This window comes from Micromys minutus (assembly GCF_963924665.1).
Source record: "Micromys minutus genome assembly, chromosome: 2".
NCBI classification, from domain to species: Eukaryota; Metazoa; Chordata; class Mammalia; order Rodentia; family Muridae; genus Micromys; species Micromys minutus.
Genome location: NC_137971.1, coordinates 60063778 through 60190507, shown reverse-complemented (window position 1 = coordinate 60190507; position 126730 = coordinate 60063778). Strand labels below are relative to the sequence as shown.

At 49.3% G+C, this 126730-nt stretch overlaps 2 protein-coding genes across 4 annotated transcripts; one reads left to right on the top strand and one right to left on the bottom strand.

The window, feature by feature from the left end:
* Positions 1–19789: 19789 nt before the first annotated feature.
* DPYSL4 (dihydropyrimidinase like 4) lies at positions 19790–34779 on the top strand (the record flags this gene model as incomplete). The annotated part of the gene is made up of 14 exons (XM_080910688.1): positions 19790–19830; positions 23647–23735; positions 24298–24482; positions 25982–26146; positions 27661–27722; positions 27815–27895; positions 28406–28474; positions 28878–28998; positions 30156–30312; positions 30664–30805; positions 31583–31753; positions 32202–32381; positions 33482–33647; positions 34688–34779. The coding sequence occupies exons 1-14, from the start codon at positions 19792–19794 to the stop codon at positions 34777–34779; spliced, it is 1719 nt and encodes a 572-aa protein (XP_080766814.1). The 5' UTR covers positions 19790–19791.
* Positions 34780–37886: 3107 nt separating this feature from the next.
* Positions 37887–113360, bottom strand: STK32C (serine/threonine kinase 32C; the record flags this gene model as incomplete). 3 transcript variants are annotated; one of them, XM_080911356.1, is made up of 12 exons in its annotated part: positions 37887–38031; positions 38961–39028; positions 46690–46821; positions 46914–47039; positions 48112–48228; positions 48799–48902; positions 49319–49408; positions 49493–49530; positions 50361–50534; positions 52226–52377; positions 69570–69625; positions 113096–113360. In XM_080911356.1, the coding sequence occupies 12 exons, from the start codon at positions 113358–113360 to the stop codon at positions 37887–37889; spliced, it is 1467 nt and encodes a 488-aa protein (XP_080767482.1). The 3 variants fall into 3 exon arrangements, with proteins under 3 accessions (XP_080767482.1, XP_080767483.1, XP_080767484.1); XM_080911357.1 differs by having other exon boundaries at positions 48799–48896; XM_080911358.1 differs by lacking the exon at positions 69570–69625 and having other exon boundaries at positions 113096–113272.
* Between the last annotated feature and the right edge of the window lie 13370 nt (positions 113361–126730).

The window sequence follows — 126730 nt, the reverse complement described above, 5'->3', positions numbered from 1 at the left end:
ATTCTCTACCCCTGAGCTATATCCCTAACCTTTTCCACTTTTTATTTTTAATCAGAACCTCATTAAGTTGCCCAGAACTCACTCTGAACCCCAGGGGTGGAAATCGGGATCCTGCTGATTCAGTCTTCTGAGTAGTTGGGATGACAGCCCTAGCTCTGCTGTGTATTGAACGGATTCCCTTGACAGGATGATCCTGTTGGCTCCAGGCCCTGTGACAAATCAAAAGAGCTTGGTCCCCTCTGGGCTACAGCAAGACCATTGTGGGGAGAAGGTGACTGAGGAAAGGCTCCCAGAGATGCTCTCTGGGATTGGGAAGATTTTGTGTGTGTGTGTGTGTGTGTGTGTCTTGGAATAGGGAGGCCTGCTGCAGCATGTTTCAGCATCCTCTGAGGATGGAGCTTGCACAGTTTAGGGAAGAGCACAGAAATTCCAAGTCCTCATCCCCAGGGCTACCTACAGCCTGCAGTGGGGCTTCAGTATGACCTGTTGGACAGAGACCTCCCACCAGCTAAGAATGTACTGTGGTTTCCTTGTAAGTGGTTCTGCCACTGCCAGAGCAGAGCCTAGAGCTTACCAGGAAACACGGTGGAATCTATTGCTGAGGATTAGATTAGGGGACAGGAATTTATGAAGGCAGGGATGGTAGCTTAGAAAATGTCACATATGGAGACCCAGCACCTGGTTGGGGGTGGTAGAGGCTAGTTCTCTTTTCAGCTACAGTAAAAGAGAAAGGCCAAGTAGCTAGAGTACTTTCTCCAGGACACATGCTCCTCCTCATGAGTGCCATGGGCTGGCTCCATGTCCATCTCTCCCATGTGCCTTCCCACTCTGGGAGGCCCTGTAGGCTGAGCCTCTAAACAGACTCTTTCATACAACCTGAGTATGTAATCAAGGGTGTCTGTTGCTCAGGAAGACTAGCATGCCTCATGGACAATGAGCTGGGTGATTCTGCAAGACGGGATTCCCGCCAAGCCTCTTTCTAGGGCTATGGCCATTTCCCCTGGTGGGGCTGTGCGGAGAATTCCAGGATGTTCTGGAGAGATGCACCTGCGTAAGAACAGCGTGAGATTGTGAGACCTGGCTGTTCAGCGGGTGATAGGAGGTGTTTATTCATCTTATATGTCACATCCGGATGCATATTCTTACAGGCATGCCTTATATCATTCTCTGATCTTCGGTGTGGGCCAGGCCCCCTATTCAGGACACCGTGTGACCTCTGTGGCCTCTAGTGTCTATAGGCACAGCCAGAAAGCTGCCACAAAGGCTTGTTCTAGAAGGGAGCCAGAGGCTGCCTGGTTCAGCGCTACAGGAAATGCCAACATGAGCCACACGGGGGCACTCCAAGCAAGCAAACTGTGTGACTAAGCAACAGGCTGCAGGGGCTCAGGCCATCTAAGCCCCTGCTGTGTGCCTTTTGTACTTAAAATGTCTGTAGCATTTTTGTTTGTTTGTTTCTTATTGTGCATTTTTTCTTATTTGCTTGGCCAGAACAATCCCAGTCTCAGATCCTTGGGTGCCTGGCCTTAAGGGTTGCTGGTAGGGATGAAGGACAGTGGACATAGGTCTGCTCAATGTCATCTTCCTATGGAGACAGCCCCAAGTTTTTGGAAAGGCCCCTAGGTGACAGAATATGCCTGTCCCATTGGTTGCAACCATTCCTACACCTGTGGCCAGGTGAACCTCTGGGATTTGCAGTGACAGCGCCTTAAATCTGGACAGTTCCCACATGAAGGATATATTAAATTTTCTATTGCTGTGATAAACGCCATGACTAAAAGCGACTCGGGAAGGAAGGGTCTATTTTATGTAGTGTCCATCATCCAAGGAAGTCAGGACAGGAACGTAAGCAGAGCAGAAACCTGGAGGCAGAAACTGATGCAGGGGCCATGGAGGAGTGGTGTTTAGTGGGTCAATCCTCCCAGCGTGGTCAGCCTTCCTTCCTTCCCCCCTCGTCCTCTTCATTTTTGTTACTTTGTTTTTCATGTGCATGCGTGTATTACTGACATGTTTGCATGTGAACTAAGCACCTGCCTGATGCTGTCGGGGGCCAGGGATGCTAGATCCCTAGAGCTGGAGTAATGGTTGTGAGCCGCCATGTGAATGCTGGGAATCTGGGTCCTCCGCAAGAGCAGCCAGTGCTCTTAACCACTGAGCCATCTCTCCAGCTCCCAGACTGCCCGATGGTGGCAGCATTCACGATGATCTCTCCCACATCAACCGCTAATTAAGAAAATGCCTCACAGGCTTGCCTATAGGCTAGTCTTATGGAAGCATTTTCTCAGTGGAGATTCCCTCTTCTTAAATAACTCTAGCTTGTGTCAAACTGACAAGAAAACAGGACCAGGACGAAGGGAAGATGGGGGCAGGTGAGAGGTGCTGGGAGCATGGCGGGGCTGGCCCTCACAGATGCTCCCCCTCATCTGGACAATAATAGACACAGACAATGTGTTAGTTATTTCTATATCTCTCCATTATTATCCATCTCCTTCTATCTCTCCACCTATCATTTATCAGCTGCTATTATAATGCCACAAGTTCATAACCACACCTTCAGATTCAGACCAACTTTACTCTAACCTCGCTCTTTTCCTGTTTCCAACCTCTTTCTTTGACAGTGGCGGGGCACGTGACTCTTACACTGCACTGCATTTGTTTTCTGTTTAGTTCTGTACATATGTCACCTCAGTATCACTAAGACACAGGGTCACTACTGAAATGTAGTACTGTGTGCAGTTCTGGTCATCCTTGGTCTCACTGCGTCCACACAAAATGTTTTTCCCCAAAATAACTGTCTTAGTCAGGGCTGCTACTGCTGTGTTAAAACGACCAACGCGATTAGGGAAGAAAAGATTTATTTGGCTTGCACGGCCATGTCAGTTCATCATCAAAGAAAATCAGGACCAGAATTCAAACAGGGCAGGAACCTGGAGGCCAGGGCTGACACAGGCCATGGAGGGGTTCCTTATAGAGGCTTGTTCCTCATAGCTTGCTCAGCCTGCTTTCTTTCTTTCTTCTTTTTTAAATTTTTTTTTATTGGTTATTTTATTTATTTAAACTTCAAGTATTATCCCTCTTCAGAGTTTCCCCTCCACAAACTCCCTATCCTGTCCCCCTGCCTCTATGAGGGTGCTCCCCCACCCCCACCCACTTCTGCTTCCCCTACCCTGGGTCATCTAGCCTCCACAGGACCAAAGGGTTCCCTTCCCCTGATGCCAGATAAGGCAATATTCTTCATGCTGCTTCCTATGGAACCCAGGACTGCCAGTCCAGGGACGGCGCCACCCACAGTGGACTGGGACCTCCTCCAAGACACACTAAGAAAACACCCCTCAGGCTTGCCCCTAGCTTGATCTTATGAAGCCACTCCCTAAATTGAAGTTCTCTCCTCTTTGATGATTCTAGCTTGTGTCAAACTGACATAAAACTAGAAAGCACAGCTGCCCTTGTCAACTTGACACACAAACACATCCCCGATAAGCCACAATCTTTCCTTTCTCGTTTATCCCCAAGATCACACATTAATAGAACATCACAATGTAAAACACTAAGTAATCTTTAAAAAGTCCCACAATATTTACAGATTCAAACGCTTTAAAATCCAGTCTCTTTTAAAATCTCAAGTTTCTTTTAAAATCTATCATCTCCCTACAAGTTCAAAGTCAACTGTGGGCTCCAGTGAGATGCTTTTGTACTTCAAGAGGGAAGAACCAAGGCACAGTCACAACCAAATCTAATTAAAACCAACTCCAACTGTATAAATAACTCAATGTCCAATGTCTGGACTCCACAAAGGGCTTGGGTCACTCTCTGTCTCTGCCCTCTCCTGCATGTACTGCCTGTCTTCTAGGCTCAGACGGCTCCACTCCATCACTCTACCACTGCTGCTCTTGGTAGTGGTCTCCCCATGGTGCTGGTACCTCCAAATTAACTGGGGTCTCTGCTGCAACTGGGTTGCTCTTTCACCAGTAGCCTCTCCCAAGTTCTCTTAATGGTGCCACGCCTCAACTTTTCTTCATAGCCCCTTCATTCCTGGGGCTTTGAATGCTACTGATATTGTACCATAAACAGTGCCCTTCCCTGGCCTCTCACAGTGCCAGCTTCAGTTGCTCTGCAAGGCCCCTTCATGCCTTCAAAACCAGTACATCCTGGGTGACTTTTAACAGTACCAAGTTCGGCTGCCAGTGCAAGGTACAACTTTGGCTGCCTCCAGGACACAGCTTCTGTGGGCTGACTCCCAGGAAACACTTCCCAGAAGATTTCATGTCTGTCTTGCCGGACTCTTCTCAGTCACCGCTAACTTCTCAGCTCCTGGTAGCAAGCATCAGCTGTCCCAGCAAAGCAAAAGTTTTGCTTTAGTGGTGCTTGTCTTGGGGTTCTATTGCTGCAAAGAGACACCATACCCAAGACAGCTCGTATAATGTTCAACACTGGGGCTGGCATAGTTTCAGAGGTTCAGTCCATTGTCATCATGGCACCGCGGCAGTGTCCAGGCAGACATGGTGCTGGAGAAGGAGCTGACAGTTCTGTATCTTGATCCACTGCTGCCAGGAGAGACTGGTTCTGGCCAGACTTGAACATAAACATGAGGCCTTAAAGCCCAGCGCCACAGTGACACAGCCCCTCCAAAAGGCCACACCTACTCCATCAAAGACACATCTCCCAATAGAGCAGGCAGCTCTCAAGCTTCCCCCTGGCACTTCACAGGCCAGGCCTCTGTCACCTGCAGGTTTTTTTCAAAACTCCTTTCTTCCAAGTTCCTACAGAACAGTTCACCATGTTTTCAACACCCAAAGGCCTTCCTAGCCCAACACTCCAAAGTCCTTCTACAATCCTCCCCAAAGCAACACGGCTAGGACTCTCACAGAAATACCCCATTATCCAGGTACCAATTCTGTCTGAGTCAGAGCTACCATGGGTATGATGAACACCATAACCAAAGCAATTGGAAAGGAAAGGGTTTATTTGGCTCACAGTTCCATATCACTGTTCATCATTAAAGGAAGACAGGACAGGAACTCAACCAGGGCAGGAACCTGGAGGCTGGAGATATGCAGAGGCCATGGAGGGGTTTGGCTTGCTGGTTTATTCATCATGCCTTGCTCAACCTGCTTTCTTATAGAACCCAGGACCACCAACCCAGGGATGGAACTATCCATAATGTGCTGGGCCCTTCCCCTTGGATTACTAAATACCCTACGGGCTTGCTTATAGATCATTTTCTCAATTAAGGCTCTCTCCTTTTTGATGACTACAGCTTGAATCATGTTGACATAAAACCAGCCAGCCCAATAATGCAGGGAGTCTTTCTCCCTCCTCCTCTCCCAGGACAGTTATGCTCTGTCCCTAATGTTTGGGGGTCCTTGGTGACAACCTGTATTGTCTTTATCCTACAATCTGACTTTTCTAAATTCCACATGTGATGGTGTTTACTGTTTTGTGATGTACAGTAAGCATTCTCTGGGTTTTGATACACGCATGGCACATTGTCCACCACCATCATGACAGACAGATACCCTCACTCCTTACCCATTTACTATTAAGCTCCTCAGTGCATCCTGGCAGCTCTTGTCTATTTCCTCCCTTAAGCTTTGCTGTTTCAAGTCACATAAATAGAATCACATAATCTGAAGCTTTAGGGCCTGGCTTTCCTCTGAATTGTTTTGTAGCTGACCAGCACATCCCTTTTCATTTAGAAGTATCTCCAGCTGAAGGTCATCAGGTCTGCTTCCAGTTTGGGGCAATTATGAGCAGAGCTTCCATAGTGCGTGTGTGCACATTTTAATGAGTGGGAGCCTTTGTTCTTCTTGGGACAATACCCAGGTGGAACTTCTGTATTGCCTGGTAACGCTATGTTAATTTTACAGGAAACCGTTCTGTGCTGCTGTGCACCAATGTCTGTGCTCCCACTGGCAATTCGAGAGAGCACTCCTAGTACTCTGTGGGGCTTTGCATGGTTAGTTTTGCACTGTCTTATTTTGGTTGTAGTTTGTATTTTTTCTAATTACAGTGTTGTGTGTGTGTGTGTGTGTGTGTGTGTGTGTGTGTGTTGATTTTCCATCCGTTGATTTTTTTTTTTTTTTTTTTTTTTGGCAACGTTTCACTTCATGTTCTTTTACCCATTTTTGAAATGGGCTGCTTGTCATGTTCTCCTAACATGGCAATTATAAATTGTTCTACTTATAGTCTAGATGCATTTGTTTTTCCTATATATGTATAAAATTCCAAAGCATTTCCTTTTTTAATTGGGAGATGGCTTATGTGATAAGAGTTTGCTGTGCAAACAGGAAAGCTTGAGTTTAATTCCCAGAGTCCATGTTTAAAAATAAAAAGAAGTCAAGTATGGTGTTATGTACTTGTAACCACAGCAACGGAGGGACAAGACAGGTGGGTCCCAGGAAATTACTCCCTGGCCAGCCTAAGGTTCAGGCCAGTGAGAGAACTCATCTCAAAAATATGTGGGTGGTACCTAAGAAATGACACCTGAGGTTGTCTTCTGATCTTCCCCGAATATATATGCATACATGTACACATGCATCCGTGCATGTACACCTGTGTGGGTGCGCCTGCACGAGAGAGTACACACACACACACACACTCACACACACACACACACACACACAGAGAGAGAGAGAGAGAGAGAGAGAGAGAGAGAGAGAGAGAGAGAGAGAAATAAGGAGTCTTGCTATGAAGTCCAGACACTCACTATGTAGCCCCAGGCTGGTCTCAAACTCACAGCATTTCTCTTACCTTAGCCTTCTGTGTTGGCATCACAGGTTTTACCCACCCTGCCCACCCCAGTCCTTTGTTTCTCTTAAAAGCATTCCATAAAGAGCTTGTAATTTCGATGAAGTTTAATTTATCACCTGGGACCAGGGGTACCGCTCAGCAGGTAAAGTACTTAACATGAGGTATGAGGCCTGAGTTTGCATCCCCAGATCACACGTACATACTGGGTAGGTGTGACTGCCTGCCTATAGCCTCTCAAGATGGAAGTCAGAGGCAGGGATCCCTAGAGCAAGCTGATGAGCCCCAAGTTCTTCAACATATAGAGTAGATAGTGATGGAGGAAGAACCAGATGTCAATCTGGGTTCCAACTCCATGTGCACACACGTGTGCCCACACACATATAGGCATGTATGCATACACAGTTGCCTAGACATATATGTAAGTATGTGTAAGTGTAAGTTTAAGTGTATGTGTAAGTGTATGTGCATGTGTGTGTAAGTAAGTGTATTTGTGTGTGTGCAAGTGTATGTGTGTATAAGTGTAAGTATATAAGTATATGTGTGTATGTGTAAATGTATATGTATGTGTGTGTGTATGTGTATATATATCAACTGTTTTAGTAGTGAGCTCTCTGGTGTGTGGGCAAAAAAAAAAAACATTACCTTGTCCTAAGCTGCAGATGTTTTCTTCCTTGTTTCCTTCTAAAATGTCTATGATTCCCTTGTGTTGGAGGCTCTGTGAAAGTAGAAGTTCAGTTTTCATGGGTGGCCTTGTCCCCAGAACCCCTTATAAGGAACACCCCTCTTCCTGATTAGCCCTTCTGCTGAGCTGGAACAAGCCTGCATTTGATGTCAATACATCTTGGCTGGAGTGGCCCTGTTCTCCCATAAGGCTGCTGGTGGCATCCTCCCTGTTGGCCCAAACAAACTGTCTGGTCCCATTTGGTCCTGGGGTTTGGGGCTGGATCTCCAGGAACTGTGTTCCTTTTATCTCAGGGTCTGGAAGCTCACAGAGTATGAGATTAACTGTCTGCAGCTTCAGATTTACAGCTCCTCACGAAGCCTGCACCCGAATGCCAATGAGCAGCCCCTCTCCTGAGCATAGTTATAGGCTGTTACCAGTGCTCTGTGGTGCAGACAGGCCAGAAGGGATGGTGTTGATATTAAATCTGAGGATAAACTGCTCTTCTCAGAATACACCCACAGTCCATGAGCACTGTGCACACATAAACACACACACATACACACACACACACACACACACACACACACACACATACACACATACTCTTCATTTTAACCCAAAGAATATATTTTCTTACTGGCTTTATATATATCATTCAATAATACAAAAGCACAGTAGTTTAGCAATGGTTTCCTAGATGTAGACACTGAAGGGACACTGTCCCCTCCTAGGGCAATTATTATACTTAGAAAGGTTCTCCCTGGCCTCTGGTAAGCATGTAGCCAATGCCTGGCTCAAGTGTCAGACTGTTAGGCTGCTCATCCTGCTACTGGGGCCTGCCACAAAATAGCCACAGGATCTAAATCAGTACTTGGTGTTGGGTTCTTTCATATTCATGATCCCTGTGGAACTATTACACACAACCGACACCCAGCTCTGATATATGGCCCAGCTGGCCCTCCCAGGGCTGGCTCTTCCCCCATAGAGCTTTGCAGAGGACTCTAGTGTTACTATAAAGGTAGCTTTCATTAGTTCTTAAGTCTTTATTAAGGACCCAGTGGGCTTGGGTTTTGTACTTCATGGAATTGTGCTGAAATTCACCAGGAGCATCCTTAGATGGAGGTGACTCCCTCCGGGTAGGATGTTACCTCTTACCTGCCAGAACCTGTGTGCTGTTTACCTGTAAGCGGTGCTTCTTAAGTGTTTTGGGGGAGTGTTCCCTGGGGTGTGTGTGTGTGTGTGTGTGTGTGTGTGAGAGAGAGAGAGAGAGAGAGAGAGAGAGAGAGAGAGAAGGAGGGAGAGAGAGAGAGAAGGAGGGAGGGAGGGAGGGAGGGAGGGAGGGAGGGAGGGAGGGAGAGAGAGAGAGAGAGAGAGAGAGAGAGAAAGACAGAAAGAGGGAGAGAGGGAGAGAGAGAGAAAGACAGAGAGAGAGAGAGAAGGAGGGAGGGAGGGAGGGAGAGAGAGAAAGAGAAGGAGGGAGGGAGGGAGGGAGGGAGAGAGAGAGAGAGAGAAGGAGGGAGGGAGGGAGGGAGGGAGAGAGAGAGAGAGAGAGAAGGAGGGAGGAAGGGAGGGAGGGAGGGAGAGAGAGAGAGAGAGAGAGAGAGAGAGAGAGAGAGAGAGAGAGAGAGAGAGTATTGTTTCGTTGTTGTTTCTGGTTACCCACTGAGGAATGAAGATACTGGGTCAAGTGACATCAGTGTCTCACTCTGGGACCCCTTTCCAGTTTGTCCTGGCTGCAATGCTATTATTTTTGCTTAGTCTAAAAAGTTCTTTGATTTTTTTTTTCTTGGCAAAGACATCTCTCAAGTGTTCCTGGGTGTGTTGCACTAAAATCTCAGACCAGACTGGAACAACTGCTAGGAAAGGAAAGGCATCCCCTCCCCCTCGCTGCTCCATTGTCTAATCCACAGCCCCACCCCCACCGCAGGGAGCTTTTGCCCGTGGGGCAGCTGCCGCCCATCTATAACAGGGCCATCTTGGTCTGTGTTATAATGGACCCTTTCATAGCACGACTGGGAGGCCATTAATAAGAGATGTCACTGCTAGGGAGGTCAGTGTCAGAAAGGAAGGCAGGAGACCCCCACTGTCAGCTGAGAGCAGCTGCCTGCAGCCAAGACAGAAGAATCCAAAAACCAATAGGAAGCAGGCGAAAAGTGCTTACACCTACGTGTGCCTTGGAGGGTTGCAGTTTTACATGCTTATATATTTGATTGTATGTGTGCACCTGCATGTAAGTGCCTATGCATTTGGTTGTGTGTGTGTGTGTGTGTGCGTGCCTGCAGGCACAAACACACTCACCCATTGGATTAGTTGTATATATAGTCAGGCAAAGGGAAGCTTAGCGACACGCTCAGTATCCAGTCAGGTGTATAGACAGAGCCTTGAGTTGCATAAAGCCTTAGCCCATCTGTTCATCATGAACAAAGCCCTGGATGTGCTAGCCTGGTCCCACCCCTGAAAACTACTCCTCACCTTTACCCAGGCTTGGCCTTTCACTTTCAACAGTCCTCTAAGAGCTGAGGTGAGGGATCCTGGGTAAGAACAGGCCAGTGCTTCATTTCTCCAGACTGAGATGACAAGGTAGGAGGACTATGGCGCTGTGGTCACTGTGCTGCTCCCCGGAACTCAAGAGCTGTAGCACTAGGCCTGTGTTCCAAGGCTTTGGGCAAGACCACCATGTACCCTAGTATATTATGTCAAGCCTGGGACACAGCTCATTTCCATAGCACAACCGTCCTTCCTGCCTGGTGTGGAGGAGCCCAGAGGGTGCTTTTTAGGTTCTAGTCAATTTGGGCTTCCTGCTCTTGCTCTGGGGGTCACACTCATAAGAGTCCTGGCTCTCTAGATTTGATATCAGCCCTTTGCTGCCTCCATCTGCAAAGGGCCTGGGGTCTTCTGTAAGCCAGGAAGACCTCTGTGTCTGCTCCTAAGATGGAAGGATCACAGAGCAACTGAGAAACAGCAGACAGAAACCAGTGGTGGCTGCAGAGATGCTGGGGTCCCATGCTACACACACCCCTTTCTCACAAGCAAGGGAGGGGAATGTTCAGAGGTCCTCATGGGCTCTTCTTCATGAGCCTCTGGCTCCAAGCCATGAGACAAGATCACAGTGCACCCCACTGTGTTTTGTGTGAGCCTAGGTGAGCACAGCACATTTCCACAGCATAAATCCCCCTTCCTGCCTACTGCTGGGCTCCCTTGTCTGCTTCCAACCTCTGCTTTCCTCTTCCTTATCCCGCCTGGGGTGGGGCACTCCACAATAACCCACCTTATCTCTGTTCTACAAGGACCTCCCCTAAAAGGATGGGACAAAAGAGAGATTACTAGAGGTTACACATGCTGAACTTTGGGTAGCAACAGTGGAAATGCGAGTCCCTCTGTGTCTCAGGGTGTGGCCCAGCCTTGTCCCTGAACCAAGCCTTTCTTGTCTACTCTCTGGGGGAAGTGAGCTAGGTTAGTAGATTGAGCCTAGGGAGGTCAGGCTCTTGGATCCCCACCTAAACAAAGGGTCACTCAGAATCTCAAATGGGCTCCTCTGAGCATTAGGATCCCAGAGGCAACCAAACTACTTCCTTGGAACATCAGACTGCTTGGCTGGGAGGATGGCAGTGACCCCAGAGTGAGCATGGTTCCTAGAGAATTCATTGAAGACACACAGCCATATACACAGAACAGGCTGATTGCAGAGGTTGGCTCATGTGACCCCAGAGGCTGAGACACACCTCCCCAATCTGCTGCTTTCTAGCTGAACCAGTCCCAGGAGGAGGGGCTGAGAGGTCTGAGCTCTGTTCCTAGTCCTGCAGTGGCAATTTGGACATTTCAAAGGGAGAATGAGTTTCAAAGGGAGCTTGAGCCAGGGATCAAGCTGAGCCCTGCTCAGGAAAGTCAGGGAAGTGACTTACAAAGCAGTAAGAGGCCAGGCCTGTGCAGCAGCTGAGCCTGCCAGCTGGCAGATACCAAAGCCAGGAGACCTGAGACCCACCCCAGCCCCCACTGCATTCCAAGTGGGAGGCGCTTGGGGCCTTGCGGAAGCTCTGAGCTGGAGAGAGCCTTATACACAGTTAGCAATGCCTCTGGGAAGCTCCAGGGGGAGGGAGGCCAGGTATGGCTGAGCTGTCAGTGCCCTTCTCAGGAGGCAGGTGAGGGGCTAGGTTCACCTGAGGCTTGGGGAGCAGGAGACTGAGGGAAGCTGGGAGTGGGGGGTGGAGGCTGGGGGTGGGAACTAGGCCCAGCTGCAAGCCTAGGGATTTAGAGAGAGTGGCTGAGAGAAAGAAGAAGCAGCTAAGTCACTGTCTCATTGAGTTGCTTATTCTTTGATATTACAGTGTGGGGATAGAAGGCCTGGGGTCCAAAACGGCCTTGGTGTTGCTGCTTGGTTCTGTCTAGCTTGAACATGTTTAGCTGATGTGACTGGACAGACAGAACTTATCAGAAAAATTCTGTTTTTAGCCCATCCCTTTGTATCTTGAGGTCCATTACTCTGGGAGCCCTGGAGAATGTGTTTGGGATCTGCAGGGTCCTAGCCTTTCCAGTGGGATCCACAAATAGGAGTTTGTCTCTGCACCCTAACGAAGGCTGTGGGCCCCCAGCTTTTTCCAGTGTTACCATCTGCAGCAGTTGATTTTGATCCCAACTGTGCTCTTGGGGACCCGGGAAGGTGTTCATCTCCTGTGCCAACAGCTTACTGTTTCCCAACAGCTGAGAGCCTGTGGAAGCTCTCAATGCAAACACAGGCGGCAGGGCCGCTCCCCGACTCTGTTTTCACATAAATCAGCAGGCTGCTTCCCCATCCATATGCCAGGGCCATTTCATGTGCTACCCATGGGTGTTGCTTCCACAGCTCCAGATCCCGAGTCCTCATTGCTGCTGGCTACACTCCCCACCGCAAGTGTAGGGGGCGGGGACAACAGCATGGTCCTGGCCTTTATCCCCACCCTACTCTACTCATTTTGGTTCTTAGAGCTGAGCCCTCCAGTTACCAATTCACAGTGTATCACCGGCCTCACTGCAGTCCAGTACTAAGCTTCATTAATTGCTCGCTCATCAGAGAGAGGGAGGCTATGGTCCTGCTGCTGCCCTTTAAACATGTCACACAGCCAGAGGCAGGTAATGGCCTCACAGTCTCTAACTGAAGCAGCTTGGAGCTGGCAGGAGACTCCCCCTCTGCATCCATCATCTTCCTCATATGAAAGTGTCAGTTCCACTCTTGTCCCTTGTCTCTCTTGAGGAGACGAGCAGTGTAAGCCTTCATGTGTCACCATGGAGTCCTCGGTCTGGCCCCTGACACACCCAGAGAAACACTTGCTACCTGAAAGGGCAAATGACTGTGCTCGTAATAGCTAAGGGCCATGTCCTATCTGACCCCACCCTGTTAGCTTCCCAGTGGCAAGAGGAAATAGAGTATTCCAGAGCCACCAAGATCACCCCCATGCTGGGCATCGCACTAGGAGTCACAGGACTTGAACCCCCCGGGGCTGAGTCATCACAGGTACGTCATCAGCTACACAGCTCCATCAATGCAAGGAGTGTGGTGCACAGGCAAGTTCATGGAGTCCAGAACAGACTTTATTTTGTTCTCTACCTGTGAGGTTTCTATGGAGCACTCTCTCCACAGAAGGAAAACACAAGAGCATTTATGCAGTGCTTGCTTCTGCTGAGGGAAGTCCACATGAGATGTATAGTTCTGGGCTTTTGAGGGGGTTGATTGGTTGGGTGCTTAAACCCAGGTCCACTAAGTCCCAGACCTGGGAGGGAAGGCAGGCCTCCTGTAGTCTGGTCCTTTGTGTGGTCCAAGCAGGCTGAGTTTCAGAAGTTGTTTTCCGAACTCCAGGTTTTAGGCAGGAGAGCAACATCAGGCTTCCTGACTACAGAGGTGCCTGTGAGTGGGGATTTGGAGGTCTCAGCTAGCTCCCTAGCACCGCTAAAGCAGTCGCATGGGACATTGGGAATCCCCATAGGACACAGATACCAAGGCCAGGCACACTAGATGGTTTTATTTTTGCTTACTCTGTGCCCAGCATGGCACCAATTTGACCAAAAACTTGTGAACTAGTGACCAGAAAGGGAAATGGAGGGAGAATAGTGTATTTCAGAGGCTTGGACTTGGGGAGTGGGGCAGTGGGACTTTGTAGGACTGGAACCTAGGACCAAAATGATGTCCTTGAGTATATGTATGTGTGCATATTGTATGCATGTATGTATGTGTACATCATGTGTGGTACAGTCAGTCACGGGTGAGAGAAAAGCAGAAAGGCAGCCATCCAAGAAACTGTGCATGTGTATGTGGATGCACACAAATGTACCCGTATATGTATATGAATGTTTTGTATGCATGTGTGTGTAGTATTGTATATGAATGTGTACAAATGTACATGTATGTTCAGTGTGCCTGTGTAAGGCACATGGTCATAGATGAAGACAGAAAGCCTCCCATTCCAGAGACTCTGTGTGTGTGTGTGTGTGTGTGTGTGTGTGTGTGTGTGTGTGTGTTAGCATGCAGTCACAGATAAAGGCAGAATGCCACCCACCTGCAAACAGTGGCAGTGAATGGAGTGTATGAACAAAGCAGGGAAGCTGCTGGCTCAGAAGAGCGACAAAGGGAATGGCCCCAGGCAATCGGAGGCCCTTGTCTGCCTTCATCTTAGGGAATGGCTATTTTAAGGTTCTGCATATTATTTTCAATGGAGTTTGCTTCTTCTTGTCATGTGTGTAGTTCATACTCTGGACAGTTGATCACATAATTGCTTGAGTCAGTACATGGGGTGGGAGGGCTTATGGGTGTGTGGTAAGAGCCTTGGGTGGGAAGGTTGGGGAGTAGAGCATCAGTACCACAGACCTCATCAGCCTCAAGTGTCCCCCGGGCACTCTCCCTTTTCCTTCTTGGAACTTTGACTTTCTCCCTATAAAAGGCCTAGAATTAAAATAGTCTCCCTTCCCCATTTTAATGTTCTAAAAATAGATGGTTCTGTGACAGCTTATCTAGAAGTGAATCCGGTTAAAGGCAGAGAGCAATATGTTATTATAATGACAGCACTGATTCCAGCCAAATGTGCACAGAAGTTAGCATATGCAGAATGTGACTATTTCAATTCTTTAACCTGTATTGTCTTTAATTTTTATTTGTTATGTATCTGCTTGTATATCTGTGAGGAATGTGTAGGCAGTGCCAGTGAAGGCCAGGAGAGGGGGCAGGATACCGGGGCACTGGCACTGCATTAGCATCTTAAGGGTTCTAGGAATCAGATCTTGGTTCTCTGGGAGAGCAGCCACTGTTTTAAACCACTGAGCCATTTTTGCAGCCCCTAAGTTTTTGTCTGTGGTCTTGAGTCTTCCCCCACCCAGTGCATCGGGGTGCTGATCAGCTTGAAAGGAGCTCTAGCCTCTCCTTCACCGCTTAGAAACATTACAAAGTTGTAATGTGATCAGAGAAAGCTAGAAGCTAGCGGAACCTCCTCCACCCCCGTTTTTAAGCTCAGAGAAGAAGAGCAACTTGAGAAGAAATTGTCAGTCTCTGGGGACTATTGAGGAAGGTTCAGATAGATTCTTCGAGGAGGAGTGTGCACTAACGTGTGGTGCAGTCTCCTGGGAGGATGTCTGCTCAGATGGAGACTCCAAATATACCATTCGTGCAGTGTCCCCAAAACCAGCGCCTCCAGAATGGGGTACTATTGCCTGCATGATGAGCCAGTCTAGATGTAGCCCTCATGTTCAGTGCTCCTCCTAACCCTGCCCTTTGTGTGCCCCACATGTGAACACACACACGTGTGTGTGTATGTGTGTGTGTGTGTGTGTGTCTCGAGTATGTTCCACTAAAGCCCTTGTTTCTGCTCTTTTTGCAGAGAGAAAACAGCGTGGCCATGAGGATGGTTCACATGAGGTCTCCATTGCACATCCAGTGTCCAGGAAAGTCTTCCCTTTTATGGGCCAGACGGCATCCTGGTTAGAGGAGGCTCTTCCGCCCTCATCACATCGCTGCTAGTCTAAGATTGTTGCCCTCTGTGCTGAAGGGCATGCGTGTGCATGCAGGTGCATGCGTGTGCTTGCTCAGTGAGAAGTCAGTGGCTGGATTAGAGCCCTTTCAAAGCACCTAGAAGTTGACATGCTGGATGGTGAGATATGCAGTCGGGTGTGACCATTACATTCAGCATTGCATATTACGAAGCCCAGTAGCCAGCGAGGGAGAAATGAGAATGCTGTCTGAAAGTATTAGGTTCATTTTATATTTGTGTCAGGAAAAATATTCCACGGTGTGCAGATGACCAAGTAGTTATGGGCCCCTAGGTCAAAATCAGAGAAAAGCTTACAGGACCGGACACATGTTTTCTTCAGTGGCTCCAGAATCTCTGCTGGAAAATGCACTCTGTGCTCTTTGCCCTTCCTATTGGCCACCACCACGCTCTGTCTCTGACTCTATAGCTGAGCCTGACAGTGGGTTTGGTCTTTGAGTCTGAAATGTTTAGTCCTTAGCGCATGGTTTCGTCTTATTTAAATGACTTCCATCTCTTGGCCCATTTGCTGTACTCAGCTCTGAATGGCAGCAATAGGCTGTATTAATGATGCTGCTATGGGTCTGTAGGTGAGGGAAGCCACTGGGTTAGTGACCGTGGGACTGTGCAATTGCAGGCATCTCAGAGCTGTCTCAGGTCCAAGCTGTCCCCTGTCCACCAGCTGGCCCAGCTCTGGGTAAACTTGCAAGAGAACATTAGCACGTTAGGAATAGAAAGTTGGACTGGAAACTCACCCCACCTCATACCCCTTTGGTTCAGTTGGATCATGGGTCTGCATGTTGTATGCTGTGTGTCTGGAATACTTCCTATTACCCCCTGACACTCTAAACTACAGGCCTGGGAACTTTGTTGTTTTTAAGAAAGGCTATATAAGAAAGAGAAGCATGTAAATAAGTACCAACGCCCATTAAGTCGTTACTGTTTATCTGTAAAGTATATGTACATAGAAAGAAAAATGGCTCAGTGAATGTTAGATAATATCCCACAAACCAAACTGCGTGTTCACCGAGCTGTATTCCCGAAAGCACATGCTTAGCCGGAAGGCCGGTCCTCTCTTTAGAGCTCATCATTTTTGTTCATATGTCATAAGCACCTTCTTGTCACCTGATCCCAAAGTCAGATCTGAACTTGGGACGGGGGGCGGGGAAGTAAATGTGAGCCTCTGGTACCAATTCTTGCTGCCAATGAGCATCTGAAGCGCTCGAGCACTTCAAAAGTAAGGTGCGTTTTCTAAATCCCAGACTGAATCTTTTCTCCCAGATGCTGGGTTGTTCAGGATTCCCTCCCACGTTTGAGCTCCTGCTGCTATCTCCTAAAACAGGGCATCTGTGTGCAATGGCACTGCCCTGGTAAAGCAAGAAGAGGGACCCTGACATGGCCCCCAGGGACTCAAACCGTGCCCCTGAGGCGTGGTCCTCGGCTTCACGTTGCATTAAGTTGTTAGCCTGCTTGCTCTGTGTGCACGACATGGACCGGCGTAAGCATTTTCGTCTGTCTAAACTAGAAATCCACGTAAACTGCAGAGTCCTTTGTGAGCAGCCATGTGGTGTCATGGTCCAGTGTTTTCACGGTCTAGCGTTCTGTTGATGAAGGCCTGTGGCTGTGAAGGAAGTCTTTGCCCTTGCAGACTCTGTAGCCTTCAGGAAACCTGAGTGCCTTAAGCAGCTTGGGAACACCAACTGGGAGTCAGGAGGGAGGGTGGAGAGTGGCTCAGAGGCACACTGACCAGCTCTTGCCATCACTCCGTCATTGAACCCTTAAGGTGGGTTGTGTGTCAAAACACAGTGATGGATCTAAGTTTAGGCTCAGGAAAACCATATTGTGAATATATGTATCAAAGCATATATTTATTGAATCTTTTATAAAAAGCTTTACTGTAAACTAAAGCAAAGAGGAGCAGAACTTGACTTCTTGTGGCAAAGTGCCAGGCAGTATTTGTGTTCGATGAAGCGATCTTTAACACGCCCCTCTCAACACGCAACCTTTCCGTTCAGTGCTCAACAGTATTCCCAGGCTGAAACTAGGTTTGTATCATGGTCAGTTATAAATTTTACACATATTTTTGTATTGTGGTTCCTATAATATATACCAGAGAATTTTTACTTATTTGTAAATTATTGTACAGTTTTAATAAAAACTTGTTTTAAATCCTAGCTCACGGTGTCTCCTTGAGTGTTATCCAAGTGTGAATTTACTATCTGTCTTAGGCTTTTCTGCCTCACCCAGCCACGCCTCTTTCTGTGCAGGAAAGGAAATTTGGACCTTGTGCCCATTGGGGAGGGAAGCCCACTCCTTACCTGCAGCCTCATCCAGAGACACCTTAAAATCATTGGAAGAACAAAAGACTCTGGCAGTCACTATCTGAAAATGGCTACCTGGAAGGTCTCTTCCAGTGACTTCATCCAGTATGTAACATGGAGAAGAATTCGGGTCGCTTAGGAAAGAAAGCAAACAAGTCTTGGGCACCTTAGTAAGAACAGTTGGCTACATCCATTGCAGAAGCTCTCATACTGATGAGGAGCTGAAGTTTTACAGGTGCACCCGAGAAAGGGGGAAGAAAGGTATTGGCCTAGGCTCACTGCCAGGCCCATGCCCCCAGTAGAGTATCACGCATGTCCAGGACTGGCTGGGTGGATGATGTGTTTTTGGATCTTGGTTGTTTTGTTTTGAGACAGGGTTTCTCTATGTAGCCCTGTCTGTGCTGGAACTGATAGTGTAGACCAGGCTGGCCTCCAACTCACAGAGGTCCACTTGCCTCTGCCTCCCAAGTGATGAGATTAAAGGGGTGTGCCCGGCTGGGTGGATGATGTGAAGGTGGGACCTTTTGTTTAAAATCCGTCACTGTAGACTCCATGATGACAATAGATGCCCTGTGACTTGCTGGGGTTATAGGGTATGTCTGTGAGTGCCTCTGGCTTGTCCCAGATCCTTAGCTTCAGCTTTAGAATAGTCTGTCCTTGCTGGTCCTTAGACCCTCTTCTTGTATCATCGGCCACCATGGATGCTCCCACAGTACCTGGAGTAGATGCCAGCTTCACAGCTCTTACCTTTCCTTCTGAGAGTAGGGCAGAAGTTGTGTCCCCAGGGCAAGTCATCAGGGTTCTTTAGGACAGTTGGTGCCTCTGACCTGGCCCAATACTTTCAGCACCCTCTATTTATGGACAGCATCAGCTCAGAAAGGCTTATGTGAGCTCCAAGGGGGAGGGAGACCAAGAGGGTGCAGCATGGCCCCATTCCACATGCAGACCTCATGCTAGGGGATGGGGTCACCTGGCTGCAAATCTCCCACTCCCACTGTGATGTCTTCGAAGCCTCTGACTAGGCTTAAGCTTGGTTTTTTCTTCTTCTGTATGGAGGAACCCTTGGCAAATAAGAGCTATCAATGGATGCACCACCTGACAGCCTGAAGAGGTCCTCAGGTTGGTGAACTACACCAGGAACCACAGGTTCCCCAAAGAGCCAGGCAGAGATGATCCAGCTAATGCAACCTGTTCCCCCAGCCCCATCCCCACTTGGGGGCCTGCCCAACATGGCCCCAGCCCACAGGCCTCAGCAGGTAAAGGAAGCAGGACTCAGGCTTGGGGTGGGAAGAGCAGTAGCCCTGAGACCAGGAGTGAGTTGGCCAGCTCATAGGTTCCACCTGGATTTCTCTACCCTGAGTCTCCTCCTTGGTCTTCCCTGACAGTGCCCAGTCCGGTTCTTTCGTCTCTCTGTGTCCTGGCTGTTTCTGCCTCTTTAACTTGTTCTCCCCCTCCTATCCTAAAATGGTGTGACCTGCCACGGAACAGTCTGGCCTAGGCATCAGCACTCCGTGGTCACAGGCTAGGCTCTTTCTTATGCTCCAACCCGGAACCATTCCTTGAACACATATGGATTTTGCCAGAGATACTAGGCTAGATTCTGGCTCCTGCAGCGCCTCCACCCAGATATGAGAATTAGTTTTGAACCCTGGAGCCTGGGGTGCCTCAGGCCATGCTGGACAGGCACCCCTTCTGTCCTTCCCCTACTGCAAACTTCATACATGTTGGTCCTGACAGGTCGCAACCCATTCCTCTCCACTCAGCACAGATGGAGCAGGGTGCAGTGGTTCCAGCCTTTGGCCTCCAGGGTGCTTCTGGGGAAGGGAGGGAGGGAAGGAGGGAAAAGAAAAGGGGAAGGGAGAGATTTCAAGCAAGCCTGCAAAATCCGGAACATGGGGGAGGGGTCCGGATGCAAATGAAGGTCGGCGGGCGGGGCCTGGATGCAAATAAGCTAATCGGAGCCCAGAGCCCGGCTCCTCACACTCGGACTTCCTAAGCTCCGTGCGTGTTCCCGCCGGCACGTCCACGTCCACACAGCCCCTACGGAGGACACTCAGCCCGCCTGTGGATCAAGATGTCCTTCCAAGGCAAGAAGAGCATTCCCCGGATAACGGTGAGTCGGGCCCCCTCCCCTGCTGCATCTGCGCCCCATGCCCACGGCGGGAGTGGCTTGGCTTTTACGCTCAACGGAGGACCCTCCTGGCCCTGTCCGTGAGTCCCACACCTGCTCCAGTACCCCGCCCGGCGCCAGCCTCTTTTGCCCTTTCCATCCCGCGCCGCCAGCTGCGGAGAGAGCTCCCCAGGCCGTGCAAAACCCATTGCGCAGTCGGCGCACAGGCCCGGAGCCCGCCAGCTCTCCGGACTCGGGTGATCTGCTTGGAGAAGCCAAGGGCGCCAGCGGCCTGCTAGCCAGAGCGCAGGTGGCCCGCCTCCTGGCTGGATCTGGCGTGGGGGCGGATGGGGTTCAAGTGGACATTGCCTGGAGCTCTGTCTTCAGGACGACTGGCAGACACAGCCTTTGTTGGCTCCGGGTCTCAAGGCACTTGGACGTCCAAAGCTGTTCCCAGAGCAGCCCCTGGCCACCTACCCCCTGGACGCGCCGCTTTCGTGTCTCTAGCGCTTTGTCCGAGACAAAGCGATTTAGCCCTGGCTACTAGATCTGGTGTTCCTGGAGGCCCCGAGCCCCTGCACTAAGCCGGGTTCAGAGACTCCACCAGGAAGCCAGTACTAGCTGACCACTGAAACCAGCATCCCTACAGAGCCTCCTTTTAGAACAGACCTCTCCAACACAGACAGGCAAAAAGTAGGAGGTCAGTGTGTCCACCCAGCCGGCCAGGAAACAAAGCCTTCCCACTGGGGTGGCCGGAAGCCTGGGGAAGAAGGGGGGGCTCCTGGGAACAGCTGGACCAGGTCGGTGGCTTCAGATAGTCTTTAAAAAGCTCTAGACTTGTTCTCATCATTAGAACTCTGGAGTCTAATCAGACTGTTGGTGAGGTCAGCTCCCTAGCCTTCTGGTGTGTGTGTGTGTGTGTGTGTGTGTGTGTGTGTGTGTGTGTGTGTTGGGGGGGAGTCCTTGTCTCCTCCCAGAGAGACCAGAAGTAGTTCCTGCCTCTTGAGTGCCTACTTACTATCGCTAGGGGTCCAAACCTGAGGCGAAAGTCCCTCCAGTCAGTTGGCAGTGAGTAGAGATGGTGGTATCAAGCAGTGTTCATGAAAAGAGAGAGGGCTCACTGGAACGCCCATCCATCTATATGGGATATATTACAGTATTGCTTGCTCCCCCAAATTCAGGGGACATCACAATGCAAACTCTGGTACCTAAAAAGAGGAGTCTAAATAAGGACCTCAGAACTCAAGATTTCTGGCTCAGACTTTTCTCCCAAGGGCTGAGTTTTCCTAGGTTTTTCTGAGAATGGCTAGGCCAAGAGGGAAAGACAAGGGGTGTGGTCCAGACCCCAGCAAAGTAGGTGGCTGTACTGGGCCTGTGAGGATGCCAATGCTCATAGAGGCTAGTAGGCAAGCACTTTCAGACATTTGGAGAGAGTTTGTAAAGGAGCTGCATCCGTGCTCTAGAGTCAATGAGCTACCTCCACAATGGGTCATACCATATCTGTCCCGTTTGAGGACTCGTGGATAGGGTGATTTCATGGGCATGAATGAACTTTATCTGTAGATGCTGTAATGTGGATGCATTTCATACAATGTTTACAAGACATTTTTTCATGTTTTTCCCCAATCAACATACAGCTTTAAAATCTTGTGTGGACAGAGGGCTGGGTGATGTAGGCTGGGGCTTAGTGGCCAGGCCTTTGGAAGGCAACACTTAAGAAGTTGGTCAAAACAGTGAAGTATTCACAGGGCTCCCTGTCATCCTTGCAGGCTGATAAGGTTCTGCTTGGCACACTCTTGGCTGGTTCTCCTGGCCTCAGGCTGACAGTGCCATGGAGCTGAAGCTGGCCTGGAGGTCTGGCCTGGTGCCACATAGAATTTGGGGCATGCGGTCAGGCTTCCTTTTCAATGCAGAGTGGCCTCCCTGGCTAGTTCACAGGGAGAACTGGGGCTCATAATGGGTAGGAAAAGGGAAGCCACAGGTTTCTTTTCCCACGAGTGTTCTGCATTTGCCCCTCCACTCCTTGTGTGTCTCCAATGTTTGCCACCAAAGCTAGGCTATTGATTCTGAGGACCATGTAAAAGTTCCATCTGCAAGTTCCTCTTTCTGCCTGACTCTTCCCTTCTGGTTGGTCTTCTAAGTATCTGTTGTATGGATGGGAAGCATTGGAACCAATCCATTTGATTCTCTGCCTCCATTTTGCTGAGGTTAGCCTACAGAAGCTTGCCTTACCCACAAACCCTTTCTTTATCCACTGCATCAGAGCCTTCACACTGCATCAGGGCCTTCACACTGCATCAGAGCCTTCACACTGCATCAGGGCCTTCACAGTACATCAGGGCCTTCACCCTGCATCAGGGCCTTCACACTGCATCAGCGCCTTCACACTACATCAGGGCCTTCACACTGCATCAGAGCCTTCACACTGCATCAGGGCCTTCACAGTACATCAGGGCCTTCACCCTGCATCAGCGCCTTCACACTACATCAGGGCCTTCACACTGCATCATGGCCTTCACAGTACATCAGGGCCTTCACACTACATCAGAGCCTTCACCCTGCATCAGCGCCTTCACACTACATCAGGGCCTTCACACTGCATCAGGGCCTTCACACTACATCAGGGCCTTCACCCTGCATCAGCGCCTTCACACTGCATCAGGGCCTTCACACTGCATCAGGGCCTTCACACTGCATCAGGGCCTTCACACTGCATCAGGGCCTTCACACTGCATCAGGGCCTTCATACTGCATCAGGGCCTTCATACTGCATCAGGGCCTTCACACTGCATCAGGGCCTTCACACTGCATCAGGGCCTGTAGCTACCCAGTTTCCACCTCTCATTCTTCATGCTCGTAGGCTTTCTGTTAGTTCTGTTTATCAACACCCAACCCTCATAAAATATATTTGCTTATGCTAATGTCAGTAACACTGACCGAGAGCCTCTCACCTTCCCTGAACAACCTAGGCACCCATTCAAGCAGCCATCTTGCTTCCCTTTTCTATATCATAATCAGTTTTCTTTCCAGCAGCCCAGGTCATTGATGTATCAGTAAGAGCTAATCAAATGCTCCTGGTCCCAGTGTCATCCCGTGGACTCCAAAACCTGTATGCCTCAACTTGCCCAATTCGTATGCCTGGTCTCCCTTTTGCTTTCCCCATTTACTGTACCACTTGGGGCCTTTGTATAGCTGCTTCCTGGCCTGGAGCAATCCTTTACTTCTGCCCATCACACTGGTCTCCAGGACTAGTTTCCCAGAGAAGCCCTGCGATGCTCAAGGCAGCCTGGATTCCTCTCATAGCTCTAGGACCTGCGCCTTGGTGGAGAATAGTAGAGACACATTGCCTCCATCTGTGTATACTGGGGCTGTAACCTCTGGATTCAAGACTAAGATGTCTGGCTTCTAGCCCCATCATAGGTCTGCAGCATTGGTGTAAGAGCCCAGTTCTGCTGTTCTATTGCCCATCTACCTTTGTCAGTACAGGTGGAAGGGTAGCATTCAGGAACTTTTTCAGAACTGTGAGGTCACTAGCCCTTCCCTCAGGCCAGATTTCCCCTACCCCCGACCCCATGGCCAGAAGGAAGATTCTGATGTCCTTAATTAGTCCCCTGCCTTCAGCATCTGCTGAACAGTTAGTGCAGGGGCTGAACCGGACACTGCTCTGAGTATCCTGCTTTGGAGTACCATCAACACAACACACCTTTGAGTTGGTTCTTATGGCTTACAAAATGCGTCAAAACATTTCAGTCACTGTAGGGGACACATTCCTAGTAGTCAAGATGTCTCCCTCAGCACCCCTTGTTTTGTCTCTGTCAGAGTGACCGCCTGCTCATCAAAGGTGGGAAGATTGTGAATGATGACCAGTCCTTTCATGCTGATCTGTATGTGGAAGATGGTCTGATTAAGTAAGTTTCTACTCAGAGCTATTGGTAGATTTGTGTATATGTGAATGTTGGTTACCTGGTACTCAGGTGTCTGCTTTGGGATGGAAATCACTCAGATACTTCCTCCAACCAAAACCCTGTCCCTGGGAACAGTCCTTGAGACGTGATAGTCTTGCTGGATAATCATTAGACCTTGAAGAACACAATGGGGCCAGCGTCCATGTATCTTTGTGTTATCACGGCCCTTCATACAAGTCTGGGCTCCTGGAGATGAACAGTAAATACTGAGCTGCTCACTCTGATGCTTTATGTGCCAAGGAGCTCTAGCGCTGGTCAGTCCAGGGCCTTCAGTGGAGGCCAGGAGGAAAGCCGTATTGGCACAGGACTGGGCCCTCTGCATCGCTCTCCCGAGACAGTGTGAGTTTTAGTCTCTGGCATCTGGGCAGACAGGTAGCCATCTGGCCTGCCTTTTTCTCACAGGCAAGATTCTAAACTCTCACTTCTTAAAGCCACTACCATGGGGGCTTGTTTGAGTTCTAATTGGAGCTCTCCATGAACAGACGACTCTTTTTGTTGCTTTCAGACAAATCGGAGAAAATCTTATCGTCCCTGGGGGCATCAAAACCATCGATGCCCACGGCCTGATGGTACTGCCTGGGGGAGTTGACGTCCACACCCGGCTGCAGATGCCTGTGCTGGGAATGACCCCAGCTGATGATTTCTGTCAGGGCACCAAGGCGGCCCTAGCAGGCGGGACCACGATGATATGTGAGTGTTCAGGCCACCTGCCAGGTAGTCACGAAGCCTTGAATAACACAAAAGCTCCAGCCTCCATGTATATCTTTGCATTATCACAATACTTAGTACAAGACTGAGTTTCTGTGGGTGCTTAGGCCCTTAGACAGTGCATGGCCCATCTCCTGATTGCATGAGTTGTTTTTCCTCAGTTCTGTTTCTCTGTTATGTCTCCATCTAAAATGTGCTGGGCACACCCTGGCCATTCCTGCATCTCTTTCTGGGCCAATTGCCTTGGCTAGGTCTTGTATGCTGATGGGCTCTGGATAATTAGAAGTGAGCTCATTTGCACCCCTAGGGGATTGGCAGCTGGCCAGGAACTAGGGTTTGGAAATCCCAGTGCTCTGGACCAGAAGAGTTGTGACCTGAGCCCTCCCTGCTTTTGAAATCTGTTTGCAGTAAGTTCTTGCCTCTGTCAAGAACTGAGGCTATGGTTTTTGAGATAAGACATTTATACTTTCATTTCTGAGTTCTCTCTGTATTTGGCCTCATTATTACGGCCCCATATACTTATGCTATATGCCTTCAAGATAGGAGGAAAGGGCTCATCTCTAAGATCTGAGGATAAAGGACTTAACACACAGTTTCTTTATGCACCAGGCACACAGTAAGTACTGTCTGTCCCTACTGCTACCAGGGGCTATAGTTCTAGGGAGTCGGGGAACCTCACAACAATGCTCAGCCATTACTATACTCAAAGCTTGTCACCAATTAAAGGAAGGCTAGTAGCAGGGTGGCCACTGCAGGCTCCTGCTCAAGTGCATGTGGTAGTCCAAGTGAGCCAGCACAGCTACACTGTCACATGACCTGCTTGTGAGGTGTCTCTGGAAACACAAATGAAATATACTTAAGGCCATGTAGTGCATGAACCCACTCCTGGCTGGTGATCTGAGCGATGGGCAAACGGGAGTGTGGCCTAGAGATGACAGCCATTGCTTCCTGAGGTGCACCGTTTTGTTTAGTAACCCCTCTGAGCTCTCTCCTGGCACATCCCAGAATTGGCCAGTGAGCACTGTTTGGACCTGAGAGTGGGAAGGAGCCAGCACAGTGACACATGCAGGAGTGATTTGGTACTATTTGGGCCATGTGGAGACACTGAGGCCATAGAAACTGACTCAGTAGAAAGAGTTTTCTAGAAGCCTTCAGGTCCACAGGGCCAGGAACTGTGGACAACTGGAACCCCTTACCATCACTACTATTCTCCAGGGAGCCAAGGTCTGCTGGAAGTGGGGTGGCTTGAACTTGGGCTCCCCTCTCAGTGCTCTCCTCAGAGAGGCTGGAAGGATGTATCACAGAAGATACTGTGCTGACTGGAAGGAACAGGGAAGGTAGCAAGAGAGGACCTCCCGCTGCTATATGTTCCTCCAGTCCCACTCTGGTCTCCAGAATGTGAACCCAAATCCTCCTTAGAGACAGTAGTGGGACATCTTGGCCAGGCTGGGGAGCCTAGCTAAATGTGCTGTCCCCAACAGTGGACCATGTGTTTCCTGATGCTGGTGTGAGCCTGCTGGCGGCCTATGAGCAGTGGCGGGAGCGCGCGGACAGTGCAGCCTGCTGTGACTACTCCCTACACGTGGACATTCCCCGCTGGCATGACAGCACCAAAGAGGAGCTGGAAGCGCTTGTCAGGGACAAAGGTGGGCAGCAGTGAGGGGTGGCGGTACCTGGGAATCACTGTGTCTGCAGGCAGACCAAGGGGTCCCATCTAGAAGCCCTGTGACTTGCTACAGTCTGTCAGCCTGATCCGAAGGCGGGGATTTAGGAATCAAATTGGAGAAGAGTCATCCAAAGTCAATTCTGCTTCCAAAGACTCTGGACTTCCCACAGAAGGTGCAGCGAGTATGCTGTCCTTGGCTCTCTTTTTGTTTGTTTGTTTTGTTTTTAGAGAGAGGCCCTGATGACAGAGATGCAGCCACATTTCCATCACTTGGTTTTTCTCTTAACAGGTTGCTTTAAGCTCTGTATTGAGACTGACTCACCTGTAAGGCAAGACTAGCTCCATTCTACGCAAAGTCCTAAAGCTAAAACCACACCAGAGTTTATTAGTGGGCTAACAAACAATGACACTCTACTGGATACACGTCTTCCACCGAGTTCCAAGTGGCATCTGTAGCTCACAGATGACTTGGGCCAAGACACTGGACTTCCTGACTGCAGAACCCTTGGCATTTATAAGGGACACTGCTGTCTGCTTGCTTTGGACCCAAGGCCCTTAGTCCAAACTCTCCTTGGGTTCCAGTTTCCAGAAAATTATAGTCCTCACACTGATGTCCTTTGGAGCATAGGCCCCCATGCTTCTTCCACTTGGGTGTAGTGGAGTCGGCGCTCCAGTTAGCAGTTAGAGTCTGCAGCCTCACGTCTCTGAACTGGATGCCTGCAGCATTCCCTCTCCCTGTCATGATTGCCTTCTAATCGGAAATTGACATCACATGCAAGTCATAACCTGGGAGGATGGCACAAGATGGCCCCATTTTCCCCACTTCATTTCTATCTAGCAAGGGGATAGGGCCCTGGACTGGGTGGACTTGGGTCTGCCTTCGAGTCCCAATGGACCTTCATCAGTCCTGATCCTGGGAGGTCCTGAGTAAATTCTGGCTACTCAGGAGTTGGGAAAGCTCACCCTTGCTCTTGAATGGACTTCAATGTTATGGGCATCGGCTCCTCCCTTCCTGAGGTCCCAGCCCTGAGACTCTCCTGCCCCTCTCAGAGTGTCATGAACATGCACTGTGAGTTGTAGTGTGGTGAAGCAGGACTCAGGACCTGTAGGCAGGTGACATGCCAGATGGGCTGAGAGAAGCTCCCTCAGCATGCCAGGCTTGGCTGCTTCTCCTGAAAAGAAAGGATGGAGCTTGGGCAGCAAGCCCATTCCACTGCTCTGTGCCTTGCAGGAGTGGAGATCTTCCTGACAGGTGGTGGCGGTGATAGTAGGTATATTCTTCACCATATACTGGGCAAGCAAAGTGTTCCAAGCTCAGGGTGTGGAGCAGCAGCAAGGGAGTGGCTGAGACCCAGCCGACTCTACCGTGTGACATGGTTTGTTGATGAAGGTTTGACTGCAGGATGTTATGCCAGCCAGCACAGCTTCTGGGGGAGAATGTCACTGTCTGTCGGTTCCTCTCTGGTGTCTGATTCCCTCTAGCCTTTCTTCTAGGTGTGAACTCCTTCCTGGTCTTCATGGCATACAAGGACAGGTGTCAGTGCACGGATGGTCAGGTGAGAGCAAGCTCAGAGGGAGTGAGTAAGTGGGGTGTCTTCTGTTGTTTCAGGAGAGATGACCCTACAATCACGAAACTCTGTTTCCACAGATATATGAAATCTTCAGCCTCATCCGGGACCTGGGAGCTGTGGCCCAGGTGCACGCAGAAAATGGGGACATCGTGGAGGAGGTGTGAGATGCTATGTTACCAACAGGGTTGGCTGGGTGGGTCAAGGTGGTACCTAGTCTGTGGCCCAGTGGGCAGACAAAGCTGGGTGGAGACAATATGAGAACTGTGACATCTGTGACCCTTGGATGGGAGCAAGATTCCTAAAGGAGGGAGGGGAATGTTAAGTCAAAGGTCACACAGCCTGAGTTAGGGAGCCATAACTCCCTGGACCACAACTAGGGAGTTAGGAAAAACAGGTTTTCCCATGATGGTCACAGGTCTTACCAAAGTACCCAAGCCAGTCCCTTAGAATGACACTCAGGAGGGAGTAAGGGAGGTGGCTGCCTGTCAAGAGCCTGCACCTTGGGCCAGTCTTACTCTGCTATGGGTTCTTTGTGGATATTTTGTTCTGTTCTGGGAGGTCCAGGGGCCCAGGACTATGTTTGAGGTATGGGGCTTGTCAGCCAGGCACTTCATGTCCAGGGCTTGGGATCCTTGGGGCTGGAGCAAAGAGTCCTGTTGGTCATTTAGGAACAGAAGCGCCTGCTGGAGCAAGGCATCACTGGTCCTGAGGGCCATGTGCTCAGCCACCCAGAAGAGGTAAGTCTGTCCTACTGAGAATACCATCTCCCCACCCTGATCCCAGCGCTGTGCTAAGTTGGCCCTGCTTCCTGGCCTGAGTCATACTCTGCTCATTTTGTCCTCATCTTGTGGGCTTAATGCAATGACCCTCTGCCTACCCAAATCATCTTGGTCACTTCTCATCCCACAGCCCTTACCTGAGGCAAGAAGGCAGTGTGCACTTGGTCCCTGAGAATTGTGTGGGTCAACTTGTAAGGCCCAGATTCTAGACACTGAGGCCTTACCTGGGCCCTTGCTCCAGCAGGGATGCATCCAGGGCCTACAGTTTGATACATTTTTTTTGGGTGTCCCAGAACCTACCTAGTCAGGAAGTCTCGGGGCTTACTGTGTTCTGATTGGCCTCTCCCTTCACCATCTTCAGGTAGAGGCCGAGGCTGTGTACAGAGCAGTCACCATTGCCAAGCAGGCCAACTGCCCACTATACATCACCAAGGTGATGAGCAAGGGTGCAGCTGACATGGTTGCCCAAGCCAAGCGCAGGGGTGAGTGCCGGCGCTGGCTTCCCATGTGTTTCTAGCTTCCCAGAGCTCTGTTGACAATTGAGGACCTCCAGGTGGTAAGGAGGGAAGACCCAGTGGAAAAGTAGGCCTCTTCATGGGGCACCTGTTAGTCCCATGGACGTTTAGGAGCCCTGTGTCCTCATGAGGGATAAGGCTGGACCCTAGGTTCCAGCCTTGTTAGAGTAATAACTGCCTACTAGGGGTTCTTAGCAAATTGAGGCCCTGTGTTTCTGTTCCCAGGGGACCCAAGGGTAGAATTATGAGTATTTATCTGAGGATTCTCAATTCCATAGGAGGGCTCACTTTCATTTTTGTTGTGGATTTGGGGGCCAACTCATCCTGAGAGCTGAGGGGCTCCTTGCCCATAGCTCTCAGACTATCTAGGGCCAGACAGCTCTGTCCTGGCAGGTCCACAGCAGTGGTTGGCAGGGGCTAGACCATGTGTGGAACCAGAAAGACTGTGAGTTCAGAAGGCTAGGGAAGCCCCAGCAGTCACCAGGGCACTGGAGAGAGCCAGGATTGGGGCATAGGACCAATGTCATACATAAAAGAGGCAGCATCTTCAGGAACAAGGGAGGATCTAGTATCCGTTTCCCCAGCCAGGCTCATAATGAGAACTCATTTCTAACCCTGCCTGGAGACCGTGGAGTCCCTGAGGTGGAAGTGGAGGTGGACAAGGACAAGTGTTCTTCCCAAAGATTGGCACAGAAACCCACTATGCTTACAAGGAAGAGGATTACTCTGAAGTGTCACCCCTCCTCCTAAGAAGCAACTCTGCAGCAGGACCAGTCCCCACCCAACTCTGAGCCTGATGCTTTCCCACTCATGTATAGGAGCAGCCTCAGCCTAGTTCAGAGGTCTGGCACAAGGCCTCTCTGAGTCTGAAGTGACAGACTTAACTGGTCAAACTCTATTCTGTGGCCCAGCCTGACCCCTAGGATTTGTCTCTTAGTCACTACACCTCCTGAAGACCCACCCCACAGGGCCAGTGACTAGCCAGGGGCCCCAGAAAAGAGGACAAGAGTTTCCTGGTCATGAAAGTAAGGACTGAGTCAGAAGCAGTGGGAGACCCATGCTGTGCTCAGGCTCCTGGTGGGCACAGGTTAGTGGGGTCCTGCCATAACCCTCGCTCATTTTAGGGGTGGTCGTCTTTGGAGAACCTATCACTGCCAGCCTGGGCACTGATGGCTCACACTACTGGAGCAAGAACTGGGCCAAGGCCGCAGCCTTCGTCACTTCACCCCCAATCAACCCGGACCCTACTACCGCAGACCACCTGACCTCTCTGCTGTCCAGGTGAGCGCTCACCACCTCAAAGCTCAGCACAGCCTGCGGCCTCCAAGCCTGTGCTTCCTCCAGACACTCCCAGAGGAATCCCAGGCTTTGACAGGAAAGCTAGCTGGGGAACTACTGGGCTCTCTGGTCCCAGCTGGGGTTCCCCACCCCTGTGCCGCCTTGCCCCTCACAATTCTGTTCGTGGTCTCCATATTATGGCCACATTGCCCACTCTCTCCCTTCTGTACATAAGTACCAGCTCTGATCTCTTCCTTGGCCTCGGCTGGCTGCCTAGGAAGCTGGAGCTGACCCAGTTGTGGTCAGTTCAGAAGGGCCAGCCCCCGGCCCACTCTGACCCTGGCTTGTTCTCAGTGGGGACCTCCAGGTGACAGGCAGCGCACACTGCACCTTCACTACTGCCCAGAAGGCTGTGGGCAAAGATAACTTCACGCTGATCCCCGAGGGCATCAACGGGGTAGAAGAACGCATGTCTGTGGTCTGGGAGAAATGTGTGGTAAGTCTAGGCCTGGGGAGATGTGGGTGAGGCTAGGCTGTCAGCAGCATGCTGTAGGAGGACCCCACCACCAGAAATGCTTGTGTGTGTGAGAGACACCACCAGCTTTACCCCTCCAAGCCTTCTTAGCAGAGACGGCACCTAGCTACCTAGTCCTCGGGACAAGATTATCACATTTATGGATTCCCTACCATGGAGATAAATGACACATCCGTCATCCTGCATAACATAAATATATAATTGTTACATGTTAATAAAGAACTTTAAATTTTTAAAAAGGGATTCATTTATAGCCAGGCAAAGTGATGCAGGCCTGGAGTTCCGGCACTCTAGAAGCTAAGGCAGGAATATTTAGCCTGTAAAGTCAGCCTGAGCTACATAGCAGAATTTTGTCAGAAGGAAGGCGGGCAGGCAGGCGGGTACACAGGTGCATATTTAGAGGGCAGGTTTCCTTCCTCTGTATCCTGGCCCCCATCTTGAATTCCTCCCTCTGCCATGCCTACAAACCAGGGAGACTTCCACAGTGTCCCAAGGGGCACTGGTGTTGGTATCAAAATATCACCATTTATTCACAAAGGCAGCTAGAAATGGGCTGTGCCCATAGAAGCAGGCACACGACTGGACTACCTGGTCACTGTCATTAGTACCCCTGTCTGGATGGGCATTTGTACCACTGGGTTATTTCCATAATGAGGTCATGGATTGAACCCTTTCTGAACTTGGGCTACCCCGTGATATCTACCAGCCTTCCCCTTAGCTGGTCCTTTTCCTTCTCAGGCTTCAGGGAAAATGGACGAGAATGAATTCGTTGCTGTGACCAGCACAAATGCTGCCAAGATCTTCAATTTTTACCCCAGGAAGGGGCGTGTGGCTGTGGGTTCTGATGCTGACCTGGTCATCTGGAACCCCAGGGCCACAAAAGTCATCTCTGCCAAGAGCCATAACCTGGTGAGGATGCCCCCCTCCTTAGCCAAATCTGGCTGGACCTGCTTCCCAGGGAGTTTCCAGATAGGTGGCAGCCTTGTCCTGTCCAGCACCACATCTACAGAGCACTTTGCTTGGCCAGTACCTTGTCTGCTGTTCTCATGGGTGTATGGTTGAGTCTACTGACCGATCCTACCAATTAGGAGACTGAGGCAGAGGGTGCCACACCTGCCTAGGCAAGCTCCACCCCAGCCCCATCCCCACAACATCCTCTGCTCCCTTTGATTTCATAAGAACCCCATGACTTAGGGGTGCTGGGCTGGTTGAGGGATAATTCCTTCTGTGTGTCACTTGCCCGCCTTCCTTGCCTTTTGTTCCGGGTGTCTTAGCACAGCAGATGCAGGTTACCTGTAGTGCTGGGCAGCCCTGGGATCGGGGCTGAAGGGTGCTGCACCTGTGGGCCTCTCCTCAGAATGTAGAGTACAACATCTTTGAAGGAGTGGAGTGCCGAGGAGTGCCCACAGTGGTCATAAGCCAGGGCAGAGTGGTGCTGGAGGATGGAAACCTGCTTGTCACTCCAGGGGCTGGCCGCTTCATTCCCCGGAAGACATTCCCAGACTTTGTCTATAAGAGGATAAAGGCTCGCAACAGGGTAAGAGGCTGACCTGGGGTGACAGGACATCAGATGGTGGTAGGCATGGACTTCCCAGTGCAGAGTCAGAGCCCTTGTGTGAGGTCCTGCCTTCCAGCTGATGTGGATTTGGAAGGCATAGTGGAAGCCATTCACTTGCCCAAGGCCTACTTATCATTGCCTATTATAAGGGAAGAGACCAGGAGGCCCTTAGCAGGCCTGGTCTCTCCGGCTCCCCCTGTGCCCCCTGTGCCCGCTGCCTGCTCAGTGGCGGCGGTGGTATATACCTCCTGTTACAGTTGTCCATAGGAAAGATGAACATTATAATCACCTCCCTAAGTAGATTACCATGAAGATATGCTAATGTGGTCCAGAGCACATCATATGTACTCTACTTCCTCCTGAGGGGTAAAACATGGATTGAGACCCTAGAAGGAGCTTGTAGTGGACAGTTCTGCACGAGGCAAGCCTAGTCCCATGTGCAGAGGAGATGTGATGATGAAAACCAGTTCATTCCTGTTTGCTGTCATCTGCTAGGTAGTGACACCCCTGCCCCTTGCCAGTAGGATCTAGCCAGAGCCTTGTGGGCTGGCTCAGACCAGATTGTCAAGTAGGCCCAGGAACCCAGAGGGAGATGTTAGCCAGGAGCCCAAGCCCACCAACTTCTCTCTTTGGGTCAATGGTGCATGCTGGGGTCCTAGGAATACCTCTGGCATTGGGAGCCCTTTTCTGGCACATGGGATCCTGAACCTCATCCCAAAGCTGCCTCCTGGTCATAGTTGGGACCTGGGTTTTGTTCCAGTTCCACAGGAGCCTGCTTTGCTCTTAAATAGCCTTCTCTGAAGATCTTTTGTGGCCAAGGTACGCTCTCTTGTGCGTGCACACTCTCTTTTGCTCTTTGTCTCTCTCTGTCTCTCTCTCTCTGTGTGTGTGTGTGTGCATGTGTGTGCACAGACTGATAGTCAGGGAGAACACTCAGGGAGGTGTGTATGAAGCTGTGTATGATCCTTTATTTCAGGTGAGCATGGGAAAACTGAGCAGGGTCAGTTGGAGTACAGAGAAGATAGGCAGGGTACTTCATCAATGTAACTAGCTAACCCCCAGCTTTCTTGGCCTCGCAGCTAGCAGAGATTCACGGTGTACCCCGAGGTCTGTACGACGGGCCTGTCCATGAAGTGATGTTACCTGCCAAGCCAGGGAGTGGCACACAGGCCCGTGCATCTTGTCCAGGCAAGATCTCAGTGCCACCCGTGCGCAACCTGCACCAGTCGGGATTCAGCCTATCTGGTGAGTTGGGTCTGGGCATGGGGTAAGAGGCTCTTCTTCCAGGTCCAGCTTGTGCCCAGAGGGCCCTAAGCTCAGCTGGAGACTTGGACACAGGGCAGATCCCAGGGTGGGCCTGCCCTGTGGACAGCCAGTGTGGGTACTGTAGGGTAGGGGGCACTGACCTTGGTGAGAAGCAATGAGGTATGCACCTCTGCTGTGGAAGCCCATTTGTGTCCTAGCATTTGCCCTTGGGGTGCTGCTGAGATGAACCTGCGCCTTGAATCAAGCAAGCTTGGAGAGGACATGTTAGCCCAGGACTAAACACAGAATGTCCAGTGTCCATATGGGAGAGAGGTGTCACCTCTGTGGGGACCCAAGTTATAATACAGTTTCCTCAGCAATACTATCTCCAGAATCACTGGTGAAGTGTGAGGCATAGGTCTGAGCTGTGTCCTTAGCACTTGGGGACACACTAGAGTGTACCTGCCATGTTGACCAACAGAGTTGGATTTCGCTAGCTGAGGGGCTTCTCTGTTCCCCCTCTTGCCTACCAAGGCAGACCCTCCCCACCCTTGAGTGGGCACTACATCACCATATTACCTTACTTCTCTCAATTTCCTGTTTGGGAGGTGATAACAGTTTCTGGTCACTTGGTGATGTAGGATAAGGGGGAGTCCTTCAGAATGCAAGATCACCTTGAAGACAGGGCAAGCAAGCACCTGCCTTCATAAAGATCCACACAGGGACCAAGCAAGGCAGGCTGCCTGGAGAGTTAGCCTTTGCCTTCCTACCCTCACAGATTGCAGAGCTCTCTGGCCTTTGCTCCATTGGCTGTTTCCATTGTCTTAGGGATGTTCAGGCTTCCTGGCCACCTGCCCTGTCAGCCATAGCTTTGGGGAGAAAACCAACCCTGTGAACACACTGCATGAGGTTGGATAGATAGGTTCTGTGGTCCTGGTTTAATAAGTGTAGCCAGCCAGGTCCGACTTCCCTTTTGGATGGAAGGAGAGCCCTACTGTCCCCCTTTAACCTCCTATTCACACTTACCTCCCCTTTTTCAGGCTCTCAGGCTGATGATCACATTGCCAGACGTACAGCTCAGAAGATCATGGCACCACCCGGAGGACGTTCCAACATCACTTCCCTTTCCTAGATTCGGGGTCTGGCAAGCTGGTGCTGTCCCCACTGGCAGGGTGTGGGGACTACTCACTTCAGTTAGCCCCTTCCTTTGTAGATCGTTATTGTGAAAGGTGCTCAGCCTTGCCCTTCCCCTCCCCATAAACTCTCTTTTGGAAGTCCCAGCCCCGACTCTGAGGTACCCCCTCCAGAGGGCTGATTCCAGGGAGAGTTCACTGCCAGAGAGGATTAGGCATAGCAGTGAGCAGGTGCCTCTTGCCCCCCCCCCCACCTTATCATGAAGGCACTCCATGAAAGCTCTCTGCCTCCACCCTGTGAGCTTCCTGGAGTCTGGTTGTAGCCAGGGTGGGCATTTGCTGCTGCTACCCCTTAAGAAATCACTGCCCTATGGAAGCCTCAAAGCTTCTACCAGTTTCATGTTACTAAGGTGCAGCTACCCCTCGGGGACCTGTCGCTCTGGCTGCCCTGGTGTAGGGAGGAGAGCAGAGCAGGTGAGCGGAGCCTCCGCCTTCGCGGAGCTGCTGTGACTTCAGGGATCCACCAGTTACTCAGTGCCAGGTAGCTCCCTCCCACATAAACACTTCCAAGGACCAAACCTGAGCTCCTATAGCAGCCCCCCTCTAGGGAGTCGGATGATCCCTTAGCTAAGACACTTTCCGTTTTCCTACAAAGTATGTTTCCATAGGTTTATTAGAGTAGTGGTTTTGTACTGTGAGGAAACCATAGCCAGGGATCTGCATGCTGCTGTACCAGATGCCGGCCACCAAGCCTGACGTGAGTCAGGTCAATAAAAAAAGTCTGGGTTGGAAGCTTCCTGTGTGTTGCCAGCCAGACCTCCCTCCCTCACAAGCATTTGCACAGGGACCAGAGAGGCCCTGCCACCCCTCGACCTAGCTGCCTGCTGTCTATCAGTGTGGTCTCTGCCTGCTCTGGGCCATGGGCATGGCTGGACCTGAATGGTGGAGAGAGCTCTTCCTCTTAGGGTTTTTGGCTGTGTCTCATAGCCAGATGGTCAGTAGGACACCGGTGCTCTGACTGGCCCTGCAGGTGTGGGGTGGTATGATACAGAGGACACCCCAGGAGACCCCAGCAGCTGCTCATAGCCATGCCCCAGCCTGCGAAGGATAGCAGTTAAGCGGTTCCTATGAGTGCCGTCCTGGGGCCAGAAATCCTGGGCTAGTCTGCTGGCCTTAAGTCTTCTCGTGGTCTTAGTTCTTTTTCTCAGGCAAGAAATCCCCAAACTGCCTGTCCCTCCTCCCAACATCTATTCTCAGCAGCAGAAGCATTTCCATGGAAACCAATGCACTGTCAGCATCCAGAATCATCATAGATTCTTTGGTCCAAACAGCAACTCTGCTGAAGGCCTAACCTGGCAGCTCTGCCACCTTTTCATGGGCGCTGGGAGGGAGATCTTCCTCTGGGCCACATATATACAGCCAGTAAGCTTCAGACTGGATTTCAGTTTGTTTTGGAGACACAGTCTTATGATGGAGCCTCGACTGGCCTGGATGGAGCTTACCGTGTAAACCTGGCTGACCTCGAACTCAAGAGATCCGTCTGCCTCCCAGGTGCTGGTATTAAAGGTGCACATTGCCATATCCAGCAAGGGTTTAGGCTTGAATCCTGGGCTTTGGCTGGTTGCTGTGCTCTATGCCAGTGTCTTTCTACTTTCTCCAGCAAGGAGAGGGGTGTTGGAAGGACCAAGAATGTAATTACATCTCTGTCAGAATCGAAGAGAAGAGTGTGCTCTTATCTTACACATTTATACCAAACCCCAGAATTATCCCGAGGTACACCTGACCTGGCCAGGTCTTCACTCAGAACACGACTGCCTGAAGGGGTTAAGAGGAGTGGCAGTGAATGGGTGTACCCTGCTGCACATCTTAGGTGTGGGCATCACTGGGAGCCCTGTGGCTAGTCAATCCCATCGAGGGGTGGGGCAGGCAAGAGTTGGAGCTACCTGCTCTGTCTTGGGGCTTCAGCTCTGTCCTCAGCACAGCTAGCTCTTTGGATACTGTAGTCACTTTGGTCCTTGGAGACTCCATAGCCTGACCAAGCAGGAGGGTAGCTCTCACGTGGGTTGGCTGGAACCACAGACCCAGACACTCTGTAAGGTTAACCGGGGTGGCTTCAGTCCTGGGAGGGCAATGAATGTGATGGACTCTCCCAAGTGAACCTACTTATGCCCGTGAAGCCCTGGGCTAGAAAGGCAGAACTCATCCTCAGATGAGTTGCCCCTCTGACCGCAGAACCCTGGGGCAGTGAGGGGCAGATATCATCTTCTTTGGCCGTACTCCCTCCGAGCCCTGTAAGAGCCATGCTGTCTGGATGCTAGCCTGAGGCCTCTTGGCTTTTGACAATTCTCACTTTTTCAAGATCCAAACCTTGAAATTGCAGCCCAGTTCTAGTCTCTATAAATGCTGGGATAGCCACCACAATGCCACTGTCCCATGGCCCCCGCTATCCAGCTACCAACAGACCCTTTCCATGGAACACTGCAGACCCTGGATGTCACCACTCCCACGGGCATATACTACACAGAGCACAGGACACAGCAGTTCTTAGACTGTAATTCTCAGAGGTGAAAACTATACACAAGTCGCAGAAATTGCCAGAGCAGTGTGTATCACTAAAAAACGTTCTTCGCCCAACCGCTCCCTCCCCCACCCCTTACCCTTGGTAGCATATCAGAATCAGAAAGGCCTGTTCCCACCTCCACAGCCTTGAGCAGCAAGCTCAAGGACATTCTGGCTAGGCCACAGCAAAGACTGGCCACAAGGCTATGTACAGCCAATTTCAAAAGGGTCCTGAAAGCTAAGGGCTCCGGCTCCACTGCCACTCTGGCCACCTGTAAGCTGTCAGCCTACAGTCAGAGGGCCAGCCAGCGTGGTGGCTGCAAGACTCCCTCTGTGTTGCAAGCAACCACGGCCTAGGTACCAAGGGCCCTCCATGCCCAACCACCACTCTCGACGGGCACCCATGGCTCCCAGCACCTTAACCATAAGACAGCCTCACGGGCAGGCTGGGCGGTCAGGCCTTTGCCCCACTGCTGCCTCCTTCTGGCCGTCCTGAGTCTTCAAAGCAGCCTGAGAGAGAACTGCCCTCCGACACAGTCCAGATGACCTAGCTGCCCCCAGATGAGGGGCAGATGGAGCCACACATGGGCAGGGCTGTGGGCTCTGCCTCACTGTCTGCAGTGGAATCTGTCATATCTGAAGTCTCGGGGCCTGGAAGAGGCTCGCTCATGAGTTCCTGGCTCCTCTTCAACCTAGAGCGGGGCAGGGAGAACACACACGCACAAGGGGATCTAAGTAGATCGTCAAATGGCACAGCCTCACTCACAGCTCCAGCGCCTGCTGATGTAGACTGTATGTTTTTGTGCTGGGACACATGGGAGGTGTCCTTCAGGGATGTGATACGGGATGCCAAGAATATCGCTTGTTGGAAGCCGGGCTTTAGTACCAGCATGCTGGGAACACAGAGATCCAGAAAGTAGACATGGACGCTGAGAACATTAGAGGCATGGGAGGCTCAACCCTCTACTACTGGCCACCAAGCTGTGAGGCTCGGAGTCACAGGCTCTGCATCTGGGCTTGTGCAGAGGAAGCAGAGGGAGCTCTAGCCCAGAGTCTGTTTCAGTGGGCAACGTTAGGACAGCTTTTCAAAGAGCATGGCCGTGCCCACGATCATCCTGTGCTCTAACCACAGGATGGGGCCAGTGTCCTCCCCAGCCTAGTACCAAGCCATTGCCCCTGGAACACCTCCCTACTTCCCAGGCAGGGGGATGGTCGACCCTTTCCTTAGGCTGCGTATACCAGGCTCTTTCCATTCTTTGCTCTGTGACCTGTCTTGCTCTGTCGGCCACCTGTACCCTTTCAGTTCCATTTGGACACAAAGGAAAGCTTTTCTGAGTGAGTGACAAAGTGGCAGGTATGATTGCAGGGGCCATCAGGAGGTGACTAGTTCTGGTCTGAGCCAAGTTTGTCCTTGAGATTCCAAACCTTGGCTCTAAGTCCACCTCAGATCCCAGGAAGCCCCTTCAGGGGCCTGAGCTGAGGTCATTCAGCTCTACCTTCTATATCTGCTGCTTGTCCTTCCCAGAGAGCACGGGCCAGGCCTCACAAACCATATGGCTGCTGGGACATCTGTGCCACGTGGCCCCTGATTCCCTCTATCGTCTCTTACATACTCACTCACTTTTCTCTGTTAAAAATCACGAAGTCTTGCTGGATGGCATCCAGGCAGTCTTGCAGGTAGTCATTCTCCTGCGGGCAGAAAGACCATCCCATGGTTTGTGCTGGACACCATGGGGCAGTCCCCAAGCACTGCTCCAACCACCCACTCCCGAGCTCTAAGAAGTGGCTCCTGGCTCCCAAGGAGCTCTCTTCCTCAGAAGTCTGTCTCCAACAGCTGAGAGAAGACTCACTAAAGACCAGAGAGGGGAGGAGGTCATGCCATGGGAAAGACCAGAAAATACCTTAACTCTCTGTACCCAGTTAACCTACACGTGGCCCCCTGGTCTGCATCTCTTCCTGGAGACTCTGGTAGTAACCCTGAAAGCACATTGCTCCCTCAGTAGCTGCCTCCACTTACCTGTTTCCCTCGGAAGCTTAGTTGTGTCTCCCAGCAGCATGGCCAGGGCACAGCTAATGGGCACCAGTAAGAACAGGGAAACAGACTGGGAGTGGGCTTTGGGGCTGTGGACAGACTGTAAGTAGCCCTGGGGCTGGGTTTCAAAACACTACAGCTTTTGGAGACCTCCTTATGGATTTCGAGGGACGATCTCAGCTTATTCTTAGAAGGGCGCAGAGAAGTGAAAACATGTGAACAGTCAGGCCACAGATTCAAGGCCAAAGGATCCACATGACGGCCATGTTCTACTCCCACACGGTAATAAGCAATGAGCTGGGATACAGGGATGGAAGCTACTGCTGGCACCCAGCCCCTGGTGTCCATGGAGGTGATAGCATATCCGAGAACCTGAAGCCAGGTGGGAGAGCACTGGTTCAGAAGGAGGAGGGGCCTGTGAGAATATTCCAGCAGAGCCTGGGTCTCTTGGTGGTCAGTGAAATCAGGGTTAGATAGGCAAAGGTTATCAGCTGCCTGGGGGAGGAGACACAGTTACTTTCTTGCTTGGCAATATCAGTGCTACAACCCATCACTTGAGAGTGGCTAAGTCCCCTAAGAGGAAGGACAGCTAGTTCACAGCAAGTGTATGCTATGGGGACCAGGTGCCTGTAGCTGTCTCCACAAAGTGTATCCGGTGCTTAGAGTCTATTGAGCTAACACTCAAGTCCCTCCTTCTTACAGGGCCTAGTGGCCACAGACCCACCCTTTCCTGGATGCTGAAGGCAAGACCCATGAAAGGTTTGTGGCATCTGTCAGTGCTGGCTTTCCTGTCAACTCCTTGACCTGCGGGTAGCAATTGTTATGGATGAGGGAGGGGAGGGGGAAGCAGATGTAGGTTAACAGTAAAGGGTAAGTTATGCAGATCAGCACATTTTAGAGACTGTGTAGCATGGTAAGAGTGGTTAACAACACTGCACTGTATGCTTGAGATTCCTAAAAGTACAGATTTTGAAGTACTGCCGTCTTCCCCCTTCGTGCATGCGAGAGCAATGTGGAGATAATGGGCACATTACTTGGCTTGGCTTCGATGATTACTTATATTTTTTTCTTGTAATAACGTAACAGAATATACACCTTACATATCTATGGCTTTTAGGCCAGTGATTCAAACCAAAGCTGTTTTTAAAATAGCTGTTATGGGGCCTGGGATTAATGGACAAAACACTTGCCATGCAATCATGAGCCCTAGAATTCTGATTCTCAGCATCTGCATTAAAAGGCAGGTAGGCATGGTAGCCTGCCTGTAATCCCCATTGGGAGGGAGAGCAGGGGAACAGGGCAGGCTGTTAGCTAGACTGGGCTGCACCACGGAACTCTGGGTTTATCAAGAGATCATGACTCAGTAAATCAGGTCAAGAGCGTGAAGAAGGCACAGGACATCGAATTCTGTCCTCTCCATGAATACATATGCCCCCGTATGTGCACACTTGTGTGCCCCTCCCAAGAACCACTAAAAAGCAGATGCTATAATAAACAAGATCTGTACCCCATCCCCAGACCAACCAGAACACACTGTCACTGAGAAGCATGGCACCCAGGCTGGAGTGACCAAAAAGAGCCACAGTCAGAAATGCTTTTATCTTTACCTCCCTCTTTCCATTACAATGTCTCATAAACTTTCCATTCTGCTCAAAATCATTCTGCAAGAAGCAAGGCCTTCTGGGATCAGCCTTCCCAGGTTGAGAGTGAGTGGCTAAACCTCACACCTCTTCCTGTTGGGAAAGTGGACCCTGGCCTGTTTCTTGACCTGTGAAAGGCAACTGACTTTCACAACTCCTGTAAATGCCCTCCAGAACCCTTGACACCACGTCAAGGATAGGAACATGAACTAACAATCGTGTGTGCGTGTGTGCGTGTGTGCGTGTGTGCGTGTGTGTGCGCGCGCGTGTGCGCGCGCGCACGCGTGCACGCAAGTGCGAGCACGTGTGTATGTGATCATGATTGCATGATCCTTTCTGGTGGCTCTGTCCCCTACCTGGGTGTCTCCCATCCTTGTGGCTATAGCAGGTACAGACTAATTTGTACTTGGCTGAAGGCTTGAAGGATTCCGAGGATCTTCAGGTCTCTGCATCTCTCTCCTTTGCAGAATGTACCACCCTCCCAGCATTTTGCCCCACCTCTGGAGCCACCCTGAGAGGGGCCTCTATTCCAGCAGAAGAACTGACTTTAATCACCAAGAAGAGGCTAGGCTGTGTTTCTCTGTGTATTCTCTTGCCTCATTCTGATGGCAAGCAGACAGATACAAAGTTTTAGTATGAAAAGGTAAAGGTAGTCATAGGCTCAGCCCCCTCGGGGATGAGGGTTTGAATCATGGCTTGAGACAGGATCCATCCAACAAAATGCTGAGAGTGGCAGAGGGTGAGAAGGAGCCATACCGGCCCTGGGGTGGTGGCTCTTGGCCCTGACCTTGTGAGCAGCACCACAGCAGGGGTTGTGATCTATTCACTAACCTCAACATGGACATATCCCTAGAAGATAAGTCCCCAGTGGCCCAAGGAGCCGCTGCAGAAGCACCTAGGAAAAGTGGCTCTGAATGGGATGAGATAAGACTACTGTACTGGCTGGTTTTGTGTCAACTTGATACAAGCTGGAGTTATCACAGAGAAAGCAGCCTCAGTTGAGGAAATGCCTCCATCAGATCCAGCTGTAAGGCATTTTCTCAACTAGTAATCAAGGGGGGAGGGCCCAGACCATTGTGGGTGGTGCCATCCCTGGGCTGGTTGACCTGAGTTCTATAAGAAAGCAAGCTGAGCAAGCCAATAAGCAAGCTAGTAAGCAAAATCTTTCCATGGCCTCTGCATCAGCTCCTGCTTCCTGACCTGCTGGTGTTTCAGTTCTGACTTCCTTTGGTGATGGAAGTGTAAGCTGAATAAACCCTTTCCTCCCCAACTTGCTTCTTGGTCATGATGTTTGTGCAGGAATAGAAACCCTGACTAAGACAACTACCATAGACTGTGAATGGTTCCATGAATGTCTCTTTCCCACAGACGCTCCTCTGCAAGGCACTTTCCTCAGGAGGGCCCCTATGATGTCTTTTTGTTCGGTTCTACTGGACCTCTGAATGCTGAATTCAGATTTAGGTATTCTGTTTGTAACAGGCTGTGGAGCCCTTGCCAAATCATATGGGGACACCAAAAAGGTGTCATTACTAAGTTAGGTGCAGGAACATGAAAGCTTAGGAGCTGGTCACCTCTGCAGCACAGTCCCCACCCTTGCTGGCTCAGGATGAGACACCATCCCTCAATGATTGCTCTTGGTCATTCTTCCTCATTTGCACATGAACCCTCTAGTCCACAAGTTGTAATCTGAGCCCAAATAAATGCTCATATTTAGCGCTAGACTCCAGATGTCACCCGTGTTAACAAAGCTCCTGGGAAACCGAGACCAGATCCGACCCCTAAACCTACTGCAGACATCTCTGTTAGGGAGCACAGCACTATCCCTAAACGGCTCAGAATTCACAAGAAATGCAATAGACCTAGGACAGGGCAATGATTTTTGAAAGAGAGGAACAAAATGGGAAGAGTCCCAATTCCTGGCTGCAGCACTACTTCAAAGTGACAGCAACCAAGACAGCATGTGCTAGACAAGGACAGATCAATGGGGCAGGAATTAATCCATAAATAAACCCTGCTATTTATGGTCAAATTGATTTGTGAAAATGGTGCCAAGATGTTCAGTGGGGAAAGAATAGCCTTCTGAACACATTCCTGCAAACATCAGATATCCACATACAAAAGAATGAAGGTGGATCCTTCCCTGACACCACACACAAGAATCATCTCAAAGTGGACCCAAGTAGAAACCCTGGTGCTACAAAGCACACAGGCAAAAATCCTCACGACTGCGGATTCGCCGATTCTCTCCATCAGGACAAACACAAACAACGGGTGCTTCCAGCAATGCACATGAAAGACTCCAGCTGTAGATGACACACCCACGAGCACATGACAGTCAGACATCTGAAAAGCACTTGTACCCAATGTGTAAAGAAAAAACTCTTAAAATAAAACCACAAAGATTTCTGACAATGGCACCCATTCTCTCAACCAGAGGAAAGGCTGCTGCACTGGAGATCATGGGCCGGCCAGAGCTGAAGACAGAAAGGCCACGGAGCCTCCAAATCTACAGAAGCAAGAGTCCCAGAGGAAAGGGCTTTCCTGGAATGGAGGCCAGTAGATAAAGAGCTGCAGAAGTCCTCAATGGAGCAGCCCAAGGCTGGACTCCTGGAGCACTACTCACATTCATTCCAGGAAGCCAACAAGTACTGATGGAGAACCCAGAAAGGTTCCCACTCAGTCGAGAAGAGCAGGGAAGAACAGCTAGAGAAACACGCCAAGAGTCCCCCATACAGAAGTGGAACCCACTGTCCAAGGGGAAATCCACTGTGCTGGGGAAGAGACCCGGGAGAAAACTCCCTTCAGGTCTCGCCAGTTAATACAGGCTATAGACTCTCCCCACCTGACTTCTGCTCTAAGCAAATGGCAGGGCTCAGCCCAAGGTGAACCATGCTCATGGGAAGGGGCTCCTTCTCTGGCAATGGTCTCCCACTTGGATAACTTGGTGTTGTTTGAAGGTAAACTTTAATTGGCCAAAGGCACACTGAAAATTCCACTATGGCTGCCAGAAATACTTTTACACTGAATCACGTGTGTGCACGAGGAGACACATGCGGTATGGTGAGCATACAGAGGTGAGAGGTCAACCATAAGAACGTGGTTCTCTCTCTCCACCGTGTGGGCTTCAGGAATTAAACTCAGGTCCTTGGGCTTGGCAGCAAGCACCTTTACCTACTGAGTCATCTTGCCAGTCCTCCTAAAACTACTATAGAAAGCTAGATGTGTAATTGGTGAACTAAGGGAGGAGATAGAGGTGGGGTGTCTAACATGTGCTTGATGAACATTTGAGGAGGCAAAGCTGGATAGGAAAGCAAAACCCTGGGAAGTGGACTGGCTTCACACAGAAGACAGGTGTCTGACTGTGTCATTGTCAGTGGCCCAAATACATCACCTAAAGCCAGATATGGGCACCGCAGACTGAAAGATAATCCGGCTTTAAAATGACAGAAAGTAGCAGTTCTTCAATAAGAAATGTGGAATACACACAGAAGGTCTTCAGTTGTCACTGAAATGCAAATTAAAAGTAGCTGTGGTGACTGGGAGTGTAGCTCAGTTGGTAGAGCACCCAGCATGCACAAGGCATTGTGGGGCATGGCAGAGCAGACACCCTAATCCTAACATTTGGGTGGTAAAGGCAGAGATCAGAAATTCAAGGTCATTCTTGGCTATAAAGTAGGTTCAAGACCAGCCTGGGTTATATGAGACCCTGTCTCAAAAAACAAAACAAAAACAAACAAAAAAAACCAACCAACCAAACAAACAAACCAACAACAACAACCCCAACAAAACATGCAAAGAAATAAAACATCACACCAAATCAAGACAACAACAAAAAGAAAAAAACAAATAAACAGAAACCTCAATGTTTCAGACTCAGTGTAGTAATTACAGTTTCAGATACAAACTGAACGGTAACAAGAACAGGTACTGATGTGAAGATTTAGAACCGTCATATGTGAGCTGTGGGAATATAAAATGACACAGCCATGGGCACACAATGAAAAGTGAGGCATAGAGGTGTCACATAAGTCAGATGTCATGCTAAGGTCCCTCCCAAGGGGGGGGGGGACTAGAGGACATACACAGGGATATTCATTCACAGTAGAGTTACAATAATTCAAAAGCAGAAGTGGCCCAAATTCCAGCCCGGTGACAAATGGCTGAGTGAAATGTGATACATTCATGAATAAAACACCAAATAGAAAGGGGGTGCTTTCACAATCAGAAGGGAGGTGCTGGCTTTTGGGACAGCATGGCTGAGTCTCAAAAACATTGCGCCAAGTGCAAGAAGCCTGCAGAACCACACACTACGATTCATCCTAGGTAAAATATGACAGCAGGACCATACCTGGGGGAGGGGGGGCTGGAGAAGAGCATCTGATGAGGGGCTATGAGAAAGCTCTCCACTTAGACTGTGGTGGCGGGTGTGCTGGAAGTCAACAATGATTCACTGTGTGTGTGTGTGTGTGTGTGTGTGTGTGTGTGTGTGTGTGACAAAGGTGTACATTAAAGTTCCTTAGTCTCTGGCTTCTCACTTCTCCATAAGAACACTGGATGTTTGCTTAGTGTTTGCCAATGTTCAGAATACTTCCCACCCTCCAACTAAAGTTCCCACCAACTGCTGCAGTATGGTGCTGAGTTCCTCCCAGTGCGGGTGTCAACCTGGGCTGGTTCCTGTTCACAGCCTCCAGAAGTCAGCATGGCAGTTAGCCTACCCACTCTCCACCTCTGGATCCTCACACGAGCTACCCACTCCCACACAAAGTCGGTTTCTATTCCCCAAAGCCCTGGTTCTAGATGCCCCAGGAAGAATCTCCACAATCCCTACTCTTAGAACCTTGCCCAGGAGCTGTCAGGTTGAAAACCAACCCACAGACACCAGAGGCAGTTGGAGGAAAGAGAGAAGAGGACAGGAGCCCCATTTACCTAGGCCTGAAAAATGAAGACATCCGGGGGATGACCCTAGCCCGGATCCCACCCCCTCTGTGGAACAGCAGAGAGTCCATCCGATCTGGGAAGTTATGCTTCAGTGTTAGGCTCAGACAGGCCCAGAGTTAGGCAGACAGACCACGGATCAGCACCACTCGATACATCTGCTTCCTCTCCTGCACCTACTATCTGCATACCCCGGTACAAGGAGCTAAACCGTGACTCTCTCCCACTCCCAGATACGTTCAGAACGTAAACCCGAGGACTAGTGAATGCGACTTTACATGGGACACTCAAAACTGTCAGCTACCCCCAAAGTCGGAGAGGCAGGGGATGATTTCCTTCCTGGTGCCTTGGGAGAGCAGAGCTTTGCCACTTTGATTTTGGACGTGGCACACCTGAGCACCACTGTAGTAGGACACAAGTCTCGGAGCACTAATGCCCCCTGGGCATAGCATCAGGGACTTTTCACTCTCGGTGCCTGCTCTTGCCCACGGCTGGTTCTCCAGGCGATTACTGGCCAGAAGGAGCAAACAGCTATGGGCAGCAGTGTAGACAGGCTGGGGGTGGGGGTGACAGGGGAAGTTGGGAAAGGTAGGGGGAAGGCCATAGGCTCCTTGGGTCTTTAGGAAGACTCTTGCTTGATTGTAGAGTGTATACTTAGTCCAGAGGCCATGCAGAGTGCTGTAAAGAGACCTTGCATGCCACACACGGGTGGGGAGGACTTGAAGCCCGACTCCGGCACTCACCGACTGGGAGCTGTCTCTGCTGCTGTCCCGAGACTTATTCTTGGCCAGACGCTTTTTCTTCTTGTGCAGAGGCCTCGACTCCAGGATCATCTCCTCCAGCTCAAAGGTGGGATCACAGTGCAGGCGGCCTTTCTGTGGAGAGACAGGGTACTGAGCCCAGCCTGCGGGTCCTCCACCACCACCCTGACAGCCTGGGGTCACCTGTCTGGGCACACGGGGCTTACGTTGGGCACAAAGCCTGGCTCCACCTTCTTTTCACTCAGGTTGTCCCATGGCACGTGGGCCAGCGATGGGGCCGTCTGCATGTCTTGGAGACTGGAGAACCGGTGCTCAGGGTTCACGGTGAGGAGCTGAAAGGAGGCCCCCTCTCAGATAAAGCCCCACAGAAGAATGGGTTGAAGCAACCCTCGAAGGTATCCTTAGGTCGAGACTTGTCACCTCAGATCAAAAGTGGCTTGCGAGAAAAGGCTAGGGGCCTAGGGACGCCCCATATTCAAGGACAACAGAGGAGCTGCAGGGACGTCCTGCCAACATTTGCCAGCAGGTGGCAGTGATAGTCTGACTAATGTTCTCCCGTAATAGTATGTAGGCCCAACTAACTACTGCAAAGCCTCTTCTGCTACCATGTAGAACCTCCAGGCCCCAGAAACGTTTGCATGAGGACATCAGGTCACCCCGGGCCAGACACCTCCTGGTCAGGTCTCATGTATAAATAACCCTTTCTTCACACCTGTCCTGGCTATAGGCTCTGTTCTCTTGATCAATCCCTTCCAATATTTCAATCAACATATTTAGAGAACAGCTCTTTGTGTGATTAAACCGTCCCTAGTCCAGTCCTGGGACATACAGTGTCCCTGTGACTGTCCCTGTCACAGATATAGACAGAATTTGGCTGTAAGAGGTACAGGGTGGGAGGTGGAGGGCTGGCTTGCTTTCTTTGCTCCCTGGGAGTGGTAACCCAGGCCCTGTGTACCTTTTGGGGTGTGGACAGGAACAAAGGAGAATAGATCATAACTTGAGCTATATGTCAGCCTGGTACCTTCTCCCCCCCATACATGTGATAGACAAGGCTTGAGGCTTAAATTCTTTGCCTAGGTCTGAGCATTATGTGAAGATGGCCATGTCCTGACACATGGATTCCTGACAGGATTACAGACTGGGGTGTGCTAACATTTAGCTCACCATGAGAGCCCAACCAGCCTAGCTACGGGAAGCATGCAGATAGCCCACTGCTAGAACAAAAAAACCTACATATTGGTAGCAGATTCTTTTTCTCTGAGGTAGACAGGGTCTCAGAGTAGCTGCCAGGGAAGATTATAGCTGTGCTAGTAAAGGGGTCTGAGCCTGTGGAAAGATGGGGTGTGTCCCTGAGCTCCTGAAAAAGCTGCAGAAGGAATGGGTACTCTGGGGGAGGGGGCTTACCTTCCGCAGCAGGGCTACCATCTCCTTGGACCACGTGGGCATGTACTGGACACTCACAGTGCTGAACAGCTGGACAAGGGACTCCACAGCATTGCCCGAGTGGATATCGTAGGGCCTCTGTGGGCAGGGATGCACTACACCAGAAGCCATTCCCAACACCGCACCCATCACTGGTACAAACACCCCAGGAGCCCAGCTTCAGTCCCAGGCACAGGCGGGGCTCAGACCAGCAGCCATCTGATCCAGAGCCCAGGAGGTAGCACTTGGACCCAGACTGAACTGGGTACCAGAGACCAGAAGCTTATCTGTCAAGGGGATGCCCTCCCTACCACCACCAAGATCTGAGGCCTCGGTGGGTCAGTCCGAAAGGACAGGAGGTGCTGTCTTTATCAGGATTGGGGTTTCATGGAATGGTGGCGGGTACCCCAAGAGAGGATACAGAGGGCAGTATGAGGCCTAAGCAGATCACTGTCTCTGCCCCTAGAGAAAAGAAGCAAGTCACCCCTAAGAACCTGCTGGACACACTACCAGCCACCACCAGCCACCCAAGGAGACTTGCTTACTCAAGCATCTATCAAAATCTGCTTAAAACCCCAAGTCCTCTGAGGTTGTGAGGGGATGGGTATCATGGCTCTCAGCCAGTCTGGGGCAAGGAAGTGGCTAGTTTAGGGTTACACGGCTCCGTACCCATCCTCGTAGCAGCTCATATGCCATCACCCCCACCGACCACCAGTCCACCTCGAAGGAGTAGCCAGTCCCGCCGTTGACGAAAGAGTGAAAGATCTCTGGAGCTTTTCAACAAAGAGAAGAAAGGGCTGAGCTGTGGGGCTCGGGGGCCTGATAACCCCGCAACCCTCAGCCAGGTCTGCACCAGATCTAAAAGAGAACCCCACCCACCATGATTCTGCACTGTCCCACCTGCAGGGAGCATCTCCCTTCTGGACTAGCCCACAGCGGATAAAACACTGCATAGTCATATGGTTCCACCCCAGGTCCTCTGCTCTAAAGAGTCTGCAGGGAGAGAGGGTGCTGTCTCACTTCTCCATCCCGTGCTCCTCACTTATACCCTCAGACTTTTCTGCACGTATCGGATAGATCATAAGCAAAGCAAAACAAAAAAATTGCTGTTAATCCTGCGGAGACTTTATCTGACAAGGCAGAAGCATGGCTCTGCGTGATCAAGTGTCATCTGAGGCCTTAGGCTTACCCATGTATGGTTTGGTCCCAGCTAAAGCCGTTGCCCTCTCCCCATCCTTTATGATGGTGGCAATGTTGAAGTCAGTCAAGTGTGCATGTCCTGTAAAGGGAGGCAGACATGGCTTTCCAGCTCCTAGGTGGGTACCCGTGCTCCTTTCTGTGTCCTAGAGCTCTGGGGACTCACCTTGTTCATCCAGGAGAATGTTGTCAGGCTTGACATCTCTAGGAGGACAGAAGGTGAGAAGAAAATGAACTCAAACCCATGCCATTCATGCCCTGACGTCTCTGACAGATGCCCCACCAGAGGCAGAGGCCTGGAAGGCCTGGCTCACTATTTAGAGTGGATCCTAACATAGGACCTAGTGTCATGAAGGACATACTCCACACTATTCAGAGGGCACCAGGGCCACCCAGAAGCCAGCTGCAGGGGAGCCACCAGCAATCGACCTTCTGAATCTTGGTGGCCAGGGACATCTAGAACTGCACAAAAGACACCTACAGCTGGAGGCCCCTGGGGACTGCAGAAGACCCTCAGGGCTGGGCTCCCATGATGTGCTCACCAGAGCTCTGGTATACACTTGGCCCACAGTTTAGTTTTAGAACTCTCTCCATATTGAGTTCCAGATACACACCTAGCATTCAGTAACCATCACATACCTGAATCCTGGCCAGACAACAGAATCCCAGGGCAGAGAGGCAGAAATCAGGTTTATATGACTTATAAACACACCTCAGTCTGCACCAAGGCTGCAGGATTTCAGCCTGATTTCTGCTTCCTGATTCTACCTGCTTGCTACTTAGACATTTCCCAATTCCATCTGCCTTCCACAAATACCACAATCAGTATAAAGTCCCATGGTGTGGTCAGTAGTCAAATGACAGCCACTGGGTGTGGCCAGGCCCTGTGGTCCACCCGTGGTCCACTAAGTCCTCTGCGTCCATCCTCAAACTGGGTTGTTTGGACAGGGCCCACTGCTGGGGACAAGTCCTTATGGAAGAGTGGGATGAGGGGCCAGACCAGGCTCTGCTGGATGGAGAATGACCTCACACACCTGTGGATGATGTGCTGGCTACGCAGGTAGTCCAGGGCCAGGGCCATCTCACAGATGTACAGCCTCACCGTGTCCTCTGAGAACTGGACATTCTGCTGTAGGTGGTAGCGCAGGTCTCCACCCAGAAGCAGATCCACCACCATGAACATGTCCTCCTCATCTTGGAAAGAATACCTGTGGGTACCGGGGGAAGACTTGGCACATGAATGGCTTGGAAAGCCCGAACAATGGCTCCTGCCACACCTGGTCCTCCTCCCTGCCAGCCTGATCACCATCCTGCCTGAGGCATTGATCTCACCCTGCTCAGAGCTGCACCAAGACCCCAGGGAAAACAGAACAGCCATCCGTGAGGGTGGATTAGCTACAGAGCAAAGATGCTCCTAAGTGACAACCGGAGAATAGAAACTGCACATTCCTGAGCCGTACAGGCTCCCCCGGCTGCTTCTGTGAGAATAAAGTTGGTTTGTAAGAGAGGAGCATGAGACAGCACCAGTGGCAGGCTTAGTACAGATCTGGGTGAGGAACTGGTGTTTAATGACCAGACACCACGGGGATGATGGTGGTGGTGATGCTGATGGTGGTGCTGATGATAGTGATGGCTGTGCTGGTGATAGCAATTGATGGTGGTGTGCTATTGATAGTGATCGTGGTAGTGCCAGTGATTGTGATAGTAATGCTAGTGATAGAGCCGGTGGTGCTAGTGGTGATAGTAATAGTAGTGCTGTTGCTGGTGATGATAGTGATGGTGGTACTGGTATTAGTGATGGTGATAGTGGAACTAGGGATATCGCCACTAGCTGGTGGTGATAGTGTTGGTGATGCTGGTGATAATGATGGTGCTGGTGATGATATTGATAGTGATGATGGTGATAGTGATAGTGGTGGTGGCGATGGTGATGTGATAATGGTGCTGGTGATGATAGTGACAGTGATGGTGGTGATAATGATAGTGGTGGTGATGGTGATAGTGGTGGTGATGGTGATGATGATGCTGGTGATGATAGGGATGGTGGTGGTAGTGATGGTGATGGTGACAGTTGTGGTGATGATGGTGATAGTGGTGGTGGTGGTGATGGTAGTGGTGGTGGTGATGGTGATAGTGGTGGTGGTGATGGTGATGATGGTGGTGGTAATGATAGTGATAGTGGTGGTGGTGATAATAGTGATAAAGATGCTGCTGGTGGTGGTGATACTGATGTTGATGACACTGAAAACGATGGCAACAGTAGCAGAACAAAGCTTTAAGGACTTCCTTCCACTCTGTAACTTCTTTTGCGTCACTTTCTTGTGATGTCCGTCCTGTCCCTGGCCCTCTGTCAACCTCAGTGGAAGGAGCCTGGGGAAGTGGCACAGGCAGGATTCTGAGGAAGGGGTCAGGAGGAGGGGCAAGGGGACTTGGGATCATGGTGGCCCCCATGCACACAGCCCTGGATGGCAGGTGAGATCTAGAGAGCTGGGGCGCGGAAGCGGGTGCAGCTGCAGGAGGGAAGGACAAGGAGAACCCCTGTGCTGGGGAATATCCATACACTGAGAGGGAGGACCTCTAGACAGGGAGGAGTCCTGCAATGGAGAGGAGAGGAAGGAACCAGCAGCCCAAGGTTCTTAGGTGTCTGGCAGGAACCACTTGGCAGTATGACTTAGTGCTAAATACTGGCTCCCAGCAGACACCGGGGAGATTCTATATGAATCCCAGCATACCTTGGGTCCCTGGGCCTACCAGGTCCTGAAACTGAATAGACTGGGGGAGGGGCAGGGAGGACTCGCACACGGGGAGCATTCCAGAGGTACTAGAGCCAAAGCACAGCTAGGCCTCTTTTCTCTCCTGCTGCAAGGGTCATCCCTGGCAGGCCCTCAGGCATACTCACCAGAGGTTCACCAGGAAGACATGCTCGATCTCCTGCAGGATCTCCAGCTCCCGGAAGACATTCCGGACCTCGTCACGCTCGATGCATTGCTGCTTGTTCATGTACTTCATGGCGTACATCTTCTCTGTGTCCCGCTTCTGCACGATGCACACCTGGAGGGCCAAGGACCATTCAGCAGAACGCCAGAAAGGGAACTCTTCAGCTCCCTCTGCCCTGATAGCGCCAGAGTTCCTTCTATATTCCTTCTACAAACCAGAGTCCAGTCACCGTGTGCCCAGACAAGACTCCTAGCTTCACGATGGGCTGGCTTGTGGTGCTTGCCAGCCATGACCTGTTGCAAGCTGTCTCGACTTACCAAGCTTCACCACCCCCTTCTCAGGACCTGGATCAGCATATGGCTTTGAGGTATGTTGGGAACTGTTATATGGTTTGAGTGTAAAATGCTCCCTCTGCAGGTTCATGTGTTTAAGCACCTAGCCTCTAGCTAGTGGCTCTGTTTTAGAAGCTTGCAAACACTTTAGCAGTTGCTGGAGGAAGTAGCTCACTGTGTTGGGGGTTGGGAGTACAGTTTGGCCCTACTTCCTGTCCACTGCTTCCTGGAAATGCTCTCACACATCCATTCAGAGAGGTGTCTTTTAGCTGATTTCAGACCCCATCAAGTTAACATGCTTCAAGACGAATATCATAGAGGAGAGAACCCTCTTAGCACAAAGCTGTGCATCCAGGAAGTCTCTATCTGCCACAGGATCATCATTTTCACCAAGTAAGGGCTGTCCATGATAGCAGGTCCCTGGACAATCCTGAAGGCACAGCACTTTCTGAGCACTGTACTGTCATGGCCAACTACCAACATGGCATCGCTTAGCAGGAACAAATGATGGGGAGGATGAGAGGAGAAAAGCAGCTGATATACCTTGTGGCCCTGAAGTGTCAATCAAAACCAACTACAAAAGATTCCCCAAAGGAAATAGGAAGCTAAGACATAAAAAGCTGATGCAGAGCCAGCACCCATGCCCACTGCCAAATTGCCCAAGGACAGGTGACTCACATAATCAGAGCCATTGCTGAGGGTTTCTACAGACTATGGTCTCAAGGTCTTTGTGGAACCTTGTGGAACTGGTCATTGTTCTGAATGATTATGGACCTCAAAGTGAGACTCCCAGGTATCACAGAAAGCCTGGAGCTGGCCATATACCTCAGTGGCACTGGCCTCAGATCAGATCTCTGGATCCACCCCAAAGGAGTCCACATTCCTTTTCCTGGGAACGCACTAAAGGTAAAAGGTTTCTGGGACTCCATAAAGCAAGCTGACTTCTAACCCTGTGCCCTGCAGTCTCCTGGAACAGGCCAGTAAGCTTAATGACTACCACACAGCCACCAAAAAGTCATTGACAGGACTTTTAATGGCGTGTAACAAGTTTGGAACACCAAGCAAGAACACTAAGCTATGCAGTATAAACAATAGAGTGATACGCTCAGTCTGCACAGAAGGTAGAAGTGAGCCATGGGGATGAAGGCAGCTGGGATGGAGAAGCTGCACAGACACTTCTTGGCTATGGTTTCTGTCACACTACTGTGCAGTTCTGGTGACAGCTGGCGGTGCTTCTGTGGACCCTGCTCTACAGCAGTGACGTTAGGGCTGTCTGGCACTCTGGTTTTCAGGGTCTGTGGAAGAAGTGACTGAGAAGCTTCGTGGTTCTGAATCCTCCTACAGATCCCCCCATCATCAGAGACACAACTTCTGCATCCACAGCTGCAGTTTCCAAGGCAACACTGTACACTTAGTATCTTGCCCATAGATGTTGTAAGCCAAAGGGAGCTGAGCCTGAGACATAATACCAACAGAGAATGGCAGAGACATCTGAGTGCTTCTGGGAGTCCATATACCTCAGCATAAAGCCACCAGTGGCACAAAGACAGCCAAGTCCCCATGCAGTCCACAAAGATCCTTGCAAAACTCCCCTGGAAACTTTTTCTGCTAGATCTGATGCCCCAGGAAGGTGTGCCAGCTCCTGCCTCCAAGAACCATGTCCCTGTGCCCCAGTCTTAGCACTGCACTGCTGTTTGGGTGGGGCAAAGAACCTTCTCAATTTTTTCTTTTCATTAAAAAAAAATCCAAGTGGGGCTTTTGCTCAGTCAATAGAGCAATTGTATAACATGCACAAAGCCCTGGTCCAATCCCTAGCATTGCATAACACTAAATACGGTAGTGCAGTCCCATTATCCTGGCACTGAGAAGATGAAGGACAGAAGTTCAAGGTCATCCTTGGCTACATAGTAAGTTCAAGGCTAGCCTAGGCTGCACAAGACTAAAACACAAGAAAAAGGGGAGGAAAGGGAAAAGGGAGAAGACAGAGAGAGGAGGGAAAGAAGGATGAATTAAGAAAGGAGGAAAAGAGGGAAGGAAGGAGGGGAAAAGAGGACGGAGAGAAAGAGGGAGAAGAAAAGAAAGAGGGAGGGGGAGAGGAAGAGGGAAGGAGGGGAGGAGGGGAAGGGGGAGAGGGAGAGAGAGGGGAGGAGGAAGGTGAGGGGGAGAGGGAAAGAAAAAGTGAGCAAACTCAAAGATTTTTTTTCCCCCAAGGAGCCAGAAGACTCTCTAGCTGACTGCCCAGGAAATAAGACTACAAACCCATAGTCTCCCAAGAGGGCATCAGATAGCCAAGTTTAACCTGCCTTTCTGTGTCCCTGTAGGTGTTCCATGAACTGTCAAACTGTCAGTCACCCAGAAATCAAGCTGACAAAAAGGTGAAACTGGAGGCTACCGGGCTACTATGCAAATCATCTGCTTCTGCACACTTTGCAAATGCTCTCAGGACATCCGAGCTTTCCAAGGACTGCTGGGTCCTTCTGTCCTGGAGGGAAGCTGCAGGCGAGGTCACGGGCAACGGGTAGAACTGACTCAAAGGCTCCTGGCCAGGATCCAGAAAAACAGAAAATCCTGGAATGCCTCAACAACCCTTCATTAACATCTGGCCACTTCTCAGAGCCTGCCTACCCCAAACCCAGCAATGGCACAAACCCAGCCAGGTCTGCACACAGGCCACTGTGATCGGTTCTCCTGGGCATTCCGAACATGGATGGACCTTGATACCAATCCCATTCCATGATTCTAACTGTCCAGCTGAAGAGAAAGACCAACAGATACGCCCAGAATAAATTTATAGGCTGAAATAGGGGGTAGCCTCTGGGCATCTCAGCTCAGTCTAGGACTGGGGCTCAGGCCAAGTCAGCCACTGTTGGCTATTGTACAACATCCTTCCATTCAATGGCCCTGCCCACAGGTCTCCCTCAAGTCAGGCATAGAGTTGTGACTGAACACAATGACAGCAAGGTTAGTGAGGGAGTTAAACAATGCCATACTGGAAAACACTGACTGTTTCCAATGAAAGGTACTTATACGATGAATGGGCATAAGCCAATAGCTGACCATCCTGTCTCCTAAGAGCAAGAGCTGAAATCCCTTCCCTAAACTGAAATGGAAGCAACATCCTTACACAGAACCCGAGATCAGACTGAGAGAACTGTGTAGACAGCACTTGTATGTTCCTGTTTAATCCTCACTGCTGCTCTGCTTCCTTCTTTACAGCTCAGTAGCTATGTGACGCGGTAACTTTTGGACAGACCACCTAGACAGCTAGCTGTCTTGCACACTGCCCAAGTAGTGGCCCTCACTTCCACTGCCCGGCAGCTCTCCATGAGCTCAGCTCTGTCCAGAGGCTCGATGCTATCATGGGGTCCCTCCCCTTGGCACATGGGTCAGGTCAGTAGCACCCACAATTTCCTGGGCAGCAGGAAATCCCATTTTGGGGACAGCACCTGTAGAGGAGCTTATAGCATCTCTGGCTTAGGATGTCTTTAAAAGAAGATTGTGACTCATCCTTCCAGGCACCAGCGGCCACCGTGGAGACCCAGGAACCTCGCCCCCCAGTCCTCTCTTTCTCTGCTGGTGACAGCAGTCCCCGCAGGAGTCATAGCCTTCAGGCATAGATGCAAGGGCTCATTTGTCACCTCAGCCCTCTGCAGTGTGGGGAGAGATGCTTTGCAGGCTTTTCTATTCGGACTGATCCTGCAGCCAGCCTTAGATATGGCCCCAGCTTTCTGGTCCTGAGACTGGCTGCAGATGAATGTCCCACTTGGAGCAAAGACATGGAAGGAGTGTTGTACTTCATCTCCAAGCTGGAGGTGTCCCTCCCTGTCTCAAGCATCCTCACAGCTGCCCCCAAAGCTTCTGCACCTTTTTTAGGTGTCATATGCACCCTGCCACCTTCTTGTGCACCAGGAACCCATCTTGAGACATTCTGAAGAGCTTTTGATCACACAGGAACCTGCACAGATTGGCATGTAGCCCTGGAGGCACCTGCCTGCATCTGAGGTGACCCTGGAGTTCCCTCCCTGAGACTCACACTCCCCCCCTTCTCCAGTTTTCCAGGACTATGGTGTAGGGTACACACAGGAGACAGGGCCACTGCAATCCATTTAAAATAGGCTGCCAGAAAGCCTTTCTGATGGCCTGTGAGGAACATCTGTGGGTTGGGGCTGGAGGGCAGTGGGCGCTGGAGAACATGACCCAGTCACTCACCACAGGTCCTAAGTGAGTGGATGGCACAGATCACTTTGTCCTATTCCACAAAGGTGACAGGAAAAGTGGGGGTGGGGAGCTGCTGAGACATCAAGGGTGTGAACAGAGGACTCCTGAAGGTAGGAAGAGGCCACATCTGCTCCAAGATTAAACCGGCAGGAGGTCAGCAGGCCAAATGGGGGAACAACAGAGTTGTCAATGGCGGAGTGTTGAGCTGCAGATCCTCCCCCCCCCCACGCCCCGAACGGGAGCTAGCTACAATCCTTCTTCAAATTATTATTCTGGAAGCCTATTGAAATTTTCAGAATGAAAATAAGTGTCAGCCCCAGCAGGCCACCCAGTCTACCTGGTCCTGAATCCAGGTCCTTCTCTGACTGACACTTTATTCTGCTCCCAGTGAACAAAATTATGGGCCTGTTGGTCAGAGCCCCCACCAGTCAGAGCATGGGCTGGGGGACTTCTCTTGCAAATACACCTTCAAGCAGGAGGCAGAGAAGGCCGATTGCTTCTGAGGCAGAAGTGAGCAGACTGGAAAACTATCCAAGGTAGGTCTCCCTTTGTGGGGGATGGGGGTGTCTTTGTCTAGCAGGGGCAGAACCCTAGGTGATTCTCTCCCTTCTATACCTCCCTATAAAAATGCCCGTATAACTCCCTGCCCTCCTGAGGTCAGTTATACACACCCACACATACCACAGGCCCTGTCTCCAGGATCCCTGCGATAAAAAAGAAACCTTCCCTAACTCAGTGCAGAAACCCCACAGCCATTGCCAGGGAGACTCTATAATTTTCCCACTACAATGAGCCAGTGGGAGCTGCTGCTACGAGCTACAGAGCCACAGAGAAACAAAGAGAGCAGCAGGCAGATGTGGGGTTCCTGAATTGCTGCAATGAACTCTTGATTCCTAAGTCTAACGTTAGCCCAGTTATGGTGAGGGTCTCTGAGAACATGACCAAGCTGGAGGTAATGGGTGGGCCCTAAATCAGTGGCAGATTCCTCACAGAAGATAGGGAAAAAATAAGCAGGAATAAGGAACGAAGTCACATGAGATGGGACGGATGTAAAGATACCGATCCTGACCGTGGTGGCAGATGTCCACAAACCAACGAAGGCTAAAGATCATAGAGACCGCAAGATTCAGAGTCCAGGAGCCTCAAAATGTCTTTCTCTCTTTCCTGCAGGAAAAGCCAGCCCTGTTTCTACATCATACATGGCTCTGAAGAGCATAAACAGTGGCTGTTTGGAGTTGGTATGTGGTGGGACTTTGTTGCCATCCCAAGAAGTCAAACGGCATGCCCAGCCTGACCATGCCTATCCCTGGGGAGGCAAGACCTTGGCCTCACCCTGTACTGCACCCTCACCTGGACATCTTGTCTCTCTTTTCTAACTCCTAATCTGGCCCATAGTCCTTCTTCTTCTTACCCATCCTAACCTTCACTGTCTTCCCACTCAGGCTTGACCATGTGAATGGCGCTGGCCCTAGAGCTCTGGACTGTGGACACACTCGAAGCTACTAGGGACTGAGCTGAGTTTTACCCGAGGAAGGCCAGCTGGAAAAGCCTGGCTCTGCTGGCTTCCAGTGCCAGCCCTCCTCAGAGAGGCTCCAAGGAGGAGCTTTATGCTTCCCCAGTATAGAGGGACTGCAGTCTGAGTGTGGCAGGTCTGACAGAGCAATGTTTCCAAAGGTGAAGGAAGACACAGGGCCTCTTACAGCTAAGCTAAGCCTTTGCAGTAGGCCCCAGTGAACCGTTTCTCCAAAGGAAATTGGTCTGGGCTTTCTGGGCCACTTCCTCGGTAATCCACTTACAGCAGACAAAGAGGAAGTGGGATGAGAGCTCGGAGGAGTGAGCCCTGCTGCCCCTGGTCTGCAGGGCACCCTTCAAAAGGCCACTGCTCGGCCTGGAGTAGGCTGGTGGCTAATGGCAGTGTAAATACCATTCTGACCGAATGCTGCTTACACATCTTGCAGACTTAAGTGATTCACCACAAGCTCTTTTTCTTCCCAAGTCATTTTTGTTCCGCAGAAGGCAAGGAGCTGACAACAGGTACTCAAAGTCCCTGAACGCCATAATGAATGCACCTCCTGTAAGTAGCAGAGCCCTGGGAAGGCAACCCTGGACCACAGGGCACCAGGAAAGAATACTGCCTTCCCCAGGACTCTGTTGCTATCAATGCTAGCACACACACACACACACACACACACACACACACACACACACACACACCACAGGATGGGTTCTGGAGGTGTATGTGGCTGCCAGAGTTGACCTTGGGAGAGGGTTGCCTGGGTACTGAACAATATGAACAGTGTCCCTGAACAGAGAGCCAGGCAACTCAAGTAGAAGCACAGCGTGGCAAGGGATAGATGCAACAGAAAAGGATGCTCAGACAACTCACAGGTGTTCCTGACAGGACAGCTGAGAGCATGAGAGTCCCCAGCTTCTCTCAAGAGGCTCTGATCTTAAAGAGGCTGGCGCTCCTCAAGGCCCATCCTTGGCCCCTTCCTGGACCAGCTCCTGCAGTTCCCTAGTGAGATAATGTGTCCAGTACCTGTCCTCCATCCAGAGCATCTCCTTCACCCCCATGTCTGCTTCTGCCTCTCCCTTACTGTCCCCTAACCTCTTTCCCTTACAGTTTTGTTTTCAATGGGAATGTTTGTTCTTGAGGAGGTACCATAGCTCCATGTGGTGAGGAGGGGGACACACGAAAAGAAGAGAGGAGCAGGTGAGACAAAGACTTGGTTTTCTCAGCTCTAAGCTGCTGCTCCCTGGGCCTCAGCTGGTGGAACTAACGAAGCTTTGGGTGTCACAGTGTGTTAGCCACTTCTCATCACTGTAACAACCTGACAGGAGCAGCTCAAGTGCTGAAAGATTTGTCTGGGCTCACGGATTAATAAGACATGGTTCATTATGGTGGGAAGGCATGGCAGAGGCCACGGTAGCAGACACCTAAGACATGGACTCCCATATCCGGCAGGATAATGGAACAGGATGACAGCTGGTGCTTGGTTCTTTTTCTCCTTCATCCCCCCTTTCTTCAGACTGCATCTCCAGCCCATGGGATGGCACTGTGTGCGTTGTGGGTGGGTTTTCCTTCTGAGGTAAAACTCTCTAAAAACATTCTCATACACATCAAGGGGTTGTCTCATAAGTATGCCACCAATATGTGGAGAGACAAGCAGGACAGTGGAACTGAACAGAAAATCATGAAACAGACTGAACTGCACAAAGAAGCTTCTTGTGCCATTACCATGGCCTCCCAGACTTAAGTAAAAAAAAAAAAAAAGGATTTTTAATAAGTAATGCTATCAACATCAACTAAGTTGTATGAAAATTCGATTCATGCCTGACACTAAAAGTCAGAATGAGCTCCGGGTTATGAGTTTTATCCTGACACATAAAACCTGGAAGCAATAGAAGAAAACACAAAGATGTCTCTAAATGGAAGTACGGACAAATTTCTATGGCTCTGAAATCCAAAAGCAATTTGAAAAGTGATTGATTAAAAAAATAGCTGCATAAAAGAAAATACTATGCAGAAGAAAGGGTGTATAAATGAACTTGAAAGACAGACAGAAATTATTTGCAACTTAGGTCAGAAATAAAGGTTGTCATTGCTAATAGACATTGCGCCCTAGAAACAAACAGAAATACCAACTAAAGAGAAAAAAAATGAAAATAAAATAGGCAAGTTAGACTACCATAAGAGAAGTGCAAAGCCAAGCTAAGTGAGTTGCTGTGCCTCGTCTGTGAGGCTGCCAAAAACCCAAGCAGCTGGCAGCACGCCCTATGGCAGACACCCCATGGAAGACAATGGTGCCACCCCTATGCAGGGGCACTTGGCAATTTCTAGTACAATTCATGTTCATCACCCTCCAGTCCACATACTGCACTTCTAGGAACTAACCCCAAGACTTATTGCAGAAACACACAGGCATGGCCTAAAGCATGAGGCATAAACACAGTAGGCTTGTTTCACACCTTGAACATAGCAGCAAATCATGACATGAATGACCAGTAAATGATGTCCTCTAGAGGTGCACATGACCCAATCCTGGAACCTGTAGCTACGTTACTATGCATGGGAAAGGGACTTTGCAGCTGTGATGTTGACTTTGAGAGGAGAACAGCATCCTGGACCAAGGGCATCTGATGCTGCCCCATCAGATAAAAGTCAGTGATGGAGGTGGGGAGAGCCCAAGTCAGAGAGAAGACACAAGGCAGAAACAGGAGGCCTGAGTGGTGGCGAGACCACCAGCCAAAGTGAGAAACTCCTCCAGACCTGGGAGGCAGATTTGAGATAAATTCTACCCCAGAGTGTCTAGAAGGAATGCAACCCAGCCCACACCAGGCTGCAATATACAAATGGTGAACCCTCCTGAACATCCGCTGCCAAAGTCACACGACACGGTCTCAGGCAAAAGCACGGCTCTCTGATGACGAAGCTCTGCCTCTGATGATCTGATAAAGACTATGTGGCGATGAAGAAGAGCTCACAGACAGGGTCCCTCAGGACAGAGCAGCCTGGGCCTCAATCAAACCACACAGCAGGGGAAGGAGCAAGGGAACCAAACCACTCCTGTACAGACTCGCTGTCAGCCTGACTCAGAGCAGTAATAACAACCCGAGTCTGACTAGTACTCACACAACCACACTGTTGACTGTTTCAGGTGTGAAGAAGTTCTACAGACATGCTTAAGACAATCATCCTTGTGTTTTGAAGACTTCAGCTGAGGCACAAATACAAGAGGCGGCTGCTCTCTGTAATTCAGTTTAATGCAAGAGAGGGACAAGGAAAAGGCTTGGCTTCCACGGGGTGGTCAGGCATGTACCAGGCCACTGTATGTCTTTCCTTTATGTTTGAACTGTGGGCTTCAGTGGCTCAGGATGAACTGAAACCTGCTGTTCATAGTGGTCAGTGGAGGGGTAAGCTCAGCACTAGACTGGGCTCGGCTCTGTGTAGTGGCCTGGAACCCCAAGACAAACACAGTCTTCCCTGGCAAGGGCCAACACTTGCCCTGTTGTGTGAAGTATCACAAGGCACAAGGCTCCCACAGGGGATGACACACGGAGCCAGCTGATGTATCAGAACAGAGGGGTCTTTGGGGTGCACAGGCAGAGAGGGAAGTGAGGAGCATGGTGAGCAGAGGTCATGAAGGCAGTCATAGCTTCCTATGAACCTCAAAGCATGACCTGTATCTTGGACAGTCGTGTCCTCCAGCCCAATGAGTCTCACTAGCAAGAAGAGCTCCTCCAAGCCCAGCAAGCAGGGAGTGGCTGTCCTGCTCCTGGTAGTCAGCAGGACCACCATCAGCTGAACATCCTTGCATGGTTCTCCCAAGTCAAACCACCCAGGGACCAAGCATGCCAGGGGGATGATAGGTGGCCTTCATATGCCTATGAAGAGAAGAAAGTGAGAGCTCTCCGCTTAAGCCTGTCGCAAGGGAAACAGCTATTTTTAAGGCACCAACGCTGCTTGGGTGACCCTGAGAGGCAAGCCTGGCACATTCACATCGTGTTTTGGCCCACTTAGGAACATGTGATAAATGTTCTGCTGCATGCTGGCTCTGTGGGGCGGTGGCCAGGAGGCTTTCTTTGTCCTATGGTGGCAGCAGAGACAAGTCCAGAACAAGCTGTTAGAAGAGGGACTTGCAACAGGTTCCTGATGCCCCAGACCACAGCATCCCTAGCTCCCATGGCACCCTTGGTGCCCACAGTACCTGCAATTCATGTGACACTCCTGGGCCCCCACAGCCTTGGTGGCACCCTCAGCCAAGACTCAGAGTGTAGCTGCTCTCCTGGAGAACTAAGCCCCTCCCCTTGATCAACCTCCTGCAGCTGATGCTGACCTCACCTCCTGAACTTCTGGACTTTTGAGGAACCCCTGTAGCTATGCTCCCATGGGGTTTCTTTCACCTCCAGTCCTGGAAGGGATGGATTCCTGTTTGATCCTCAGCACTTTCCCTCCTTCAAAGCTCCTAGCCAGCAGCCCTGGCTTTCATGGAGAAAGGCTACTGATGGGAACTCACTCGGTGTGGGCAGGCACAGGGGGCCACCTGGGGTGAAGACAGGGCCCAGATGGCTTCTGCGGAGGTCTGTGCTTGGGGGCCCACAGAAGGGAAGTTCAAAAGACATCAGGCAGACTGAGGGCACCAAGGCCACTTCTTCAGAGTCTCAGGCAGAAAAGTTTTCAGTTCACTTGAAATTCACATCCTAGGGTGAGCCTGGGCTGAGGGACAGAGCTCTTTGGTAGGTGGGAAAGGGCAAGCACCCTGCAGCTGGGCCACCCTGTATGGGACTCGCTTGGACCTAACAACTGTCCACTCAGAGTGTCTCTGCAGTCCTTCCTTGGGTCCCATCTGCTGCTGTGGTCCCACAAGGGGACATAACGTCCTCCTAACAGGAGCCCCCTTGCCTCTCTCCTCCCTGACTAGTGTGTGCATGTTTTCTGACCCTTTCTCCACAACAAAGGTACAGACAAGAGGCAGTTTCAAAACATCTTAGGTTATGACCAACACAGCTAACAGATGCCACTGTTCTAAGGTCTCCAGGGCACCCCACCCCTCCGACAAATTAAATAACTCCATCAAATCTGTGTGGCCCTAGTAAGGCCTCATCAACTTCTGCTGGTGAGGTAGATTCGGCTGTAAGAAGGGAAGAGGCAGATGCCTTAGCCAGAGCCTGTGTGCTTCAGGACTAGAGGGTAACAAACTGTCCCCAGGCACCTGAAGGGAACTCAGCAGCTGTGATCAGGGTCAGTAACACCAGGCAGCATCTGGAGACTTGTCAGTGCCATTGACAACCTTAAGCTTACTCTAGTGATGTTTTCCATAGATGCTGGCCACACTGTGGCAGCTAATCCCATAATAGGGCCATAGAGCAATGGCCCTGACATCCACAGCACAGATATTTGAGATGCAAAACCTCAGAGGTCAGGATTCAGGGACTGGATGTCTTGGAAAAATATAGTAGAGATGAGGTTAAAGGTAAGAGAGTCATGAGACATTGGTATAAGCAAACCAAAGGTCAGAACACTGCCCTCCATCCGGCTAGTGTCAGAGTCTACTGGCTGAGAACAGGGCGCACAGAGGGTACCACCTGCCCAACTGAACTGACACAGGCTGCCTCCCAATGACCTTCTCGCCCTGCTATCTTGGTTGATCCACATTTGTGGTCAGAACTGTCTCCTGCAGCCCCAGGGGTGACCCCGGACCCCATGATTCAGCATCAATCATCTCAGCAATCACATCCCAGAAGTTAGGCATCTCTGAGCTCTCTGTGGCTGTGACTGGTCTCCTGCTGCTGTGGAGCATCTGAGAACCAGATTCTCTACAGACAGAGCTAGTGAACCACAGGCCCAGTGATGTCCCACAATACTCCTGGCAGGATGCAGCCACTGAGAGGTTGCCATGGCAACCACAAGGCTGCCTTGTCTCTGAAACGCTGGGCAGAGGCAAGGTGTCATCAGTGAGGGCCATGTTAACAGATCTGTCAGGGAGGGGCAAGGGGACCCTGGCCCAGCTGCACACCAGCTAAAAGCCCCCAAATTGCACATCTACATCTGAAGATGATCTTCCCCTGGCTCAAGCCTTCCCTGGATTTATCTAAGGACTGGGGGACTCAGCATGGGCAGAACGCCTAGAGTGGTTAGGACTTATGTCAAAGGTATTTCATGTCCAGTTCTCTTAGTTCTTTTTCTATACATTGAAAACAAGGTGTGTTTGGGCCTGAGCCTTTCTATTGGTGTGCAGTCCTTCCTCTTCCACACAATGGCTCCATCAGTCCTTCTGTCAGAGCTCTGCAGCCAAAAGTCGAAGCCCAGCTGCTTAGAAGACCTCAGGCCTAGACTGGAGAGTGGAGAAAGAGGTTAGGTTTCCCTCCCCAGAAATCACTATGTCCAGGTACCCTGAAGTCCCTGTGTGTATGAGCTGTGGCTGGCTTTAGCCTGGGGACAGAGAGAAGAAGGAAGGGGTTCTAAGGAATAAAGAGTGGCCAGGGAAGTGGGGAGGTTAGAGGTAAAGATGGATAAGGAGACTTACCCAAATTAAAACTGGGTCTATAAGGCCCTAGGGAGGAGGAACATTCTTGCCAAGACAGAAAACTATACCTGTATCCCAAAGCCAATCAAGGTACTAAAATCCCCACCTGGAGCAGCACCCTTGCACTACCTGAAGGACATACAGATCCAGGAGTCAGCCATCTCCTTGGGATCTTTCTGGTGTTCCCTGGATCTCCCACTTACTGGCGACATGTCTCAGAGGATCTTTAGGACTGACACCTTGCTTACAGATAGCACTGACAGACATTAACGTTCAGCCTTGAGCCTGTTTAGCACACCACAGGAATCCTGCCTCTAAAACTCCTCACACCATCTGGAAGCCAAAAGCAAATCCTATCTTCACAGCAAGAAATGCCCACAGGCTGCAAGATCACTGCCTGGGCCCCAGATTATGTGCAAGTCCTATATTCAAGTCTCTCAGCCTCTGCCCAGCCATAAAAGAGCTCTAGGAAGCAGCCCTTCCCTTTGCTTCTGGGAAGGGGTGATGGGTGGGAAAACTGACGGGCGGGGCAACATTGGGATACACAGGCCAACCAAGTCTCCAAATCGGGGGGAAAAAATGAATTCTGTTCTACAGCAACCAAACACCGCACAGAACAGCACAGTACACAATTCTAAGAACACATGACAAACAACAAAATATAGGCCACATAAATGAAGGGTTCAGTTGACACCCCAGGCCTGCCATTTTGTGATTCTGAATATTGAGTGATAAAGGCACAGAAAAGCAACAAATCCTAAGAATGCACCAGATCTGCAAAAGATTCACTCTGTAGGGCCCTTGACACGTCCCCTGTCACTGTTAGCCTTCCCCCGACATATTTTAGACACCCTTCTCCTTCTCTCTGCCCCCAGGCCAAGGCCATTCAGAGCTCACATGGTGGCTTCAGGGTGTCTGGACATAGTGACTTCTGGGGAGGGAAACTTACCTTCTTTCTCCTCTACTCCAGTCTGGACCTGAGGTCTCACTCCTAAGCAACTGGGTCTCCTGCTCTTCAGCACCAATTTGCTATTCCCAGAATGAAAGGAAGCCTAGAAGAGCAAGTTTATCTAGCACCAGCATCCTTCCCACAGAGATGTACAGGATTCTAACAGGATGTTTCTCAGGGCAAAGGTCAAATGAGAAAGCTGGGTATGAAGTTCTGACACCTGAGTCAGGAGGCCACTAGACATGCAGGTGAGCCTGGACACCCAGTTCATGCTTGATGAAGGAGGGCCTAGTAAAGACAATACTCAAAAAGATAGCCCCAAGAGGTAGTCAGGGCCAATGTCACTCTGTCTCAAACTGATGATGGGAATTTTACCCAGCAGTTTCCTCTAGTTCTCATCTCTATCTCTCTGTCAGTCATTCAGTGTTTGCCTTTCTATTTCCGTATTTCTGACTTGAGCTATATTCCCAAGCTTCCTGCCTGCGTGTCCCAGTTTACTCCACCTTATGGAAACAACCCAAGAAGATTTCCGCTCCCAGGAACAACTTTAAGGGGTTTCCTGCTCAACAAATTTATGGCAACAAAATCATCCCTCAAGACCCCAGCTGGAGGCCAGAAGAGCCTGGGCCTTCCACAGCAGAGGCTTGAGCCTCAGACACCTAGACACTGCCTTCCCAGGCTCCTCTGAGACATAAGAAATTTCACCTGCAGATCTGTCTGTCATCATGAAGAAAACACAAGGAGACAGCCTCTTGCTTCCACTGGGAAGGCTACGATCAGAAACTGAACCCTGACAAGTATGGGTGGGGATGTGGAATGGTATGCCCTGTGGTGGGGCAGTAATACGGTTTAACACGGTTCGGCCTTTGCCATTCCTCTAAAGTCATACATAAGATTCCCCTGTAATACAGCAATTCCACCTCTGAGCAACAGAATTTAAAGCAGAAAGATCAAGAAACCATTGTACACTCATGTTCATAGCAACTGCAGGATCCACAGTGGCTGATCTGTGGAAGGAAGCCAAGAGTCCATCAATGGGAAAACAGTGTGCACAGGTCAGTAGGATAGCTCCACCTTCAGAAGGAAGGGACTCTGATACGTGTTACAACACAGACAAACTTTGAGGACATTTTGCTACATAGACCCAACTAGAAACAAAAGACACATTTTTCATAATTCCACTTACTACAGCGTATTTAATACTTGTGCCCCTCCCAGATTCCTACATTAAAATCTTAAGCAACTAAGTGTTAGTAGCAAAAATCCTGAGCGTGGGAGGACTCATGAATGTTCTGAGAAGGAACCCAGGGAACTCTGACCTCTTTTCACCATCTAGGGGGCAAAACCAGGAAGTCAGCTCCCACCCAGCACCATATCTGTCTCCATTTTGAACTTCCAGCATCAGTAACTACTAGAGATATTTACTGCTCCAGCATCCAAGTATGCGGTGCTTCCGTCATAGCAGCCAGAAATAACTAAGGCAAGGTGTCCTGAGTACTCAAAATCATAGGGACAGAAAGCAGAATTTTGCTGCTAGGGCCTGGAAGAGGCGCAAGAGAGTGTTAACACTCAACAGGGATGGCTTTAATTTTTGCAAAAGGAAAGTAATTGAAATCTGTCACATAACAACATGATCATGGTGACAAGGGACTGTGCATCTAAAACAGTGTGCCTAATGACCAACATTCCATGTTGTCTACCAGGGTTTTGTTTTGCTTTAAGGAATTGGGTAGACAGCCAAGGACCAGTTATAACGAATTTGTATAGCCCATCTCCAAGAGTCATGGCCCTAAGAGGGAAGTAGCCATTGGTTAAAGGGACAGTGACCGGAAACATTGGTCTCAGATGCACATATTTTGCCACTGCCTTGCACACGGCAGGGCTTCGGTAGGCTTTATCCATTTCACCTATAGGAAGAGCTGTCTGCAGGGAACTCAGCTTCTGGGCCACAGTGTACAGGTGGATATATTCTCAGGCCTACTGGACAGCCTAGCATCTTTTCCAGGATCCGACTCGTTCCAGCCTGGGTCCAATACTGTGACCACTGAGAGTAGCAAGGACAGAACCCAATTTGTGAGGCGTTGGCTCTCTCAGATACCCACCAGGCAGCACAGCCTAAGACTCCTGGTGACATAACTAGGCAACTAATTGGGATCCAGGAGTGTTCCAATTGCACCATCCACCGTCTTAGACAACGGACCTGCTTCTCCATCTCCACAGCAGCCTGCTTCCAGATCAACAGCTCTCAAAGACAAGACTTGGTCAGAGGAGCCATATCCTGGGTTTCTGAAAACTTGACATGAAGTAGGACATGCCAGATGCCCTCTTGAGGAACAGGGACACCCCCTGAAGGAGTGGAGGGGAGACAGTAGGTACAGGAAGGATTGGGTAAGGGGTGACCTGAAAGCCTTCACGGGGAGGAAATGGAAAACAGCACCTACCCTTTACACCCCCTGAGCCCAGACTAGCCTGTTAATGGTGGTCTTCAGTCTGGCATGTTACAACCCAGTTCTTTTCAGACCTAGGTTCTGAATGCCTCCTGATCAGGGTACCTCCCAGTATCAGCTACTTCTCCTAAACCCAGCTCCAACTGCTCTTTTCGGCTACTCCACAAACCTCAGCTGCCTGTCCCCTCCTGCCTGCACCTTCCACAGCTCTGGCAACATCCACTCAGAGGAGTTTCAACTGGACTCAAACTAAACCAGCTCACTGACTCAAAACAGTTGGCCTTTAGGAGCTTTTGGGGACCCAGGGGACTAGAGACACCTTGTGGTTTGTTTTCAACGCTGTGCTAAGCCCTCATCTGCTTTGACTTAATTCACCCCAGGCTCCAGCAACCAGAACAGCCATCCTTTGTGATACAATGAAGTAGAGGCAATTAATCGCCCTCAATCACCCTGTGCTTTGTGCTCTGGTGGCACAATCTCTTTAGAGAAGGCTTTGGAAGCCTAAATAGACACTGCGGCAGACAGCTGTGAGGGTCGAGGGGAGGGAAGTGCGCGGACAGCTGAACACAAATGTCTGTTCAGGAGGGGTCCATCCACAGCGCATCATGCTGCAGAAACCGAGGACTAATTCCAGGCTTTTCAGAGCTCTTGTTAAATCTCTTTGAGTTATAATTACCCCCAATCTGTAGCTACCACAAGGCAGCAATCAGGAAGTTAGATCTGGCCAAGAGAGAAAAGACAAATGGAGACAGGCTCCACAAGGCGCCTGCTTGAGGGACAAGAGCTTTGGCATTAGTCTGGAGGGAGAAGGCTAGGCAGAAACATTGGGTCTTTGTCATCTTGCACTTAAAGAACCAACATAGATACAACCTGGCTTCTGAACTACAGTGTGTGGCCTGAACTGATGTTTCAGCTGGCAGGACCATGAGATGTCACAGTAGCTCCTGAGTCTTGGGGAGCTGGCCACACAATGCAGCCTTCCAAGACTTACTGAGGAAATCACTCAGACTGCAAGATGACTACAGTATTGTGAGTGGGTGCGTGTTGAAACACAGAACCCCTTACAGGGTGACCAAGGTTCTACAGAACTAAGCCAGACCTTATACACTGATGTCAGCTGAGCTGAGAGCCCAGAGACCCAGCCTGGAAGATGGTTGAGGACTAGATTGAGGGTAACTCCCTGAAGGCCTAGAGCCCCCACTTCCTCCCCGATAGTCCTGAGCTTTTTGCCCCAGTGATGGGAGTAGCTTCTCTGAGGAGAAATGGAGTGTGTGGCTCTGTGATCCCCTATGTCCCCAACCCTCCACCGGCCCACTCAGAGACTCTTTCTTACCTTGCCAAAGCTGCCTTTCCCAATTGCTCTCAGAATCTGGAAGTGGTCGAAGTTCACTGCGAAATGAAGCAAAGAGACACCCAGTAAGGAAGTGGAAAGGTCCTGTACCAGGCACAAGCCCCACCCTTAAGAAGCTTGCACCTCATTATCAATCCTGCAGTCTATCAGAGATCCATCCACTTAACCCTTCAGGAGGGCTAATCATGTCTCTGGGTGAACTTCAGCAGTGCAAAGGATGGCTCAAACCCTCCTTGCAGGATTACTATGGGGTGGAGACACGTATATGACCACGGTCAGGCTCCCAGACTTCCTCAGCTGCAAATCTGCAATCCAGCAACTCCACTAACATCGCATCCCATGAAAAATGTGCAACAGGAAACCCAGGCATCTCAGTCCTTGGAGCACCAGCCCCTGCTCTGAGATTCTCAGATAACAGGATGGAGCACCTGCCCTGCTGGAGTTCATTGGACAGGCCTGGGTTTATAATGGTCTCTTGATTAACAATGGGCAACAGCACAGACAACATTCAACTCAGCCTGGTTGTCTTTCCCAGGGATCACCAGTGCAGACTGATGCAGCCTCAGCTGCCACAGCCCTGGTGAGTTGGGCACTACCCACCCTTACGCCCACCTATCTTTGTCAGAGGAGAACTCTGATTCCAAGACTTCCTGCTGTGCCCTGATCCCCTGGGGTCAATATGGGTCAGTCTTTTCTGCTGTCCTTACCTCATGTAGGGCTTGAGGGATGGGCTCAGGCGGCCTGGATGTCTGCCCAGCACCTCTTAGACAGGTCCCTCCAACTGACCCAGACTAGAAGCCTAGATCTTCAAGTGTATAACTCTATACCACACCACTTGGAGGGTCTACCCAAGGCTTTGGGTCTTTTTGTATAGATACTTACCTCAGAGAGTACCAGGCTGCCTGTGGCTCATGGAACCTTACATGTTCACCCCATAACCACTTTCTCTCTGGAGATTTTGGGAGGGGTGAGACTCTCATTTCTTCCTAGCTTATGAGTATAAGACAGGAGCTCTGGTGCTGCCTCAGAGTGGGTTTCTGATCAGTGGAAACTAGGTTAGTTGAGGCTGCCAAGTGTCGGGGCTAACAAGCATGTTGAGGAGGCCTATGAGGAATGGGTGCAGGTTCCTAGGATGAGAACACACAGCCATCTCACCAGGCCTGTACGACACGAGACAGCATGTTCCAGGATGGGATCCACTGACCCTAGGGCAGCCTACTTTGTAGCCTTCTGGAGACCTCAGCCCCGACCCACAGTGTCCAAACTCATCCAAACCTCATTCCTCGGCCATTAAGGAAGCACTCACAGCAGGGTGAGTGGCAGCCAGCCCCACTGCCCTTCCTATGCAGGAAAGCACAGTTGCTGTTTGGGATAAGTCATCACCTCTCCCAGCCAGGACAGGAAGATTGGTTGTCTAGGCCCATTCATGCAGTGGAGGCAAAGCTGAAAGAGTTTGGTGAGAAGAGTAGCCACATGGTGGGCACGGTGGGAATGTGTACACGCCGTCCAGCAGAGGCTCCCATGTACCGGGCTCTTCTCTTGGGCTCTAGCGTGCCACATAGCCACGGCTCTGCACAAAGCCATGAAGCAAGGTGAAGGTATAGATATTATGAGTGTCACACGAGGTTCTAATTGTAATGAGCAGAGATTGGAGAAGGAGGCCTGGTCTCAAGAGCAGAAACAGCAGGCTGGGAGTGGAGGCTAGCCACTAACCTTAGGGTGTAGATTAAAGTCTGCATCTTGATGGAGGGAAACAAGCCTGGGCCAGCCACAGTGTAGGTTTTGGAGACTGGGTTCTGCCAGCAAGTTTTGAGCCAGGGTCCTTGTGACTGCCCAATCTGGACTCAAATACAGCTGCTGCTACCTAGAGGTCCTTGGCCTGCTATGCTGCACGTGAGACCCTAATGCACTCAAGCACCTATCCATAGTCCGGCAGCCTCATCCACTCCCAGCAGTTGGAGAGAAATGTGAGGCTCCATGGCCACCTCCAGAATGGCAGCCTTGTCTGTTGGGTCCTAGAATCCAGCCCCAAACCACTTGGGAAACAAGCTAGGCATCCCCGTGCTGGTGGGCAGCTCACTGTGATGTCCCCGGCAGCCCCTCAGCAGCCAGTGGAATGCAGAAAGTCAAGTGTCTGCCCAACAGCTGTGAGTTCACACAGGCATGATTTTCTGAGCTTACTCTTTCCTGGAAGGAAAGGATCGGATATAAAATACATTGAATAACAGGTCAAAGGCATGTGGGGATCTCCCAGCCACTATCTGTCCTATACCATGTTCAGACACCTGCACGGCCAATACTACCATTCAGGTGTGTGGGGATGAAGCCTCCTAGGGAGGCTGGGTGTCACGGAACATGTATTAAATCCCAGTACCTGAGAAGCAGAGGCAGGTGGATCTCTATGAGTTCAAGGCAAGCCTGGTTCAGGCTAGCTAAAGATATATAGTGAGACCCTGTTTTAAAACAAACAACAAAAAAACTCCAGGCTCCTTCTGACAGGATCTGCCAGGGTGCAGAACCAGTGTGTACTCTGTGAGACCTGTGGTTTGGACACTGGCCAGTCTGTGGCCTCCCACCAACCCTCAGCTTCCTAAAGTGGGCTGGGTAGCTCTGTAGCTGGTGCCCACCTCCTGGGATTTCTGGTTTCCCTGTCTGCTCAGGGCACGTGAAGGTTCCCTCTACCCACTCCTGCAGTAGGTGAAGGAGCCAGGCAGGCACAAGTCTATGCTGGCTGTGGCCTTGGAAAGAAGCAGGTGCCAGGTGGCTTCAAGTTTCAGTACACAAGCCTCTTAGGCTCATTCATTTCCTAACCAATTCATAAAAACACGGAGATGTGGCTGCTATGGGAGTTCCCCGGTGTCTGAAGTCAACATGGCCTGTACAAGGAAAAGTCTCTGCCAAGTCGAGGGTGCTGAGTTTCTCATTGAGACAGCCTACGCTCATGGTAACAATGGCCAGTGGACATGTGAAGATGCCTTTGGTGTGGAGAAAAAAATCAAAACAGAGATTCCTGACTTTCCCCAAACCCGCTCTGTCAACAACAGGTTTGTCCTTCTAAGTGACCAAGCCAGCTCCACTTGCCATCAGTTTGCTAGCAAACATGGCAGGCCTCAGCTCAAAAGGTGCTTAGAACCGAGCCTTTCTGCACATCCCCCGATGCAGGTTCCTCTCCCTCTCTTTAGGGTCCCATAGTAGCCAGGAGTCCAGAGTACCAGAATGGCCCCCCACCCGACCCCCAGTACCTAGAAGAAGAATCTGAAGCCCTGGGGCTTCTTTTCAGTCTTTTTGTTTGGGAGACACAAAAACTCCGGAAGAAAACACACTAGGCAAATACATGGAAGGCATGGAGGGAAAGGGGGTGCAGGCTGCCTGTTTTTATAAGATCACCATGGGGACACTTTTGAAGCTGACCTTGAGTAGAAGGAAGAGCCCAGCTGAGGGCTGAACGAGGCAGTTTGTACAACTCCAATGCTATCTGCCGTGTAATTGTGAGGCGAACCCCCCCCAGTGTTCAACACCTCATAAATTATCAAGTGAGAAGAAGAAAATATGAGTTCAATTCCCAACAGATCCCTCTTACATGAACACATCTCCTGCTCAAATCAAAACTGGCGTTTGAAGAGGCCGTCTGTCTTGCACACAAGGAAGTAGTCTAGATCAGAGCTCCAGCACCCCCACCCCCCGCTCTTCCATCATACAACACACTGAAGAGCATGGGCACAGACTCTTCCCAGGGCAAATGAATATTTCAGAATCAAGGGGTTTTTAAAATATTTATTCTTCAAGGGAAGCTTTTATTTTGCAGAGTGTGGCCGCAAACAGTCGTTGCTATTTGGGGCAGGTCATCTTGTGCCCGTAGCCCTGAAACTATTTTTTCTCAAGGATGTGGGGTCCAGGGAGCCACATGGAGTACTGTTCAAGTCATTAGTTGGGTTACAGCCACAAAACGAAACCCATGAGGAAGTGGGGTGGGAAACGCACACCAAAGAAAGACAAGGGGTTCTCTTGCTGAAGATGGTCAGCGCCAACTCCTTCCTCTCTGCTTTCCTTGCAATTGCCAGATGCTCTGTCGGTATGGCCTGAGCAGGTCTTTTTCACACAAGAGTCCTTGGCATGTTTAGATCATGCATGGAGCCTTGCCCGCTGCTCCTGTGATGGATGACAAGCAAATAAAGAGTAGCCGGATGGGGCAGATGATGTGATTGTTCTGATGACAATATCAAAAATATGTGTCAATATCAAAAATATGTTCTGGGGAAAGCCAAGAACATCAATTCTTAAACAGTTCACACAAAATCCTAAGCAAGACCAACAGGTTTTTGAACATACTTCTCCTAAAAAACAAACAAACAAACAAACAAGCTGAGTACAAGTGACCTCCTCCTCTGGGTGACACGGCACCTCCACTCTGACACCGGGTTTAGCACTCAGACTATGGCAGACATAAAAGCAGTGTTTCCCAACAGGATGCAACGGGAAAGTGCTAAGTCACTAGGCTCTAAGTTACAGCGGTCCTTTCCTAAAACAGACAAAAGCATGGCCCTGTGAGGAAGACAGAAGGAAGATGGTCCCTGGGAAAGTAAAAATAGACTCAGGGCTGCACCGTGAGTCATTCTATTGTTACCCAGTGACACAATCAATGCGCAGCCTGAAGGCCTCCCCCGCAGGCCTGGAGGGGCAGCTGTGCTCTCCACATTCCCAAGATGTCTCCAGAGAGTCCTGTCCAAATCCAGGAGAGATTCAGGAACTTAAAAGTGTTGGACAGAGAAAAGCCAGGCTGAGGGGAGTTACCCACAGCCTCAGATGGATCCTAGGCTGGGAACCTTTCTCAGTAGGACTCTCCCGGTGACAGTCTCCTGACCTCAGCATCCTCCTACAGCGCCAGTCTCTCACTCACAGGATGGTTCCACATGAAGGGGGGAAACCATCTGAAGTGATCACAAAAGATTGCATAGTACAAGTCAAATTCACCATACAGCCTGTGACCCAGAAAAGTCTCATGAGGAAAATCCCCCCAGCACCCTGAAATAGCTAAAGGCCTGGCTCACCCTGGTCCTGTTGCTTCTATAAAATGTGTGTCCCAGAATCATAGGTTACCTGGGGTACAGGCTCTTGCCTTGGTAGGAAGCAGAGATGAGTCAGCAAAGCCCAACTCTGTTCTGCAATAGGCCACCTACATGGTACAGGCAGGACCCGGGAGCAGACCTCAGAGCTGTTCTTCCCTATTCAAGAAAGCTGAGTGGGATAAACCAGCTAGATAATGAAGGAATTTAGGGTCCTAAGATGTGAAAAAGGAGAGTATCCTGAGCTGGACCCCAGGATACCACTTTGCTTATCCTGAAGATGTTTCTGGCCCCAAGTTCAGCTGTAAGGAGTATGGGAGCTTATGTCTGCTCTGGGTCTGACGCTGGACTCCTCAGTCCAGAGCATCAAAGATGCAGGCAATAGTCAAGTGTACTTACTGCTGTGAATCCCAAAAGACTCCCTCAGCCACCTCCCACCATGTTGGCCCCAGGCAGAGCAGGTGTGTAGCCCTCTAGAGTCATGAACTTGTGGCCTATGCCACTTTCTGGACTACCAGAGATGTTGTCCTCAGCTGTCACCCTGGTTAGCCAAGCCACACAGGGAAGCACAGCCAGTCCTGTGGCCCCAACTGAGAACGTGCTCTGCCATCTCTTTGCCTAACTAACTGATGCTCATCTTCAGGCCTTCTTTCAGAAGCTAGCTGAGGTCTGGCTCCCCTCAGAGCCCTGCCCTTGTATCTTCTGCTAGTCTTTGTCTCTAACCCTGGGGCTGGAGCAAAGACCTCTTCCTGCGTTTCCCTGCAGCAGACATGGGATTAGAGGTAGCTGCAATAAAGCCGAGGTTCCCGAGGGATCCTGGATTCCAGAACAATCGTGGCTTCTCATAACCAGGATTATGCCAAGAGCCAGGGGGCCTGGAGCTCCCCTACCACTACTCTCTGTGGGGGCAATGACCTGGCCCATCCCCCACCTTTTGTTTACAGTAAATGCTTCCGCTGGTAATGACTTCCCAGACTATTCTGTCCACCCTGGCCCTGCCACCTGAGCCAATCTGGCATCCTGTTCCCGGGTTCCATTCTAACATCCCCAGACTGCAATGGAAACTTCCATAAATTAATAATTAGGGCAGCAGCCAGATCAATATGATGGCTCTGGCCAGCCACAGCTCAGCTCCAGGGGCCTGTGGGGAAGCTGCCTGGTATGGGCAGAGAGCCTACCCTATACTGGTTGGAACATGGGGTTCTCCCACAATTGTGGGTAGCAGTGCTTCCCCCAAAGTGGCTCAGGGAAGCCCATTGTCCAAAGCCTGTCCTCTCCTAACCCCTCAGGTGCTCGACACACTTAGTACCACTAGGGACAGACCTGGGAGATCCAAGTCCACTAGTACCCCACATTAGACAAGTGCTTACCTTGTTAGGACACAGGAGAACACACTCTGATATTGATGTGTGTGTGTTCATGAGAGTGTGTGTGTATGTATGTGTGTGCATGAGTGTGTGTATGCATGAGTGTGTGTGTGCATGAGTGTATGTGTGCATGAGGGTGTGCGAGTGTGTGCATGTGTGTGCCCGTGCGCACATGTACATAGGCTGTATTTCCTCCTGCCATGCCTTCACACTGAGACCCAGGGAATACCCCTGCTGTAATGCCAAACTGGCTTCAGTCACCACTGGACTTGGACTTCCACCAGCTCCTGGTCTCAGGTGTTTGGGGACTCTGAGAGCCAAACCTGCCCAGGTTCCCATCCTTTAAATCTCTGAGCTGGTAAGGCAGGGTAGAGTGGAGTTCTTATCCATGCTCTCCTTCCCAGAGACCACAAGGATTCGGGGTCTAGCTGTGTCACAGGATTCCAGAATTACAGACGGAAGCCTGTGGTCTCCTCTGCTGCCCCAGGCTCCTCCCCACCCAAATTGATCACAGCCATACTCCCTGCAGACCTCACTGCTAAGGCCTATTCATACCTTGATGCTGCTCAGGGTCTCTGGAGCTTCCTCCACTGTGAGCCTTACCCCTTTCAGCGCCACAGGAGCCCTCTCCCCAGCAGATATGAATTCCAGGTTTAAAGTACATGGGCCTCCTGGGTGCTAGCGTATAGCAATACCCTCACACAGCAAGAGTCCAGCCAAGGGCCTAGAACAGCTCTCCAGAGTGGCACCAGGGATATATTAGCCTCACTGTGAATATAAGGAGGAGACAGGCCATCTTGAAGGGAACCTAGGATGGTCTTGCCTGGGACTGGTTTTTATATGGGAAATAAGTCCTCTGCCTAAAACCATGGTTGAAGAGTGAGTGGAGGAAAGGTGGCCAGACCAAAGGCTTGAAGGAGTTTGCTCAAAGCTGTCCTTCCACTGGCCACTGCAGCACCTGAGCTTCTGCTCTGCCGGTCATCAGCACCTTGGAGGAAGACAGAGGAGGTTCTAGGAAGAGGCAGTAGCCTGGCAGCCAGGAGCAATAGGTACTAGCTGCAGGTGAGGGCTTGAGTCTCTGCACTTTTAGATCACATCATGTGTAGGGGAGCCCCATCTACTGTGCAATCTGTGATTCAAAAGAGACTGAGACCCTGTGGCTGACCATCCTTCGGAGTGAAAGACAAGCACAGCAAGAGCCACAGAGCCCAGGGAGGCTCCATACCAGTGCTTAGCGCTGATCCTTCTGAAATTGGTCAGGACCTCGGATAGCGGCTGTTAGAAAAAGCCTGACACATTTCAGGGGGTGGGGGGAGCTGCCTAGGTACTTTCACTTCCCTGTCCCTCCCAGAGGGTGGGGATGAAGGCTAGGCTGTGTAGATCCCAGGGCTACTGACAGAATCAAAGTCCAGCACTGGGTCCTGCACAATCTTATGCCATCACCTCCTCTCTACCATCACCTGCAGACACTCAGTGTGCAGAGATGGGGGAGGAGAAGTACCAGAGTGGTTCCAGCATCTGCCTAGCGCAGGCAGCAGGGTTTCGCAACCAGACAGGCGTGAACTCACTTCTTACTCTCACACACATTAGCACCTCCACAGAGGCGAAAACACCTTCCCTGACTGTCAACAGCACTTTCCCCCAGCCTCCTCTTTCCTGGAATGAAGGGCACAGAGGAAGCAACTGGTACCCTGCCTGCCAAGGATGCTCACTGAGGGCAAGGGATGCTCTGTGCCCTTTCTTCTTGTCATGCCAAAGGCAGGAATGACATAGCTCCACACTCACATCCTGGTCCATGAGATACAGGTTCAAAGCTTTCTCTACCATTCCTCCATGCCCAGCAGCAGGGACAAGAGTTGGGGCTCAGGGGGAGTTGCCCTGTGCATCTTGAGTCCCAGTTGTCAGTCCCCTGTTCAGGCAATGCACACAGATTCTCAAAAGGAGCTGCTCACCACCCACTGATGTTTATGCTTCTGTAATCCCTATGTCCATGTGGACCCCAAAACTACACCCACCAGATACCATTGCACCAAGAACAGGGACAGAAAACACTTATTTCAATATGCAAAAAAACCACATCTCACACACAGACTAGGGGCGAGAAAAGGACATTTCATCATGAAAGAGTTTTACTCTAAAAATGTGTACAATAAATGGTAGAAAAATATCAACTTGCTAAAAGCAGTCCCTCCACATTGGCCCAAAGGCAGGACTCACTCGCTGCCTGAAAGTTCTTCAGGTCTCAAGAACAGCCATTTCTTCCCCTGTGGCCTTCAGGACTGAACCAGGAGATGCCAGAGTTGGACCATGACACAGAGGGGCCAGCCACCTCCACCCTCTGGATTTAGAAAGCAAAGGGGCTCCTGGGGAAGGGCTAGGTCACAGCCAGAGTAGAACCACCCCAAGACAGCCCCTTCATGAAGCCACATTCCATGCATCCTCCTCCCTGGTAAAGTGCCCTAACCACAGGACAGCTCGCACATATTAGTGGATGGTGGAACCGTGCACCTTATACACACTGCAAGTAGAATTACCTTGCTCAGAACACACTTTTTTTTGCCTTCTCACTTGAGAGGGAAAAAAACCCTAGCTTACCTTGGGGTATGAGCAGCCCAAGCCTCAACCAGAACTCAGAAGGCTCTGTCTGAGTGCTGCCTTGGTCTCTAAAGACAGCTGCAGACATGGAACCCCATAGATATCTCTAGGAGATTAGCCCCAGTGGCAGCCTCCAGCAGAGGGGTTTTGGGAGGAGACTGAAGGAAAAGCTGCTGCCTTCTGACCCTCACCACCATACCCCAGGCTGAACATAGGCAGCAGGAAGGAATAGCTAGGAGGCTGCCAGGCCCCCCTGACCTAAGACAACTGGCCATCACTTCTCAGGGTACCAGGCAAGTTAGGAGATCCCAGGAAAGAGGCTACAGACATGAAAGACCATGTATATCTGGGTTTTATCTCCCTATGCTTTGACAGGTCCTGTCCCACTTCCCACTCCGATACCCTCCCATCTCCTCCAGCTGGGGGGTTGACTAGGAAAGAAGCATCTAAGACTCAGCAGGATGCATCTCTTACATCCTTCCACAGACAGGGGCTTACCAGTGTTCAGAAAGTTGCTACGGCAACGGGCAAAGTGCAGTGTGGGAGGAGTCTGTGGAGCATACATGAGCATCATGCACCAAAGCAGCAGAAGACTGTCTCTTCACACTCACTACATCCCAGGGCTCAGAGCACAAGACACAGTCTTACACACTCATAGCACAACTTATACACCTACACACTCACACATTCATCTTGCCCACACTAGCACAGGCACACTCGCATCCTCACACATACTCATACGATTTTACACCCACGACATTCACACCCGCCCAACATACACATAGGCTTTATCTGCTCTCCGCCCAGTCCAGAAGCCTGGGCAGCCTCATTTTTCACTGGTCACTTATATCCTGCCTGCAACAGCCAGGAGACCTGAAACCATGTTTTAAGTTCCTACCCTGAAGGAACAGACAGGGACCACCAGTAGAGGCTCTCAGAGGCATCTGCCATAGAGTCACACCTCTCAATCCTCAAGGTACCCACCCACACCCACACTCCCAAACACAACTGGCATGAGAAGTCCTGCCCAGTGCCATGTAAATGTCAGCCATGACATGAACTGATAGCGCAATAGAGACTGGGGACTGACCCACACTCAGCAAGACTGGTCACCTCTGAATCTCAGACTTTGGATGAAAGGAAGGAAGGAAGGAAGGAAGGAAGGAAGGAAGGAAGGAAGGAAAGAAGGAAGGAAGGCAGGAAGAAAGGAAGGAAGGAAGGAAGAAAGGAAGAAAGGAAGAAAGAAAGAAAGAAAGAAAGAAAGAAAGAGAAAGAAAGAAAGAAAGAAAGAAAGAAAGAAAGAAAGAAAGAAAGAAAGAAAGAAAAAGGAATAGCAGGGATCCTGAAACACAGGCAATGTCCTTTAATGTACTTGGGGAAAGTCAATGGCAGGTGGAGAGAATGCACCATCTTATCTGACTTTCCCGGCTCTACCTCTACCCAGCGGAGTCCCAAGAAGTGATACTATAGAACTTAACAAGCCTCTACTACAGCTCAGCTCATAGAACTTACTAATTGGGGACACTGAGACACTGTAGCCAAGTTAGGAATGCTGGGATCCCCTCCCCAAGGCACACCAATGAGTCTCACAATCCTCGGTTCATGTTGGTTCCTCAGCCATCTGTAAACATTTCATGAAACAAGTCATAAAGAGAACACATGAGCAAGCCCCGAGGCCAGACACAAGACTGGTCCAGAGCCTGTGGACCCCTCTCTACACCCTTACTTTCCCCCTACAAGCCATCCTTTTCCTAAACCATCCTTAGCTGCCTGGTTTTAGTTCACCACACTGGGAGTCTGTCTATTCAGCATCCTCAAACATTATCCAGGACCCCTATGTCACATTTCCCCTGGGGTCTCACTCCCCTTTGCAGCTGATCCATACTGATCTGTGTGGTTCTTTTCACATTTGCATGGCTTTCTGCTATGGGTGTATACTCTCCCATCTCTCCTACTGGGGCATCTTACCCAGAGACATTGGGGAGCCCTTCCATTGAATCCCTGGGCTTCTTCACTTCCTTTGAACACTAACCAGTGACCTCGATGTGGCTTAATGGAGTACACATTTGTTCTCTCGCGGTTCTAAGGGCTGAAGTCTCATGTGGGTCTGGCTGAGCTAAAATCCAAGTATCATCAGGCAGATAGCATGTGCTTGCCTGGCTGCATATGGTGAGCCTCCCCACCAGGATGGGTATTGAGCCATGGGTCTTTTAGAGATGTCAGGTTCTGAGGATGTCTTATTGCTTGGCGCCTTTATAAAGGAAGCCCCAAAGGACTCCTTGTGGTGTCCACCAGGTGAGGACATGGCAGAAAGACACCATTCATGAACCAGGAGAATGATAAATGTGCCAATGCCTTCACGTTGGACTTGCCGCTTCCTGCACTGTGAGACGTAAGTGTTTGTGACAACAGCCCTGGGGAGCAGGACAGCATATTTCCTTGAGGCACCTTTGAAGAATTCTTCCTTGCTTTCAGATTGCAGAGAGGACTGAGCCTCCACTGTTTGGCAGCTCCTCCTTCATCCTCAGCCAGAAGCCCGCCTTCCTGTACTCACCCTCTCCCAACCTCTGCTCTCATGGCTCCCAGCCTCCTCTTTCCCTTCTGCCTCCCGTACATGAAGACTGCTGGTTCGCATATAGAGCTCACCCAGATATCGCACGGCAACCTCCTAACCTCAAGGCATTCTGCTTTGTCACATTTGCAAAGTGACAGTCAGAGCTTCTACAGATTTAGATGTGGACACCCTCAGGGAACTGTCCAACCCCTAATGGCACACAAATGTGCACTAAAGCCCCTTGGGGTTCCTGAAGGTCCTGAGGACTTAGAAACTGCCAAGCAGAGGGCTCTTCTCTAAACTACATTCCCTTGCTCCTTGGTGTCAAGGTCAGGTGGGGAAGGGCCCTGCCTCTCCCTAAAGGTCCCCTCCACACACATACACTGACAGAGTCAGCAGTCTCCTGCATCATGCAGGCTCTGGGCTTACTGGACAAACAAGGCTGTCAAGCAGCGACCTCCTCCCCTGGCAGACCTCTTAAGAGACACTGTCGCCACCCACCATTGTCTGCCTACTGAGCCAGCTGCTCTGGCAACTGTGGGTAACGGCCAGTGCCGCCACCTCCCAAGCCCATCATTACACACTCAATCGGAAATCATTTCTATTTGGAGAACTTGTTTTCAAAATGTAAAATCGGGATTAAGATTTTAGTCCACTGGAGCAGGCCTCACCTTGCCCCAGCATGCCTCCAGTGACTCTTAGAAATGTGACAGAACTTTTTGGGGCAGGCCTCCAAACCAGGGCCACCAGGCACAGTGCCACCACATAGGTATCTCAGCCTTGCTGATGCAGTGGTCAGCATCAGAAAATGGAGTGTGGATCCTGGAGCCTTTGGAAGAGTAAGGGACAGCTTTCTAGAGGAAGGGGCTGGGTTGCCTCATAGCTAATGTAGAAAGGAGTCAGGTATTTGTGGGTGGTTGGGGGTGCGGATACTGTGGGAGTAGCTGAACTAAAGAGCATAGACTATAAAGGGAGATCCAGGACCCCAGTGCCAGAAGCAGGGCTAGACCCATGAGCAAAGAGATGCCCAGGGTACCAGGGTAGCAATGAATCATGCTGTCTCACTGGAGAGACCAGGGAATCTAAGGTCATGTGTACCCACATGTGTACAGGTACTTGCATGTGTGCTCACATTTGTGTATTCTGGTACATGTTGTTGTTTTTGCCTGCCTGTATCAAACACATGCTTGCATGTTAATGCTTAGTTAAGGTGTTTTGTGTGTATGTGTGTGTGTGTGTGTGTGTGTGTGTGTGTGTTATGATATGGGTATGTCATGTGTACCTACCTGTACGTGAGTGTGTCAAACACTCATTCCTGTATGTTGTGCTCAGCTATGAATTGCCTACATATGTATATACATACATGTGTGCTCATTAGTGTGTTTATAAGTTTTCAATATATGTACTCACCCAAATTCCAGCATATTGATCCAAGCAGCCAGATTTGGCTGCAAGTGATGTCCTCACAGCACTGTGAATACCTTGTGAATGCTACTTTGACCCACTTCTTCCCAGGCTTCAACCTAGAAAGATGATCTAGACCCAGGGGGAGATGCCCTGCCCTGTACCCCTACCCCCAGACCCTCAGTCAGACAGGGAAGTTGGTTTTGCATCTCTTCTTCTTCCCAGGATAAAACATAACTCATATTTCTAGAAAACACCAGCAATCTCTTAGCTACGGCTATTGGTTCCCAAACATTTCAATCTTTTTGGGATATGTGCCCTGCTAGGGCAGGGCACACTAATGGCGCGGGGGGGGGGGTGGAGGCAAGCTTTCAACATTCCTTAGCACAGGCAGCTGGCCTTTAGGGATGGGCTGCTATAGTTCCTGTAACTGGTGGGTGTTCCATGTGTGTTCCTGGTGAAAGCCATGAATTCCTGAGGCTGCAGCATGCACACCACAGATAAAAACATCACTGGGTTTTAGTCAAAGGAAATTAAAGTCCAGATAAAACCCTGGTGCTCAAAAGAATGATCACACCGTTTGTGATCCTGCATTGACACTAGCCCATAAATAACTGTTTGCCCTGCACTGTTCAAACATAGCCACATTCCCTGGAACTTCTTCAGACTCAGGGAAATACATCAACCAAAAAGGACACCACCACTAGTTAGGACAATGGCTGTCTGTGCAAGAATGACCAGCTCAAGAGAGAAAGGGCGTCAGGAGGAGAACCCTTAGTGGAGCTAGGGGAATGGCACCATGTCCCTCACAGCCGAGTCACAGCATCATGAAACCCTTGCTTGCACTCACTCAACCTCTACCAAATTGATTTTTTGGGGGGAGGGGGACAAGAGGGCAAGAGTCATGCCACTGTCCTAGGTGTTGACATGGGAACCTGGTTCCCACCTCACCACACCACTAAAGGGGACAGTGCTTCTACCACAAATACCCTAATAGCAGGTACTGTCCGAAGCCATCCAGGGCCTGTCAGTCACACAATGCTGCTCTACCAGAGCACCTGGACCTAGCTTCCACCTGTGCCCTACTTGTATGGACCAGCAGTAGTCACGGGGTACCATTTAATCCAGGGACAGTGAACATAGCCAAGAGACATGTCATATCCCCAAAGCCAGCCAGGTGCATATGATCTCTGTGCAAGTTTGTGACTCTAGTTGGGAGACAGAGGCAGAACAAGGATTATCCATGAACAGTTAAGGCAGTTTTATTCTGGCTTTTTTTTTTTCTTTGCAAATGGCATTAAACTGTGTTAAATCAGAATTCAAGCCCTGCTTGCCAAGCCTGAAGAGTATTTCCAGTCAGCCGAGTTTTAAGAAAATACTGGGGATGCATCACAACTGTTTGTGCATCTCTACATAAGAGGAACAAGGGAGACACTAGGCACTGTGACCATGGCCTTGTCACTGTGGTCTCACAATCACAGCCCTGGCAGTGGGGAGCACGAGGGCACTTGGTTGGGTCTTGTGCTTGCACTTCCGTGTGCCATCCTCCCTCCCCTTTCCTCTACTGTAGCCCAGTTCTCCAGGGCCCAGCTCCCTGACACTCTGCCCTGCTCTGATGGCTTCTAGACCACCCCAGTAGTTCATTAGGCTAATGGATATGACCCTGGAGGAGGCTGGGGACATTCCTTGCATCTGGGAGAACCTGCCAGAACCTGACTCAGTAGAGAGCACAGCATGTCTGAAAAAATGAAGGCTGAAAGCTGTAGGCATTACTCAGTCTCTGAGCAGTCCTCAGGGCACCACCAGACGATGCAGTTCCTTCTTACTGAGGCTTAGAGGAAGGTTCGGCCTCATAGGTCAGAGATACAGGAAACTCCCACAAATCAACACATTAACAAAGAGGCAATTAAAAACAAGCAAAAGGACAGGAGGAATCACAAAAGACCAGAGGAAGGACAAAAGAAGCTGGCCTCTGTTATTCATCAAGAGATGCCAAATAGACCTTAACCATAGTCTTGCCTCCACAGTAGCAGCAAAACCTGTGTCTGTGTCACATGTGTGAGCAACTCAGGGCACCCCTGGAACCACACGCTACAGCGGGAGTGTGACAGGCTACAGTCACTGTGTAAAACTTTCTTAGAAAGTCAAACATACACTGGCTGAACAGCCCAGTAATTCTATTGTTGGATATCAGCCCAAGAGAAATGAAGCGTATGGACAGCCAAGTGTGGGAAACCACAGGGTGTGGTCCACGGAACAATCGTGCAGGGGAATCCTGCCTGCTTACTGTACTCATGCAACAGACACCCCTTAATGACTTGAGTTACAACTAGGGTGAATCTCAAGTGCACGTGAATGGCAGAGGCCAGCCTTAATATCACACAACTCCACTTGCTCAAGTTCAAGAACAGATATATCAGTCCATGTGACAAGACTCACAGCTGGGTCAGTGGCACACCCGGTAACTCCAGAAGCCAGCAGTATAGGAGGATGGAGCATTTAAGGCCAGCCTGGACCACACAGTGAGAAACTCTCGAACACAGAATGAGGGAGGGAAAGGAAAGCCAAGAATGGGGAAAAGTTCTCCATGTTTGTCACCAGAATGCCCGGAAGAGAATATGAGGAAACTTTGTAGAATGATGACCATGTTCTGTATTCTGGCGGTGGGGGGCTTCATGGGACACATGTTCACCAAGCATTCTTCCCAGTCTGTGTGATTCTGATCTGAACCTGTGATTCCAACTCAAAAAATGCCTGACATATCTATGGATCTTACAGGGAATGCTAGATATTTAATCTGTATTTCTGGAGAAGTGTCTGCTATTGGATGACAATGACCCTTAGTAACCTCAATAGTTAGAGTGACTTCTTCACAGCCAGCAGATGGGCAGTGCCAACAAGACCCAAATCTGTTTCTGGGATGAGCCAGGCAGGAGAAGGTGATCTGAATAAGGCTAGGTTGTGGTTGGGGGATGGTGTGGGATGGAAGGGGAGGGAGGCCAAGCAGCAGGGGTTGACCCTAAAAAGACTGTGCACTGCAGATGAGTGTGGCAGTGGGAGGGGCTACAAGGAGAGCCTTTAAAGCAGTGCTATGATGGGTTAGATCAACAGAGTTTCAGAGTCAGTCTGGGCCCTGGGGTGGTGATGGAGTCTGAAAGGCCTGGTGGAGACTAGAGGCCCCAAAGAGCCAAAGCTCTGTCTCCACTACTCCCTTGAATGTCAGGAACTTGGGCCAGCTGAGTGGACAGCAATGTCTATAATCCAAGGCTGGATAGACCTACAGTGGCCCAGAAGTCCCCTCTGATTCATCCCACACCTCTCTGTCCCTGGCTCCGAAGTGCAGAATGAATCTGATGTACTGGGAACCATGCTCCCTCTTTAGAAGCAGGGCACTTAGTATGGGTTGCTGGTCTGTCTTTGGAATTGCCTTAAAACTGGCTGTAATGGGAGATGTTGGTGCACAGAACTCACCAGAGTTCTTACATATACCTCTGTATGTATGTATATGTATGTATGTATGTATGCATGCATGTATGTATATATGTATGTATGTGCTAGTGAGTGTAACACTGTCCATGTTTGTACATGTGCAAGCTTCATCTGTATACCATGCATGAGTCTGAGGGTACAGCTCTGTGTCTGTATCTGTATGTGTGTGTGTGTGTGTGTGCATGTGTGTGTGTGTTGCACACAATAGTTCACAGAGGTCCTATGCAAGGTTCTCTCTGAGAGGGTTTGTTTTGCTTCAGGCCTCACTGACACACATTTCCTCCCAAAACCTGACCACAGCTCTGTGGTCTGGGCCACGAGGGATGTGGAATAAAGATGCTGGTAGCTGAGTCAGTTCTTCCCTGGAGACCTCAGAGGCTCCCTCTCATCTCAACCTGCTGTTGAGGGAGAGCATGGGGCTCACAACCACTTATCACCATCACTACTCTGCTTGGAACTGCCACCTCCTCCCTGGGCTGGCTGTTGGGCCGCAGACAGCCAGCTGATGAGACTGCTTGTTAAGCTGACAGGCAGTAGATGGCCTCACCCCCACAGTCTGGCTCACAAGTCAGACCTCAAGCTGTTCTGTACCACATTCATCAGGAGCACTGTGACCCCCTACTGCACATCGAAAAGTTGGGATAGCTCATGTTTCTCTTCATACTGGGCTTCTCCTGGTGCCTGTGAGATCACAAGCCGTAGCCACAGCCTTCAATCCCCAGAGTCAGAAGTGAGAAAAAAAAAAATCTAGGTAAGACCTCATCCTGCCGAGGTCACGGCAACTGATCCCTGAAGGTGGTCTCTTTTGAATGTGACTTGCTCTTCTTCTCTTGAGTCAGGCCCACCTCCCCCAAACCAGGCAGTGTAATTCAGATCTGCACCCCCATTCTGTATCTGCCAGCAGGGCTCCTCATCCATGGTCACAGTCTCCTGGCAACCATGCAGGAATCTGCCAGCTGATCCCTCATCCTGGCCCCATTGGCCCAGTGCTGACTAAGAGTAGCACCCATAGTTATGAGAATCCAGGAGGGTACCATACTCAGTGTATGCGGAGCTGAATGATACCCAGAAGCTCTTTCAGCCCCAATCCCCGGGGCCTGTGTATGAGTCACCTTCCAAGATAAAGGGCACTTTGCAGGTATGGCAAAGCGAAGGATGCACTATCCTGGTGGGGTAGAAAGTAATCACAGTGTCTTTATATGGATGATGCAGAGGGGGATGTTCTCAGGGGAAGGCTAGGGGAAGATGTGCCACTGGGGACTTTGAGAATGAAGGGAGAGGTCACAGATCAGAGCCCACAAGTAATGTGGCCTCCTCTGGAAGGTGAGGATTCAAGCAACAACCTCCCCTCACTTCCTGCAGAGCCTGTGGAAAGAGAACGGCCCTCACCCCCTGACAAGCCCATGCACACTGATCCCATCTGGCCTGGGAGGCAGCAGACAGCCATGCTCCAAGTCTACACTCAGGAGGGGATATGGGGTCTTAAGAGAGCATCAGTCCCACATCAAATGAGACAAGTAGAAATGACCCATCGCTGCTGAGGAAACGTTGCTATTTTAAATTCTACCTCATGGTAAATATAAGGTTTTATTTCGGACTCCTTTCCTTTGTATATGCTCTGACGGAAAGTCGATATTTGAGGATTAACAAATCACATGGTTATTTATTTTTGCAGGAAATGTGTGTTGATAAAGCCTTTTACTGGTCTGTGAAAGCTGAATCAAAGGCTTGACATTTACTCAACATTTGAAATCTAATAGGATTGATCACAGACCCTACCCTGACCCTTGCCCAGCATGTACTTACAAGCATCAATCCTTCAGGTACTGGCCTGACCAAGAGCCAACCACAGATAGCCCAGTCAGGTGGCTCCTCAGAATATAGGGCATCTCAAGCTCCAGGTCACCTGAGTTCAAGGTCAAGAAAATCAAACTGGAACTGGGTCATATCCAAAGGTCCTTTAAAAGGAGCCTCAATCCATCTTTCTTCCACTCTTGGGAAAACACCCCAGCTTTGAGAGAGAAGCAACAGCAAGGGAATCAGTCATAACCCAGACTCTAAGAAAACGAACCCCTAACCCTGACTATATAGTGAGAAGATGCTTCCTGCAGGCGCCAAAGGCAGCGGAAGCCCAGAAGCTGTTCCTGGTGCAGCCAGCCCCACCCTCACCTGAGCCAATTCTACCCAAGCTTTCCCTGGCCTGAGCCCAGACTACTGTCCTGGAGGTCTATCCTCCACACACTCACTGTTTCCCAGGATGACCTTTGAGACCCTCACACTCTTCCACGAGGTCCTAAAGAATAGCAAGTGGAACCTCAGATACTGGGCTCTGCAGAGACAAATACAACATTATCCAGAGACCACAGCAAAGCTTGTCAAGGGAAGAAGAGGCGCCCTGGTGAGTGGGCAGAATGAACTCTCTCATATGCCCACTGAAGGAAACCAGGTCCCTGGCTTTGAAAAGTCTAGCTCAACACCAGTGATTAGTGATGAAAGGCAAGCACTGAGCCCCCACCCCCACTAACTTTCTCTCTAAAATATATCAGTCTCCCATAGATTTTCTGGCTCATTTTCCTTAGACACACCTCCTTGAAGTATAACAGCCAGGTCAGTATGACCACCCAAAGCCAGTTAAAAGGGTTTTTAATGGGGTTTTGCTAGTATCCACAAATTTCAAGACACCCATCCTCAAGACAACGTTGTAGTTACTGTGTAGCCAAATGCTTTTCAAATATAAATACAATCCATCTTAAGGATACCTATACTGTCCTTGCCTGGCCTGGCATTCCCTGATATGTCCACATCAAACAAAGGGGTGAGTTTTCCCTGAGGATCTCAGTCACCCTGGCCTCGTCCACCCCTCCTTGTCTGTCCAGCAAACAGAGTGTGTCGTTTCCAATGGCATCTTTTAACCTGGTCTAGCCCATCCATCCCTGACTGAGCAAACAAAGCATCCATCTGTCTCTTGAGAGCCCCAGTTATCCTAGCCTGGCCAATTCATCTCCAACTGACCAGAAACCACAAGGTCTGAAGACCCAAGGCCACAGCTATATTCCTGCTCACTCTCCAGGGGAATAGTCAGTGGTGGCCCCTCCCCCATCTCCTTTCCTCTCTCCTCCTCCAGCTCAGGAGATGGGATTATTGCCCTGCAAAGGGGCATACCTATTTTTAACCGACTGAATTGAATTAGGAAAGGCATTATTTCTACACAGAGAATAAGACGTCTGTCTCTTTGATGTTTCCAAAAATAAGAGTCAAACTACAGCAGAGCTAGGAGTCATCTCAAGCTTGCGGTTTCCAGAATAAGTGTCTTGGCCAGACACGAACTGTGATGGTAGGACAAGGGCAGCCAGGCCTGAGGGTCTTTCCTGAAAGCCACTTTAGACTTAGGCCTCCAGACCCCAGCAGAGTGATGCCACAAAGCTAGCTCCAGCCCATCACCCATGTTCTGTTCATAGCATGAGGAAGGCTGGGATGGCTGGGGCCACACCCATTATTCTGGACCTCAGATTATGCAGTGCCATCTCTCCAGCCCTCCTAAGCAGCTTCTCTCTCCTACAGACAGCTCTCAGGAGCCTAGCAAGCCTGTCTCCAGCCTCACCACTGCACAGAGCACTCCAATCTCAAAGGCTCATAGGTAGCCACATGTAATTCATGTTCCTGCCTACAGTCTCCATGGTCTGTGCTCCTAGGCCTAGAGGAAACTTTATCTGTCCCTGACTTAGAATGTTTCTCATTACCTTCATGCTTTAGGAAACTGGCTACTTATCCAGTGTCCAACATCTCAGCCCAGCATCTCAGGGACAGCTCAGTCTCTGCCAATTGTCCTGCAGAAGCAGAGCCTCAGAGTTCCTCCTGGGCTCTGTGGGATCAGGCAAGGGTGGTCATGATGGGTACTGTCAGGGGCAGACCCTAGACCCAAAGATCTCTTAGAGTCCCTTTGTCCATTCTTCCTGCAGACACATCCTGTAACTTGACTTTCAGCTGTATATTCAAAGAAGATACAAAACTAAGATACAAAGTGGTCAGAACAGAGTGAGATGAGGCAGGTCATCAGCCCCTGAAAGGTTCTAGAAAGATCCAGAATACTAGGAATTCAATATGTGACACTCCACATAAGAGGAGAAGCTGAGGAAAGCTGGATTTCTACCTCATTCCGAATGACAAAATAATCTGCAAATGCAGCAAAATTCACACACACACACACACACACACACACACACACACACACACACACACACGCACACACATGCACTCATATGCACACACATATGCAAGCACACACAGATGTACACACACACACACATACACACTCTACAAGCATTCTATGGCCATAAGTAGTGGAGAGTTCATCTGTAGTTTTGTGTCAAGAAAAGCTTTTCCTAGCAAACAGTAAACCCCAGAAACCAAAGGGAAAATAGTGGATTTCAGACAGATGTCTTGAAGCGCCCTGTCTACCACTTCCAAATAGAGAAAAACCAACACCATCCTACAACTCTGAGCTCTGCAGTCTAAGGTGCTGTCATACCATACATGTGAGGGTGTGCCATGAAGCCCCACAGCCTGGCACAAAGCTGAGCTATTGGGCTTCCCAGGCACCAGAACCACAAGCTAAATACACCCCTACTCCCCTTATAAATAAACAAACAAAAGAGAAAAGAAAAAATACTACAAAGTAGATAAAAAGTGTTTTCATAGATGTGATACATTGGGGGCAAATTTTCCTAAATTTTTACCAATCAATGAGAAAAAGAACCCAAGGGAGAGGGTGAGAAGAACATGAGGACAAATCTACAAAAAGCCACATATCAGGCAGAGGCATGTGACCCCCCTTGTCCCCAACTTAAATGTAGTTGACATGCCAAGGAGGCAGTGTTGACTTACCTACGGAAATAGTGCTCACAGCCTGTGTAGACCAACCACACATCATGGTAGCATGTTATCAGCAACAGTGACCCAAAAGTCAAGAGTGACCATTTATCTACACTGTTCTACTATGAGAAAATGAAGTTTTACCTTCTATAAATTCAGAACCTCAAACCCCTTTCATCTCTCTGGGTCAGTGAGCAACACGTAAGCTAATAAATGCAAAGCTAGAGCTGGGGCCTTCTAGACAGGTATTATCCTGTGATGGAGCCCTAAAGTAAAATACACTATTAAAAAGGAAGTAGGTTGAGGCCAAAGAAAAAAAAAATCCCACAGTTAAGAGCGTGGAGATCTTCCAGAGGACCAGAGTTCTGCTCCCAGCACCACACCGGGCAGCTCATGACTACTCTTAACTCCAGTTCCAGGAGAGCCAAGATTCTTCTCTGGCTTCCTCAAGCACTGAACACACATGGTTCACAGATTATGCCTGCAGGCAGAAACAACCGATGTGTGCTCTCACACGTAGAATCTAAACAAGAATATACATATAAACAAACACCCTTGTGGATAGATGTCACATGAAGAAAGTAAAAGAAAACAAGAAAAGGCAAATATAAAGGAGTGAGGAGGGACGGGATGGAATAGTAGACCGGACAGCCTTGCACAAGGTCCACATGACAGAGAAAGGGGCTTCCCAGACTCCACCCACATCTGAGGAGCTACTGACAGCTGACAGACGCCAGAGAGGGAAGAGTCAGTTCTTGGTAGGTTGACTCTGCTCCAGTGGAAGCCTTACACTGAAGTATATGGAGAGCACCAATTGGACTTGATGGATTGTAAAAGACAACACAACACAAAACAAAACAAACCCTTTTTAAAAAAAGGAATGTGAAGTTGGAATGGGGGTGGAGTAGATCTGGGAGAAACTGACGGAATTATCAAAATACACCCTATGCATGTGTTAAAGTCTCGAAGAATTAATAAAAATATGTCTTATTTTATTATTGTATATGTGTCGTTATGTTTTAAATAGATTGATAGGCTGATTTTTTAAAACCACACAGGAACAACATAAAGTGTTTATAGAAATTCAGAACATGTTTCATGGGACTCTTCTTATACGTTAGGGGTCCTCTGTAGTAACCACAGACACATAACCGCAAAACAAACAAAAACATAAAACATGAGAGAAGAAGCATGTAAAGACATAAAGAAATGCATGGGAAGGCACATATGAAGAAGTGTGATGTGAGGTATGTGCTGGATGTCTGTCTGCTTGCCTCCGTTACAGTCATGTTGAACTTGAACACGAAGACCCGGTCTCTGTGAGGTTACTGGCTCTCATATGTCTCCGACAATTAAAACAGGAGCACACTGACCTTGTGCAGAAGCAGTTGCCACTGTCCCCAGCTCACCTCCCTGGATTGTGGTCCTGAACCAGAAACTGCAGGCTCCGTGGAAATATGATAGTTGTGCATTTTTAACAACAGCAAAAAAAAGTTTTAAGAATATAGACACCTATTCAACCTGGACAATACCATTTTCAGAAACTGAACTCTTGTTGGGTGTTTTAACTATTGTTTTGTGGTGGTGGTGGTGGTGGTGGTTTTGTTTTATGGTGGTCTGAGGGATTGAACTTAGGACTTCCTGCATGTGAAGCAAGTGTTCTGCCTCAGAGCTACATCCCTAGTCCTCTTCTGTAAGTGCATTTTGAAGCAGGGTCTCATCAAGTTGCTTGGGCTGACTTCTTTCTGCAGCTAGAAAATAAGATCTTAGCCAGAATAAATGTCACCCAGGTAAAGGCTACTCCAGAAGGAAGTCCTCAGATGTGTTTGTTATTATCAAGTGAAAACATTAATTTTGCAGACACTCAAAGGTCCTTTTAGTTTGATTCAGGGGCCCGGTTGTGGTCAGCTGAGCTCCACCCAAACAATGGTCATCACAGCCCAACCCAAGGAACCTGGGCCAGCCAAGAGAGGGTCTGAGCACACTCCCTGGAGTACATCTTTATAGGAACTGACTCTCTAGCAAGAACTGTGGTCAGATTAGCTGCCAACTGGCCACCTCTGCACATGGTGCAGTGTGGGGTGCCACCCTTGAAGGCAGCCCAAGAGTAGAGTCACCATCTGTATCCTACAGGTCTGGGGGTACCACACGTGCCGAGTGGGGGAGAGGTGTTAAGTTGTATAACACTCCAGCCAGTCGGTACATTGAGCAAGAGCTGGGCTGTGCTTAAAATACTCCGGCAGAACTTCAGAGGTGCGGATGATCTAGCAGCACCCTCGGGGCCTCACAAAGCCACCCACTGCCACTCTCCCGAGAGATGAAACTCACCACGCAGCCTCTTCTGAGCCACGTGTCCTTGTGGAGCAGAATGCCAGCCCTAGCCTTCCCTGGGTGCCAGAAACAGCTAGTTAAGCACACTGTCCTCTAGGCAGGCATCCTGATTAGTTTTTGTTTCTCTCTGTAACCCTAGCTGTCTTGGAACTCACTTTGCAGACCAGGCTGGCCTCGAACTCAGGGGTCTGCCTGCCTCTGCCTCCCAAGTGCTAAGATTAAAAGTATACACCACCACTTTTCCTGATAGTTCCCTGAACACAGTTTCTTAGTGACCAGATCCACTCAGCTGTGAAATTCTATTGACCATAAGGTTGGGGCCATGGCCCTGATGCTTATAGGTTACCCAAGAAGGCACAGCATCAGTCCACTGTTGGAGGCCAGTTATCATCAGCTTGTCTCAGCTTCTCTTAACTGATAACTGACAAGGCAAGCCCAGCCAAGTTCTCTGGGCCAACAGATTTTCCCCACAAAGGACCACCATCAACATGGCATCCGGTACTGAGTCCTCCAGGCCCCAGGAATACACCTAGTCATCATTTCAGAAAATGGTGCTAGACCCAATGTATACTAGATGGCCAAAAGAGTAAAGAGGAGAAAAGGAGGAAAAAACTCAACCCTTACCTTATACAGAACAAGGCAAAAATTAATGTCTATAAAACACTAAAAAGAAACAGTAGACTCTTTGTTACACTGAGTTGGGGAAACATTTCTTACAGGGTAAAAAAAGGTACCTGAAAGTACCTCTATGAAACTATTGTTTACAAAGGGAATGTTGAATGCACAGAATTAATGAACTTCTATGCCCATCATGGCTCCTGTGAAGAAAAATGAGACACACACACATGGGGTCAGTGGGAAGAAAGGGTCAAGGAATGCTCACAGGTGATCAGAGTTTTCATTTCCTGAAAGCAGCCATGGTTATATGGTGTTCAAAACCCACTGAAAGCTGGGGGTGGCCATTCACCCCTTTATGCCCTTCACTCAGAAGGCAGAAGCAGACAGTTCTATAAAGCCAGTTGGGTCTACTGGCAAGTTCTAAGACAACCAAGGATAAATAAGACCCTGTCCTCAAAATAAAATAAAATAAAACCTGAATTATCTTTAGAATGGATTGATTTTTTTATAATCTACACTTCAATAGAACTGATTTTGGAAGTCAACTATATTCACAATGTATTTGCAACCAAAAAATTCATATGAAAAATGTCGCTTATAATAGCATCAAATAACCATAACTACTTAGAGACAAATTTAACTAGAGTTGTATAAGACCTGATTGCCAAAAGATAAACCCACTAGTCATAGAGATTCAAGAAAATCTAAATAAATTGAGAGAGTTTCAGTCCAGCCCTGTCTCAAAAATAAATGGATCCACGAACAGATGGGCTATACTATGTTGATGAATTGAAAAAACAGATAGGAATACAGATGTCTGCTCTCCCTAAAATCGGTTTATATATTTAATGCAATCCCAATCAAAACATTAGCAGGCTTTATATAGACTCAAAACAAACTGACTCAAAATTTATATAGAAATAGTAAAGATCTATAATGGTCAAAACAAGGCTGGGGTCTGGAGAGATGGCTCAGTGGTTAAGAACATCTGTTGCTCTTGCAAAGACTGAGGTTTGGTTTCCAGCACCCACATGATCGCTCACAACTGTCTATAACTCTAGCGCCAAGGGCTCTGATGTCCTCTTCTGACACCCATAAGCATCAGCAAGTGCATGGCACACATATATGCATGAGTGCAAAACATTCCTATCCATATAAAAACTCTTGAAAATAAGTCTGGAAAAATGGACAAATTTAGAGAACACATACTGCTACTTCCATTCAAAATCTACAGTAAAGTTAAATGACCAAAACTGTGTGTTGTTGGCACAAGGAAAGACAGGAAGATGGGCCAGAAATCAACACTTATTTGCTGAGTTTTGTCAAAGGTGAGAGGGGGTCCAGAGAAGAGATGGCAATTACTTTCAGTGTGGAGGGCTAAAATGACCGGACATTCACATGGAAGACATGAACCTCCACAACTCACACTCTGTGCTCAAAAATCCATTTTAAATGCATCATAGATCTCAGAGGATAAGTGTGCAGTTCTTTGGCATGTGCATGAAATGAAGTTTGATCCCAAGGACCACATATGATTACAAAAATTTCTTAGACAAAAATGAAGAAACGAGAGGCTGAAGAGACGGCTCAGCAGTTATGAACACTGCCTACTCTTACAGAGGTCCTGAGTTCTATTCCCAGCTCCCACATGGTGGCTCACAACCATATATAACGGAATCAAATGCAAATAGAGTGCTCATAAACATAAAATAGATTTTAAAATCTTTTGTACAAATGAAGAAACCACTTCCTTGTAAAAGATTGTTCAGCCAACAATAGTGGAACACACCTTTGATTCCAGCACTCAGGAGGCAGAGGCAGGTGCATCTTTGTGAGTTCAAGGCCAGCCTAGTATACAGATCAAGATCCTATGATTCAATATTCATACGCGCACACACACACACACACACACACACACACACACACACACACACACTGTAAAAGACTTGAACATACACTTCACAAAATGACACTAAGTCCAGGCTGTCAACAAATGATGGGTTAGAGTCCTGTGGACGATGCCTGAAGCACCACCCTCTCGCCCACAACCTGAGGGAGGCACTAGGGACTGATACCCCGAGGGACATGGCTCCAGCTCTTTGCCCAAAGGTGCCAAAGGTCATACATGCACACACACACACACACACACACACACACACACACACACACACACACAGGGAATCATGTAGGATCTCACATGTAGGGTCCTCAATCTGGAGACATCCATTCAGACATTCATCGGGGGGCACCACACACAAAGATAAGGAAGTGAGACACCCATCCCGGACGTCAAAGAAAGTCAGCATGGGCAAGGCACCAGCAGAGCTCTGGAGGAAAACCTCTGCCTTGTCCAGCTCACCTGGCTGCTTTTCACTTGCAACTCACTGTATGGCAGGAAGACCGCGGAGAGAGCACCAGTGAGAGAAGAGCCTGCTAGGTGGCAGGTGTAATTAACAGAAACTCCTGAACTTTCCAATTAGCTCAGTCTGTGAGGAGCAGGCTGAGATCTCTAGGGTACTAGAGTGTAATTTAAAGGAATCTGCATCTGTTTGGGCAAAGGTTTCTGGAGATTACACTATAGTAGAGCCCACCAGACCACCACAGACAAGACCAAAGCCCGGAAGGAAACATCTGTCTCTAGGTGGCAACTGAACCCTCTGATCTCTCTCACTTCACAATATGGTCACTCCAAGACTGCATATATGGGGCCTTAGGATGTGTGTCATTCTTGTGAAGGGGCAAGCTCTGCCTTCCAAAGACCCGGAGATCCTTTGGACAAGACACCTCTCTTGTCAGTCTTTAATAAGCCTATGGCTAAGCTGTGCTGAGTGAAGCTAAGACGCAGTGCCATCTCTGAGAAACAGGTCCTCATGTGAGAATGGGCAGAGTCATAATTATCACCCTGATAAGAGTAGGCCTTGGATCTCCCAGAAGTCCCCTCACTAGCCAGGGGTTAGTGTTACATTTAGACTATCTGTTCTCATATAAAACACCTACGGCTGGGCTAACCCCCAGGCAGCCTAAAGAGGCACGTGTGTCTGTGTGCCTCACAAACACCTGCGAGGAAGGCAGAGCTCCTGAGGTGAGGTTCACACAGAGCTGCTCACCAGCCTCTCTTCCCCTCCCCAGCTTGAGAGGACACTCTCTAGACCCCAAAGGCTCTCTTAGCTACTATTGGGACAGAGTATCTCCTGGCTTGGGCCTCAGGTCCCAGCAGACATAGCACTGTGATGCTCCAGCTACTTTTTAAAGATGCATCATGTAAAGACTGCTCTGGATAACAAGACCCACACAGACTCTTGTGCCAGGTACCCACACATGTGATGGTCAAGGGGACAGAATCCCAGCCAAGGAGCCCCAGTCTAATCCTGGCCTGCAAACCCTGGTACAACCTGGATCTTTCTTTGCAGACACCACTAGCCACAGTTCCTACGCACACAGTCACATACTATGGATACTCACAGCACCATGCGTGTACACAAACACACCTGCCTGCCTATACTCTCTTGTGGATTCATTCTCACGTGTACACAAGTGAACTCTTCATCCATACATGCATTCACACCTTTACATACTCACTCATACACAGGTTAACCCACAGAACCTCAGTGATAACCTGATTCTCTAGAACTCTTCCTCCAATAGAAACAGGTCTTACAATTAGCCAATAGGCCAGCCCTATGATCCACATGAGGCCAAGGTTTCTTACAGGCTCTTTAGAACAACCTCTCTCCAGTTTGCTGTCTATGGAGCTGTGAGCCCTAGCCAGGCTCTGGAAGTAATACCTACCTGCCATACTCAGCTATGACTGCAAATGCAGCCCTCCCCAGCAGCTGCAGAAACAGTGCATCTCAAGGTTCTCACCTGCCAGTGCAGCTGCTCACTCGGATATGTGGCAACTAGCTGCAAACACAGAGAAGGCTGCTACTGGTGGCAGTGGACAGAGGCCAGATGCTGCCAACACCCCACAGTGCAGGAGGGAGCTTTTCCCGTGGAATTACAAAGCCCTGATATCTACAGTGAGCCTGGGTTGAGATGGCTCAGAACCCCACTCAGCATGGGAGCTTCATTTATCTGTACACGACACAGAACAAACCCTGAAACATGCTTCAAAGCTGCCTCAGCACGGCAATGAGCCTCATGCCCGTTGCCCAAACCAGATGTTCAGCTCATGTTGATTCCTAACTAGCTCCATGAAGAACTTCCCTCCCACCTCAGGGAAAGGATTTCCAGGCAGGTGTGCCTGCAGTGACCAAGATCCAACAGTCGTATTCAGGTTGTCAAAAAGTGCAGCCCAGCCTCAGACAGCCCCTGAAATGTTCAGGCAGCCATTCACTGGGCCACTCTCCTAATTTGTCAGTTTCTCCATGCAGTGAGATAGCTCGCAGGGTGGTAACAGCACAGGACAAAGATGTATCTGTAAGATGGTGGGCAGGGAGCATGCGCTGCAGCTTAAAGCTGCTCTACCGGCCCTGGGAGGCTGATGGTTGGAAGGGCAGGGATGCCCAGAATCACTTGACCACTTGACACCAATTCCCTTTCTACCTGGCACAGGTATCACAGCGGAAGTCACAGAAACACTAGGTCCCCTGGGAAGGGCTAGGGTGAGGAACCTGGGGACACTGGCTGTGAGGTCTGGCTGAATGTTATTCCCTAAGCCCTTCCTTGGAAGAGAGAGAAAGTGGGATATTGGGCTGATGACTTTCCACTACAGGGAAACAAGACCAGAGTTTTACACCCCATGCCTATAAGCCTACAGACATCCCCTGCATTCCCAGGAGCCACACGGTGCAGAAAATACATCTCTTAGGACATAGGAGTGATGAAGCCCAGAAGTCTGTGCCTCAGGAGCCACCTTCTTGAGGACACATGAGCTGTACAGTGGACAGTAGCATGAAAAGCAAAAGGAAGAGCAGGTGTCACTAGGCAAGAGGACTACATGTGGCAGCCATTCTCCAGCATCTGGCCTGGGTGTGGCAACTGTCCCTGCTGACCTATGACTTTTTTAGCTGCTAAACTGTGAGCCACTCTCAGGTCACAGAAAGTATTTGCTAACAAGAGAGCCTTCCAGAGCCCCACTGACTGCCCCTCTCCCTTAGATTGGGCCAATGTGACCGAGACAAGGCAGGCTATGCCCCTGGAAGGAGGTGAACGTGGGATGAGAGACAGAAGAAAGTTCTGTGATCCTGGACAATGAAAGGGAGCCAGGGCTTGTCACTGAAGTGTGTCCCACCATCCCAGAGATCAGGTAAACACCAAGCAGACAAGAACAAGAAGATGTGGTCACTGCCCTGGGAACACAGGAGAGACCCCTGGGGACACAGACAGAGCCTGACTGAGGAGGAAACAAGGCCGTGCTGTCATGTACTCTTCTGAACATGGAGCCAAGAGGATGTCCTGAAGGACGGTTCAGGGACACGTGGAAAAGAGAGACCTAGAAGAGCAGTCAAAGGCCTGGCCCAGCACAGGACAAGGATGGGATCCATTGCTTTTGGTGGAGCTGACACAGGGAGATGCAGAAGCACTTGGCTTTGGCTGTGCTGAGTGTGTGAGGCATTTTCATAGATATACAGGGAGCGACATGAGGTCAGAAGCTGGGCAGCGCGTGTGGGACGTGGGAGACGCGCCCCAGCTGGGGGTGTAAATGTAAAGATGCTGGCATATAGACGACATTTGAAGCCATGAGATCACTAACGCGTGAGTGCAGTGGAGAGAGGAAGGGTGCCCCAGCCTGATGGAGCCAAGCAGAATGAGAAGGGTGCTAGGATGTGCATCCCCAGCCATCGGGCAAAAAGGAAGGGCTTTCAATCCTGCTGCAGTAACGGTGGTCAGCACACTGAACATTATTAGCCTTAGTCACATGGAAGGGACTTGGACGAGACAGCTAAGGAGCTAGGGCACAAGTCCTGCCTTGTACCACTGAGAAGGTGGGAGGTGCTAAGAAGTGGGGACACAGGATCAAGTAAATTTTTCTTCCCATGAGAAAAATAAGACATTGCTTATTCACTCAACAACCACATGTGGAATGACACCTGGGTGACTACGTTACGTTCTCTCTACTCTAAGGTCACAAAAAAAATGCATGATCCACCCTCATGCCCCCTCAGGAGCTTGTGGCATGACAAGTCACCAACTAAATTTGCACAGTCCCCAGATAATCAGACTGCCTCTGTCTTTCTGTCTCTCTCTGTCTCTGTCTCTCTCAGACTCTGTCTCTCTGTCTCTCTCTCTGTCTCTCTCTCACTATCTCTCTCTGTCTCTCTCTGTGTGTCTCTCTGTGTGTCTCTCTGTCTCTCTGTCTCTCTCTCTGTCTCTCTCTCTGTCTCTCTCTCTGTCTCTCTCTCTCTCTCTCACACACACACACACACACACACATACACACACCACCCTATAGCTGGTAACTTGGACAGCTCATAATTCACCACCACCCGCACCTCCCAAATTTCCTGTGTGGCGGGGGGGGGTCTCTCCAGAGCCCTTACAGTACCTCCCCTCAGGGGTGGTGATGACTGAGAGTCCAGAGGCATCTCTAACTTCCAGGTAGAGTTGTCAGGACAGAGAGATCACCAGGCCTAGACCACTGCCTAGAGGTCACATTTCTGAGCCTGCAGTTGAGATCCACAGAAGAATGGCCCGATGGGCAGGGGTTCCGGGGGCACAAGAAGCGCCTGTGGGGAAGAGTTTAAAAAATGGAGATGCCAGGTTGAGGTGGGATTTACAGAATTTGTGGTTTGTTTGTTTGTTGTTTGTATAGAGGCAGAGTAGCCCACACTAGCCTTGAACTCACAGCTGTCTTCGTGACCCATCTTCCTGAGTACCCGGACTGCAGGCATGAGACAACAAGTCTGACCACAGGGCTTATTCCTGACCATGCTGAATCTGGGATATCTTATAGGATATAGAGAGACTGGTGTTGAATCAGAGGAAAGACAAGCCCCAGCTGCTGGTGGAGGTCTGAGAACCCTCCATGAGCTTCCTTCGAGGTGGGGCTGAGCAGTAGGAGCCCTGTGCCTCACTCCTCTCCTTGGCAGCGTGGTTATGAGATGTGCCAATCTATCATGTGCAGCAGGTCCCCTGTCCCATGGAGAAAGGGTTCTGTGACGTCAACATACAAGAATGTGGCATGGAGGTCATGTGGTTCCAACTCTTAGTACCCACACAGAGCCATATGGGCATTCCCACTGGTGCCTCTGAAGACAAAGCCATGTATGTCTTGTTGGGTGTCTGCTCAGGGGTATACTTGCTGGGCAATAGCCTCAACACTCTAAGCAGAGAAGTCAGGAGTAGCCTGTGGCCAAACAAGGTGCAGTTAAGGTTTATTGCAATCTAGGGCGGGGGAGGACGCACACCATGGAGAATGGAGGGTGCCTCAGGAAGGTAGTGTTTGAAAAGTCTAGCAACCGGTTTAGGGCTTTGGGTAGGTGGACTCCAAAAGGGTTTGAGGTACCAGAGCCTCAATGTGCTTAGTATATGGGGTAACCTATGGGCGGGCATCTTCATAACGCTTCTGTCGGAACAATGAAGCTACCTGAAATGGTGGCTGGCAAAGCAGCCACTGTCCCCATGTTCACTAGTATGATAGGCAGCAGCTTTAGCTCAGGTTAGCCCAGATGGGATCTCATGGTTTAGGATGAGACATGTCATGTTTCAGGTGGCAATCAGATGTAAAGGTCTTGTTTGGTCCTGGTCCTAGGTATCAGAGATTCATGGGGCTGTTCTGTGAATCCTTATGTTCTACAGAGAATAGCAAAGCCCCACTAAGAGGGTCAGGCCAGCTACCAATGGTAGTGGCTGCTGCCCATCCCATAGGACATGCAGAAGTGCACCTTCAGTAGACAGATGCTTTTCCAAAGTGAGACGTGAGTCCACACTGGCATAAATAGTCTGCAGTGAGGGAACAGAAGGCATGAGCTGAATGGGTGGAGCAATGGTTAGAGCTGGATCATAAGCGGTACAACCAGGCTTGGGTTTAAATCCCCTAGAAGCAAGGAGCACACCCAGTACATAGATCTCAGCTTCCACCACACTAAAAACAGAAGCCAGTGTTCTTTGGAGAAGTGGCTGGCCCTAGGGCAGGGTCAGGAAACATGCAGGCTAAGCCTGGAATACTGTGTGTCAGGATGTAAGAACATTTTCAACAAAAAGCTGCCACAAAAGTTGATGAGGCAGGCCAATGGAGCCAGGGGAGCAACGCAAACAGCATATTAGGTAGAGCTGGATCACATCCCATACTGTGAAACAAAAGTAAGGACACAGTAACACAAGTAGCTGACCAGCCAAATAAGGGAAGAAGAGACAAATCATCTATGCAGAAACAGGGGTCCCCTCAAGAAGGTGACTGTGAGACTCTCTGTACAAAACCCTCACAGCTCACCTGTTTGTGCATGCTCAGATGTGCTCTGTCTCTATCTTTCTCTGTCTCTTTCTCTCTGTCTCTCTTTACACACACACACACACATACACACACACACACACACACACACACACACACTGAACTGCTCACTGCTGTCCTTTTCAGAACCAAGACAATGGTTCTTCTTCCTGGCCAATTTTAGGTTTTGAGCCTGCAACTTCCTTCTCTGTCTCAGAAGCCTGGGTCAGGTATTTCGTTACAGTGACAAAAAGCTGACTCACACAGCACCTTGACCGCACCATCTAATTGATGTCACCATGGAAGGTGTGGGCTGTGTGAGCTCTCAATAAGCCACATCAAATGATCCTTTGCCTCTGAGGTCTTCCTCCCCAAATCCACAGCCGCTGACTCATCCCCCAGGGGAAGACGGAATAACTATTGACTGGAAGGAAGAGCTACAGAACATGTGAATGGCCATCAAGAACACAGAACAAGAGATCCTGCCGCAACCATGAGAGGCCTAAGGAGACAACACAACAGTAAATCTGATCTGAGATCCAGGTGGGGTCTGGGGACATAGGAGACATTAAGGAATGACTAGAGAAATCTGAATATGGTAGAGACACAGTTCACTAACGGTGTATCCCTACAGTGTCACGGCTTTGACGTTCCCTGCATTTTGTTTGGAATAGGATCCTACTATGTAGCTAAGGCTGGACCTAAACTCACAACCCTCCTGCTTCAGCCTTCCCAGTGCTGAGATTGCAGGTTCGTACCGTTACACCACACTACCAATATGCCACATTAACATAAGCTCTGAGTTCGAGAGGACGTAAGCACTGAGTCTACGGGACCTCTGCCTGCTCCACAGCTTTGCCACAAATCTAAGTATCCTAAAATAAATGTCTTAGGAGAAAAGCTGCTAAGAGGAAATGTCTATGTTGTATATATATGTTCACGTGTGGGTAAGACAGAGAGATGACAAACAGGAACATGGCTGCTGCATGAGAGCTGGTTACATAAGACAACAAATTTCTTAAGTTTTTTCTTGTCACTCTCATTACATAAGAAAAAGCTATCAACAGGGGGAAGATCGTCTGGGATCTGGCGGTTCGGTAGAGGATCTATATAATTTATCACCCAAACCAGGACACTGTCACAAGGGAAAGGGGACACTATTAATAACCATGCTAGGTCAGCAGCTGGAAGCCAATGTCCCAGGTGACCCTAGGTGCCTGATCACTGTATGGAAGTAGGGCTCACAGGTTACACTCTCTAGGTTAGCTTCAAAGGCCCTGGGAAGCAACGTAAGGGGCAGCAGGGAGGTCAAGTTAGGCAAAGAAGGGCAGAAGGAGTCTCTGGAGATGGGAAAGGGGATGTGACATAGGAAAATGAGGCAAGGTCCTGGGGCACCTCTGCATCCAGAATAGCTCCTCCTAGACTGCCCCACCTTTGTCTGTCGGTGCCTGTACAAAGCCCAGAATCGAGGTGGTAATCTATACCCTCTTATTGCCTGGAATAAGTCAGAATTCTGCCACTGAAGACTCACTCAATTTACATGCTGTTCCTTCTGAGGCACCACCTCAGCTCAGGACACCTAGGGTCACCCTCTCAGCAACTGTGCCCTGTATGTTCAGAATAGCCAGCCCATTCATGCCCCACCAGCCAACCCCTGAGTCGCAGTCACTCCCTTTGGCTGGGGACACCCCGGCACTGCTGGAAGAGCAGGAACACAAGGGACCTGGGATCCTGCCGCTTCTCTTAAAGCCGTTTGCATCTTCTTTTCTGGTCTCATTCCCCCTACTTTCTTGGTCTGTCACTGAGCTTTAGAAACACCCATTTCTGCCTGTGGAGCTAAAATATGACTCCAGAGACACAAGAGAGCAAAGGGATTGGTAGCACAAACAGTAAAGTTTCTGCAGCCAAAGCTTAAGGATCTGAGTTCGGATCTCTGGCCACATACGAAAAGCAAATGCACATTTATAACCTAGCACTTAGCAGAGTGTGACCCCAGAGCCTGCTGGCTAGCCAGTCTAGCTAGTCTATGAGTACTGAGCTGAGAGAAGCTATCTTGAAAACCAAAGGGAAGCACCTCAGAAGACACTCAACACTGACCTTTGGCCTCCACAGGCATGTGCACACATACCCACATGAACCCATAAGTGCTCTACACACCTACACACAAACACAAAAATAAACAGAAGGGATACGCAAAACAATGGGGCTAAAACGAACAAGACTAATGGGCAGACATGGGCAGATTCTACAGAGGCCTCTCAGGAACTGAATCCATAGTCTAAGAAGTTCCCAGAAAAGTCCTCACAACCAGATGGGGACGGGCCCACGGCTGAGCAGTGATCTTCCCCCCATTTCCCCCCACACACAAACACACAACCTACAGTAGACACATACCCCTGACTCTTTGGATTCACTTTCCAAAAATAGAAAGTCGCTTACTTGGTAAGTAGACACACACACCTTACCCCAAAGGCCTTGGTGCTTTAGGTGTGAGAGCCTACTGTTTGGGGGCCTGTTCTTGTGCTGAGTAGCCTCAGCTGAACTGATATCATGCATGGCGTAGGTCTGTACCACCAAGACAGGCCGTGTGCATCACCAGGAAGGCTCTCTAAATGAAGGTCACTATGGGTGAATGTGCTGACCACAGCACTTCCGCCATGTTCCATTTACTCCCTATCCCTGTTCAGCTTTTCCCAACAGCCAGCCCTGATCCATGGCAACCTCAGCGCACCTACAAGCAGGACCTTGGCCTGGGAAGCTCCTGCCCCAGGGGAACCTGGAAGTGACCTCCACAGCTGATATAGAAGGGATTGTGCCTTCAAACCTGCTCCTCCAGAAGCCTGGCACCTTCCACCTCTGATATCACACCTCAGTGATGATGGGAAGTGATAAGCCTGAGCACAGAGGACGACTGAATCCAAATACATCCCCAGGTTTTTGGGTGTTCCATTCAGAAGGCCGAGCCCAACCCCCGACCTCCTGCCTAGTGTAGTCTTAGTTCCTTAGTTCCTAGCTTCTGGAAGGGTGAGGCTGAGGTAGTGGACCAGTCCTGAAAGTTCATTGGGTGGAGAGTTGAGGCTAGAAGCAGATCCAACAGCCCCTCCGCCCTCAGTGAACAGCATCCCAGGGGATATATCAAAGTCTCAGAAGATAACTAAGCAGCTCTGTTGTGAAGGCCACTTGAGGGGACTGCTGGATAGTGTGTCGGTAGTGCACTAAGTCTTAAGGTGGCAAGTAGTAGGATATCTGAACACACTAAACAGCAGCAAAAACTCTTATGATCTGATCCGTGAATGAGGAAGCCCCGTTGATGTCTGACCCCATGAAGTCACAAGAAACAATAACATTAAAGTCACTATATCTTGAGGTACGTTATCTGGAAAAGACAACCAACATGAAGGTCCCCAGAGCACCAAGTGAGTCTGCTTTGATAGACACAATGCCAGCAGGTCTGTCTTGAGCCATGAAAGGCTTTACCATAAGCAGCATCTCCAAAGTTAGATATGGTAACCAGAGCACTTAGGGAAAGGCAGAGGTGCCTGGAAGGAAGATGGCAATTGAGGCTGCCACAAGCCCTTCCCTACCTGCAGGGCCTCACCTCAAAACAACAATAAAATGTCATACACGCAAACACTGTTATGTGACAGTGACCCCCTCCCCATAGTGAACTCAGAGAAACTCCATGCATGTGATGTTTACTGCTTGCTGTGGTCATAAGCTAAGCCTTCTGCATTCGAAGCACAGAGAGTCATATGGTAATTCTGGAAGCCCAGAAACCTTTTCAAAGTCAACGTCTTAAATCGCTGCGAAAAAATGGAATGTGCCTGTTCCTATTTTTAATAAATTGGGGGCGACACTACCTCCCACCTCCAGCATCTCCTTGGCTTCAGAACTGAAATAACAGCAAGCTAGGGCTTCACACAATCCACACGGGCCAGAGTAGGGGAGGAAACGTGCTGGAGACCAGGTCACATTTTAAGAACAGAAATAGCAGGAACTCCTGACTCAGAGCTGGACCCAAGCAGGTTGGCAAGTGTTGGGTCTGTACTGATTTCCCAGCCATGCTGACCTGGGCAACTACCTTGGTTCTTTTAAACAACAGATTTCAAGTCAGTGGGGAATAAGTTTTTAATGAAGCAGACACGCTGGTTTTCAAAAATAACAGAATTGTATTAATTTCAGTTTGCTCCATATTATCCTAAACTTTGATTACTATAATTAGTCAACACGTAGGACTGTAATGATTACTATCAACAATTTGGTAGGATCTGGAATCACATGCTTCTGGGCATGTCCAGAGGATATTTAGATAACTGAGGTAGGAAAAACCACGGTAACTCTGGACAGCACCATTCCAGGGGCTAAGGTCCTTGCACAGCATAAAGAGAAAGCTGGGCCCCAGCATACATCTCTTCCTGCTTCCTGACTACAGATGCAGTGTGACCAGCCGCCTCACACTCCTGCCACCATGTCTTCCCTGCTGTGATGGATTGTGCCTCCAAACTGCAAGCCAAATAAATGCTGTTGTCAGGTGTTTTGTCACAGTAATGAAAAGAGTAACAGACATAGAGTCACTGCCTGATTCAGATGTGAGGGGAGCACCGGCCCCGACCCCAGCAAGAACAAGGCACATTGGAATGCTGGGAACAGAATGGCATGCTTGCCAAGGGTAGACAGCACCCTACCCAATGCAAGAGGCACAACTGAGAACATCATGTGCCAGCGTGTTAGCAGTAAAAGCTCACTGCACCAGAGCTTGTGGCACAGACCAAAGCAAACAAGAGGTAGATAGTGCCTGAGCAGCAATACCCAGCACACAACACAGCTCACCACAGTTTCAGGTGCAAAGGAACAGAGTTAGAAAGGACGAACGGCGCCGGTGAAGACCCCAACCCTTTGGCTAAAATGAACCACAAAAGCAACTGAAACCACCAGGCCCCAGCCCTCAGCATCAGGACCACTGGCAGAATGGACAGCTCCCTCAGCACCCACCGGTAGGGAAGATGGGGGAAACAAACCGCCTTCCTGTAGCTACATCTGTATAACAAAGACACAGTGACCAATAGGACAGCCATCCCTCAGCAGCCAGGAGTAGAGGCAAACTGTTGAGTTGCCAAGCAAACGGGCCCTACAATCACAGTGTGCCAGTCATGTTTTGGTTACACATGGGATAGGATCTGCCTAAGCACCTGGAAGAGGAGGCAGCATGTTAATAACACATGGATGACAAGGTTCTAGTGACAGTGGGAGCAAGAGGCAGGCAGCTCAGTGGTTAGTGACAACAGCCTCGGCCACAGGTGAGTCTGTTGAGCCAGCACCCAGCAAAGCCAGGCAGACATCCAGGTCACAGCTCAAAGCTCATCAGGACTCAAGGTATGCAGGTCCTTCCTACCAGCTCCCTGTCCTCACTCAACAACACAGCTACTACATACCCACTATACATTCAAAGTTCTTGCTATTTAAATTACATCCACGGACCAGTAACATTTCCTGGAAGCTGGCTGGGAATAAGCCTGTTAGACCTCTAGACCCTCTTGAGCCAGAATCTACATCTTCAAGTCCTCCACCCCCCACCCCAAGAGGGGCACAGAGGCACTCATGACACTTTGAGGGTTTATGTGAGCTATTCAATCCAACTGTTTGGAAGAAATGCTTTCACACAGCTTGGCCTCCCTCAGACCCCCACCCCCAGCATTTCTGTGGGCCTCACCAGCAGAGAGAAGCTCTGAACAAAAATGACTTTCAGTGTTATCTGCATTGCTTCTCAACTGAAAACTGGGTGGCTAAATTTTTAAACAAAAAGCTGGCTTATTTTTAGCATTGTAAACTGCACAACCAGATGGATAGACACACCGAGATGACATTTGTTACATAAAAATGGGCTTCACAGCCATTCAAGGACCCTCCTGGACTTATATACTGTACCTCGAACTCCAGAACTCAAGAGCAAACATCCAGACAAGCAGGGGTACAGTGACCAAGGCAGGAACTACTGACCAGGATCAAATGTTCTTCCTCCAAATCTGCACACACGTCCTACTACCCAGACCTGGGGCCATTCGGACAGGGCATACAACTAGGGAAGACCCTCATTCTCAGTAGCCAAAGCCTCTCTAAGGCTGGGGAAAGAGAACCATCAACGACCCAGGTCTGAGTTACACAAGAATACTCCTCTCCCTTACCAGGAGCTCCAGGCAAAGGGCTGGGGAGACAGCTCCTCAGTAGAACAATTAGCAATCAAGCATGATAGTCTGAATTCAATCCCTGAACATACATTCTAGAAGTCAGATGTTATGATACACACTTGTAATACCAACACTGGGAGGCAGAGACAGGAGGATCTTTGAAACTGAACAGCCTAGCCTACTTGGCAGACTGCAGGATAGTCAGATACTCTGTCTCAAAAACAAAGCAAACAAAAGGTAGATAGTGGCTGAAAAACAACACCCAAGACTGCTCTCTGGCTTACACACACACACACACACACACACACACACACACCACACCACACCACACACGCACATGCATATCACACACTCAAACATACACAGACCATACCACACACATACACTACACTACACAAACTCACACATACACAAACTACATACACTACACACATACACAAATATGCACACATACACCGCATACACCACACACATATCACACACTCACACATACACAGATCACACCACACACCCCACAATACACCACACACATAACACACACTTACACATACACAGACTACATACACCACACACACTTACACAAACATGCACATGACAACACACATATACCATACACATGACACACATCACCTACACTTAGTAAACTGGGCCCAACGACACTTTGAAACACAGAAGGGCCTCGGTCTCTGCTTTCTGAGCTCTGAGTGATAACATTAATGAAAGAGAGGCACGTGTCACTGAATAACCAGAGCCCTGGGCTGCAGGTGGCATGACATACCTCCCAGGACACCCAAGTCACCAGAATGTTACAAAACCTAGCAAGGATCTCAGCAAAGTAGCTATAATAAGATGACCAAACTTTGGTTGGTTGGTTGGTTGGTCCACTTTCTGGCTTTTAAACAGACTCATCCTGGTCTCGAACTCATGATCCTCCTGTCTCTGTATGACCAATGCTTGGCAAATGAATGTTTGAACCAGCTGTCTCTTCAGCCAGCATTAACACGTAAAGTGGAACCAGTAATAAATTAATTAATTAATTTAAAAGGCCCAGCAATGAGATGGAACCAACATACAAGAAGACTAAAAACGTCTGAGCCTTACGAAAATGCAGAACTCAGAGAACAAGGTGTTATCATTCTCAGTGTGTGAATTCTCAATATAAAAATTAAAACTGGGCCAGGGAGATGAGTCAGCAGGTAAAAGCACTGACTACCTGAGTTTAATCCCTGGAAGCCACATGTCAGAAAGAAACCAACATTCTCAAGTTGTCTTCAGACTTCCACATGTGGACTATATATGACAGCCCCAAATCTGCTGTCTCAGTCTCCATGTCTGTCTCTATCCAAATGAGCCAGTCCTGGACACCTGTTGGAACATAGCTATGACATTCCTAGAAACATGTCCTAAGGTGACAGGGCCAGAGATGAGCATGCAAAGACATCCAAATTAGTCACCAGAGAAATTACATCTACACAGAGGAAAGAAGGGCTGGCTATTCCTCGGAGTCACGGGATGTAAACAAGAGATACCTGAACCTCACCCTGGGCCAGCCCATCTCCACGAGCTGAACCTCGGCTTTTCCAGGAAGGGATTTGGTGTCCTTCAAGCGTGTGATACACTACCTAGGCAGAGAGCTGCTGACAGGAATCTAGCAGCCAACTGGTGCTTTCAAGCTTGATGACATGTTGATAAATAAAAAAGTAGGTTACAACAAAATAGTGTGTAGAAAGTGGTCCTGTTTCTGTACAAAAAGGGGGGTGTCTCTACACAACTGTAGGTGTGACTGCATCCCTAGGTTCCTGGAAGAAAGCCTAAGGGTGGGAAGCACCAGAAATTCACCTGAGGACTTCACCATGCTGAACATGCATCTTGGCATAAAATATAACTTCTTTTTCAAATGGAATACACTTCTAACAAGAAAAAGATGTGGGTTTTTTTTTTCTTTTAAAACACTGTTGTAAATGTCTGGGTCCCTGTCCTGCACTACGCTCCCCAACTTACCACACTGGAGAGGCACCTTACTCATTTCCAGAATACAGGGTGGGAGCAAGCCTTCTCAGCTATCAGGTATTCCCTCCTGTTAAGGGGACACACAGCAGATCTGAGGTGGCAAGTTCCAGTTTGCTTGGATGGACCAATGTCTCAGCAGGTTACCATAGTGAGAAGATGCTGGAAACTTCAGTATCACAGGAACACCAAGGCAATGATAGGAGTAGAAGCCAGAGCATAGAGCAAAGGAAACAGAGCCTTTGGTTAAAAAAAGAAAGGCAAGGAATTCGTCTCTTGCCCCAAATATCAGCCAGGGAGAAACAGCACTCCAGGAGGACTAATAGAAACAGAGGCCATTTCGGATCCTATTTGGCACAACTATACTCTTTAGTCGAAATTTACCTGCTACTTTGTTAAACTGCCCTCCAATTGTCTTCCTTCCCTCCCCCTTTGCTGGGCAAATTTGATATATTAATTAGGTGTTTTAATCTTAAAAAATATTCATCAGAAGGTCTCACATTACCATGGCAACTGTATAGTTAGTTCCAGTACATGCAAGTCACCAGCACAGCATGGTTGCCTCTTATCTTAGGCCCCACAACATCAGGAAAAGGGGGTGACTGTGTTCCCTGAAACACAGGAGCCCAGGCCCTATTCCCACTCTGAAGGCTGCTCTTCCGCCCCAGCTGTACTCACTCTATGTACATGAATCCTAACACCTTTACTCAAGGCACTGCATGGGAGGAAACACTACACCATGACTCTGTTCATGCCCTGCTAATGACACAAGAAGAGCCAGTGGTTACCCACCCAGAGAGCGTTCTCAGCCACTCAGACCCACCAAAACCTAGTTAAGTTCTCAAGGTATGTCAATCCAGGGCCACACAGCCAACGGTGAGCACCGCCTGTGACACATCGTAGCAAACAAGGCCACGTCAGCAGTTCACCCCACACAAGCCCAGAACAGTTAGTCCCCTCTGTCATTCCACTCTAAACAAGGAAGGAGGTAGGTTCTCAAGTGACAGAGAGCACCACAGCTGGCCTTGCTCCCATGCCCCTCTGCTAACCCTTGAATTCTGAGGCAGCACACCGTAAGGAAGAAAACATGGACTTAGACCAAACAACCGCAGCCCCTGCACTACGTCAATTTCTGTTTCCACCCTGCTGCCTTGGAGACATGATTCAGAGACATGGAAGGGTGGCCAGCCCTCAGCTGGCACCAGCAAGTACTGAAAGCGAATGTGTTTCCCAGACCTCTCCTCTTGTAGCCCGAAAGCCAATGCAAACCAATTTACCAATCTGCGACTTCCTTCAACCAGTTTTATTGGTCGTGTTTGTTTGTTTGGGTGGTTGGTTAGTTGGCCGGCTGGCTGGTTGTTTGTTTGTTTGATTGATTGGTTGGTTGGCTGGTTGGTTGGTTGGTTGGTTGGTGGTTGTTTTTTAACTCTTGAGTACTGATGTTAAAAACAAAAGTATAACATGTGAATCCTGCTGTCCTCAAGTTCAGAGCACAGTGACCAGCCACCTTAGAACACAAGGTGCCTGATGCAGGCAGACCTGAATGCCCCTCCCCTGCTGAGCATACACAGCAGAGGCCTGGAACTCCCTGGCCTGGCCTAATGTCTCCCATTTCCAATAGGAATGCCAGCATGTAGCCTCACATGCTCTCCAACACAGACCTGAGTTCTGATTATTGTAATTTCCTAAATGCTTAAATTATTTATTGGAAATAAGTAGCTTGGGCTCCTATGCTGAACTGTGTTCTAAAATTATAAAAATCCATCATATCTCTGTAGGCTGCCTACAAATGAAAATGCATATTTCAACTATTTTAAGAAAATGTCAAAAAAACATCAAATGTGTCATGACTGTACCACTTAAAATTATTCACATGGCATCTGTAGGGGAAAGCTATATGTTACACGTGAATCCATCCCAATTCCCCCAAACCTGCATTCGGCAGGCGTTGAGTCAAAGGTCCTTGTACCCAGCATGGCTCCAGTTGCTGTGCTTGCAAGGCCAGATGTCCGACACCTCCCATCCCCAGCTCCCCACCAGATTGTTCTGCTGCTACTCAAAAGACACAGGTTCCCCAGGTCAACAGCTATCACCGCAGAAAGATTTCACAGAACACGAGTTTCCCGAGGGCGGGTCTTTGCACAAAGGCAAGGATTGACTGTGCAGCATAATCCGGTGTAGGTTCTGGGTTTTGCAGACTGAAGGGCCCAGGCCCCTGTGCCACCTGTAGGGCAGCCAACTCAATTCACAAACTGCACACGAAGCAGGAATCTCCTGGAATTAAAAGTAACCACGCAGTCTGCACACCACCCATACAGGAAAATGAAAACATGCGGTGCGCATTAGTGGGCGGTGTCGCGCCTGAGCCCGGAGCCTCCACCATCACCGACTCTCACCTCAAAAGGCGGGCCAGAGCCTCATCTACCCGCTGCGCTGTCACTGGAGACAGGACGCGCCACAGGGACTTCAGTCGTGGTCCAATAGTTTCCCAGGAAACGCAGACGCCCCAAGAAGAGGTCCCACCCAGGTGGCGACTGCGTCCCAACGCAGAGAAATGCCACCCTCGCGTCTGCCCTAAGACAGCACGCGAGGTCTCCAGAGGCCCGGGTACACGGCTGTCCCCGGGAGTCCCCAGTGGGCGGTTTCACTCACCGTCCTCCTTGTCATCAAACACCGGCCTCCGCGCGCTGGCTGCCGATATGGAGGACATAGACATTCTCTTCTTCCACTTGCTCCACTGAAACAGGGGGCGCGGCTGCGCGCGGGCATCGCCGGCGTCCCGGGCCCGGGGTTGGCTGGCTGCCGGCGGCGGTACGGCGGGAGACACATCTGAGCCCACGGGGCGCGCACGACCGGGAGGCGGCGAACCGGGGGTCGCCGCGGCGCTGCTGCCCCTTCTCTCCGCGCCGCTCCTCATCGCCAGGCCTGGGTGTGCGCAGCGGCCACAGCCCGGAACATGGCCCGCGCCCGACCCTGCGAGAGCAGAGCGCTAAGGGCTGGCAGCGCCGGCCTTGCTTCTAGTATCCGCTCTGGCTCTCCGGGGCAGCCGACCCGCCCGCGGATCGCGAGCAGCGGGGCGGGGCCGGAGGGGTGGACTCAGGGTGGAGTCCGGAACCGGGGCGGGGCCAGGGCGGGGCTGGTATCAAATTCAGTGCGCAGAGCGCAGCGTGGGCTACCCGCAGAGAAGGGTCTAGTTCGCGATGGCTCGACCCTTGTACTGAAAAGGCAGCGGAGATAAAAGCGAGAGAGGACAGATGCTAGTCGCCTTCCTCCTATCATGAAGTACCCAAGAGGCCAGAAATGAGGACTCTTTCCTTCACAGGGCGGCCTTTGGGGGCCCTGCAGGAATGCTGTCCCTGGCGAGCAATCAGAAATCCCCTGGGCCTTCTAAACTCTGTCTTCGCAGAAAAAGTCAATTTCTGCCACTGGATCCTTAGAAACCTCAAACTTTAGGCCGCGGCTTTGCGCTGTGCGCGTAATGGGGGTCGAGAAGTATTTAAGCGGCCGTGTGGTGGCAGCAGGGTGCTATCCAGCTCTGAGGCCACGGGCAGCGCGGGATCTCGACGCCTGGAGAAGGCTGGAAGTAGGGCGGAGCCTGACCCAGGAGCCCCGCCCAGAGAGGGCTTTAGGACCCTTAGCTGTGAGGGGGCACGTACTTACTGATACACGTGTCCAGAAACTTGGTTGTGCTTTACCCTAGTCTAGCCCTTCTGACCTCTCTTAGTATAGCTTATCTGGCACCGAATAGAGTCCCCTAGTACAGGTTTGAACCAAAGGCCTGGCGAGGGACACAAGTCATCTAGGGTCCTGTGTCCTCACTAGGGTCTTCACTACACGTTGGAGCTACCACAGGTCTCCACGGCGTCTCAAGGTAAACTCTCCAAGGCAGAAGCAGTGAGGTAAGTCCTGGCAGAGGTCTGCAGTTTCTGCACTATGCTTCTGTATGACCCCATAGGCCTGCTGTCACCTGCTGCACGGCTGCTCAGAGGAGGCCCTCAGCGTTCACTGTGTGGGACAGTGTGAAGGCCAGTCAGCCTTCACATCAAAATTCCCCAACGGCCTTGACCCAAATAGTGGCAACCTTTCCCTTCCAGATCTCTAAAAAGGTCAGGAAGTAAACAAGATGCTCAGTTATGTCCCCTCCCCACTTCCTGAAAATGGCACAGAGAACAGGAGGAAGAAGAGTATACCATAGACAAAAGAACAGTGGAAGAGAAGCTGGGAGGATAGCTTAGTTAGGAAAATGCTCACCTGACACAAAAGGACGAGTTCCATCCCCAGCACTCACATAAAAACCAAATGAACCTGTCATTCTAGCATAGGAAGGCAAAGACAGGAGGGTTTCTGGGCTTTGCTGGACAACCAGTCTAGCTGAGTAAGTGAGTTCCTGAATTACCGAGAGACCTTGTCCCAAAGAATAAGTAAAGGGTGAATTAGAAGAAGCAGCAACATTGATGCCTCTGACTGTCCAGGTATTAAATGATTAATTTTGAATGTCAACTTGATTGGGTTGAGAAATACCCAATTGGTGTTTCCAGAGAAGACTGACAACTTGGGAAAGGTCAACCCAGAACATGGGCCGCACCGACCTATAGGATGGAGTCGTGAGTGGGAAAAGGGGAAAGGAGGAGGAAGTCCATCGGCACCGATGTGCTGTCCCTGCTCCCCACTCTCCACGGTGAGCAGTGTGGTGTTGTGATAAGACACTGACCAAAAGCAACTTAGGAGAGGAATGGGGTTCTTCCCGTTACAGACCACAGTCCACCCTCCAGGGAATTCAGGACAGGACCCTGAAGCAGAAAGTGCAGGGGAATGCTTCATGCCTCCCCCACAGGCTCGTGCTTACCTTGATTTCTTATACAGCCCAGGACCACCTCCCTAGGGATGGTGTTGAGCCTCCTATATCAATTAACAATCAAGACAAACCTCTGCAGACACACTGGCAAGCCAGTCTGATCCGGGCAGTCCCTCGGGTTCCCTTCTCAGATGACTGTCAAGTTTAGAGTTAAAGCTAGCTAGTACACTCAGATATTTGTCACAGAGATAAAATGTTTAACTATAAACTCGGAGATCCCTGCGTCTAGACATAGATCAGGGTCTAGAGATTCAGAGGACAGACAGTAAGAACCAGGCCAATGAAGAGCTCACAACAGGAACAAAGACAGGAACAGCTATACCCAGATGCATACACCAACGAGGCTGGAGTCTGAACCAACCATGATTAAAAGGCTAGTAGGGGGTTCCCAAGCTCCCCAATATTTTCAAGAGTCTCAACATAAATACCAAGTCCCAAATCGCACCTGGGTATTTTCAGCTCTGTCTCGAATCTCATCTAAATCAGGCTCACACCCCTCCCCTCCACCCCCACACATTTTTACTTTCAATGGCTTCTGTTATCCTGGGTAAACTGCCATCCAAAAACGTTAACGACAGAGGCTGAGAAGATAATTCAGTCAGCAGTGTGCTTACAGCACAAGCCTGAAGACCTAAAGAGCTCCGGCACTCATGTCAAAAGTAAAGGAGGGTCTGACACAGTGGCAGTATTATCACTGGGGAGATGGGACAGGCTCAGCAAGCCTAGTTCAACCATTTCTTCACTGGGAGCCCCTCTCCATTATTAGAATCACTGGGTAGATGCTCATGGTTAACTAACCCTGACTTTACTTCATGCTGGCTCCAAAGAGTAACAGTGACACTAAGGATTTGGACATATGCCCCAAGAGAAAGTATGAAGTCATTCCTGTACATAAAGGAGGAAAATGCTCCCCTTACAGAGGAACTAAACAATCCTGTGCTGAGATTGCTAAGATTGGTGGTTAAGAATAAATCTTGTCTGTGAAATTATGAAGAAATATGTGCTAGTTTTGCTGTCTCACCAAACTGCTAAACTTACACCACAATGTTTGACAAGATGGAAAAGCCAGTGTGCATGTGCATGTGTGTTTTCACATGTGCAATACATGCACATGTATGTGCTACCCTCTATTTAAGGCTCTTCTGGGGGTCTTGGATACACTCAAAACCTCCCTCCACCTCGGGTCCCAGCAGCTAGAGAACAGGTTATCTGCCTCCAGGCTGTAAGACCAAGATGAATACAAGGCAGAAGCTTACATTCTGAGGCCAGAAATATGAGGTTCAAGAAACCTCTAGGCCCAAGCAAGATGAAAGCTAGTAAAAAAAAAAAAAAAAAAAAAAAAAAAAAAAAAAAAAAAAAAAAAAAAAACACACACACACACACACACAGGCCTCCCAAGACTCCTCAGCACTCCATGCTCTAGTCTCTTTGCCTGGAGAGAGCCCTGATGCCTCTGGGTGGTCCACAGAGATGTAGCAGACATTTTCAGTGTAACAATCTCAGCCTGTTTTCTGCTTGCAGAATCGTGGAAGTCCAGCAGCTTTTCCTCACTCTGTCCTGAATCTGTCCATCCCAGTCCCAGCTGGCAGCATTTCTGCTGACAGAACATTCTTTAAGGCCTTGTAGATCTCCTAGTTCAATCAGAAGAGTTCTCTGAAGACCTGGACACCCATCTCCACTCCTCATTTAGTTTTATCACCTTGGCAACCATCTAGATGTATTTTTCCCACATTAGATTTCCTAATTTGAGCATCTTTTGTGATCTGGATGGGCCAGGAGACTCCCAAGTGATGAAGTGCTATCTTGTTTCACTGGAGACTCCCAAGTGATGAAGTGCTAACTTGTTTCACTTAACAGATCTTGCTCATCTCTTCCTTTTCTTCCCTCCACTTTTTTTTTTTTTTTAACAAAGGCTCAACACCTTTATACTGTGCTTTAAAATCTCGCCTTCACGTCTAAGGTTCTCATAACACGGAAAACACTATTCCCTCCTGGTCTCTGCTGTATTACCATGTGAAAGTGTTTCATCCAGTTTCTAGGAACATGTTCTCACCTGTCCTTCCATCCCAAAATCCTTCCTAGGCCACATCTCTAACCATCTCTTTCAGAGCATTGTACAAGCCCCTTTCAGATTATCAAGGACCACTTCCTGTGCTGAAAGTCAGCCACATCCACAAAATGCCTTTCCAGCCATTTCTACATTAGGGTTCTATTAAGCTACTCTCAGACAAGTGGGCATACACATTTAGCCCCTGCCCATTAAAGGATCAACTCTGGGGAAATAGAGAGTATCTTGCAATTCACATAGGGACATGTAAAAGTGCTTGACATTTGTGGTCGTGTGAATATGCTTGGTCCACAGAGTGGCACTATTTGGAGATGTGGCCTCATTGAAGTAGGTGTGGCCTTGTTGGAGGAAGTGTGTCATTAAGACCCCCCCATCCTGGCCTCCTGAAAGCCAGTCTTCTCCTATTTGCCTTCAGAACAAGATGTAGGACTCTCAGCTCCTCCTGCACCATCTGGATGCTGCTGTGTTCCTGCCTTGATGATAATGGACTGAACCTCTGAACCTGTAAACCAGCCCTAATTAAGTGTTGTCCTTACAAGAGTTGCCTTGGTTATGGTGTCTGTTCGCAGCTGTAGAGCCCTAAGTAAGACAACACTGAAGCCTGATAACCTGATCTGATCCCAGAACCCACAGTGGAAGCGGAGAGCTGACTCTCAAAAGTTGTCCTCTTAGCAGTACATGTGGGCCAAGGCAAGCACGTACATGCACGCATGAATACATACATGAGAGAACGAGAGAAGTGGGGGAGAGGAAGAGAAACAAAAGACTGAGACAGAGACTGAAGTAGAGAGAGAGAGAGAGAGAGAGAGAGAGAGAGAGAGAGAGAGAGAGATCTAAAAGATAAATCAATTAAATTATAAAAACTCTAGCTTTGCAAGATAAGAAGGAAATTGTCTATGTCAGAAATGAGGGGTCAGTGGGAAAAAAACCTTAGAGACACATTAAAGGAACATTATGAAAGTTTCCCTCCCATACATTCTCAACTCAGATGATAAGAGAAATTCTTTGAAAAACATTAATTCTTACACGATTGTTAGAGTAGAAAGTAGAGCGGCTCCACATCACTGAGTATAAAGGTTCTCAAGGGGTCAGTATTGAAAGCTTGGTTCAACACTGGTGGATCATGGGAGTGCTCATGCCGTCAGTGGGTGAATCACCTGAGTCCAGTGTGGATGGACCATGAGGATGCAGGGCCTATTAGAGGAAGCTGATCATGAAGCCTCCACAGGTGTGTAGTTCCAGACCCTTCCTGTATGTCTTTCTGTTTTCTGGCCATACGGTGAGAGAGACTTTGCTGTACCACACACTCATTATGTGATGCTCTGGCTGAAACAATGGAGACAGCCAGCCCTCTTGCCTATTTTTTTTTTTTTTTTTGAGACAGACTCTCACACTCACCTCTAATCTACTAACCAGCTAAGGATAACTTCAAACTCCCAGTTCTCCTGTCTCCATCTTCCAAGTGCTAGGATTACAAGCATGTACCTGGTTTTAAGATGTTAAGATGATGTTTTTCCAGATACAGTAATGCAACTTATATGTGTAAAAGAAATGGTGTAATTAAGCTGTGTATGGTGGTGCATACCTGTAATTTTACCAGCACTATAAAAGTAGAGGTGTGTGGGTTCAAAGCCATCCTGGTTATATAACAACAGGGCCATAAGCAGTTTGCTACTGAACCTAGCAACCTGAGTTCAATTCCCTGGATCCACGTAATGGAAGAAGAGGTCCAGCTCCTGCAACTGACCTCTGACCTCCACATACCTTGTGAGGCATATACGAAAGAATTCACACACTCACACAGGCATTCACAAAATAGATAAATTAGTGTAATGGTATTTTTAGAAGAGAGCTCTGTCTCAAAGAAAGAAGTGGAAAGAAAAGAAACAAAAAAAAATCAAAACATGTAATTAAAAACTTCCCCACAAAGAAATCTGAAGTTGGCTGAGGCTATGAATACCCACAGGAGAGCAGTACATAAACTCTTACACAAATAATATTTCAAAGTGAAGCAGAGGCCAAACTAAACCCCAACACTTACAAAACTAGAAGTATGCTCTAATTTGGGGGTGTACAGAAGGTAACTATGATACAGATATGAAACAAAAACCATGAGCTATTTTTAAAAAACACAAACATAAGTTGATCCTCGTTAACAGTAAAATCTTGGGCACTGCAGAGAGTACTCCTGAGAGAAAAAACCAGAGTGGGCCAAGGCAGTGGGTGAGGCCAATAACAAATCCTATATCGGGGCTGGAGAGATGGCTCAGAGGTTAAGAGCACTGGCTGCTCTTCCAGAGGTCCTGAGTTCAATTCCCAGCAACCACAAGGTGACTCACAACCATCTGTAATGGGATCCAATGCCCTCTTTTGGTGTGTCTAAATTCAGTACTCATATTAAAAAAGAAAGAAAAGGTCAGCAAATCCTATATTTAGAACCAGACTTGTACCCAGAACACATAGAAGACTCTCACACCCCATTACAAGAAAACAGCACAGAATAGATGTCACAGTAAAGGAATTGTACAAACAGCCACCATGCCCATAAAACTGTGACCCACAGTCACAGATCAACAGGCAAGAAAAACTTAACCCACAATCAGGTGCTATTATCCACTGGGAAGAATGAAAAGGCAGTAATAAAACAAACAACAGCAAGTATTTGAAGTGGCCAGTCTAGAACTTACATTTGGCTCACAGGAATGTCAAGTGGTACAGCTGTTTTGGAAAACACCGTCTTAAAGTTTTAAGCATACTTACCATGCAACTCAGAAATGTCTGAATATAAAATATATGCCAACTCAGAATATGAATATTCATAGCAGCATTATTTCATAATAACCGGAAGCTATAAATAGTCCAAATATCTGTCCCCCAGTGAATGGACACAGAAAAGCCTATCAATGCCATAAAGTGCAACAGCAATGGAGAACAGTGGAACACTGGCCCCTGCTGTGGCCCAGACGAGCCTCACCAACCACCTACCAAACAAACGGGGCCAGGTGGGATCTTACACATCACAGAAGAGCAAAGAGCAGAGGCAGACAGGAGCTCAGAGCTCCCTGGACTGGGTGGGAATGGTTTAGACTGTAGACAGGCTTCGGAGTGCTGAGCTGAGTTGGTGGAGAATACAGATCCACTGGGAATCTTCACAGTGGACTGAGGCCAAAGTCTTCCTTTCCTCTTTCTGTCATCTTTCCATCTCCACAGAGTATTGCAGTTAGAATGTAAAATGTCCCCCGTGGGCTCCTGTGATTGACCACTTGGTTCCTAGCTGCTGATGCTGTTTGGAAAGGTTGTAAAACCTTTGTGATGTGTGGCCTAGTTCTGGCCTAAGTCCTCTGCATCCTGGTTTGGCCAACATGGTACAAACTCAGACAGACACGCTCTTGTTGCCACGTGGCACACATATACCATACACACAGTGACGATGATGATGATGACGATGATGATGATGACAATGACGATGATGACTTTAGATAAATCCATGGAACAAAATCTTGAATGGTGAGAGCTCCTTCCTTCTTGTACTCTGCTGCTGTGGGATAGGTACCTAGAGACTAAGAAAATTCTTTGGAGAATCAACCAACCCTTTCACGGGGATTGCATTTTAGATTTTCTGCATATCAGACATGTCCATGAAGAAGTGAAACTACAGTTATGAAGTGGTAACAAAATAATGTTATGGTCACCACAACATGAGGAACTGTATTAAAAGTAGCATCATTAGGAAAGTTGAGAACCACTGACCTAGAGGCTGGAGAGCAGGACCAACATCTGCTACCTCCCTTCTTCCTTTCATGCTGAGGCAATGTTTGTTGGGTATAAAATGGGGGTAAAAGCTCTAGCTTTCAGTGCAGTAGGAGCAGCCATGTGCTTCTCTTCAGGAGTATCCAGGACCACTTTAAACTGAAAGAGAATTATAAAACCTACCCACTGGCTTGTCAAGAGTGAAGACCCCATCTAGGTTCCGGGAAGGAAGCCATCGTCCTTTCAGCTTCAACCCCACCCTTGCTTCTGAGGGAATCCTGTACAAATACTTCTAGAATTTTTAGAAAATGACCAAACCAATTCCCCACATCAATCTGGGTTTAGCAGCCCACGATCCTCTTTTCAAAATAGGCTTAGAGTCTCATCCGCTTTTGACACTATGAAAAAAAAAAAAACCGGCAAGTTTTGTGGCACAACCTCAGTCTTCGGGGTACTAAGGAAATACAATCTCGCTGGGGGACAGCCACCTGCCTTCGCTAGGGACTTCCCACCAGAAGCTCCTAGAAGGTTTGGTTTTCTCCTGTAGGCATTGTTTGCTACCTTCGAGAGGTAGTAACCCCAAGGACAAGGTCACTGTCCATAATAACTACTCACCCCTGTGTACTGTATAAACCCAGCCCAGCATCCCAACCAGATCAATGGGGTTCTCAGCTTAGAGCTTGCCCAGAACAGGCACATGTGAGGAAAGGCTTCAAAATATGGTTATACCTGCTGACCTGGCTTCAGATGCTCCATGGATGCTCACCTGGGACAGGGTCCTATGGGTACCATTTTTCTTGATTGAGATCTAAAATTGTGGGCAGAGCACTACCTGGGCAGGGGATGCTAGACTGTAACCAGTGAAGAAGGCAAGCTGAGCACTAAGCAGGCATGTGCTCTGTCTCCTCTTGACTGTGGATACGTGACCAGCTCCCTCTAGCTCCTGTCACTGTGACTCTCCCAGGATGATAGACTGTACCCTGAGCCCTGAGCCCAAATAAACTTCTTAAAAAATGTGAAACACTTTAGAAATTTCCATATCATCCTGTTCAGAGGCCATGTCATTCCATATACCATTCCAATTTTAATATATATGCTGCCAAAGAGAAATGAACTTTTAAGTCGCTTCAGTCAGAGCACATTTTAAAACAAATAGCAATTTTTTTAAAAGTATTTTTATTTTTACATACATTGGTGTTTTGCCTGTGTTATGGCTGTATGATGATGTCATGTCGCCCTGGAACTGGAGTTACTTTTTTTTTTTTTAATTGCCATGTGGGTGCAGGGAATTGAACCTGGGTCCTTTGGAAGAGCGGACAGTACTCAACCTCTGGGCCATCTCTCTAGCCCTGATCGAAGCATCTTATCAAATTCTGTGGCAAAATTAACTAAGGGGCTGGCTGAGTTTTAGCTTTCCTGTTGTGTTAACACGGATATCTACTCACATGCATTGTGGCACATGCCTAGCCCTTGGAAGGCACCGGCAGGCAGATTTCTATGAATTCAACGCTAGCCTGGTCTACAGCAGGTTCCAGGACGGCAGGAATACACACAGAGATACCCTGTCTGAAAACAAACAAACAAGCAAACAAACGCACAATAAAATGGGTATGAATGGCCCCATAAACTCGTATATTTGAATGCCTAGCCACCAAGGAGTTGAACTCTTTGAAAGGATTAGAAGGTGTAGCTTTGCTGGAGGGACTGTATCACTGAGGGAAGGCTTTGAGGTTTCAAAAGCCCATACCAGGCCCAGACTTGCTCTTTCTCTGTGGATCAGGTACTTCAGCACCGTGATCCCTGCCATGGAGATAACGAACTGGACTTCTGAAACTGCAGCCAAGCCCCCAATTAAATGCTTTTCTTTGTAAGAGTTGCCCCAGACAACGGTCACAACAATAGAACACTAAGGAAAATAAGAATGTGCTGAAGTGTAACAAGGAAACGCCCACAGGTGGCCTCCACATCGTAGTTCATCTTCTTGTTCCCAGGCAGCAGGCTGGGAACTCTGCCCGCCCGGAGAGGAATGCTGGGTAGGCAAGGACAAACTCTTTAGATGCTGATCAGCGGGGAATTAGTGGTCCCAGGTTTACAGGAGAAGCAGCAGGTGCTGCCCTCTAGTGTTACAGTTCTGGTGCAGTCCTTGGGTAACTACATCATTCATTCTCCTGGTCTTCCTAGATGTCCTGGGTGCTCAGCCCTTGACAGTGACTCCTGCTAAGACTGTAGCTACTGCTGCCCTATATAGCTGGTGCCGTTTCTGCCACTGTGGCCCCCACCTTCGATGCCACTCGTCGGGAACTGGTGCTTCTTCCTTCATGTTACCAGTTCAGCACACTCTACTAGAAGCACACAAGAAAAGCACACTCAGGGGAGCCTTTTATTAAACCCAAGACTGAAATACGAGAGAGAGAGAGAGAGAGAGAGAGAGAGAGAGAGAGAGCAGGAAGATGTCTCTCCTAAGAGACCCTGAGCAGCACCAATTAGAGCACAGTGCCCATGCAAACAGAGGTTTGTGTTTGAACCAATGGAAGAATTGGCTTTTTTAAAAAAATTAATGTTACAACATTTTATTCCTATCTAGACACATATTGGAACAATATAGGAGGATGCTTGTAGTTAAACTACAAAGAACAAATGTATTTTATTGAGCTATAAGTTCCTGTTTTTATTAGCTTTGAACATATTATTGAAAGTGGTTATGCAAAATTGCTAGAAAATAGTTTCATCGTGTTGAAGGCATATTAACCAACTTACTTTTATCTGTTGCCTACTGCAGTAGATACAGTTTGACACACAATTAGCATTACTAAGGAGCAGACAAAGTATCTATAGGCTGACTGCAAATGACAGCAAACATAACTTACCTTCTGAACTGCTTGCCTCACTGTTTATAAAATACCAAATACCAGGGGTCTTCATTAAGAAAACAAACAGGCAAACAAAACAAACAATAATTTAGAAGAAAGAAAGAGGAAGCACAAGAAACACACAGAGAGAGACACCCATAAAGACACAAAATCCGAAACTGTAATACACCAGCAAAAGACCAGTAAGACAAAAAAAAAAAAATAAAATAAAAATAAAAAGCCCAAACAAAGTCTACAATAATACCAGAGTTTGTTGGGTCTTGGCCATCTACTTCTGGGCATGGGGGATACCCTTAAGTGTGATTAATATACCCATGCATGAGACTTCACTGGAGGAAATTAATTTTTCCTTTGTAAGTGAATGTCAGTTAGGGATAGCTTCTGAGGGATGGAAGCCTGAATCCACTTCCTCTTCCCAGGACTGGGACTAATCTTAAAGCTATGCAGGCCCACAGCATGTCCTGAGCATCCTGCCAGTCTCTGTGAATTCCTGTGTGTGTCAGTCCTCTCCTGCCTGGGAAACACTGTTTCCTTGGTGTCATCTATCCCCGCTGGCTCTTAAAATCTTTGTGTCTCCTCTTCTGCATGGGTCCCTAGCCTCTGAGGGAAGGGGTTTGATGGAAACAGGCCATTTAGGACTGAGTGTTCTCTGCATGTTGTCCAGCTGTGGGTCTCTGCACTAGTTCCTGTCTACTGTGCAAGGAAGTTTCTCTGAAGATGGCTGAGCAAGGCACTGATCTATGGGTCTAGAAGAATGCTCGGACAAATCCTTTTACTGCCATATTCCTTTAGCAGAACAACAGTATTCAGTTTTCCCGGGTCTCCATGTAGTCATATAGTTTCCATATGATCCCACAAATGGTCCCTAGTGTTAGTTATCCCTCCCTGTACCCCCACTTCCCTCCTCATCCCTTCCCTGTCCATTTAATCCTTCTGCCCATGCCTTTCTGTAACTATATTCTGCTTCCCCCTCTTTCGAAGATTCCTGCCCCCCCGTCCTTTATTCTACATCTAACCCCTGTGTAGCATGCCTATCAAAGACTTAAAAACTGACTCCCATATATATGAGAATATATACAATATTTGCCTCTTGGGGGTTTGGGTTACCTTACTCAGAACAATTTTTTTTCTTAGCTCCAACCATTTATTTGCAAATTTTATAATTTTGGGGTTTTTTTTTTTCCAGTCAAATACTACTCAGGGTGTTTCTAATTTCTGGCTGTTATAAGTAGAGCAGCAATGAGCAAGAATGAGCAAGTGCCTCTGCAGTAGGATGTGGAGTTCTTTGCATACATGCCCAGGAGTGGTAGAGCTGGATCTTGAGGGAGTTCCATTCCCAACTTCCTGAGGAACACTGATCCCCAACTTTGTACTCCCACAAGCAATGAATAAGTGTTCTCCTTTCCCCACATTCTCACCACCATGAGCTGTCCTTTGTCTTACTGATCTTGCTTATTCTGAAATCTCAGAGTAGTTTTGATTTGCATTTCCTTGATGACTAAGGAGGTTGAACATTTCTTTGCGTGCTTCTCGGACATTTGTGTTTCATCTTTTGAGAAGTTTGTTTAGATATGTACTTTGTTTACTTCACGTCTAGTTTCTTAGCCCTTTGTCTTAGATATTAGCTCTCTACCGGATGTATCATTGGTAAAGATCATCACCCTTTCTGCAGCCTCTGCTTTGTTCAATCGGTGTCCTGTCCAGTACTTTTCAGTTTCATGAGGTTTTAATTATTCATTGTCGATTTCTACAGAGCCTGTGCTTACAGTGCAGAAATTCTTTCCCTGTACCAGTGAGTTCAGGACTATTCCCCACTTTCTCTTCTATCAGGTTCCATTTATCTGGTTTTATGTTGAGGTCCTTGATCCATTTGGAGTTGAGTTTTGTGTGGGGTGATAAGTATCAATCTATTAGCATTCTTCTACATGCTGAAATCTAATTTGACCAGCACCTGTTGGTAAAAAATGCTGTCCTTTTTCCCTGTGTATTTTTGGCTTGTCAAAAAAACAGGTACTCCTGGGCTAGAGAGATGGCTCAGAGGTTAGAAGGGCTATCTGCTCTTCCAGAGGTCCTAAGTTCAATTCCCAGCAACCACATGGTGGCTCATAAGCATTCATATTGAGATCTGGTGCCCTCTTCTGACCTACCTGCATATATGCAGGCAGAAGAGTTTATATAATATAAATAACTTAAAGGAAGGAAGAAATGAACGACTGAAGGAAAGAAAGTGGAAGAAAGACAAGTGACTGTAGGTGTGGGCATGTGGATCTTGTTTGACCTCAGTCTGTCTTTATGCCAATACCATTATGATTTTATTACTATGATTTTTATTACTCTGTAGTACAATTTGAGGTGGGGGTGGTAATATCTCCAGCAGTTCTTTTATTACCTGGGATTGTTTTAGCTAATTTTTTTTTATGTTTCCGTATGAAGTTGAAAATTGTTTTGATTTCTGAAAAGAACTGTGTTGTAATCTTGAAGGGAATTGCATTGAAACTGTAGGTTGTTTTTGGTAGGAAGGCCACTTTCATTATATTAATCCTGCTGATCCACCGGCATGGGAGACCCTCCCATCTTCTGGTGTCTTCTTCAAACTCTTTCTTCAGCGTCTTAAATGTTCTATTATACACTTGTTTCACTTGCTTGATTAAAATTATCAAGCGTTTGGTGATTTGTTTGTTTGTTTGGGGTTTTTTTGTTTTGTTTTGTTTGCTTTGCTAATGTAAAGGATACTGTTTTCATGA